The sequence below is a fragment of the Amphibalanus amphitrite genome, unplaced genomic scaffold (genome assembly GCF_019059575.1).
Source record: "Amphibalanus amphitrite isolate SeventyFive unplaced genomic scaffold, NRLGWU_Aamphi_draft 001380F_arrow, whole genome shotgun sequence".
NCBI classification, from domain to species: Eukaryota; Metazoa; Arthropoda; class Thecostraca; order Balanomorpha; family Balanidae; genus Amphibalanus; species Amphibalanus amphitrite.
Genome location: NW_024882873.1, coordinates 4,102 through 148,280, shown reverse-complemented (window position 1 = coordinate 148,280; position 144,179 = coordinate 4,102). Strand labels below are relative to the sequence as shown.

General features: G+C 49.0%; 4 protein-coding genes, 1 long non-coding RNA gene and 1 pseudogene across 8 annotated transcripts; 4 read left to right on the top strand and 2 right to left on the bottom strand.

Moving 5' to 3' along the window:
• The first annotated feature begins 14,114 nt into the window (after positions 1-14,114).
• On the top strand, positions 14,115-19,552 carry LOC122372642 (annotated as a pseudogene).
• Positions 19,553-29,448: 9,896 nt separating this feature from the next.
• On the bottom strand, positions 29,449-34,171 carry LOC122372641. The gene is made up of 8 exons (XM_043350108.1): positions 34,068-34,171; positions 33,035-33,136; positions 32,380-32,496; positions 31,859-32,009; positions 31,124-31,291; positions 30,547-30,709; positions 30,020-30,275; positions 29,449-29,673 (listed from the first exon to the last, which is right to left on the bottom strand). Exons 1-8 carry the CDS (start codon positions 34,149-34,151, stop codon positions 29,449-29,451), a joined length of 1,266 nt encoding a protein of 421 aa, XP_043206043.1. The 5' UTR covers positions 34,152-34,171.
• A 32,356-nt stretch (positions 34,172-66,527) lies between these two features.
• Positions 66,528-101,060, bottom strand: LOC122372637 (26S proteasome regulatory subunit 8). Of its 2 annotated transcripts, none has more exons than XM_043350101.1 (8): positions 100,742-101,060; positions 96,875-97,013; positions 94,910-95,133; positions 94,128-94,320; positions 90,765-90,897; positions 88,144-88,297; positions 71,706-71,915; positions 66,528-66,841 (listed from the first exon to the last, which is right to left on the bottom strand). In XM_043350101.1, the coding sequence occupies exons 1-8, from the start codon at positions 100,760-100,762 to the stop codon at positions 66,701-66,703; spliced, it is 1,215 nt and encodes a 404-aa protein (XP_043206036.1). In that variant the 5' UTR covers positions 100,763-101,060; the 3' UTR covers positions 66,528-66,700. The 2 variants fall into 2 exon arrangements, with proteins under 2 accessions (XP_043206036.1, XP_043206037.1); XM_043350102.1 differs by having other exon boundaries at positions 100,738-100,951.
• A 1,512-nt stretch (positions 101,061-102,572) lies between these two features.
• On the top strand, positions 102,573-109,253 carry LOC122372638 (COP9 signalosome complex subunit 7a-like). Of its 3 annotated transcripts, none has more exons than XM_043350104.1 (6): positions 102,573-102,713; positions 105,502-105,677; positions 105,978-106,145; positions 106,466-106,553; positions 106,971-107,191; positions 108,310-109,253. In XM_043350104.1, exons 2-6 carry the CDS (start codon positions 105,519-105,521, stop codon positions 108,457-108,459), a joined length of 786 nt encoding a protein of 261 aa, XP_043206039.1. In that variant the 5' UTR covers positions 102,573-102,713; positions 105,502-105,518; the 3' UTR covers positions 108,460-109,253. The 3 variants fall into 3 exon arrangements, with proteins under 3 accessions (XP_043206039.1, XP_043206041.1, XP_043206040.1); XM_043350106.1 differs by having other exon boundaries at positions 102,587-102,743; XM_043350105.1 differs by having other exon boundaries at positions 102,587-102,950.
• A 4,470-nt stretch (positions 109,254-113,723) lies between these two features.
• On the top strand, positions 113,724-114,644 carry LOC122372640. The gene has a single exon (XM_043350107.1). It carries the CDS (start codon positions 113,724-113,726, stop codon positions 114,642-114,644), a length of 921 nt encoding a protein of 306 aa, XP_043206042.1.
• A 24,599-nt stretch (positions 114,645-139,243) lies between these two features.
• On the top strand, positions 139,244-140,805 carry LOC122372639. Its single transcript, XR_006254900.1, has 3 exons — positions 139,244-139,267; positions 139,396-139,580; positions 140,002-140,805. It is a non-coding gene; the product is annotated as an uncharacterized LOC122372639 (long non-coding RNA).
• Positions 140,806-144,179: the final 3,374 nt, after the last annotated feature.

Here is a 144,179-nt window from a genome sequence, read left to right as displayed (position 1 = left end):
AGTTCAATTTAATTTGTTATTCTGTTTCTCGGTACTTTTATTGTGTTTTGTCGCTTTCGTTTACCTAGTTTGAATGATCTAAACCGTTTTGGCACGGCGCCAGGCGAGGAGGCGAATAGTAAGTCCTCAAGTGCTATATGGGACTTGACTGTGTGATTTTTCGTTTTAGGAACCGTGTGTTGTGTCAACCCGGCATAATACATGAGTACCGAGATATCGCCTCTAAGAGGGGCCCGGCGAGTGAGACACCTGCTACGAGCCCACTTTGAGGCAACAAGCGAACTGCTGCAAAAAGCACAGGCGGTCACAGATAGAAAGCAGCTATACGAAAAATCAGGCTTCTAGCTTTAAAGATATTTAGTGCAGGGCAGAAAAAACCTGGGGGTGGCACCCCCCACCCCACCCCACCCCCATGTGCGGGTGAGGGTTAAGAAATGCGTGCATCATGGTCGTGAAGTTGTCACGAGAAATTGTCAAGATTCCGTTCAACATTTTGGACAATAGAGAACGATAATCAAAACTGGAAGACAGCCATTTGATTTTTCAGTGTATTGGGAGTCTATTGGTGTTAACGTTTGTTCTGTGATATTTTATATGATTTTTTGAACATATGCCGTTTCTGGTCGAAAACCAGGAATCATGACGTCACTAAAACCTCGGTGTCTAAAAAAAATGTGAATCCGACTTCGACATAAAAATGATCTTTTTTAACCTTCGTAACAATAAACTTAAAGTAATTCCCTACAGGTGCCCAAAATTTGGCGCTCTTGCGGCACTCCATTTTTTAGCTATAGCGCGGCGAAAAAAGTGGTGGCGTTTAGTGAGCTCACATTTGAATTTTGATTCAGACAGAGATTACGGCAGTGATGCACCGTCGCGTCGATCAGATGCATGCGTGTCAAAAACCAACTTCTTCCATGCAGTTCAACTCTTCCATGGTGCAGTTCATAATTTTAGCACGATGCTACATAACACAATGGTTGCATTGGTGATACCCGCAAACGTGATACGGAGACAGGCAAGACGGCTCGGTACTTAACACACAAAAACGAGGAGCTACTCACCAGCGTGGGCTGAAAGGCCAAGCTGATGCTGGTCCCTTCTTCCGTCGCCGTCTCGGCAGCTTCATCGATCGCTTCCATGCTCGGTACCTTCAACCTCATCGTTTCCCACAGCTTCAGACGTTTATACAGTCAAAGAATATCCCGGTCTCACGCCTTGAGGTTAGAAAATTCACACACCACACACACCACCCCCACCAGTGTGGCTTCAAGTAACTAGATGTTACACTTGTGAGTGTATACCACAGACCCACACACAGCACATGTGGTGATAGCCCAGAGCCCTGCAGGACGCAGGTGTTCAAAAGTAAACACTTCTCACTCGGCTGACGACACGTGGTCTGCAGACCGGTTTCAGCTTAGCACTTTATCAGGCAAGCCCGATCACCTCTGGCGACTAGCTTGGCCTCACGCGTAGTAAGCTTTCGTACTATTGGTCTCAAGATAAGGGTCCAGGCGGCCTGTAGGTTTGATGCGGTGAATACCCTCACCCTCGCCACAGCTGGAGTGGGGTAGGGGAGGGGTGCGTGCGGCCCGAGTCTGACAGTGGGGTCGCTCGCCACAGTGTGTGTCCTGCGGTGCAGTCGGAATCAGGCGGCATTATGCCGGCGGCGGTAACCGGTCGAAGGGCGAAGGGCCTGGCTCAGTCGCGTCTCGAGACGATTTACCGAGCAGGGTGTCAGCGATAGATGGGAGGGGGTTGGTCAGGGCGCTGTTTGATCACCAATCAGCATGCTGTCAGTTTGCTGGCGTTTCTCATCTTCCCATTGGTCATTGATGAGCCACACGTGGTGTGTGCGATTGACCAATGAGAGACTAAGAGACGCCTGTAACTGGCTTCCATATATTGGAAAACCGACAGCAAGCGGAAAAAACGACAGTGCATGGGGCGCACTAGCTTTAAAGCTCACTCCGCAAAAGCATAGCTTTCCATGGTTGAGGTTGACGGGTGTTACCTACCCCAGACTTCTTGCGCTTGCTCTCAACAAGGCAACCATAGAAAGCTAAAAATAGCACAACTGACTTGATTCAAGCCGATTCTCTGGTGACACCAACGACCATTACATTTTCAATTCTCGTCGAGTCACTGACCTTTGACGTCATAAAAGACTTCACTCGGTCCTAAAATATTGCGGCTTGGCAACTCCGTCATTGCTAGGTCCACTTCTGCAGATAAATAAAATTCACATGATTTCATATTCTTCCGAGACCTTGCAACTTTTCTGTTTCGTAATTTTCTATAAAGTTCACGTAAATCTAGGTCAATGACGTGACCTCACCATCGTAATTCAACAAGGAACAAGGGAGATTAAAATTTATTTTGATGACAAAAAATGATTTAAGACTATCGTTTGCACATGGAGTCTTGCTCGTATCGCTTCACTCCGTTCAAGATAGATGCTCAACTTTTGCGTTTTGAACCATGTGCAACGTCATAAACGACATTACATAGATATTGGAGCTTTTTTGTCATTAACCCTCGCATGTGTGCGGCGTTTGCCAGCTTCTAATGTGTAGGGGGGGGTCGGTTGGACCCCCCCCTTGCCGTTTGGCCCTTGATCGAGCTAGAGCTTCGCGGAAAAAACGAGCGTGTTGCCCGTGACGAGAGGAAGCTGATGATACCCAATTTTAAGGTCCTAGGTCATTGGTTGACCTTCCAGGTCAGGTCAATGACCCAAAGTCGGGAAAATCGGGACCTGTTAGAAAGTCGTAAAGTGTGGCTGCTAAGGGGTTTTTCGGGGTGCTGATCACGAATATCGTGTTAGTTTTGATCACAGATGATGTCTTGAAGCATTTAGACCAGGTCGGGTCAGGTCAGGTCAGGTCAACCAGTAGGCGTCGTGACGGGTATTAGTAGTACGTGTTAACCGCCTCTGACAGCTTCGTAACATGTTACGAAGTCACCAAAACTACTTCGTAAATGTTCAAATGGTTGCTAAATTCGAATTCAGCTCCAAAAACTAGCCTAGAAACATATATAACTCGAAAAAGTGAACCGAGGTCATCCGAGGTCACCAAAGGTCAGTGACCTGACCTGACCTTCAGGTGACCTTGACACACACGGGAGTAACATCAAATCACATGTTTGAACGTTTGAAACCACGAAAAGCTTGCAAACACGCGGCTAGTGCGAGCCGACATACGCGAAATCGCGATTCCGGTCAAACATGGTCTCGGAAAAGAGGTCACAGGTCAAAGTTCATTTGGGTCAGGGTCATGAAATTTTCAGGGTAGGTGTAAAATTGATCAATGCGAGGGTACTGAAAGTTTCGTCGCGATCGGCCGCTTTTTACGCGAGTTATTCGCGAAAAACCATGGGGGGGGTCCATCCGACCCCCCCCTACACATGCGAGGGTTAACTACCGTTCCAACTGAAATACAGGGAACGGTATTTACATACTGAAATACATATATTAAACCTCAAGTAGTTAATTAGAACAAATCTTTAAACGTCGAGCCGTTAGGCGAGACGTTTAAAAGATTTTTCCCACCTACGAGCGGTTTAATAATTTTATCCCGTACCGCCGATATCTTTCGGATGCTTAATGGTAAAGAATTCATTTTATATAAAAACATGTCAGACTAGACGAAATGGCTACTAGACGTTTAACAGTTTGTTAATCGTCTAGACGTTTAACAAATCAGTTCCACATCTGATAATTTTCTCTCTTTACACTAAAGCAATTGTAAACGCTGTCTACGGTGCGGGATAACCGCATTAAACATCCACGCGCTATCCTCTAAATTACAGGGTGATCAATAAAAGATGACATAAAGTCAGTCCTGCCAGAGGCATAAGACATAATGCAAAAGCAGCTCACCGTTGGAATGATAAATCTTAGACATTTTACATCGCACAAACAGAAATCAGTTGTGTCGCTCGAAGAAAACTTGCTTCTCCGTGCGGCAGACCTCGGCCAAGACCTTCGCTCCGTGCACATCCTTGTATGGAATCAACTTTTGTGGATTCTTCGGCGAAAGAGCCTGTATTCTTCTTGCGGGTGCTTGCTGTATCGCGAGCCCCTTTTCGTCACTAAATATCACCCTTTCGAACCATTCTTCCGCTTCACTGAGCCGTGAGCCCAAGCATGAGCCAAAAGGTGCACGCTTCCAGCCTCGACACCATGCTGTCAGGGTAGATGACGGTCATTAGGATCGGGCGATAATGTTTCCAGTTTAGCTTCTTCTTGTGGAGGATTGTCCATCTTAGAGATGACAATCGAATACCAACTTTTTGGCATACCGATACCAAACCGATACCAACTTGGTATCAACCCTGGTTCAGCAGCTAGCGCAGCGGAAAAACGCAAAATCCAGCGGTATTCATCCATTTCTGAGCAATACCTTTTCGTACCAGTGGCAGTTGAGACGTCTGGAGTTGTCGGCCCAGCTGCTTGTCGATTTTTCAAGGAGCTCGGCAGACGTATATCACAGTCAACCGGTGACCGACGGGAAACAGCTTGGTTATGGCAACGGTTGTCAATGGCCATCATACGTGGAAACGCGGCAGCAATCATAGGATCGACAACCCATTTCCCCATGAGTTCCGACACCGTTCAACATCAGGTACAATCATGGACCCCAGGACTACGGCAAACTCAAAAACGACAGACCCAAAATGGCACATGTTACAATCATGCCACCCCAGACCACATCCACTTGCCAACACATCAAGCCAACAATGCCATCACTGATATCACACAACCATCCTCAGCGCCTAGCATGAATTCTGACACAACACCATCACCCATCACTGCCGATAGCCACACTAATAGTCGCTCTCCACCATCTCCAGCAGTTGATAACCCCAGCATATCCGCTCGTTTAGCACGCTACCGTGAACTGTTCCAACAAATAAAATCAGAATTCAGGGCGCAAGGACTCGAGGTCGAGACTAGCCGCGACTATATGGACGATCCAGAGCTGGCTTACTACTTTACACGCGGGGCAAACTAATTGTTCCTGCGTGCCAGCTGTGTTAAGCTGTCAATGTCTCTGCTTTTTGTAAAGTGTCTGTAATTTAACCATGTCTGAAGTGTACGATGAATATATATGATCTGTCAAAAAAAAAAAAACTTGGTATTTGGCGTTTCGAACACATTTGGTATTTTGTTGATAGGTATTGTGAGTCCTCGCTAATGTAAAAGAGACTGTGACTCTGGTAAAAAGTTGGCATTTCCCTGATATTCCGAAGTCGGTTCGGTTTTGATATTTTCCCACGGTTCCTGTTGGTATTTGGTTTGGTATCGGTATCACGACTTTCTGTAATTGACATCACTAGTCCATATACTTAAAAATGCATTCCCAGGGTTTCTTAATCCATCGCGAACGTGAATACTGGACAGATTATTAAAGAATTGCTAGACTCTCATCACCTTCGAGCAACTGAACAAGATCCCAGCACCCCTGGTCACTCTGCAGTCTGGATTTTTCATGCTTGGACTTCACCGTTTAACCTCAAGCAACTCAATTTGCGGAGCGAACTCAAGAGTCCAAGACCCTTGATGAACTGAACGCTGCCGTGTGTCGTCGAAGGCCTCGTCTGCACGATGGCCGGCGATCATTTGGGCCTCCAGCGGGGCTTACTATTCGCTAATGAACACCCTGCACCTGTGCACGTGACCTGACCTCAGAGGTCACATGTTGCTCTGACACTTTTGACTTGATTGTGAATCGCTGGGTGTTGTTTTTTGTTTGCAAGGCTTTTAGCTTAATTATGGGTGAAACGGCGGCGGGGTCCAGCACCCCCCCCCCCCACTCCAGACCCCTCCCGGTATTCAGAAAGCCGATAGGTCCAACGAGGAATAACGGATACAACGACAAAGAGACACGTGCACTCTTGAAATATGTTTGTTCCGTGTGGATTTGATTTTTGAGAACGTTTCCTTGTCTTGTCTATAAGCTGAAATCGCCAATCAGCCTTATGCATTACCTAGCTGCATCGCTTCGAGTCCCATCGGTGGGAATTGCTTCTATACTCTACACTATTAGTGCTTTCTTGGAATGATATCACGTTCGATAGAAGTATGAAGCGAACACATAGCGAACGGGGCGAGAGTAACACTTAACATATTGTTTACTGGTTAACCCTACCGAAGCTTTAACAATGCAGTTATTGAAATGAACTGTTCAACAGTTGTTCAGCGCAATAAATGAAATTATATGAAACAACTTAGGAAATTAAAAGTTATGAAGGTTGAAATATGCAACCGTTAAGATAATGATATAGTGATTATTGACGTTGTCGGCGGTATGCCGATCATGACAACATTGATTGCTACGTCCTAAACAAACTGCCACGTCTTGCAGTCGAACGTGAAACTGCAATGAATGATGTGTGAGCTACATGGTCCGGCATAAGTTTTATCCTCTAAAAAAAAAAAATGTTCTCTCTAAGTTGCTACATAGGGGACAGCGATTCTCTTTAGCGCTCAGTTTATTTCCCACGAACAGGGATTTACATACGAACGCAAATTTGCATGCTGGTAACTAGGTTGTGCAGTAAATACGGCTGGATTTATTATCATGCCCGTTTGAGCTGTAACGACAAGGCGCCGAGGCTGGCCGCCGGCTTCTGTTTGTCCAGGTCCTGCTGGGACGATAGCCTGCAGTTCGTCGATCAGGATGAGGTCCGAATGGCAGCCGGCTAGCATCTCTTTCCTTCAGAAGTCTGACACGTTCAATTCGCACCACCGCTAGGCCTTGGCAGAGCGATGAGCTGGCGCGCCGTCCTGATTGAAAATGCATGTCAACATGTCATTGACCATGCGTTGGCCTAGTATTGGGCCGAAGGTAGGTAATGAGCCTCGGAGAGCTCTTCCAATAGCGTCTCACGGTCCTGTTTGGAGATGTGATAGCGCTTCAGCGCGAGCCGCTTGGCCAATTTTGTCGATAACTACTGGCCCCTCTTCCCGGCCGCCTTTTTCAATGCGATTTATGTAACTTTTGAAATGGTAGGCGAACGCTGGCAAACTGGAACGATCAGCAACAGCAACTGCCAGCAACCGTATGCTTATCCCACCAACACCGGGCTGTGCAGACAGTTCGTCCATAATTAAGACTTGCAAACAAAACAACAGGCAGATGTCCCAACCAATCAGCTATGACACGCTGTGTCATTTCGGCCTGGAGCATGCCGACTGTCTGGTTCAGCTCCCTTGATAAATGCTCCCTTGGATGCTCCCTTTATGTAGCGACGCAGCCGTTCAGGTGGACAATATCTGTGAAACTGGCCGTAGCTCGGTGATCCGTGACCCGAGGTCCGTTCGTCACCTCATGTTCTGCGGCCAAGGACCGTGCAATGCAGGAGTGCAGCCTGAATCGTCATCCCTCAGGTGTAGACACGATTAGGAACCGGAAAGTGTTGTCATAGGTAGTGGACATAATTTTTGCCGAACCCTGTAGTGTCGTCCTCATGTAGTGTCTTTCATTGTCAGCGAGGCGCTACATGGAGTTAACCCTCGCATGTGTGGGGGGGGGGTCGGATGGACCCCCTATGGTTTTTCGCGAATAATTCGCGTAAAAAGCGGCCGATCGCGACGAAACTTTCAGTACCCTCGCATTGATCAATTCTACACCTACCCTGAAAATTTCATGACCCTGACCCCAATGACCTTTGACCTGTGACCTCTTTCCCGAGACCATGTTTGGCCGGAATCGCGATTCCGCGTATGTCGGCTCGCATTAGCCGCGCGTTTGCAAGCTTTTCGTAGTTTCAAACGCTCAAACATGTGATTTGATGTTGCTCCCATACATTAGGGTGGGTGTCAAGGTGACCTGAAGGTCAGGTCAGGTCATTGACCTTTGGTGACCTGGGTTCACTTTTTCGAGTTTTACAAGTTTCTAGGCTAGTTTTTGGAGCTGAATTCGAGTTTAGCAACCATTTGAACATTAACGAAGTAGTTTTGGTGACTTCGTAACATGTTACGAAGCTGTCAGAGGCGGTTGACACGTACTACGAATACCCGTCACGACGCCTACTGGCTGACCTGACCTGACCTAACCCGACCTGGTCTAAATGCTTAAAGACATCATCTGTGATCAAAACTAACACGATATTCATGATTAGAACCCCGAACAATCCCTTAGCAGCCACACTTTACGACTTTCTAACAGGTCCCGATTTTCCCGACTTTGGGTCATTGACCTGACCTGGAAGGTCAACCAATGACCTAGCCCTAGGACCTTAAAATTGGGTGTCATCGGCTTCCTCTCGTCACGGGCAACACGCTCGTTTTTTTCCACGAAGCTCTAGCTCGATCAGGGGCCAAACGGCAAGGGGTGTCCAACCGACCCCCCCCCCCCCCCCTACACATTAGAAGCTGGCAAACGCCGCACACATGCGAGGGTAAAAATGGCGAGCGGCCCTCCCGCCGGAATGGTGAGCGTCCTTCTCTGTCAAACGCGGCGCTAGTTTCCGCCTAAGCTCCGCTGGCCCGCCCAACTGCTATGTCATGCGGCACAGTCTACAAGTACAGGTGACCGTTCGCGAGATCGGAGCTCCGTAGCACCGAGCAAGTGTGGCGGAGGTGGGGGTATTCACCGCATCAAACCTACAGGTCGCCTGGACCCTTATCTTGAGACCAATAGTACCAGCATGTAAAGCTTCCCGTTCGGCCAGTGGCCACTGACACCAGTTGGCAGCGTCTTCTATCACAGTGAAAATCACCTCACATGGCTGTCACAACCCCCACTCTTCCGCTCAGGCCTCAGCACACCACTCCACACACACCTGCATCCCCCGCTGTCTCAATTCACTGTCTAATCCCCACCTGCAGCACCATGAACACAAATGCCGACACTGCGCACTGAGTCTATCCCACAGCCCGCGCTCCCAGCGGACAGTCGATCCGCTTACAGGCCCGTCAGCTGATACGATCCTGATTTTGTGCACCTGCCGCGAGCGAGGTGGGAGGGAGGGGCGGGGCTCGTTCATGACGCGGACCGCCACCGCCGCAGGCGGTTCGGGTCACGTGACCGCTGTGGCGCGCACTCTCGGAGGCTGCTACTGGGTGATTGAGGTGCGCCGCGCTGGACGCTCATGTGGCCTGACAGATCAGTCAACCAAATCGGCGACTGGTCCGAATCGTTGTGGGGCAGTTGTGCGGGTTTGTGAACCACGCACTGGAAATGTGATGGTAGCTCAAGGCATTACTGAGTTGCCAGTTGCAATAGGCAATCACATTGTCCTAAGCTCAATTATCTGTCCTGTTTATTAAATGAACGACTGCACTCATTTTGGGATGTAGCGCGTTCTACTGACAGGGGTCAGTATGTAGAACTGACATCGCGCGAGCTTAGGCACCAGTTTCGGGCGTAGCCAACTCTTGATTATACGGTACGCCAGAAATTGTTCCGGCATTTTTAATGATTTATTTTGGCAAATGTTAACCCGGCGGCCACTGGGCCTTCGCGCCACCCACCGGCCACTGGGGGGGGGGGGCAACTGTATGCCCCCCAGCGGCTCGTGGGTTAATTATTTTAAAGCTAAGGTTCTCACTTCTTATCCATGCGGTACATAACTATTAACCCAAAACCTTTTTTCATGGGAGCAAGCTCTTTCGACCTGAAAAAACTAATGGCAGACTGCAGAGCTCAGCTAGGGTTGATAGGATAGGGGATAGAGTGGGGCTGTGCGGTAGAGGTCTGCACCGGCCGGCTGCAGCCGCGGCTGGCTGCAGCCCCACGGCTGTGGGCCGGGGCGGCTGCAAATATCTCCAAGAACACGGCTACGGCTGTGGCCACGGCTGTGAGATTTCAAGCTCAATCTTAAGTACTCAAATATGAAATTTTAAATCCTTAATCTTACATTCTGATAAGCAGTCTAGCCTGTAAAAATCATGCAAAGGATGCCCAGCAACATTGAAAGTGGTGAAGCCTTTGAAAACCTGTAATGGTTTTACCATTTGCTGTAGGGGAGTTTGCACTCTGGTACAGAATACTGATTATAGGTACCAATTGTTCCTTCATCATCAAGAGCTTGTTGTTGTTGTTGTTGAAGAGTTAGGGCGCGCATCATCAAGAGCTTGACAGTTTCAGAAAAAGCAACATGTTGCATTGTCACATCCCTCTCAAATCAATCTCACCTGGTCATTAGTTAGGAGAGCACCTTACAGCTATTGAAGACGAGCGTTCAATAATTCTTTCAGGTAATAGAAAAAGAAATCACGCCTAGGTAAAGGCAGGTAAAGGCTTCCTAAAATATTATCTAAAATAACACTCTTAGATGTATTTCTGGATTTTCGGCAAGTCCAATTACATAATATAAAACTGGCGCTTTATGTTCTAACTGGTGTGTGAGTGACCGCTAACAGAAAATGCTGATCAACGAAGCCAATGGAATTAGATTATAAGTGAGCATGAACCTTACTTACGGTTAATTCACATGATGGTGAAAACCCTGAACACGTAATTCACATGACGGTGAAAACCCTGAACACAACATTTCTTACGCGAGCTGTTGACTTTACTAATAAAATGACGTCTTCTTCTGAAAATGTTAAAATTTGATACCTAATCTTTGTTTGAGAGCAATTTTTAAACTGTAGAGCATTATTGTTTATTATTTATAGTTTTCATGGCTGTTAATGGTGACACAAAACAATTTATTGCCACTTCTTTGCTATTGACGTCATTAAAACTCAAGTAAAATTTTTGATTGAAAGAGGCAAATGTGGCTTGCACGTCCTTGGGGATTTGAGCGAAGATCATTATTTGGAAAAATCAAAATAGATGAATGTTTTTCTTTCTTGGATGCTCACTAGTGTTTTGATGCCTTGCATATCAAAATAGTTTGAGACTTGCTCAGAAGGCTGCTTCAAGCCTGGCATATCACACCCCAGAAAATATGCAAGGTAAGAAAGAAGCAAGAGGTTTTGACTAGACAATCACTTTTTGACAGTCCATCAACTTCAGTTTCATTTTCCACACCTAACATTGATAATGAAAAGCATCAGGGTCTGTTGTTCTGTCCCACAACCATGCTTCAGGATTTGGCATTAGATGTCTACACTGCTAGTGCTTCTATTCTGGTTCGTTGTTTGTGTTTTCTGATGATGTAGGTACCTACCTATCCATCTTTCTTAACCCCTTGCAAGGGCTTGTGGAGGCATGCGTTGCGCATCAGGCTTCAGGCCTTCGGCCTAAAGCCAGATACACAACCACTTAACCTATGATGCTTCATGAGCTTGAGAATCTATAGCCCATTGCAATGTGCTTTTGGCTATATGTTTCAACTAAAAACAACTTATTATATACTATTTGGTTGCATTTCATTGAAAGTATCCACGGCCGGCTGACGGCTGGCTGCCCACAGTTTGCCACGGCTGTGGGCGGCTGTGGCTGTGGAGCCACGGCTGCGGGGCGGCTAGGCTGTGGAAAATTGCAGCCGTGCAGAACTCTACTGTGCGGGACATCGACAGTGATCCACGGAGGCGAGGCCGTCCCGGCGCTATGGGATCGGATCGCCCCGTTGGGACAGTCCGCCCGCCTCCCAAACGGTCACCCCGGAGAGGATTTGCATTTTGCAGGTCCTGGTGAGAAACCGACCGGTTGTCAGGTGGGTGATCACCAGCCCGGAGAGGGAGCGTGAGGGGATGCGGATACGGTTTATTCTGAGGATAGTGAGGACGGATAAAAAAAACGGAAACACTTCTCGAAAATAAGCTGTGCGCATTCTTATGAAACATTTGATAGGCTGGTGAGTAGGTCGGTATATAGGATCAATAAGAATATGCCTGTTTATGTGTATTGCAGAAGCCTCGGTTCCAGTGTACGTAAATTGTCGGGCCTATTTGAAGACACATTGAATGCGAATTGATGCACATGCAATCGCTGGGAAAACAAATCCAACCATCGGACCGAGGCCGGTGCTTCGCTGGTGCCGCCACCTGCACTGGTGCACGAGGGCCTTGACCGGGGAAGGGGGCGCTGCGATCAGTCACTAGGACCACCACCACGGGACCGCAAAGAAACGAGTTCGACATGTCCGTCCGACAGCCTATATTTAGCCCATGTTCTCGTATATCGCGCCCCGAATGACATCCAGCAGGTCTGGCTGGTCAGCAGTCATAACCTAGATAGTCCTGGGTCAAAATCACTTCAGCATGTTAACAAACTATTTCCTTTTTCAATGCGTAGGTACGGACTAAACTAAGGTCTGCGTGATATTGGTATGAAAGTGCATTCGTGTAGGACGTCGGTATTGTTGTGTGTATGCATGCAAGTACCTGAGCCTATGTATGTGCCACATTGTATTATTTACAATGTGTGTACCTTGCACATGCATGATATGGTCAGGTATTTGTGAACGAGAAATACGGAACAGCTGGAGTTTGTTTATTAACCCGCGTCCCGTAGGGCTATCGGCGAACCCTACCACCCGTAGGAGGGGGGCCGTTTCAACCCCCCCCCTACGATCACGGAAATTTACCGGCCGATTTTCAAAATTCAAACGGCGTTCGATAGCCCCACCCAGGAACTACCTTCTGATCAAATTCCATTGACCTAGGTCAAACCGATGATATCACAGGTCAGGTCAAAGGTCGGATTTTCACCGTTCACAGGCATTTCAAGAAATGTGTTGTGAAATCGAGTAAATTGGTAATTTACTGAAAACCATCGATGGTACATTGTTCGTCAAACACATACTTTGCTATCTGAGGTCACTGATACCAGGTCAGGTCACAGCGAGGTCAGGTCACCGGGGGGTCACAATATGAAAGTGTCGTGTGATACATGTTTTATGGTCCATTTTACATGACAAATGCGATTATGCGGGTCAGGCAGCCTTTGGGGCCAGCTTAGGTCACGTTTTGGTGAAGGTCAGGTCAAGGTCAGGTCAAATTAGGTCAAATTTCAAAGTTGATATTTTTGCATAAATTGTGTATCGATTCGATGCAGCTCGTCACGGGGAGTCTAATGGTGGTCTTTGGTTTGCCCTACGTGGTCTAGAATTGCCAAAAAATTGGGTTTGAAAATTTTACTTCATCATTTTTAACAGTTTTTTTTTTTCGCTATAACTTGCCCAAAAAACGAGCTATCGATCTGAAATTTGGTATGTGGATAGAAGACGGTGGGTACTATCACAAATTTTCCGTTTTTTCGAAACTCAATTTTTTTAAAACTAATATATCCAAAAAATTGTTTTTTTTTTAAACGTCAAAATTCAAAAATTTCATAAATCCGAGATTCTAGCTTTGTAGCCCTGTCAATTCTACACCTTTTATGTGTTGATCATTTTTCTTTATCTTCAAAGCTTGTAGGCCTGACAGCTCTTCTCGCGAAGCTCTTTTTTCGGTCGAAAATGGCAGAGCATGACGTCATTCTGACGTCATTTGTGGCGAAGCTGTCATAGCCTCTGGAAGACATGGTCACAATGTGTAAAATTGATGCGCGGAGGGGTCCTGAAAGTTTGGTGGCGCTATCGTCAGCCGTTTAGGAGATATCGATGGAAAAGGACAGGGGGCGTTCCCCCCCCCCTCCCTACGGGGCAAGTTAAGGTTTGACTCCCGATAGGGACTGAATTAGGGGACAACCAAGGACAGCTTAGCACATATGTCAACCGCTGAACATTTTTCCTCATAACCCCAAGGACAAAATTCATGACGCACCCACTGGTAACGTGTCAAAAGGGAAAAAGTGATTGAAGTCGCAAGACGCTACCTTCTGAGGGGCGTGATCCAAGTCTCTGCTCTAGCTTCAGCACGGCGGTACGCATCTTTAAATTGTTGCTCGTTGAAATTTTCAGTGGACGCTGATAAAGAATAGAGGAGCAGCTATACAAAAAAAAAAAATCAGGCTTCTACGAGTAACTTTTCAAATGTTCAGTGCAGAACAGAAAAGCTACCTGAGGGCGAAGGTGGCAACCCCCCCCCCCCCCATGTGCGGGCGAGGGTTAAGTAACAATCAGGACTGACTCGTCACTCAAAGCCGGTGTTTATCTCACGTATCGCGCTGCAGCGCAGGTGAAACTGTATCAGAGGGTACGTTGCATCGCCAGCTGCTCCGCGATATCGTGGTATCGCGGGCCACTGTTGGGTTGGGAACCCGACCGTTGGGGGCTCAGTTCGCGTTGGTCGCCGCCACCGACACGTTGTTGCGGCTCCGGTATACCGTCACGGGGCTCGGTCGACTGTGCCGTGACCTGTTCAGCTCGGAGTGGCTGGATTTATCCGGCAAGGTGTGTATGTAAGCGTGGCTTCCTTTTGTAAGTGTGTTTATGTTTTATTTGGCTATTTATCTTTATTCTCCCGGTTTTTTGAGCGCTGTTTTAAGGTGAGGTCTTGTTTTGAGGTTATATACCGGGAGTTCCTAAATAAACAGTCGAATTATTTTTGCCTCTAGTGGCGTCAACTAACAAAATCACAACAGTCAAATTGCACGTGATGATAGCACGTGCAATGCCATTTTATTTCATACCCAAATCAATCACTTTCTATCATGCAGCCGTATAGTACAGACATAAAAACAAAAATAGTACATTTCTATTTTGAGACAAAGTCAATCGTTGCAACACAACGTAAGCTACGCCGACACTTCAAAGGACCCAAGTGCCATCAAGAACCGTCATTTTAAGTATAGTTGAGAAGTTTTTGGCAAGAGGTAGTGTGGAGAACGTAAAAAAGGGTAAATGTGGCCGAAAAAGAACCAAGAGGACGCCTCTAAACGCCCAAAAGGCACGAGAAGCTCTCCAGAGGAGCCCACAAAAATCGCTCAGACGGCTGGGCCAGGAACTGGGCTGTAGCAAAACCACCGCTCACCGTTTGGCCAGAAACGACGTTCAGCTGTTCCCGTATAAGGTCTCCGTTCACCAAGCACTGTCGAAAGTCGACAAACAGTCACGGCTTCTTTACAGCGGCTGGTTTTTGAGAAATTGCGAGCAGGACAATGAGTTCCTTCACCGAATCTGGTCCAGCGACGAGGCCCATTTTCATATGGATGGCCGCGTGAACTCCCATAATTTTCGATTCTGGTCGACGGAGCCACCCGATTTGGTCGCGGAAGCCCTTCTGCACAGTGTGAAGTGCACAGCCTGGTGTGCAATGAGCAGCAGTGGCATCATCGGACCTTTCTGATTTGAGAACGACGCTGGGGAGTCTGTCACCGTCAACGCTCAGCGCTACCGGCAAGTCCTAGCCAAGTTCTGGACTGCGCTGAACAGGCGGCTGGGTGGAGACAGGCAGCTGATGGACCAACAATGGTTCCAACAAGACGGAGCCTCGGCGTACACGGCTGTTGCGACTCGAGAATGGCTGTGGAACCGATTCGGTTCGCGGGTTATCTCCCGCAGAGAGGTGCGGACCTGGCCCCCGCACTCTCCGGATCTGACCCACTTGACTTCTTTCTCTGGGGTCACCTGAAGTTACAGGTCTACAAAAGCAACCCCAGAACCACAGATGACCTCAAGAGGGCCGTGTCGTCCGCGGTGCGCCGAGTGCGGCCAGAGATCTGCCGGGCTGCGGTGGAGTCCGCTCGGCGACGCGCAGAGCTGTGTGTGGAGTGAGAGGGGGCTCATCTGGAACACGTCCTCTGTGGCCGCAAATGAAAAGACAGCAAAAAGAAGATGGTATCACGTGAAATGGCATCGACTATTGTGTATGTTAGAAAGTGATTCGTTTTTGTCATGCCTTCCATGCTGATAATATACAGCTTTTCAATACGACTGTTTATTTAGGAAACTCCCGGTACACGTATGCATGAAGCACATCAATCAATAAGAGACAGCCTCCCTTCACCATTGACCACTATACATACATCGAGATATAATAAGGGTGGTAATTGATAAAGGCCATTATATAATAAAGACGGTAGTATGCGAACTTTTCAAATCAGGCATAACACTGTCACTATTAGTGCATAGCGTTAACGCCGCAGCCACCCAATACGACCAATGATGTTTTGCCAAATCATAATCTAATGCAAAATTGCATGGTGGAAGGGCTGATTATCAACATCGAATGCAACGAGCGCGTAGGAACCTCACGAAAAGTGAAGAGGGGGGGGGGGGGTAGCAAAACTTCAATTTCACTTTGTGGGAGCCCCAATACCCTGTTAAGAATTTCTTTGCAGTTTTGTGCTCATCTCACCTTGCTGAACCATTTCCCCATCTTAGTTTTGCATTTAAATCTAAAATACATATTTTACTAAAAAAAAGGCTGAAAAGTGGGGAGGCTATGCCCCCCCCCCATCCCACGCCTATGTAATTATTGAGAAAGCCTTCAAAAATGACTATGATGTCTCCACAACGCAGATGTCTTTTGAAGATGTCGATGAGATGCTACCCAATCATGTAAAAAAGTTTAGCAGTTTACCTGCTATTCTCGCGCCAAATTTCAGCAGTTTATAGCTGCTATTTTCGGCTGCTCACATCCCTGTAAATCGGTTCCTGCTAGAATTTTAGTAACCTTAAGCTGATAAATTACCTGCTAATCGTGGTGCTAATTAACTTGTTGCATTTACTCACCCTATAGGCTATATGGTCTTCTATAACGTAAGGATCTCTTGTAATTCATGCTGCTAGTTCGTTGTTTATTATCCTTCTTATCAACAGTCGGATTATCTTTCTCTCTCTCTCTCTCTCTCTCTCTCTCTCTCTCTCTCTCTCTCTCTCTCTCTCTCTCTCTCTATCTCTCTCTCTCTCTCTCTCTCTCTCTCTCTCTGTCTCTCTCTCTCTCTCTCTCTCTCTCTCTCTCTTCTCTCTCCTCTCTCTCTCTCTCTCTCTCCTCTCTCTCTCTCTCTCTCTCTCTCTCTCTCTCTCTCTCTCTCTCTCCTCTCTCTCTCTCTCTCTGTCTCTCTCTCTCTCTCTTCTCTCTCTCTCTCTCTCTCTCTCTCTCTTCCTCTCTCTCTCTCTCTCTCTCTCTCTCTCTCTCTCTCTCTCTCTCTCTCTCTCTCCTCTCTCTCTCTCTCTCGTATAGGGTGTGTCTATCGCTGCTGGTTTTTGCAACACCACTGCATTACAAATGTCGGTGCTGACGAGCCCATAGGGCTCCATGTACCTACCCTCTGTGTCTCTCTCTCGTGTAGGGTGTGTCTTTCGCTGCTGGTTTTTGCACACATCACTGCATTACAAATGTCGGTGCCGACGAGCCCATAGGGCTTCATGTACCCTTCCGCCAGTCCCGGGCTGATCGATGTCGGTACCGGCCGAGCTCCCACACCCATAGCGATGCCGTCTGTTGTGTAACAGTCTCCACAGTGACCAATTGCAGCCCGCCTGATATCGAGGCACCGTTCTGCAGTGCCACTGCCCAGTTTACCCGATAGCCGGGGCAGCGACTTACAAATGGTGCACAGCACTACCGTGGTCAGTGTTAAGTTTTTTTAATGTCCTTTTGTGGTGAGTATATTCACGGTGACTATAAATAAGTATATTGAGTGTTGAAGAGCAGTGCAGTGAAACGATATAATTGATAAGCTGCTTTTCATAATGATACCTAAGCGAACCTTGACATAGTGAAGATGATAATATTTAGTTAGTTTGCTATAAGTGACATTGTTAATAAAGAATGTCGTAAAATATAACGATATTAGACTTAGGTATGGTGCCTCAGGCAGACGCCGTAGGGTATGTAAGAAGGAATGTATGTCCGTACTTGTCTATACAATGGGAAGGAGTGCTTACGAATCTGTATTGCCACTTGTGTCACGTTGTCATTCCTGCTGATGGGCTCAGGGCCTTACATAGTTTTTGTGAGTCGAGTCAGCCGCAGGCAGCACGTGTTGAAATAGCGTCATATGGAAGTATTGTATGTAGGTACTACATACAGAGCTTATGTTTACCTTATTTAGATGCAGTCATCAACATGGAAAGTCCTGACGTCGTGTAGGTATACGAACACGGAGTGTTAGCGTGTTTTCTGAAATGTACGGAAGACATGCAGTTATGCCTTATGGCAGGACTCTGATTGAGTTTTTATCGGGTTACTGTCTCATGTCTGTGCGTGTCACTTTTCACAGCAACAAAAAAAGAAAACATGTGTACCAAAGTCATCTATTTTGACCGGATTTGTCCTCTTTGTGCCAAGCCGTAGGTACATGCAAACGTATTTTATGTTGATCACATGATGTCCTGCACCGAAAACTAAGCTCATGGTAATTTTCATTGTTCATTCTCACCGAAAAAAAGTTATGCAGCGTACAAAACTCCAGGACCGCCCACTGTTGTTTCGATGTTATTGTCTACCACACCCATGTGGCGGCAAAACAATCCCATTGCATTTGTGCTCCCACCCCTTTCCCTCCCTCCCTCCCTCCCGGCCCCCTGGTTTCCGGTAACGAAGCTATTTTTGTGCACCGTAGGAGTTACCTAAATGGCTTCGTGGAGGATGACGCACAGACGACCGTCACTGTCGCCGCTGAAGCTGAAGCGTCGCTCCCCGGCGTCGTGTGTGGTGAAGTCGGTGCTGGCCACCGCCCTGCTGCTGGTGACGCTGTACCAGCTGCTGGCGATGGATGTGATCCGGCTGTCGAGGACGTCAGAGGTGCCCGCGTCGGCTCGTCTGTGGCCGGGCCCGGAGGCGGCGTTCGGGGCGGAGGATCGCACCAGGATGTCCACCCTGGGCCGGATCCTGCTGCTGGGCGAGCCGCGGCCGGCAGCTCGCGGTGTCAACTACACGGTGGCTGTGTGGCGGCACGGCGCGCGCCTGGAGCGGCGCCTGCTGCGCTCCTACGGCTCCGGCGCGGCGCGGCCGCCGCTGCGCGGGTGCGCCGTGCAGAACTGCCGACTGATCTACACGGAGAACTCGGAGGAGGCGGCTGCCGCTGATGCGGTGCTGTTCCACCTGCAGCTGACCTCGGAGAGAGCGCTGCCCGGCCGACGGCGGCCGCAGCAGCGCTGGATCTTCCTCAGTGACGAGAGTCCGCGCCACGCGTTCCTCACGCGCAACAACATCTCGCACTACAACGGCGTGTTCAACTGGTCGATGGGCTACCGGTACGACACGGACGTACCGGTGCCGTACGGGCGTACGGCGCCGGGCAGGTCGGAGACGCCGCGACCCGTACACACCAGACTGGCGGCCATCATGGGCTCGAACTGCGACGGTAGCGGCCGCTGGCAGCTGGTGAAGGCTCTCCAAAAACTGATCCCTGTCGACGTGTATGGTCGCTGCGGAACGCTCAAATGTGATGGTCATTACAATAAGGACTGCCCGGTCCTCAGCACCTATAAGTTCTATCTCGCGCTCGAGAACAGCCACTGTGATGGCTATATCACCGAGAAGGTTTCCTGGCACGCTCTGGCAAGGGAGCTGTTCCTATTGTTTGGGGCGCCAAGAGGAAAGATTACGAAATGATATTGCCGCCGAAAAGTTTCATATTTGTTGAAGACTTTGCGTCAGTGGCAGAGCTTGCAGCGCATCTGAAGTATTTAAATGACACACCGTCCGCATATGAACGTTATCACGCGTGGCGAGATTCCTATTATGTTCTGAACGAGCATGGTTATTTCGGTTCGCCGATTCACTATTATTGCCGCATCTGTGAAGCGTTGAATTATAATAGCCAGACTCCAAAGACAATTTCAAGAATGGACAAGTTCTGGGGTGTAAATGATCATTGCATTGTGCCTAAAAAAGAAAAATATGTGGCCAGATGATCAAAAATATCAAGTTTTCAACGTGCGAAGGTGATGAGGTAGACTACTTTTCGACAGAGTTCTAGCATCATTCCTTTTATGTCGAATACTTAGGCATGTGAATTGTGCATTGTGCTAAAAAGACATTTATAAGGAAGTTAAACGGCTTGGGATTTTTCTTGTCGGGTCCACTGAGGTCAAATGCTATCTACGTTTTTGCTAATAACCTAGCTCACAATATGGCTACATATTCAAATCTTCAATCTATCTCCAAAGGTGGTGTCATTGTATTCTTTGTTATCAGCCGAGTCAAATGGTATGCCACATGATGCATTTTGATGATCTGATGAGCCCGCATGAACTTAATTAATTAAACTTCATTTAATTTTCAGTGAACTTTTAATTTCACTTAAACTGGTAGCAAAACCAATTTTTTCGATTGCATTGGCGTGCTGAGTTCATTGGTGCTTTTATTCTTCCTCTACCTTTTCAAGATCAAAAGTTGGAAGCGAGAAGACTTTTGAGCGTGTTTTTAGCCAAATGTTTTTTTTTTACATTTTTACCCCCTCCCCAAAAATAACTAAATAAATGATGACCTAGAGTCACCAATTTCACACAGGGGCGAGCTTTCCTTCCACCTCACCTACCCTTTAACTTTGGTGGTTCTGAGTGCCATTGGAGCGAATCGCCAGAGGGGTCGTCCGGCTGTCCGCGTTATTGAAAAAGGCACCGGCCTGGTGAGGGTTAACCCGCGCCCCGCTGGGGGGGGCAGAATCTGCCCCCCCTCCCGTTTTTCGCCAATAACTTCTAAACGCCTTACGCCAGCGACGTCAAACTTTCAGTACCTTATCATACATCAATTTGACACGTTCCCTAAAAATTTGAGCGAAATCCGTCGGAAATTTTTTGAGAAATTAACGTTTTAGTGACGTCATGTTCGCCATTTTCGCCTAAAAAACGGCAAAATTTCAAACGCCGCTAACTTCTTCATTTTTAAAGGAATCAAGACGTAACAAAAAGGTTATACGTGATTCTACTTTGTCTATCAAATGGCTATCTCGGTTTTTTGAAAATTTTGGATTTTGGCCAAAATTTTTCCCAAAAACTGACTTTTTTTGGGAAAATATTTATAAAATCCAAAATTTTGAGTTTATCGAAAAAACCGGAATATATGTCAAAGAAGTCGTCTATGTGCACCTACATACCAATTTTTAGAAGAATCGGTTTCAAAAATGTGGGAGTTATTCAAAATTTTATGACGTCACGACACACAAAAATTTTGAAAAATGATTTTTTGGAAGTTCTAGACCTCGTACGGAAATAAAAATAGCATCATTCGATTCGGCGTGAAAAACTGCATCGGATAGACACCTTTTTAGGCCTTAACAACCAACTTCAAAATTTGACCTCACTTGACCTGACCTTGACCTGACCTCGACCTGAAATTCATCCAGAGGTGGTCCATATCACTTATTGAGTGTGCCTATTGAATTCCATGAGTAAAATGACCCATAAAACATGTGTGGCACATGCCCTTTTCTATATTTTGTTTTTGGTGACCTGACCTGACCTGACCTGACCTTGACCTTGACCTTTGAATGACATTGTGTGCAACGAATATTGTCTTGGTAGTCTAAGAACACGTTTTGGGCAATCAGTCTCAGTCCATTCTTCGGCAACTACGGTGCAAGGCCGATACTGTAGAAACTTGCATTTTGTACCCTTGACCTGACCTTGACCTGACCTCTGACCTACTTAAGCAAAAAAATTTGGGCTCTTAAGATCCGCCTTGTTGAGAGCTTTCGATTGCCGTTTTCCCCGTCTTTCTACGACCATCGGTTCGGAAGTTAGACAGGGGGGGCAGAATCTGCCCCCCCCCCCCCAGCAGGGCGCGTATGGCTGAATAGCCCAGCGGGGCGCGGGTTAAATGAAAAAGTGTTGCTTGTAAATTATTAGCTATGCTTGTTTGTATTGCTGAGATGTTTGTATTGACTGTGCCTGATATGATATGATATGATATGTATATGACTGTGCCTATCAGCCATGCTTGATTGCATGTTGAGATGTTTGCATTGACTGTGCCTTGCAATGTGCATACAAGGTTATTGAAGTTTAGCTATGAACGTTATTGTAATAAGTAATAAGGTGGTGAAATACTTGAATCAGCAGCATAATTAAATATCTTAGAGGTTTAATTCTTTGTTGGGTTAGGCCCTTTCGGTCGACAAGACCATTGCAGAGCCGGAAGGATGATAGGAATTAGGGGGAGACATTGGTCTGGGCAGGCACCCTAGTGAGTCGCCGGGGCTGAGCACGTCCGAAGACAGGCCACCCAGCCCCAAGGCACTCACTGCACCCGGCTACGGGGTGCGCTCCCTCGGGAGCAGCGGTGCCGCTCCAAGGGAGCAGCCCGCATGAGATAAAGTTGCCTGTCCAGCCCGGAAGGGGGTTGCGGTGTGGAGGAGAAGGATTTCAGTATCCTGAGGATAGAAACACGGATAGGTCGACGGACGGACATAGAGGTGTGACCGTCTGCTCACTATCTTTAAATGTCTAAACTTCGCCTCAAATTGTAGGCTAAGCTTAGACTTTTAACCCTCGTGGGTCCGGGGGCGCTTTTCGCCCCCCCCCCCTGGCGAATATTGGGAATATAGCGTTGACCCAGGAAAAATACCAAAATTCTTTTGGTGAACTGAGTTCAAAGGTCAGGTCATCAACCCGCTGGGGTTTTAGTTTTTCGCGAATAACTTCTACAGAAATGGTCATATATATATATATATATATATATATATATATATATATATATATATATATATATATATATATATATATATATATATATATATATATATATATATATATATATATATGTTACGGGTCATATGCTAACTTGGGCAGTATGCAAACTACCCGGGCAGTATGCAAACTACCCAACAGCCCGGGCAGTATGCATACCGCCCGGGTAGTATGCATACTACCCGACCCCTTGGGCAGTATGCATACCGCCCAAAAATTGGGCAGTTTGCATACTGCCCGCTTCTTGTCTTGAAGTTGTGTATTCTATGTCCATTTTAAAAAGTATTAATGGCTCTATAAGTATTTGCCGGTCCCGTAGCTCAGTCGGTAGAGCGTTGGACTCCGCGTGGTGCGAGCACGCGTTTCCGGTTATAACAGTCCGGGTTCGAAGCGCGACGGGCGATGGACGTTTAATGAGCCTCCTTACAGATATGACGGTTTGTGGCAGGCCGTAGCCCGTAGCCAAGCGAAGTCGGTAAGAGGACCGGCCGTGCGCGGCTCTGTGCGCACTTTAAACTTTGGACTCCAAATTCTGCCATAGAACCGGCATTGCGCGATCGGAGGGTAGAGGGCAGGGTTACCGCAACAAGCTTCGCTTAGCGGGGGCTCTGTCCCTGTGAATCCTTCTATTCAAAAGGTTCGGACTAACTTTAAAAAAGTAACGTAGTTTAATCGCGAAGTGTTTTTTCCCGTCAAACGTGATTTATCGATCGAAGAGTGAAATAATGTTTTGAATATAAAAATTTAAAATATTTCCCCAGAATTTCATTGAATTTCATTGCCAGCGGCCAACAAGTCACTTTCATCTGAAATGACGACATATGTAGTGCCATCACTCGCTGGCTTTGGTTTGACACTTGGACCTGTAGAGGGCGTTAGCATTGTTTCAATAGCTAATGTTACATGAAACCATTTACATGTAAGACGTTACAAGTTGTTATGGTCGGGTTACCAAGTCAGGTCAAGTGACATTACCCCAGGAAAGGTTGGAATGCTCGCCATAGCTACACCGACCTGACGATCGCTTTGAAACTTTAAGCGACTAATAAGTGTAACATTAGGTTCAAAAGGCATGTATTTGAATTTTGATATCATACCGATGACTTTTAGGTCAAGTCAATATTGCACAGTCTCCCTAAAAAGTTGACAGGAGAAAGTTGAAGGACGCCCCTTTTGCTGAACGTCATTCTAAACACTCTCAAACATCGGGTTACATACAGGTAAACATGACGCACTGAATAAAAAAAATTGCACTTGTGACCCCTTTTTATGACCATGAGGTCATATCAGGTCATAAAAGGTCTCCGGCAGTTCTTTTACCATTATTTTTTTATGGAGACGTGTTGGGGCGATGGTCATGTAAACAACCTTAGATGTGTTCAGTTCGACGATAAGGAGCGGCTGATAAACAACATGACCTTTTCATGTCAGGTCATGACCTTGACCTCAGGTCAAATTTGGAACTTAGATCAATTTTGAGTACTTATTCCAGAAAACGCTAACAGAGCTATCGAATGCGTCTTTCTGCGGCGCTGTAGCTCTCCTATCTTCTGAGTTATGGGCGAATTTATAAAAAAAGGAAAAAGACGAAATTTGATCTTTGATGACCTCTGTTGCCCTATTCTTTGACCTGGCCAAATGACTAGGGCACTTTCGTCATGATCTTTGACGCTATTTCGAATGCCGGTTACCGCATCTTACATGCCGCTTACTTCTGTTCCGCTAAGTGGCACGCGGGAGTCGAGCAGGGGTGTTCAACCCGCCATCCAGCCCGGCACGACTGGCGCCGAGCACCGCCCCGGAGCGGGTTAAAGCGTCTGCCATTGACATGTATATGTGAGCTATTGCATGAACTAGTCTCACGGGCCACGGTCAGCATATTGCCCGAGTAAACATCTTGCCCGTGAGAGAAAAGGTGGGTAGTATGCATACTACCCGGGCAGTATGCAAACTGCCCGGGCGGTATGCATACTGCCCAAGGGGTCGGGTAGTATGCATACTACCCGGGCGGTATGCATACTGCCCGGGCTGTTGGGTAGTTTGCATACTGCCCGGGTAGTTTGCATACTGCCCAAGTTAGCATATGACCCGTAACATATATATGTTACGGGTCATATGCTAACTTGGGCAGTATGCAAACTACCCGGGCAGTATGCATACTACCCAACAGTCCGGGCAGTATGCATACCGCCCGGGTAGTATGCATACTACCCGACCCCTTGGGCAGTATGCATACCGCCCAAAAGCTTGGGCAGTTTGCATACTGCCCGATTTCCGACTTAAAGTTGTGTAATCCATGTCCACATTAAGAATATAAATGACTCTCTAGATAACAATAGATCGACCGAGAAGAATTTTTGTCGTCAAACGTGATTGATCGATCGTAGGATGGAATGAGGATTGGAATAAAGTGTTGAAATTACTTTTTCCCAAATCTATTGTTGAATAACCAGTGGCCAACAAGTCATCGTCATTGTGAAGCGTGAACTGAGTAAAATGAAACGACGACGACAAAATTTGACGTCATCAATGTTGAAGAGTTTTTTTTCGCTATAACTTTGCCAAAAAAAGAGGAATCAATCTCAAATTTGGTATGTGGATAGGCGGTAGGAACTATCACATATTTTCCGTTTTTTTCGAAATGAAAAAAAAAAACTTTTTGGATTTTTTGAATTTTTTTCCCTATTGTATTAAAAAATTACTTTTTTGATTTTAGGGGGTCAAAATCGAAAAATTTTAAAATCTGAAATAGCAGTTTTGTAACCCTCTAATTCGACCCTTTTTATACCTATTCTTAAAGGGACTATCCCACCTTCTAAAATGTTGTTAAAACCAGTTAAATTGTGCCCGACTTTATAGATTGGATGACCAGGAACACGGTTCTGCCATTTATTTTTCATTAAACATCTAAGGCTTCCCATATTCCAAACACAAACTTTCAAATATTTGACGTCACAGCCCAAAATTGCCTCCTTCCCTAGGCCACATTACTGTCATAAAGCTGATTCTTTTTACTCTGTAGGCACCACAACAAAGTTCAGACCAAGTTTTAAGCGATTTTTCAACGAACAAACCCATTTAAATCAGAATGACTAAACGAGGTGACGTCACACTAACGGTCGCTCCATGTTGAAGATAGGGCCTTGTACAAGGCCCATTTTCAAATGAAGGGAACGAATTTCTTCAACACCAAGAGGCCGCGGGGGTTGCAACCTAGATAGATATAGGTTTCTGAACCTCGCCGCAAACTTGGCTATCTCAACTCAAACCCCATGTTAAAGGTGGGATAGTCCCTTTAAACATTTTCTGTATCTATAAAGCTGTAGGCCTGACAGCTCTTCCCGCGAAACCTTTTTTGGGTCGAAAATGGCAGAAATGACGTCACTCCGACGTCATTAGCGGCCAACCTATCAAAGCCTTTGGAAAATTTTTGGTCACAATGTGTAATAGCTACGATCCCGGGAGGGTACTGAAAGTTTGGTGGCAATCGGCGCAGCGGAATTCTGGATATATATATCGAAAAAACTAAGGGGGACAAAAAATGCCCCCCCCCCCCCCCCACCACCACCCGGAAGGTTAAAACGTTTGTCATTCACATATATACGCGAGTTACTGCATTAACAAGCCTCAGGAAGTGTAGTCAACATACTGCCCGAGTAAACATCTTGCCCGTGAGAAAAAAGGTGGGTGGTATGCATACTACCCGGGAGGTATGCATACTGCCCAAGGGGTCGGGTAGTATGCATACTACCCGGGCGGTATGCATACTGCCCGGGCTGTTGGGTAGTATGCATACTGCCCGGGCAGTTTGCATACTGCCCAAGTTAGCATATGACCCGTAACATATATATAAACCCGGGCTCATAAACCCGGGCTGTTATAACCGGGAACGCGTGCTCTCACCACGCGGAGTCCAACGCTCTACCAACTGACCTACGGGACTGGCTCAGTTATTATCTGAGGAAGTTCGGATGCTGCGATCTGAATCACCTAATGAGATGCCATGCACAATATATAAATTCACGTGTGTGCGCTGTCCTCAAGCCCGGCACGTGTCAGAAGTGAGCAGAGGCGGATCCAGCTCAGAGTTTTGGGAGGGGGGCAAACCATAACAATTTATCGATTCTTTCCATGCATCGTCCATAGGCGTAATGTTAAAATTATGCCGTTTGGGGAGGGGGCAAATGCCCATTTTGCCCCCCCCCTGGATCCGCCACTGGAAGTGAGCCGTGAGCGATTGGGAGCTCCGTTCAGCCCAGCTCATCACCGACACGACATAAGATGGCCCAACGACGCTGCTATGGCGTCTGATGAGCGTCATGACACCAGGCCCGCTGCCAATTAGCTTGTTTATTGCTCAGACTCGAGTGGCGTCAACAGACTGACTGGACCAGGAGCTGGTCGCATTCCAGGCAAATTGGAATACTGGAAACCGCAGACAAGTAGAATACTTCTTCTAATGCCCTGTTGTTCGCCGTGTCCAGTGGAACCGTGAGCAGCGCCGCGTGACAGATGTATACGGGCGTTTGTCCTACTGGTTCTGCCTGACGGTCGCCCCCGTAGATCCAGGGGCGTGTGGGCGGCGTCGCTAACCGGTGGGCGGTGACCGGTCGGCGGCAAGCCTGATGTCAGAGTTTACTCTACCGATACGGCCGCTATGGCCGGCCGGCCGTCGGCCGGCCGGCCCTCGATACCGATAACCGAGTGGCACGGACATGTGTATGTTTCACATTCAACCAGCGCTGATGGGTTTTGCACAGGGACGGCGGGTGCAGATTTTTGTAATCTCTGGAGTCAACAGGAGGATATTGCCTTCATGTCTTTTCTCCATCTCTGTTGACTTTTTGTGGTTTATACCTTAGGTTGTTTTGTGCGTTTTATGCGCATAGGTGCGGGAACCGGGGGGGGGACAGTGGGGGCAGCTTGCCCCCTCCCCCATCTTTGGGCTCTGGGGCCGAAAAGTAAGAAATCGCTACTCGGAGACGTCCAGTAGTTGTGTTTTCAACCATATTGTAGGTACTGTAGCTGTGGCAGTGTAAGGGCGGAAGCACTGAAACATTGGTGTTATGCACCATGCTTGATGCCAGGATTGGCGAAACTGTGGGCCGGGCTCGTGGGAGTCCCGAACCCCCAGTGCCAAAGGCAACGATTGAATCTATGGGCCCCCATATCCCATCTTGGACCGGTGTGGGGTCTCCACGCGCAAGGGTTGAGGTCGTCCAGTGTTGGCCACATGTGACTAATAAGCGATGCTATCACATAAAAAAACGCTTCAGTAAGGGCTGCCCTTCAGATCACTCTTTCGTCTCCCAAGGGTCGTTTGGACAGTTCCCAGAAATGTGTGGTATCTCATATCTGCAAGAACAGACTGTGAAACTGTACTTGCAGATACCACACATCTTTTACAGACTGGGAAAGCGATCCCCAGACTCGTTTTGCTTGATGCACTATTTCTTCATATTTTTCAAGCAGCTTTGAGGACCAAAATAAACGAGCTCAGGCGGCCAATGTATGAATAAGTATACATTGCATGTTTTGCAAAATGTTTTGCAAATATTTTTAAATGTTTATTGGTTATTTATATCAGGTTTATTTCACTCGTAACAATTTCGTCATTATTTCTTTCTATCAAAGTCTGTGGGTCGCAAGAGGCTTTTTATGTCTCAAGGCCAGAAGCGTCCGTACCGGGTGCCAATGTCCAACCCAAGGTTCAACCCATCAAGCCCAAGTCGATTACCAAAACCAAAAACGGGAATAAAACATATGTGCATTTACATACAATGGCAGGTATACATAAAAGCACACGCACATCTATATACACAAACATACACGCTGATAAATACGACATCCATTATCCTTCCATACATAAATACATGTGTTTTGAATTCAAAATAGTCACGTTCATTGAAGATGACTGACAGTCAATATGTACACACACTTATGAATTAGAGATGGTTCTGAGTTCTGACACAGGCGGCAAAGCTCAAACATAGTGAGTCTGTATGGACAATCCAGCTATAAATTGTCCACAACACTGAAGACATCTCTCCGGAAGGGCCACAGCTGATAACACCGACATTGTCGCGCACTTCAGCCTTTGATAACCGGATATTTGCAAAAGCCCGCCATCACTGAATAGTTCGTACTATCAGATACCATGCGAAAAAAACGACCATCGACGTGATAGCTAAACATACTTATGGTAAGTGGGTTGCTGATTCAATCGAAGCAGTTCGACAGTTTTACTGAAGGGTTTGATTATCGCTTGAGTGGTTGAGTTTTTTTTTTTTTTTTTTTTTGTTCATTGATAGCAAATATACGGTTAAATTTCTAACCTTTACTTGTGCGAAAAAAAACTGCTCAACGGCACTGAGGAAATGCCGGGAAATGCTTGCTGAATTTTGAGATACGTTTTGAAATAACCCGGTTACATTAGCGTAGGCTGCGTGACGTTGAAATAGTTAGGACTTATGTTTCGTGACTTACGTTTCATTATATACAGACTTATGTTTCATTAAAGACAAATTGTTCAGTGTTCAATGTATAATTATGCACCTTCCATGCAATGCAATGCATATGTTGTTCCTGCTGACGAGCACGATGCTAGTGATGAAAATGATTATGGTAGTCGCCGTCAACCTACATGAGATTCGCTTCTTGATTTATAATTGTATGTGCGTGTATGCTTGTTTGTGTGTCCACGTTTGCGTATAAATTATGCGTGTTTGAGCGTGTCCGAGTGCGTGAAAACACATGTGAAATGGTATTTACAAATACTTCGTCAGGCTGTCATCACTACCTTTTAGAACATTCACCATATCAAAGCACAGCAGCATGCGGACACACTATTATAATAACAGCTCCACGAGATCCACCGACGCGCTATCACGGATTGGCATTGTTCCGACACCAGTCACACAAAACACTGGGTTTTTGACATTCTCCGTCACCACCTGGCTATCATCAGTTAACCACTGTCACCACACCCTGTCTCACCACCGCGGTACTGACATCAACTCAGTGGTACTGGCGCAGCATCCCGCCGCTCCTCTGCACAGGTTGTTTGGTGATGTTAGCGATGCAGCAGCCCATGAAGAACTCTGCAGAGCGCGCCGCCGTCTCCAGCAGAAGCCAGGTGGTGGAGCCGATGGCAGGCCGGGCGTACAGCAGCGCGAGGTACACGGCGGACAGGAGGACGCCGAGCAGCGCCGTGGTGTACGTCACCTTCAGGATCCGCCGCACCTGTGGACAGCGGACGGTGTAACCGAAGGTTTGTTGTCAATAGTTAAAAAACTATTTTTTAGAATTGTGTTTTTCTATTGAAAAACAAATCTGAGTTGCCTGACAATTTGGCAAAAGTATTCAGGATCCGCTATGCATTCATCGTGCGTCGCCGTCAAAATAAGAGAAGGCATTTGAACACGACAATACCGCTTGCACAATGAAAGAACGACATTTTCTAACACCTTGCTATAATTACCAGCCTAAACCTAACGAGCATTCGCAACGGGGTTGACTGCCTTAACTTCTCCTGCCCAGCCATGAATAAACCAGACAGGTATCCTAGTTTCTCGCCTCCAGCACCCACCTGGTATTTGGGCGACATGCGCACAGTGGTCGGGTGACTGATGTACGCAATGTGATTGAGCACTGTCTGCAGGGTGATATCCGTCGAGACGATCGAGTCTCGCGGCGGCGCGGCTGTCGGCAGCAGGGAGCTTCTGGCCGTCGTCTCGGGGCGCGGCGGGGGCCTCTTGGGACGGCTGGCGGCCGGTGCCGGCGGAGCGGGGGCCGGGGAGATGGTCTCCAGAGAGTCCGGCTCACTCGGGGCGCAGCATGACCGGCTGAGGGATAGGGTCGGGTCACGGTGGGTCACGGGTCGGTTAAGATTCGATGTCGGAGCGGTCACAGATCGGTGACATGGTGGTGAGGGCCGATCATTGGTTGCAAATCCCGCCATGGCGGGGGCTATTTCAGAGTCCGAAAAGGTCTGAGGCACTCTGAAATGAATGATCATACGAATGGGGTGATAAGCGACCATTAACAGTTTAACCTGACCGGCTTTGCGCCTTTACCTGACGACAAAAGCGCCTTTACAATGCCGTTCTTCCCTACCTGCGGCTGCGATCGGACGACGCTAGCGCCGCCTTGCGGCCGGTCGCCGCACTCTCGCTGCAGCGTCTGCCCGTGGGGCGGAGCGGCCGCCGCACGGGAGCCACGGGGTCAGACGGTCTCCGCTCGCAGCTGGGGGTCTCCTCGGCAGCCGGAGCGGGTTGCTCTGGAACAGGTCACTTTGCTAACTCTAGGTCACGGCTCCACTCGTTAATCATTCGCAAGCTCCCCTGGTTAGCTCCTCAGTTGGTTCGGCGCGGTGGTAGGAACAGCAGTTTCGCTGTGTTAGCTGTATCGCTCCCCCGTTAGCTGTTGCCTGGCTAGGCCGTTTCGATGACAATCTTACTGTGTCTTACCGTGTAAGCTCTAAGCTCACAGCTCGTTCGTTTTCTCTAACCTCGCTGTGCGCTAGTACTGACATGCCTTCTGTGTTAGATCTAAGCTCCCAGCTCGCTCGATGGAGCCTTTCCATGCTCCTCTCGTCTTGCATGCCTCGGCTGTGGCCGTTATGGAATTCTCGCCTCGGAAGCTCACCCCTGACTCGTTAGCTCCTCGCCTGTCTCGGCAGCTCGCTACTTACCTGGCTCTGCACTAGTAATGGCCGTCTCGCTGTGGAAGCTGACTGTCCGCTCGTTTTCGTCTGTGATGCGGATTTTGGGTGGCGGCGCCGCCGTCCGCTGGCCACCGGAGGCGATCACAGAACTGGCGATGTTACCGCACCTCGCCAGCAGCGCCAGCTGCATGATTCCTGGAGAGGGTGGCGAGGTAAGGTCAGAGAGCTTGGATGGAATATGGACTGAACAGTGGAGAGACACAGCAGAACTGAAAAGGAATACTAAGGAAGAAAGAAAGCAAGTAACTAACTGAAAAGTGGTGATTTATGTAACGGCATTTCGGTTGACATTTAATCGAGGTTGCATTGGTTATCTGAAAGAACAGATTTTATTGGTTATTTTATTTTGTTATTGAATGGCACAAAATTAAATAATGTCGCAGCGACCTGACGTCATTCACATTCCTTTCATTAATTTCTAAATGAGAGCTGTATTAATGTAATTAGCGGAAGGCAAATTTAAGCTTGCCTTGCATTTCAATTTGACATCAAATACGGCACGTTGAAATGGCATGCATTTCTCTTGCATGCGTGAAGCAAGCATAGATACAAAATACTTATACCCACTGGCAAACAGGCAGCAGCGTTATACCAGCTTCTCCAAACGAAATGTGTTCTTTAGACCAGAATAACTCAATTTCCTTGTTTGGATTCCGCTGTGGAGTTTGCATACCGAATTTCAGAGGACGTGCAGGCGCGTACCTTTGGTGTTGGTGTCGACTGTGCCGTTATTGAAGGCGCTGGACGGCAGCTCGTTCAACATGTGCAGCACCTTGTATCCGATAAAGAGGAAGGTGGTGTGGATGAAAAGACACCAAACGATAAACACCGTCTGGGATATATACAGCAGAGCCTGTGAAAGAAGTAGGATATAAAGATAAAACGTATGCAAAACACGTCACGATATTGACGCGTAGGTATGGCGTTAACGTCAAAGGGATCAGAGAGTGGCATGGGCCTAATAACCTGCTGCATGTGCATCAAATATTCAAATGCATCATTTTTCGATAAAAGTCAAGGACAATAACCAAGTGTACCCATAAAAGTATACACTAATCCAATACAGTTATTTGCAGTGCCTCGAAAACTCAAGCACCAAAATCAACAAATGCTATTATGTCAAGCCCCGATCGTCGCAGCAATGGTTGACACTCGTCCTCATCTATGCCCGTATCACGCCAACTCGGCAGTCTCCCTCTCCCTCCCTAGGACGTGTCCCATACCGTGGCCTCCGTCTCCAGGCCCGCGATAAGGTCCGTGATGAGCACGGTGAAGAAATGGCCGCAGATGACACTGGACAGGAACGGCCGCCTTCGCAGGAACGCCGGCCCGAAACTCATCTGACGACAAAACGGGCGGGTGTAAATCTACGCTTACATGTCGGAATGTCGGGCAGAGTCTACATACATACGTCTACGTCAGTGTGTGGTCGGGCAGAAGAATAGGCGTTTCATATTAAAACTTATTTTACTTGCAATAGATTTTTCTATAACATTTTGTCAATGGTGTTTATGCATACGTTCGCTAGCGTGATATGTCTGCGCCCAAAGTGTAAATCATATTGCAGTCTGTCTTAAACGTACCGCGCAAAGTGACGGTGGATCCATCAAGCCTGACCGAGGAAGGGCCTGCTAAATTTGAGTCACCGAAGCAATTGACATCCTCGTCCATTCCCCAGGTCAATTGGTTCCATGACTTTCAAATTATAGCGGGCCCTTCCTCGGTCAGGGTGGATCCACCGTCACTTTGCGCGGTACTTTTAAGGCAGACTGTACGTGAGAAGGCATACCTCCCTCTAAAACACACCTCTTCAGTAAGACAGCGAGCAGTCTGCAGCCACCACACACACGTTTTGGCCGTGCGCCACAGGGAACTGACCTGGGACAGCTCAGAGAACGTGTACTGAATGATGATAGAGGCTGCCAGCAGACAGGGGAAGCCGACGTCCCACAGAAGGCGTGAGACCACCTCGGGCAGCACCTGCACGTGCGACACAGGAACCGCGGGTCAGTGACCGAACGCCAGCATTGCAGGTTGAACGGCACTGACAGATCACGATCGAATTGAAAACTACTGCAGTCGGCAGCCGTTACTTTTTCCCGTCTGTTTAAACAAAAATAATTGCTTATATTTCTAAGCATTTTTTGGCATTTATCGTTTATTTGGTAACAAAACACACTTGTCTCAGGTAGTAATTGTGATTGTTACCGAGCAAGAAAAAAACAACGTGAGTGGCTTTGTACCGGTCAATCATCGCTGATAATGCCAAAGATCTAATCTTTAGGACTATCATTCCAAGTGTCATTACCATACCAAACGTCATCAATGGCAAATAAGCCGCACAGAACTATCTTGATGGCCTACTTAACTATCATGAAAACCATCCAATATCTGCCGGGGCCTTCCAGCATTGCGACAAACAAGGCGCTCATCTAACGCACCTTGCAACGTAAGAATGTCCTACAGTTTTAACACTGACACCAGAACCTGTCACCAAGGTCCGAAAAGCTGCTGCTGCCCTAAGAAACTGAGGCGCGCTTTGAGAGAATATCAACCGATGATCTGTTCTGGGCCTAGGTTATTTATTTTTAATACTTTCGAAAATAGACGCTTACCTAGTAAAATACATAAGAAAAACGCATGACGCTCAATGCGTAGTTAGGAAATTAGGATTCAGAAACGCAACTTGTCTTTTTCTGCGCGACATCAGACATCAGTGTTATCACCGTCCGGGTGGTCAGAAGCGTTTGCACGTTTGTTTACCTATGTCGATCAGATACCTATAAAATGAGCGTGTAAAATTAAGTTTGAATCAAAGCCATTGCTTTATGGACGATTTACAAACATTTATTTCATCTCCCGATAGTGTCATCATTACTCATGCCTTCGTGGAATGGTGAGACGTGCTTACCTCCTGAAGGTGGTACTGCTCGATGACGAGGTAGGCCGCCCTGCTGACACCCAGCGCACACAGGAAGCCATTCACGGTGGCCATGAATGGTCGACTGGATATCTGCGACCTGAAACCAAACTCCGAAACTGGTCAGAATGATCGGTCGTGCCTGCAGAATCTTTGTTGGAAGGTTTTGAGTGAGAAGATTTCCGGAGCGAGAGCCCGAGCGGAGTTTCATTTGCCGTAAATGTCAAGAACTTCAACGTCTGATCGTACAGTGTCGCTTATGCTGTGTAATTTAGCGTCAAACTTTGGACGTGCTTGCGGAGTATGACAAAACACACCGACTGGCAGCATTTACGTTTAGCGTTAGCGTTGAACGTTCACAGCATAATTGAAGATTATGTATCAGATGTTATGGGTAATCACAGAGCTTATCAAAAATATGTAATGGCGATTTACTCACATTTCCCGTAAATATGCATAGATTGTATGAAGATGATCGACTTCATAGAACACACTTTGATGGGATATTGAAGCGTATGCTTGTTGTTTGTGCATTGCGAGACCATGTTTATTTTTCGTTATGACTACGCCACTGTCACAAGCTTTCTTTGGTTTACGACGGGTTTGAGCACACAATGCTCTTGAGATTGGTCATTACGGTTTTAATAGAGAATCAAGTAGTCTTGCCTGATATTCATTCCGGAGAAGAAGGCGTAGAAGGCTAGCATGAAGAATAGACAGGCGAACCCGTAGATATGTACCACCATCCACCAGGGCGGCCCCTCGGAGAAGATGACGTCATCATCAATACCGCCAGGCTCGCCCGTATCTGCAACATGAAAGGCGCGCTTAGAATGATTAAACGAAACACGTCAATATAGTTATATTGGCCGTTTTCACGACGGAACTTTCGCAGAGGAACTTATTTGATACCTAAAAAGTACCTACCCTTAGAGGCCTTAACATCCCTCAAACTGAAATATTTTATGTTCAAAATAATTTTAGAAGTTTAAATCCGGGCATTTTTTGCCCTCAAATCACTTATTTATTTACAAACACAGCAATTTTTGGTTCTAGTAGCCCACCTTTCGACTATGAGGTATTAAATCAGCGTGGCAACTTGCTCCCTCTTTGCTCCCTCGGGTATCTAATTCCGGAATTCTTAAAAACAAGGAAAGTATATATCGAGTTCTCTTTTATACCTATTCAGTTATGTTTTAATGGTGATTAAAATATGACAAATTTTTTAATTACATTTCATATAAGAAAACACGCAAAACAATGAAACAAAAATAACTACGGCAGATAATTACCTTCAGGTATCTAATTCCGACCAATCAGCACCTCAGTAGGATATGACGTCATACAAGAATGGTGGTGAAGGCCGTTTGCAGTCCCGGCCGGTAGGTCACGTGACCGCCGGGCGCCTCGGGTCACGCGGCGGTCGGGAGTCGGACGCGGGGCGTGGTCGCGGGCGGACGCGCGGGGCATCATGCTTTGCTTTGCTTGCTTTGTCAACTTCATATAACTTACTATCGCATTCGTGTGAAAGCCAAACACTGCTCAGTGCCTTTAGAAATTGAGTTTTGGAAAGCTCAAGTCCCTATAGCTCCTCAGGTCGGCAACAGTTGAAGCCTCATCCAGGGCCTATTTTAACATGTTAACTGGGGGGGCAAATGCCCCCGCACTCAACAGAATTGCCCCCCTAGTCGTCGAGATTTGCCCACTATAAAAATGGGCATAAAGGAACAGGGTGACAAACATACTACGTAACTACTGTGACTTGTTTTGCAATGGATGTCAAATGAGTCAGTCTGTAAGTAATGACCAGTGGTGTATCTAAGGGTGGGTCATATGGGTCATGACCCCCCACCCTCTTGGGGCCCGGGGACACCACAGGCCTGCCAGGGGCACCACCGGCCTGTCAGGGGCACCACAGGCCTGTTGGGAGCACCATCAACCTAGCAAGAGCACCATAGGTCTGCCAGGGGCACCACGGACCTGCCAGGGGCCCCACCGGCCTCGCAGGGGCACCACCTTGGGCCTGTCAGGGGTACCACCACAGGCCCGCCAGGGGCACCATAGGCCTGCCAGAGGCACCATAGGCCTAGCAAGGGCGCCACGGACCTGTCAGGGGCACCAGAGGCCTAGTATGGACACCACATGCCTGGCAGGGACACCACCGGCCTCGCAGGGACTGGGACACCTTGGGCCTGTTAGTGGCACCACGTGCCTGTCGGGGACACTCCAGGCTTGTCAGGAGCACCACAGTCCTGTCAGGGCCCAGGGGCACCACCGGCCTCACGTGGACACCACCGGCCTCGCAAAGGCATCATGGGCCTGTCAGGGGCACCACGGGCCTGTCGTTGGAACTTCAGGCTTGTCAGGGGCACCACAGTTCTTTCAGATGCACCGGCGGCCTAGCACCATGGCACCATGTTTGGCCGAGGTCGCGATTCGGCGTATGTCGCCTCGCATTAGCCGCGCGTTTGCAGTCTTTTCGTGGTTTCAAACGTTCAAACATGGGATATGATGTAGCTCCCATGCATTAGGGTGGGTGTCAAGATCACCGGAAGGTCAGGTCAGATCATTTACCTTTGATGACCTCGGTTCACATTTTCGAGTTTTATATGTTTCTACTTTCTAGGCTAGTTTTTGGAGCTGAATTCGAATTAAGCAACCATTTGACCATTTACGAAGTAGTTTTGGTGCCTTCGTAACATGTTACGAAGCTGTCAGAGGCGGTTGCCACCTACTACGAATACCCGGCAAAACCCTTACTGGTTGACCTGACCTGACCTGACCTGGCCTCACTGGCGGATCCAGGGGGGGGCCACCGGGGCCATGGCCCCCCCCCAAAAGCCTGAAAGGGGGGGCCAACATATCTTTTGGCCCCCCCCCAAAACGCTTGGAGAAAAATTAACGTGAGAAGGTTGCGTAGTAGATACCTACTAGAATCAGCAGCGTGATTCAATAGCGTAGAGAAAGTCAGGGGCGCGGGAACTACTTTCAGACTGGGGGAGCACACCATAATAGAGATCAACCTAGGGTCCCCCCAAATCTAGTTTTCTCACCGGTTTTAGGCCACTTATTTTTCATCCCTTGGCTTTTTCAACAAAAAAAGAAACAGTTGCAAAAAAGGACGGTATTCCGTTTGAAAGTTGTGGGGGCACCGCCCCCACTGGCGGATTCAAGGGGGCCACCGGGGCCATGGGCCCAAAAAGCCTGAAAGAGGGGGCCAACATATCTTTTGGCCCCCCAAAACGCTCGAAGAAAAATTAATGTGAGAAGGTTGTGTAGTAGATACTTACTAGAATCAGCAGCGTGATTCAATAGCGTAGAGAAACCCAGGGGCGCGGGAACTACTTTTAGACGGGGGGGGGGGGGGGGGGGAGGTCACACCATCATCATCATCATCATCATGTATTTCGGACAACATCCATAAAATGGTTTTTCAGCAATCCACGTCATCTGACAATAAAAGCGACAATGAAAGACACACAGATACACACACAGAAACACGTACCTAGCATGACAGTAATCACAAACAAGTGCATCAACCTAAGTGCGCAATCGACATACCTTTCTTAAAAGCAGTCATATTTGGTGATGCTCTGATCTCGGGGGTCAGGCAATTCCACGCTCTCACCGCCCGGTGGTAAAAAGAGCGTCTGGCAAGCTCGGTGCGTGCACGCGGCAGCTCCAGCAGACCGTCGCTGACCGCCCTGGTGGTGCGCGACGACACATTGGCGCGACTCACCAGTCGAGCGCGCAAAAGTTCAGGGGCGCTCTCACGTGTGAGTCTGTACATGGTGCATAGGTCACGTTCGGTTATCATGTCTCCGATGGTGGGCCAGCCAAGCTCGCGCAACGTCCCGGATATGTGCTCACGGTACCCTAAGCCAGACACGACGCGGGCGGCAAAGTTGATGCACTTTTGTAGCCGACGTTTCTGGGTCGCATTACAGCCTCCCCACACACTCATGCAGTAGTACAAATGGGGGAACACGAGGGCTTCAACTAGCAGTTTCTTTGTTTCTCGCGGTACGCGGCGCTGCATTCTGGCCAGCCCTATCAAAACACAGTAACACCGCCGGGTGACTGTGCCTATGTGGTGTTCCCAAGTCAGATTCGAGTCGAGATTTACGCCCAGGATCTTGACACACTGTACTGGAACGAGATCGGAGTTACTAAATCGTACTTGAATGTCAAAAGGGGAGTTTTGGCGTGATGATTTAAAAACGAGCAAGTCAGTCTTAGAAGGATTGAGCTTAAGTCTATTTGTTGTAAACCATCGCAAAGCTACGGACAAATTTTCTTCAACGCGCCTTTTCACTTCAAAAACATTGCCTGGCGAGTCAGAGTCGAGAAACTGGACAACCATCGGCGTACATAACCATGATAGAGATCAACCTAGGATCCCCCAAATATAGTTTTCTCGCCGGTTTTAGGCCACTTATTTTTCATCCCTTGGCTTTTTCAACAAAAAAGAAAACATTTGCAAAAAGGAGCGGTATTCTGTCTGAAAGTTGTGGGGGCACCGCCCGCACGGCCCCAGAGTTGGGGGGGGGGGGCAAGCTGCCACCACTGCCCCCTCCCCCCGGTTCCCGCGCCTATGGAGAAACTACCGGGTTTACTAGCTTCCTTCATAAAGTGTCGTCATGTCTTATCGTCACCCGAGAAGGTCTTATTGCATAAATATCGATTGAGCTGTCAAGTTAACAAACTTGCTGTGGCAGCCTGACCTGACATGACCCGGCAACTTTTCATTCACGGAATATGCGCAATAAATTTTTTAGGAAAACTCATTGAGTTTTCGTTGAAAAAAAACTTGTTTTGTTTCGTAATTGTACAAGAAGCATATGAGGGACCTTTTTGTCCCTTCCTGCGAAACGGTAAAAGACTTATTTCGGTCACAGCTCAGGCCAATCTCTAAGGGTCAGTCGGGTCACTTATTTCTTCAAAGGGTCCTTACGGCATCCAAGGACCAATTCCGGCTTTTGAGTGCGCCACATCAGCATTTGATGCTACGACAGATGTCGAAATCTGAATATATGTTACAGGCCGTATGAAAATTCGGTCCGTTTGCAAACGGCCTGGCCCAGTCAGGCCATATGAAACTACCTGAAAACACCGGCCGTTTGCAAACTATGACCTGAAATATCAGACCGTTTGAAAACGACCTAGTTAGTTTCGGCCTAGCGGATCCAGGGGGGCCACGGGGTCATGCCCCCAAGCCTGAAAGGGGAACAACATATATTTTTTGTCCCCAAAAGGCAAAAACACTTAAGAAAAATGAATGTGAGAAGGGCGTAGGAGGTAGAGAGAAAATACCGTATCATTAAAAATCTGTGAGCTTGATAAAAGTGTTGGTCTTGTCTTCACCCAAGAAGTTCTTATTGCACACTTTAACCATGGATGAAAGAACCTTCATCCCCTGGTTCTCCTTCATCCATGCTTTAACTCTCGATCGACGTGTGAAGTTATCGTGTAAGGTATCATGAAGCCGATCGCGACGAAACTTTAGTACCCTCATGGTGACAAAGTCTGAAAATTTCATGACCCTGACCCAAGTGAACTTTGACTTGTGGCCTATTTCTCGAGACTGTTTGGCCATGTTGGAGGCCATGTTTGGCCGGAATAGCGATTCGGCGTATGTCGGCTCACATTATCCGCGCTTTTATAGTCTTTTCGTGGTTTAAAACGCTCAAACATGTGATGTGATGTTGCTCCCACGCATTAGGGCGGATGCCAATGTCACCTTACGGTCAAGTCAGGTCATTGACCTTTGATGACCTCGGTGCACTTTTCCGAGTTTAACATGTTTCTAGGATAGTTTCGTTTAGCTGATTTTGAATTTAGCATTTTGCAGCCATTTGAACATTTACGAAGTAGTTTTGATGCCTTCGTATCATGTTACGTAGCTGCCAGTGGTAGTGGACACCTGCTATACGGACGCCCATAAGTACTCCTACTGGTTGATCTGACCTGACCTGCCCCGACATGGTCTAAACGCATGAAGACATTATCTATGATCCAAACTAACATGAAATTTGTGATCAGCACAAAAAAAAAACGTATTACAGCCTTACTTTAGGAGGTTCTGACAGGTCCTGATTTTCCCGCCTTTTGGGTCTGTGACCTGACCTGGGCGGTGTTTCACGGCACGCTGCCAGCCGCTGCCAGCGCTGATGGCACTTTTGGTTTCAATGGAGACATCAACAAGCCTATACCCACAACACTACCGAAGGCTGACCTTAGCTCGCGGAATGCGCTGTCAGCGGCTGTCAGCACGACCGTGAAACACCGCCCTGGAAGGTCAACCAATGACCAAGGACCTTAAAATCGGGTATCATCGGCTTCGTCTCGTCACTCACGGGCAACACGCCTGTTTTTTTTCCGCGAGCTCTAGCTTAATCAGGGGCCGAACGGCAGTGGGTCCAACCGACACCTCCCAGCCCGCGAAGGCTGCGCCACGCACCGACCCGGAGCGGGCTAATTGGTCGACAAAAGCAATTTGAAGTGTTTTCAAAGTAATATTTAGGCTCGGGTTGGGTGGGCTACCATTTCTATTTTTTTATTTTTAGTTTAAAAAAAATATCGTTTCAGGGCTGTGACGAAAAAATAAGTGGCCTAAATCCGATGAGAAAACAGGATTTGGGGGTACCCTAGGTTTGGTTACTTGCAGGAGTTGGCCCCCCCCCAAAACGCAAGTCTGGATCCGCCAGTGCCTGGCCTAAATGCATGAAGACATCATCTATGATCATAACTAACATGATATTCGTGATCAGCACCCCGAAAAACCATAGCAGCCACTCTTTACGACGCTCTAACAGGTCCCGATTTTCCCGACTTTTGGGTCAATGACCTGACCTGGAAGGTCAACCGATGACCTAGGACCTTAAAATTGGGTATAATCGGCTTCCTTTTATCACGGGCAACACGGTCGTTTTTTCCGCGAAGCTCTAGCTCGATCAGGGGCGAAACGGCAAGGGGGAGGGTCCAACGGACCCCCCCCCCCCCCCTATACGCTCGCTACTGGAAACACCAATACGGGCGAGGGTTAATGGATTATTAAAGACAATTTTCCAGGTTGCCCCCCCAGTCAAATTCCCTTAAAATAGGCTCTGGCCTCATCTGAACCCATGTGAAAAAAACGAGGGTAAGGAACCTTGTGTTGCTTTTTCTTTTACCGTCATAATTATCTCAAACCATCACAATTTTGAGTTGCCACATTGTCTGCTTCACTACATTCGTGTAAAACTTGGGTGAAGGCTGGTGGCTCAAAGAAAGGTGAAGATATTTCTTTAAGTGCCTAATCCGTGAAATTGAAATATCCCGGCTTTACAAATCTACACTTTTCATTTTCTCCACGATACATTTTTTAAAATTGTTTAAATTTTATCTACATTTGTTAAAATCGGGGCTTTGGTTTTGTGTAAACTAGATCATAAAGTTTACTATAGTTTTGTGTAACCTGATGGCCAGGGGCGTAGGCAGGGGGGGGGCCACTGGGCCATGGCCCCCCCCTTGGGCGCCGAAGGCGCCCTTTGCGATTGGAGGGCGCCGAAGGCGCCCTCCAATCGCAAATGCAATTGTGATATAATCGAATCGAAAAACAATCGCGACTGGAGGGCGCCCTCCAATCGCGAATGTGTTTACAGGGAAAATACGGATGGAGGGCGCCCTCGGAGGACGCCCATTCCAAATACGCCCTCCAAATACGGTTGGAGGGCTCCCTCGGGCGCCCTCCAACCACATTTGTAGGCTGTAGCTCTCTAAGCGTAACGGTGGTCGCCTATGTAAGCCGCTGTCCTGTAAATAAGCGCCCTCTCACCCGAAGGCGCCCTCCTGTAGGTCGCCACCCTGCTACACATTGCCGCCCTTCTGCTGATCGGCGTCCTCATGATTATTGGCGCTCTTCTACCTATTGCGCCCTCATGTGAAATTTTGAAGGCCGCCTTTCTCCCTTTTGGCACCCTCTTGTTCAGTGCCGCCCTCCTACCTATTGGTTCCCTAGTCCTTCCTGTTGAATGCTAATCGGGGCCCTTCTCCTATTGGCGCCCTCGTGTTGATCGCCGCCCTCCTAACCACTGGCACCCTCCTGTTGATCACCGCCCTCCTATCTACTGGCACCTTCCTGTTGACCAGCGCCCTCCGCACAGACGCCGTCCTGTTCGTGTCATCCTCTTGAGCAAAGGCGCCCTCCTCACCATTGCCACCCCCATTTTAATCGTCACCCTTCCGCTCATTGGCGACTTGCAGTTGATGACCGCCCTCCCACCTATTGGCGACCTCTTGTTGATCGCCACCCTCCTATTGGTGCTCTCCTGTTCCTCGCCACCCTCTTACCTGGTGGCGCCCTCCTGTTGATTGTTGATCGGGGCCCTCCTACCTATTGGTGCCCTCCTGTTGATCGCTGCCCTTCTATCCATTGGCGCCCTCCTGCTGCTCGCCAACTTCCTACCTATCGGTGCCCTACTGTCGAAACTCGGGATGTTGATCGGGGCTCTTCTACCTATTAGTGCCCTCCTGTGGATCGCAGCCCTTCTACCTATTGGCAACATCCGTTGATCGCTGCTCTCCTATCATTTATTTACTCCTTTGGCATGTTCTTCAACTTAGTCGTTCTATTGCACATAGTTGATGTCTTGCCTGTGAAAACTGCCACAAATGAACGTGCATTCAGCACAATGAATGAAGTACCTATACCTACCAAAACTATCTACGCTCTACGATGCATAAAACACGTCTTTGGTCTTAACGGATTGATCCTACTTTACGTGCATCATGGCATCTATATGTATTACGATTAAGTATTGTCAACAGGTTCGGCCGCAACAGCAGGCATCTGAAGTTTCGGTGATTGAAACTGGTTATGTGGGTACACTGTATGCACCTGTGAGAAGGCTATGAAGGCTGGTCTGAGGTAATTTGGATGATGTTTACGCATCTCGCGCTCCGGTATCAATCCGATACGGTGATCTGGTGCGTAGATATGCCACCGCCAATAAACTTTTATACATCGACACCCATGAGCCAAGCTTTCTATACAGTTTGTGTGGCAGCGGCCCGACCAAACCTTAGGTATTTTTTATACCTTCAAATTTGGTAAAAGAGCGAGAGGAGCTTTGAGCAGTGATCGTATAAAAGGCGTGCCTAAAAAGCGGAGGAAAAGGTTGTTTTCAAAAATTTCGCGCGCCTTCGGCGCAGCATTTCAAGACCACTTGACCTTTTGTGACCTGGAGTATAAAGAATACACACGATGCAAAATCAATGCAGCACGACCTATACGAGGTTACGCAAAAAAAAACTGGTGGCATGGTAAAAAACGCCTCCCAACCCCCCCCCCCCGTTGAGTGATTTTTTATCTCGCGACCGTATGGCGCCCTCCTTGGGTGAGGTGGCGCCCTCCAAACCCTTGGCCCCCCCCTTCGCGATTTTCTAAATACGCCGCTGCTGATGGCTGAAGAAAATAGTAATTTTGCTAAAATGATGTGCGGAAATTTGTTGCTTTCCAAATCAAATTACTCATACCTACATTTCATTCAAAATTAGGAGGCATTATTACTGTTTTTTCTTGTAACATGAACTGAGTTTGGGTACGGTGCTCCGGAAACGTTGTGGAACTTTAAGCTAGCTAGAGCAGTTTCCATAAAAATTGTTTAGATAGTTGACATGGCTTGTTGACAACTCTTTTGCTGTTTCTAAAAAAGTGAAAAAAATATTTTCCTGCATTAAGCACACAAGGCATGTTATTCTCATAAGCTATCGAATGTGTGTGTGTTTTTTTAAGCTGTTTTTTTTTAAGCTTTTAAGCTGTAACTTCAGTTACTTCACTTTAGAACATATTGCCCAGAATGCGTCACTGATCATGAGCTGGTACATCATATCATATGTAGCAAATACATAAATGAGAATAGTGTGTCATGAATTTTTGTGCATGCTTCTGGATCATCTGTAATTACATCAAAGGCTCGGCTCAAGAGTGTCCTGCCGACCAGCTTATGCCCAACCCTTTCTGTCCGCAGAACGTCGCCTGCGACTCCCGCACGCCGTTTGCCCCGGCCGTCCGTACTGGTCTTCGCGCTGCGAGCCGCGCTGGAGTTCGCGGCGGCGTCGAGGAGCTCCCATCGGGACGGCGTGTGATGCCCGCGTCGAGCTTATAAGCCGTGAGCTTCGATTGGCGGCTCACGCGGTCACCAGCTGTATGTACAGCCTCGGCCCCGACGACCCCGCTAATGGCCGAGACCGGCAAACCCCCGGCATGGGTCCGCTGTCCGGCGCAGCGCTGGCCGCCCGCATGCTATGCTACTTTTGGCTGTATCGCTGCCCAGCGGGAGCGCGCTCCACGCTGCGGAAGAGGTACACGTTGCGACCCGACTGAGGACTGCAACCGGATGGTGACACGTCGGCCTCTGCGCCCTGGCCGGGGCAGGCGTGACCGACGTCACAGTGGAGGAACGCCCAAACAAGACCAGCCCACCGTCGGAGCAGCATGGAAATATCATGTTCTGCCTGGACGTCGGACCCGGCGGCTGCAGTGCACCTGCACACGTGCGGAGAGGGGCGCTGGAGGCTACTCTGGAGCTTCTGCCATTCCGCGGCGCGACTGCTGGCAAAACGGCGGCGATTGAGGCGGTTGGGAACAGCTGCAGCAATGGTGATGGCGGTGATGGCGACATGGCGGTTTGGGACTTCATCTCAGCGCGGCCGCCGCCCAGGCGCCGCTGCGCCCGGCTGCTCAGCCACCTACCGGATGGCGGGGTGGCCCTTACGGCCCTCACGCCCGTTCGGTCTGCGGCCACGTTGTGGGGTGGCGGTCGCGGGGTTAGCGGCGTTGGACTTCGTCCTTTATCCAGACTGCACCGTACCATCTGAACGGATGGATCTGCCAAGAAAGATGACATTCAAGGCGGCATTGAGGCGATCACAAAGCTTCACCAAGAGCTTCTCCTTCATGGGGCCGGCCGGCCGTTAAGTCGCAACACCGGCTGCCGAGTGCCAACAGCTGCGTGCGCTGGCGCCGACGCGTTGTGGGCCGCGCTGCTGACGCCCAAGCTGCGATATCAACCATCTATGAATAAGTGGCAGCGGTGGCGGCTTGTCAGTTGTTAACGTGCCTTAACAGACGTTGCGAATAGCCCGCGTTGGAATCGCATGGTTGGGAACACAACGCAAGTAAAAATGGGCTTCCTTGATGAACCTACTTTTTAAGCATTGTAGCCTTTGTAATTTTGGATGTTTTGCTGTAGATATTATTTTCTACATATATACTATATAGGCACTCACGTGCTTTAAATCGCGCAATGCAATTGAACCATGGTTAAGACAATGATAAATGAACTGAGAGCTGACATGCCCCATGCTTTGTGTGTGTATGTGTGTGTGTGTGTGTGTGTTTTTTTTTTTTTTTTGGCGAGTCGATAAAAGTGGTTTTGGACACTGGATGAGTTTTTAGGGGTGTGGTGAGGGGGGATGTAATTCCACAGACCTTCTGTCAGATTCACTAATGCAGTAGGTCTGTGCGGTGTTTAGTTATCGGAGCATTCTTTGAAAGTCGTGAATAGGGCCACCGAGTACCTAAAGCCGTGATATTCCCCCACAAAACTTCTTTTAAATAACCGGGGATAGGTACATGAGCAGAGTAAATGCTATTACGAACGCCTATCACAATGCTGAGCGAATAGGAAAATCCATAGATGGAGAATTGTGCCGCGTTACGGGTGCTCGGGCGCAGCCAATCCACCGTTACCCCAGCGGTGACCTTGACCCGCATCGTCTGTCTCGGCTCCAAAGCCAAACCGGCGTGGAATTGGGAGCGTTCGAGCACTCATGGTCCAGCGCAATTCTCCATCTAAATCCATTCCTGATACACATTTGCTTGCTCATAGTCATGTAACCCCGGTAAATTCACCCAACTTTCATATTGGTCGCTCCATAGACAGATGGCCACAGAGATCAACTTAAAAGGCCATTGTTGCATTCATTTAGTGGAGATCATTAAAGAGCCGTGATAGGCCACAAGTCGCGTGACATCATACGTGTAACGACCAATGACGTCGGCCTGCAAAACCCAATGGAAGCGGCTAGCAGCGTGCAATAAAACAGGGCGCTGCTTTCTAAATGTATGTCGTGCGCCATAAATGAATATATTCTTTGTAGCCTGGCAACTCAGTATCTTTTTTTGACTATTGTACTAGTATTTAATAATTTCATAATTTTATAATTGTGCTTACGCTTTATGTTGATATTAGTGATAAATCCTTAGATAAAGTAAATCGATGTGATATTTAATAGAAAAATAGCAAACTAACGCACCATTCATTCGAAAGCTGGGGAACCTACTAAAAAGAACTACTAAAATTCCTGAGGAACCAAAGGATCAAATGGGGATTAAATAGATGCCTGCTATTCCGTCGTGAAAACGGCCATTATATATTAACTCAACCCCGAGTTACGAAACCTTCTCTGAAGTAAGTATTGACTCGAAATAGCATAAAATAAAATATGATTTTAATAAGCACGCTCATTGTTCAAGCTCAAGCAAAGTTAGGATATGGAAATATACTCATATGGCGTAGGCATCTACGTCCTAAAAATATTTGAAATATTCGTCTGGAGAGGAAACTCTTGTAAAACTCGGCTTTCAGTACCCCGCTGGCGCTCAAACTTGATCTGATTAAAAGGCAAACACTCGTCCTGACTTTCAAGCGGAACGCTAATTAGTTTAGATATTCCTGCGACAGATGCATGTAACTCCCGGGAAAGTAAATTAAGAATTAAATAGTATGTGCATTGAAAACTTCATTGATGCTCTATGAAGCCAATTGTCTTGATGAATTAACCCGCGCCCCACTGGGGTCTGCGTATAACGCGCCCTACTGCGGGGGGGCTCTTCATAGCCCCCCCCCCCCTCTTAACTCCGAAACTACTGGGCCGATCGTCAAAATTCACACGGTGTCTGCTAGCACCGGCAAAACTATCGAGCAAAACCTAATTTCATCGACTTCGAGGTCACCGATGACGTCACAGGTCACTTGTCAGGTCAAAGAAAAAAATTATTAGCATTTTGGCTTGTTCACATTTTGGGCTCTGGTCGCCGTCTTAACCCGCGCCCTGATGGGGGGCCATTTTGGCCCCCCCTGTGGTTTTTCTTAAATAGCGAGAAAACGGCGGCGCGCAGCGCCGCCAAATTTTGGGTACCTTACCGGGCATCAATTTGACACCTTCACACAAAATTTCAAGTCACAGGTCACCTGAGGTCAGGAGTTATTGAGGTCAAACTGAGGTCATGTTCGAGTAAAAATGAGCAAAAAACATGACATCTTTAAACGCTCACAAATTCTACAGTTAACAAGCAATTTTAAAGTTCTTTATGTGGTTGTGTAGAGAACAGACGGCGCTACAAAACTGCTATCTCGGATTTACGAAATTTTGGGATTTTGACCCCCAAAAATAAAAAATGATTTTTTTTAGAAAAACTCAAAAAATTTCCAAAAAATTTTCGAATTTCGAAAAAAACGGAATATATGTGATAGTCCCTGCGCTCTTCGATATACATACCAAATTTTAGATCGATGCCTCTTTTTTTGGCCAAGTTATAGCGAAAAAACTGTTAAAAATTGATGACGTCAAATTTTTGAACTCAATTGTTAGCAATTCTAGACCTTGTAGCGCAAAACGGAGACCGCCATTGAACTCCCCGTGACGAGCTGCATCGAATCGATACCCATTTTATGCAAAAATATCAACTTTGAAATTTCTCCTAATTTGACCTGACCTTGACCTGACCTTGACCTGACCTTGACCAAAACGTGACCTAAGCTGGCCCTAAAGTCTGTCTGACCCACATAATCGCATTTTTCATGTAAAATGGACCATAAAACATGTATCACACGACACTTTCATATTGTGACCCCCCAGTGACCTGACCTCTGTGACCTGACCTGGTATCAGTGACCTCAAATAGCAAAATATGTGTTTGAAGAACATTTCCCCATCGATGATTTTCAATGAAATGCATTTTACTCGATTTTACAACGCATTTCTTGAAATGCCTGTAAACGGTGAAAATTCGACCTTTGACCTGACCTGTGACGTCATCGGTTTGACCGAGGTCAATGAAATTGGGTCACAAGGTAGTTCCCCGTTGGGGCTATCCAACACCGTTTACCGCTTGTCGCTATGTTGCGTGGTTCTCGAGATCTGAGGGGGGGCCAAAATGCCCCCCCCCCCCCATCAGACCGCGTTGCTCGGCAGACCCCATCTGGGCGCGGGTTAAAAGTCAGATCAGGCTCATTTTTGGTTTACACACTCGTGAGCAGATGCTTTAGATACCCTGAGGGCACCAAACTTGTACTTTGATTTTCAGGTCAGGGTCAGGTCATCACAGGTCACGGAAATACTATATCATGCGTCGGTCACGTGACACATGTTTTATGGTCCATTTAGGCCATATATTTCGAATTTGATGTCCTTGTGTCATTCGAGGTCATTTTGAGTTGAATTTAGATTAGGTCAGGTCACTTTCAGATAAAAAAGGTCAAAGCTTGAAGTTAAAATTTTTTGAATGGTGTGAAACGTTTTTTTGAGCATGATTATGATTATAATGGAAATCAGATGGATTAGTAACCTTTTGCTCATAACTAATGTAAGCCAAAATCACTGAATCCTTAGAAATTCGCAATCGCAAACCGGCGCTCAACATTATGACATCATCTTGGACGCTGATCAAACCTGTGCCCTACTCTCATGAACTATGAGTACATAGTAAATGCCACCTTCACACACATACACACCCACACCCACACCCACCTATACACTTGCACCCCCCCCCCCCACACACACACACACACAAACACATTCAGTTGCGCAAACAGGCATGAGCTTGAACATATTTATTTACACTTGAACACACACACAGGGCCCACTCTTTATGTTAGGCCCATTGAAGAGTACGTGTCTGTATTTTGTATGCACTACACACCATTTACGATGTGTTTGATGCTAACGTATGTGAATGATCTTTACTTGTTAGGTACCGTGTGTCTGCTACATACTGATATCGCTCATTTAGACCTGTACGTGATACATATGTATGTACCATATATCATAGCGATTTGATATTATGCTGTCCAAAGTTTTCCAGTATCTAATGTCTTATGTTTGATGCCTTCAAAAATATGGATGTTTCATATGAATGTGATGCGTTTTCTCGGAAGTAGCTTTATTAGCGTTGCGAGTGCGTACTTACTTATCATGATTTAAAATGTGTCACTCTTTCGTGTTTTTGTCATTCCACTGAAGAAGGTCCAGCACCGAAAATATATTTTGGATTTGTTTTTGGCTTACATTAGTTATGAGCAAAAGGTTACTAATCCATCTGATTTCCATTAAAAAATTTTAACAAAAAAGGTATCTATTGGATGACGTTTGATCTCAGGAACACGATGGTGCTATCTATATTAGTGTATGTCGTATGATGTCAAATACGTACGGTAAAATTGATATGAAAAATTTATAATTGTGAATTTTTTTGCAATAATGCGTATAACTTGGCCATTTTTGCTTAAGTTTAGCTAAACCTTGGTAGAGTAAATCATATGCATGTGTTCTATCACATATATTCCGTTTTTACAAAAAGTAAAAAAGTTTTTGAAAAAAAAATGTTAAAATATAAATTTTGAATTTTGTGTATGATTTTCAAAATTTTATTAATTTTGAAAATCTGAGACGACTGCAGTTTAGCGAAGTCTATTCTGAGTCCTCTCATGCAAAGAAATTGGGTCTAGCTTAAAAACTGAGCTCTTGGGAGCGATGCCCGTGGTTCAATGTTTTGCGTCGAAATCGGCCAAACATTACGTCACTCTTACGTCATTTCCGGCCGACCTATGGTAGCTACGAAGTTCATAATTTTGACACAAGGTGTCAAATTGATGCAGTCGAAGGTACTGAAAGTTTTACGTTGATACGTCAAGCGGTTTGGAAGTTATTGCAGAAAAACGGGAGGGGCTATGAATAGCCCCCTCCCAGTGGGGCGCGGGTTAACCCTCGCCGGACCTATTGGGTTTCTACATAACATGACGTCACTCTTACGTCATTTCCGGCCGACCTATGGTAGCTACGAAGTTCATAATTTTGACACAAGGTGTCAAATTAATGCAGTCGAAGGTACTGAAAGTTTTACGTCGATACGTCAAGCGGTTTGGAAGTTATAGCAGAAAAACGGGAGGGGGGCTATGAATAGCCCTCTGCCAGTGGGGCGCGGGTTAACCCTCGTCGGACCTATTGGTTTTCTACATACGCGCCGGCCGAGTGGGGGGGGGGGGTGCGGGTACGACCCCCCCTCCCCGCTCGCCGTTTCGCCCCTGGTGGAGCTAGCGCGTCGCGGAAAAAACGAGCGTGTGCGTCGTTACGAGACGCAGATATTGATGTCCGATTTTAAGGTCATAAGGCAACCGGTGACCTCTGAGGTCAGGTCAAGTGCCACAAGATACGGTTCTGTTTTTGGTGAATAACGTCGTAAAAACGGCCGCAGAGCCGCGATTTTGGCAGCATCGTGTTCACCTTGCTCAGGCGCGTCAAATGATATACTTTTGGTTTGAGTGAGGTCAACTCAGGGTGTTGACATCAAGTCACGGTTAGAGGTGGCAAAACGTGGACCCGAGGACCCGGTCCAAAGAACCAGTCTGGACCCATATGGGTCCAGACCGGTTCCTAGAAATTTTATGACGGGGCCAACCGGGTCCTACCATAAACATACACCTGGCACACTACACATTATTTGCAAAATATGAAGTGAATTTTTCTTTGCACACAGTAGCTCATGAGTATTCCCAGAGGGAAATAGGCTGTTTTACATGATGCAACTAATGACACCTACAAGTAGTTTGTATCAATTGACTTTTGGGGAACGGGTCCAAATGGTTCCGATTCCAACTAAGACCGGGTCCGACTGGTTCCAGAAATGTCCAGCCGGGTCTGGTTCGAGTCTGGTTCCCAAAATTTTCATCTTTTGCCACCTCTAGTCACGGTCAGGTCAGCGCCCCCAGGTCACGAAGTTTATCGAAGGAGGTCATGTCTCGTATCATTCGATTCGGCAGGTCTTCCTGAGCCCATTGGTGGCTTTCGCGACTCGCTAGCTCAATTTGATCGGGAGTTATCGACGAAAAACTAATATGACCCTAATGACGTCATAAATGACGCCACGCAAGGTCAACAAAGCAAAAGTGACGCATGTAACCTTGCAAGGAGTGCATCATATCTTATTCTGTATGCTTGAGATAGTTGGGAGATCGTATTGTTCCCGGCGCCAGAATAGCAGTTTTCATTTTTCCCCATTGATTTATAATGGTGAGGTCACGAAAATGACCTGACCTCGTATGACCTTTAGAAAAAATCCGAGATATACAAGTTATGAGACTCGTAATGGATTTTATATCCTGAAAGTTTGATATCCCTGTGAAAGCACCTCTGGCAGTGAGAGCGTTGCGAAGTTGCGACATCTGAAGACCGTGCAGAGGTTCACTTATGACGTCATAGGTCAGTGACCTGACCTGACCCGAAAATGTGGTTGGTGTCAGAAGGTCCGGCTTGAATCAAAGGTCAGGTATGCCAAGTTTCAGCTCTTTATCGCCAGCGTGTTCGGAGCTATCGCGAAAAACACTATGGGGGGGGGGGGGTGGCACCCACCCCCCTCGGCCGGCGAGGGTTAAAGTTTGGAGCCATTCAATCAGTGAGAAACAATTCACGGGATGTTTCACGTTTCATAACCTTGAGACGCGAAACTTATTTATTGTAGATGCTTAAATGATATCTTATGAATTCATCGGACATTCCTTACATATCCCGTTCCATCTATTATCCATATGGGTCTCATTACACACTACACAGTTCATCGCATGCCTTATGTGAATAAAAAACGATGATCACCGTATCAAAAGCTGATTATAAGAAGCTCACCCTTGTATATTGGTTGGGAGCAAGAAATATTTAGCTTCACTGTGGGGCAAACTGTGATGTGAGCAAAATTAAATGTGAGCAAACATTTGATGTTGCACACTTTCAATGTGAGCAAGCGCTATGCATAATCACCCATCACATAGCGCTTGCGCTCATTAAAGTTAACAACAAGCGGTGGATAAAGGCAATCTCCAGTTTTATCGGTGTTGGAAAACATTGCAGTGGCATAATAAACTTTTCATACGCTAGCGTGTAGTTTTGGAATCGAGCAAATAACTGCAGAAGAGTGGCCCGATAGTATATGTTGTCTGCTAGATAAACAAATGCAACATACACAATTATATATCTAGGGGCATTCTCATGCAATGATGTAGCCGTACAACAGCAGGGTGCAGCTACAGTGCTTGCGTACCTCGGGTACATTAACAACATTTTTGGGTACACCAGCTTGTGCATGCTGCGCACTGTGGCGGTGCGCTTGCTACAGCAGGCGCATCCCCACTACAGCCCTGGGTATATAAAAACAGACAGTCCCCCGGGCAGGTACTGCGACTTACACTGCCCGTTGTCCGTCCTGCCGTCACTGATGTTGAGCTCCAGCTGCGGCGGCAGGCTCGGTAGGTCGGCGGCTGGTTGGGTGCCGTTAGCTGACTCACTGGCGTTCATTGTGGTGCACTGAGCTCACCGCGACCTGGTGGTCACCGGTGCTGCTCCCTGCGGGGGACAGAAGAGTTCCATCACCTCGTGGAGTAAGAACAGAGCACGCTCCACACGATGCTTTCGGTCACGGTCGCCTATTCGTTCACATTGAGTCACCTATGCCTACAGCCTGCTCGTATGTTCGCATTGTCCATTTGACTTTCTCTGACGTCTAAGGAAAACAAACAATCAATGGGTCTCTGCAAGAGACGGTAGCTTCTGTTAAAAGTCTGACGGGAGCTTCTATAAATTGGTCATTCCAGTCACGGCATCGACCACTGGTAATACCATCAAAGCCTGCAGAACTGAAGGGTTAACTCGCAGACAAGTACCGCGACGTGCTTAACAGAACATAACGTTAGACACTGGCATCTTGCATGATATTCCTCAGATCATCAGGTGACCTCAGAAGTCCGGTCGAAGATTCCGAAACCCTTCTTTTTGCAAAGATATAACGTCAGAAAAATGGTCATTCAGCCAAGATAGTGCAAAGTTTGTTACAAACGTTTTGTGTGTGTGGGTGTGTGTCACGGAGCGTTTAATGATAGGGTCTTTCACAATGAATGTTACTTTTAAAATAGCCATAGCTCAGGTGATATACATCACAAAGTTATTGTCAATACCCGAATGAAATAACAAATCATGGGAAATTATGTACACATGACTCGCATTTAGGTACCCTTAACCCTCGCATGTGTAGGGGGGGGGTCGGATGGACCCCCCCCCCCCCATGGTTTTTCGCGAATAACTCGCGTAAAAAGCGGCCGATCGCGACGAAACTTTCAGTACCCTCGCATTGATCAATTTGACACGTACCCTGAAAATTTCATGACCCTGACCCAAATGACCTTTGACCTGTCACCTCTTTTCCGAGACCATGTTTGGCCGGAATCGCGATTTCGCGTATGTCGGCTCGCACTAGCCGCGTGTTTGCAAGCTTTTCGTGGTTTCAAACGTTCAAACATGTGATTTGATGTTACTCCCGTGTGTGTCAAGGTCACCTGAAGGTCAGGTCAGGTCATTGACCTTTGGTGACCTCGGGTGACCTCGGGTCACTTTTTCGAGTTTTACATGTTTCTAGGCTAGTTTTTGGAGCTGAATTCGAATTTAGCAACCATTTGAACATTTACGTAGTAGTTTTGGTGACTTCGTAACATGTTACGAAGCTGTCAGAGGCGATTGACACGTATTACGAATACCCGTCACGACGCCTATTGGTTGACCTGACCTGACCTGACCCGACCTGGTCTAAATGCTTCAAGACATCATCTGTGATCAAAACTAACACGATATTCGTGATCAGCACCCCGAAAAACCCCTTAGCAGCCACACTTTACGACTTTCTAACAGGTCCCGATTTTCCCGACTTTGGGTCATTGACCTGACCTGGAAGGTCAACCAATGACCTAGGACCTTAAAATTGGGTATCATCGGCTTCCTCTCGTCACGGGCAACACGCTCGTTTTTTCCGCGAAGCTCTAGCTCGATCAGGGGCCAAACGGCAAGGGGGGGGGGTCCAACCGACCCCCCCCCCCTACACATTAGAAGCTGGCAAACGCCGCACACATGCGAGGGTTAATCGATTTTTAACTGTGTCGCCTCGCTTTCGGACACACATTCGGCCCGCGGACGCAAATGGTGCACCACGCGCTTCACATCCTCCGCGCACAGCATTGCAGCAAACCTCTCCACTGTGATCTGTAGCGCTATGAGGGTCACTGGAAGGGTCCCTGCTTGGGGCCTCCAAGACGACTGTCCAAAATCAGAAGTACATCGGCGAGAGATCAGGGCTCCAAGCTGGCCATGGCCGCTCAGTGAGACGGCTGATCACTCGTCTGTCAAAGTTGCCATCCAACCACTGGCGCCCAGCCGCCGTTGTCACTTCAGCGCCGTCCTGCTGAAACCAGCAGCCTTGTCTTTGAACCCCGCCAGGCACATGAGGCCAGAATTCTTCCTTGAGCACTGAGCAGCCTCAGATAAGCTGGCCCGGTCACTGATAAGCCAGAAGCGAACCAGTGGACGAAGACACTCCCGTCGACCACGGCAGCCCAAAACATAACCTTTCGTGCGTTTTGTTCCCTGTAGTCAACCGTGACATTCTGGAATCTGTTCACAAGCCTGTGATCATTTTAGAGCGGACATTGTGTTTCTTTTAAAAGTGTCCCCGAATCTTACGGTGGACAGCCGTGTGCTTCAGTGAGCCGTTTCCCACGACCACCCAAAACGCCTACGTGAAAAAGGGCTGACCCGTGTTGTAGGGGGAGGCATTTCATGTCCGCACAAAAGGGAAGTTTGGTGAACTGTGGCAGTTTTAATTACATCAACAGAAATTCCAAGAAATTTGCAATAAGGTAAATACAAAATTTATGGTTTAATTATTTACGAACACCTTCAACTTCGCGTTTTAAAAATAACGTTCATTATGAAAGACGAGGGGGTACCCAAAAGTAACGGGAATCGTTCTCTGTAGGCCAAGCCAGTGGTAGCTCGGCATTGCCCTGCTAGGGGCAAGCCAGTCTGGCCCCTGGGACTTAGTCTGCACCGTGAGGTGACGAAATAAAGAGGCGCGGCCGTTTGGCGCACGTATTTATTGAAGCTTTCCCGCCCGACCCGTCGTTTTTTATGCATAGCGGAACTGAGCAACAACGCGCATCTGTGAAATTTTGTTTCCTGAGCTGGGGAAGTCCGCGACTGAAACGGTTACAATGCTTCAAGTAGCATACAAATATGCTACCGTGAGCAAGACGCGGGTTTATGAATGATTTTCGCACTTCAAAAGTGGTCAAATGTTATCCCAAAAGCGCCCCAAAAAAAGCTTGCCAAGTGAAGTCAAATGTCAAGACAATGCTGATTTGTTTTTTTCGATGCAAAGGGAAGTGTGCAAAAGGAAATTGTTCCTCCCTGGTCAAACTGCCAATCAGACGTTTTACTTGGACGTTCTGCGGCGTGTGTGAAACACGGTGAGACGAAAACTCCCCGACAGGTGGCGAAGCGGGGAGTGGTGATTTCATCGCGACAGTGTGCCAGCGCACACCGCCTTGAGTGTCAGACAATTTTGGACAAAAAATGCATGACCCCACGGATCCACCCTCCCTATTCACCGGATTTGGCACCCTGTGACCTTTTCCTGGTCCCCAGAATGAAAAAGACCTCAAGGGAAACCATTTCGACGACTTTGATAAGGTAAAAGCAAAAACGACGATGGCTCTGCAAGGTATCACCTTGCAAGAGCTCCAGAGCTGCCTTGAGAGCTGGAAAACGCGTCTGCATAGTTGCATTGTCTCGCAGGGAGAGTACTTTAAGAATGACATGAGTGACGATGTGTAGGGATCAGTGAATAAACAGATATGAAACAATTCCCGTTTCTTTTGGGTACCCCCTCGTAGGTATGCCTTTTCTTTGGAAACGGTCAAGCTTCATGTCGATCTCATATAACCTTAAATCATGCTGGAAGACTTTGGATGAAGCTTGACACATGAAGTTCTTGTCCTATGATGCATTCGTGATCGCTGATGACGAATGTTGCATTTATCGTTTTCTGACTTATAATGACTTATTTGAATCCATTAAATAACAAGGATGCCCAATTGTATTACTTTGACCTTGGGTTAACCCGCGCGGGGCTGGGGGGGTAAATTTTACCCCCCCCCCCCCTCGCGAATTTTTGCGATATCTCAAAAACGGCGGCGCGCAGCGCCGCCAAACTTTCAGTACCTTTTCTTACATCAATTTGACACGTTCCCTGAAAATTTGAGCGAAATCCGTCGGAAAATTTTTGAGAAATTGACGTTTTAGTGACGTCATGTTCGCCATTTTCGCCTAAAAAACGGCAAAAGTTCAAACGCCGCTAACATCTTCATTTTTAAAGGAATCAAGACGTAACAAAAAAGGTTATACGTAATTTTACTTTGTCTATCAAATGGCTATCTAGGTTTTTTGAAAATTTTGGATTTTGGCCTAAAGTTTTTCAAAAAACTGATTTTTTTTTTGGGAAAATCATTATAAAATCCAAAATTTTGAGTCTATCGAAAACACCGGAATATATGTCAGAGAAGTGGTCTATTTGCACCTACATACCAAATTTTAGAAGAATCGGTTCAAAAATGTGGGAGTTATTCAAAATTTTATGACGTCACGACACACAAAATTTTTGAAAAATGACTTTTTTGGAAGTTCTAGACCTCGTACGGAAACAAAAATAGCACCATTCGATTCGCCGTGAAAAACTGCATCAGATAGACACCTTTTTAGGCCTTAACAACCAACTTCAAAATTTGACCTCACTTGACCTGACCTTGACCTGACCTCGACCTGAAATTCATCCAGAGGTGGTCCATATCACTTATTGAGTGTGCCTATTGAATTCTATGAGTAAAATGACCCATAAAACATGTGTCGCACATGCCCTTTTCAAAATTTTGTTTTTTGGTGACCTGACCTGACCTGACCTGACCTTGACCTTGACCTCTGAATGATATTGTATGCAACGAATATTGTCTTGGTAGCCTAAGAACACGTTTTGGGCGATCAGTCTCAGTCCATGACTCCATTCTTCGGCAACTACGGTGCAAGGCCGATACTGTAGAAACTTGCAATTTGTACCCTTGACCTGACCTTGACCTTGACCTCAAACTTTAAATTAAGTACATGTTTTTAGTAGTTCGTGATGAGAGCTTTCGATTGGCGTTTGAATTTTCCAAATCGGACCATTAGTTCGGGAGATAACAGGGGGGGTAAAATTTACCCCCCCCCCCCAGCCCCGCGCGTTCGGCTGGAGACCCCAGCCCCGCGCGGGTTAACGTAGACTTGCATTGTTGCATAAGCCACGAATCGTCCGGTATACACATAAATCCGGTTAGGATGGGGCAAGAAACATTGCAAAGTTCGAGGCCAATTTTGAGCATGACATCGATTTTACCCTTGAACTATGAGCATTGAGCACTTCATTAGGCTCGGAATATCTTTTATTGTTTCCAATCGGTTTTGTTCGATTCTGTTTAAGGTCGCTATCCTCTGGACAAGATACATATGCTTATACATACATATGCTTACCTATACATATACATATACATATACCTTGTACTGTATACCTCGTTTTTCAAACTATCAGACATTATTTTCTATTAAACTGCGACGTGCGTTTTTACCCCCCCCCCCCTCCCCCTCAGGTTTTTTTTCGCGAATATCTAAAAAACGGCTGCGTTTTCTTCTTTTTTTTGGTATGATTTGATATGATCTGCGCCTTTTTTTGATGTACCTGGTCCTACATCTTTTCCGCACATGTGAAAATTTCAGCCCTCGGTCATTCAAGGTCAGGTCACCATGGATCCCGTCAAGTGACCTTACCTCAGAAAAAGTCCGAAGGCTCGCTGTAGCTAGTTACCAGACATGTGCATGGATCCGAGAAAATAGATCTGGGATCTGATCCCACGGATCCTGATCTCGGATCCGGCGGGATCATAGATCCAGCTCTGTAATTTATCGAGAGATCCGTAGGGATCACAGATCCGAGTCTCATTTTTTGCTTGAGATCCAGTGAGATCATAGATCCTCACTTATTTTTTGTCAACATATATATCCCAAAAAAGCACTTGTTTCAACTCACAAACGTTCTGTTTAAGTGATTTTATGTGATCGCACGTCATAATCTATAGTTTTGTGTCACTTCTTGGCTTAGAAACCCTTTAACCCTAGAACGCCTAGGGGGGGGTTGTATCAACCCCCCCCCCCCCTGAGGTTTTTTCGAAGTGCACGCTAAACGGCTTGTCGTAGCGGGCTGAAATTTTCAATACTCTCTGGGGCAGCCTTTGCGCATCTTTTGCCGAAAAAAAAAATTGATCGGGTCATGTCAGGTCACGGAGTTATGACGTCATAAGAGGTACAGCCTCCGGCCGGATTTTCACAAACTGAGGGCCAACGCCCGAGGTTTCCTGCCGGTGGTACGGACATCGCACAGTGGCCCTTTTTCAGAATTAGCACGCATTAATTCCCGCATTAGTCTGAAAGTGGTGCAAGACATCACCACGTGATCAAGGACGTATTCCCTGCCAATGCAAAGAGAAGAAAAGAAACGAACTGCCCAAGGAGATTCGGCCCAACAGCGACAGGCCGCTCGGCCCAAGAATTGGCGCAAGTTCGCACGGCTCGCCCGCCGGCCCAGGCCGCTCCGAACGCAAGTGTGGCGAGCCCGCCAGCCGACCGCGCTGCACTGACCGCCAGGACGCCCCAGGGCGTCACGTGACCGCATCTACAGCTGTTGCAGGCCACCGTTAGTCGGCCCCGGCCGGGCAGCAACTAAGGTCAGCGCGACGCAAACAATACAAACACATAGGCGCTTTTGACGTTAGATTTTAAGCCGACCACGGGACTTGTGCGGCTTGGACATCAAACGCGACAAGAAATCGGACAGTTTTTCTTGGGCACAGCGTTATGCCTACATGACATTTCAATTAGCACATCTTATGGCAAAAGTCAAGCCACATTTAGTCGCACACCAGGTGACACCAGCTTCGAGCCAGGTCAATGAGCTTAGTCGTATCGAACAGGAGTCACAGCCGCTCGCGGACTGAACTGGCTCACGTTATCCACCGTAGAAGCAAAATGGCGCAAAATGGCGCGATGCCCTTTGGAGGACATGGTCAGAAGAGATCGGCGATTCGAACGATGTATAATACGACATGTTCCAGAGTGTGCTACTTAACATAAAGCTTCATATGTATGCCACCATCTCCAGTTAACAATTGTCCTGTTACTGTGTCCACAATATTCGGCAAAAGTGGTCTATTTAAGTTTATACAATGAAAATAGTGGTTTCTAGGGCTTCTACGTAAACTCAGCTTCACAGCCATGCCACTAATTTTTAATATTTTCTCATCGAAAGTCTTACAAATTGATGTTCATCTCACCCTACCTTTTAGGGTCCGCCGGTGGTGTCCGCACGCCTCTCGACAAACTTCGATTTTGCGGTCAGTTTTACCAAAGGTAATTATTTTTTAGGAGGTAAAAATAGCACCATCGGATAGTTTGGAATGTTTTGCACACGATTAGACTGCTTTTTACTCAAAAGAAGAGAAAAAATATTTTGAATTTATGCGTGCTAATTCTGAAAAAGGGCCACTGTGCATCGGTTGATGGATCGTGATGAAACTTCCCATGCATGTTGGGGCAAGTATTGGCTATCATATGGTATAAGAAATTTGACCGGGTCAGGTCAGGTCACGGAGCTATGACGTCACAAGAGGAACAGCGTCCGGTACTATTTTTGAAAAGCGCCCGAATCACTATTTTGCTAATTCTTGTCACCTCAATGGGAATATGCAGCAATATTAGCTTCTATAGGGAGCAAATGGACCTCCCAAATCCAAAAATACAATCAGATTTCAAAAATTTAAATTTTGATTTTTCGAATTTCTGCCGCCGACTGTGACCTTGCCGACTTCCGGCGCTCCCAACGCACCATTTTTAGAGCTAGGGAAACGAAATACATACCAAACGATAGAGAATTGATCAAGGAACACGATAGTGAAGATTTCAAGTCGATATCTCCCACCGTTTTGCCGCAATCGCCGCCGAAAGTTGAAAAAGTCTATTTTTCCGAAAATTTGACCTTTGACCGGTTAAAAGTAGGTCAAATGTTGACCTAGGACCAAAAAATATACCACCAATCGCGAGATCTCGTTGAGAGCAATCCGTTGGTTTTTTCCGCTAAGCTCTACGACCTTCCGTTTCGAAACGCCAGGGGGGGGGGGTCGTAACAACCCCCCCCCCCTGGTCGTTCGTGTTATGAGAAATGGCCTGGTCGTGCGAGGGTTAAAACATGGTTTCAAATGTGGTGCATGGTGGGATCCACTCAGATCATAGATTCATGTTCTTAATTTATCGTCAGATCATATGAGATCATAGATCCAAGATGTATTTTTCACGCCGGATCCGGTGGGATCATAGATCCCAATCTGTACTTTGCTTTGAGATCCACTGAGATCATAGATCCATCACTCGGATCCACGCACATGTCTGCTAGTTACACCGACTGAGCGATCACTTTGAAACTTTCAGTGATTGATTAGGGTAACAGTTTGTATAAAATGTATATCTCGGATTTTTTTATATGTGTGACCTAACGGCAGGTCAATTTAGCGACCTCTCCATTAGGTATAAGTCAAGGGGAGAAACTTGAAATGCGCTTCTTTTGGACGCATGATGTTCAAAACCCTCTCAAACATCGTTTCATGGGTAAAGATGGCCCAATGAATCCTAAAATGGCATCTGTAATCCCCTGTGTGCCCCTGAGGTCATCTGAGGTCATGAAAGGTCTTACGCAGTTTTTTTTTCTATAACTTTTGACAGAGAGGTGCTAGAGTAGTGAAAACACGGCAGATGTGTTCAGAGCGACGGTAGGTACGGATCGACTGATATGTAATATGACCCATTCCGGTTAGGTCATGACCTTGACCTGAGGTCAATTTTTCAAAATGATCTTTCAATGTGAAATTATAGTTCATTCGACGCGTCTCGGTGAAAGGAACACGATGCTGCCAAAAGTAATGTCGTGGCTCTCTTGAGTCAAAAGTTATTGGAGGCTGGACTCTGTAGGCTAAACCGTTGACCTGAGGTCAAATCTGAGGACACACTAGCGAAATAGCGTTTTAACCCTATTACTGGCAGGGGGGTTGTTTTCATCCACCCCTCAGGTTTTTTTCGGGAATATCTCCGAAACCGCTGAAGCTACGATGCTGAAGTTTTCTGACTTTTCCCTAAAACTAAATTGGGCACATTCCCTGAAAATTTCAAGTTCATAACTTTACCAGGGGCGGCTCCAGAGCACTGGGAATTGGGGGGGGGGGTCCTATTCGTGAAGCGAGTCATTTGGGCGAAGATCACGATGCTGATGTATTATAACTGTATGCACCAGTTTTACGAACAGTGAATGAAAGGTATCATGTGATAACATATACAAAGTTATTGTGCATCCTCTTTTGACACGTTTTTGCTATAATAGGCGGATCCAGGCGTCCAAAAAGGGGGGGGGGTTATGTTTTACCTCCCAACATAGGTGCCCATGACCAATACAATTGTAGTCGTTCTCTCATAAGAAAATTGTAACATAACAAGACCATTGCCACCCTTTTTAGAAACAGTACCAACAAAAACCTCATCTACTATGCTTTTTGTGTACCCCCAATCTCAATGATCTGTATCCGCCTATGATTTTTGAAAATACATATTTTTAGGATCCATGTGAATTCCTGGTTCATTCTCTATCGATCGGCAAAAGTTGCGTTAAGATTGGTTCAGAAACCTGGCCGTGATAAACAGTCTAAAATGTATCTGCAATTTGTCCGTTTTTACCCCCCCCCCTACCCCCCCCCCCCATTGACATTTTTAACTTTTATTTTTTAGAAATGTAGATCACGTTGAGCGAAATCGAATGCCGTTTGAATTTTGAAAATCGGCCCGTTAGATCTCGAGATATCAGGGGGGTCGTAAACAGCCCCCCCCCCTGCCACTAATAGGGGTAGCCAGGAGCCTGCCACTAATAGGGTTAAGAGCTATCGAATGCGCTTTTAGCGGCGCTGTAGCTCTATTGGTTCCTGACTTAGCCGTCGGTTGTTTCAAAATTGTTGAAATCGACAACATTTGGCCTTTGATGACCTCTGGTGACCTGACCTTTGACCTGACCTCAAAAATGACTGAAGTGATTTCTTCCTTATTTTCCTTATTTTGACGCTCTTTCGTTTGCCGCTTACCGCGTGTCGCTACGTGGCCGGGGCCAAGGAGCCGAGCTAGACGGGGGGCGTGAAAGCGCCCCCCCCCCTCCCTCCACCACTCGGCGGGAAGTTCAGGCCACCAGCACGGTGCGGGATAAAACACTGAAATAAATTCATGATACAAAGATTTTGTTGTAAAAGGGATTCGGTGCATATTTGGTCAAATTAGGTACATTTGCCAGATATCCCGTCGTGAAAACAGCTAGTGTGCCCTCCTGCGACCTGTGACCAGCTTCGTGGCCTTAACATCCTTGGCCTGACTTTGATATTAGGTAGGTCAAAATTCCAAGTTACTCTTTTCCAGAAAAATTATGTCATTAGACGCTCCTGAGCATGACGAACACTGGCGCCAAAATCGCGACACTGCGATTATTTTTGGCGAAGTTATTTGCGAACAGAAACCCATTATTTTGGGACATTTGACATGACCTCAGAGGTCACCGCTTGACCTGATATCCCAAAAGTGTGTACAATCCAGTCGCTTCTTCTCACAATGACAAATACATTCATTTTCCCCAGCTCTAGATCAATTTAGGGGTGAAACGGTTAGGGGAATCCACTAACCCCGCGGTATGCAGAAAAGCTTTCGGTCCGGCGAGGGTAAAACAAAGCTTACCTTTTCTGAAGAAGCGGATCCAGATAACTTAGGCAGACCAGGCTCTCTGTTTAGTCGAGTATTAAGTCCGGACGTATCCAAAATATCACCAAATCACTACCTGATATCACGGCAGTGATGCACATCAGTCAGGGCACTGACGTCGACGGCGAGCTAACGATGACGCGAGATGTCACCTGACCTCATCTGTTGCCCTCTGCCAAAACTTTCGTTGAAATGTCAGTCCGAGGTGCTAATAATTCCAGTCCATCTATCCGTCCCGACAGTCACACTCCATTCTACTCTGGCTTCTTCTTCCACGAGCTTCGACTACTGCTGCCTGCGCGAGTCAGACTTGGACATTTGCTGCCACGAACATCAGACTTCGACCACTGAAGCAACGAACGTCCGACTTCGACACTTGCTGTCACAAGCGTCACACTTCGACTACTGCGGCTACGGGTGCCAAATCAGGCTTCGGTCGGCATCACTTAAGTGACCACGCTATGAATCCATCCCGGTCAGCAGCCCTAAACGTTACACGCACACACGGTCACCTTCTTTAACCCGCGCCCTGATGGGGGGGGCCATTTTGGCCCCCCCCCTGTGGTTTTTCTTAAATAGCGAGAAAACGGCGGCGCGCAGCGCCGCCAAATTTTAAGTACCTTACCGGACATCAATTTGACACCTTCACACAAAATTTCAAGTCACAGGTCACCTCAGGTCAGGAGTTATTGAGGTCAAACTGAGGTCATGTTCGAGCAAAAATGAGCAAAAAACATGACATCTTGAAACGTTCACCAATTCTACAGTTAACAAGCAATTTTAAAGTTCTTTATGTGGTTGTGTAGAGAAAAGACGGCGCTACAAAACTGCTATCTCGGATTTTCGAAATTTTGGGAATTTGACCCCAAAAAATCAAAAAAATTGATTTTTTTAGAAAAACTCAAAAAATTTCCAAAAATTTTTCGAATTTCGAAAAAAACCGGAATATATGTGATAGTCCCTGCGCTCTTCGATATACATACCAAATTTTAGATCGATACCTCTTTTTTTGGCCAAGCTATAGCGAAAAAACTGTTAAAAATTGATGACGTCAAATTTTTGAACTCAATTTTTAGCAATTCTAGACCTCGTAGCGCAAAACGGAGACCACCATTGAACTCCCCGTGACGAGCTGCATCGAATCAATACCCATTTTATGCAAAAATATCAACTTTGAAATTTGACCTAATTTGACCTGACCTTGACCTGACCTTGACCAAAACGTGACCTAAGCTGGCCCTAAAGTCTGTCTGACCCACATAATCGCATTTGTCATGTAAAATGGACCATAAAACATGTATCACACGACACTTTCATATTGTGACCCCCCCAGTGACCTGACCTCTGTGACCTGACCTGGTATCAGTGACCTCAAATAGCAAAATATGTGTTTGAAGAACATTTCTCCATCGATGATTTTCAATGAAGTGCATTTTACTCGATTTTACAACGCATTTCTTGAAATGCCTGTAAACGGTGAAAATTCGACCTTTGACCTGACCTGTGACGTCATCGGTTTGACCGAGGTCAATGAAATTGGGTCACAAGGTAGTTCCCCGCTGGGGCTATCCAACACCGTTTACCGCTTGTCGCTATGTTGCGTGGTTCTCGAGATCTGAGGGGGGGGCCAAAATGGCCCCCCCCCCATCAGACCGCGTTGCTCGGCAGACCCCATCTGGGCGCGGGTTAATTTTCCGCCAGAATAATCGCTTATGATGATCGCTGAGGCCATATGATAGCTAAGCATTAGGCATACCTATCTCGGCAGCCTACCGGTCGAGCACACCGACAACTTGTTGCGCCTTTTTTCCTACTGACCTCGCCGAACGGAAAACCGCGCTTCAACACTTGCCGCGACACTAACTGCCGAATAATCACACCCGCTGCTCTCCTCTCCTGGTATCCACATCACCACGATCCCCGCACCGTTTGTCCGCGCTGAGCGGCGCGGCGCGCGGCGGAGGCCGGCGGCCGGGCTGCGCCTCTGACGGCACTGGCCGCGCCGGCAGCCTGTTGCTCGGAGCAGGCGGCGCGGTCCCGGCCGGAGCCGATCGATCCAGGTGAGCCGGCGAGCGACAAAGGCCGCCCCCGTCCCGAGACCGGCGCCACACAGCCAGAGAGAGCGAGACGCCCACCTCTGCAGACTGGAGGGGGGGGGGGGGTGACTGGGAGAGATCAGACTGGAGATCAGACTGGATTAGAGATCAGACTGGAGATCAGACTGGGCCACTGAGCGAGAGACTCACACCTCTGCAGACTATGGGAGAGATCAGACTAGAGATCAGACTAGAGGTCAGACTAGAGATCACAGTAGGGGAGATCATATTGAGGGAAATTAGACTGGGGGAATAAGGTAAGGGATCAGATTGGGGGAGGTCAGACCAAGGGAGATCAGACTAGGGAATATCAGACTAGGAGAGACTAGATCAGAAGGAAGACCAGACCGGCGCGAGATGACCACATCGCTGCGGACTGAGGGGATATCAGCGGAAAATTAGCTAGAAAGTAAGCCCAGGAGGGAATCAAAGGCGCAGATCAGATGGTTACTGGACCGGAGCCGAGAAGACCAGACCAGAGATTCCACAGACTTTTCTAGGACCCAGCCGTTTCAAGCGGTCTCATAACGTGCTATTTCATCTCACAGGGACCTGCAAGGAGCAACTACTCTGACTCGTCTCGTCTCCATGACTCCCTACGGAATGCCTGAACCTTACATTCATAATCTAACTCTCACAGCGGCTGGTTTGTTCCACCTTTATCCTTCATTAGCATAAAAGCAGCCACAGGCCTAACGTAGATGTAGAACGTAGAACGAAGAATACGAACGAAGTTCTGTGCTATCCCGTTTTGCACCCTTGCAGGCTGCAGCCATAGCCAGGCGGTCCGGCATGTCTCCTTGGGAACCGCTCAATGTTCGTCGCTTATTGTTCTGCATCGTACGAGTATAAGATGTAAAAAGCTATGTCGTGGAGCTGAATATATAAATAAAAAGGACGCCAGTGGAAACGAATTTCAAATCACACATAATCTATGGCTTTAAAACTTCGTATTTACTTTCACATTCGATCAAACAATACCTTTCTGGGACCAGGCAAAGTCAAAGTAACCCCTGCAAGTTGCATTATGAAATAATCCTCGAGAGGCGGGGACAAGTGCAGGACGAGGCCATTAGGGTACGATCATGCCACGCACCAACTCAAGAGCCCAGGCACTGGCCATAAAGTGGTTTATCTTATCGTCTCAGAGTTGAGCTAACGGCTACAGAGCGAGCATACTTCCGTAAATGACTCAAGGTATGGCTCTAAAACGCTACGCTAAATGTGATGAAAGATGAAATGTGTCGGGGTATAGCTTGGCCAAATTATTTTCCGATACCCAAAGTCCTCTCCAGGCACATCAGAGTTTAGACACAGTGTGATTTATTGTAATCCAGCGATGACAATAGAGAAGCATGTTGTCGCAGCTGAGCGCGTTACAAGACCGCCCGAACACAGATCGACGGCTGACGTCGGTATGAGAGAGTCCCGCCGGTCCAGGGGCGCCGGCAGGGAACGGTCGGTCCCTCCTCCCATCCACTACTTCCACAGCTTCTTGATGGACATGTTCTTCTCCGAGTCCTTCTGCATGATCTTGGCCACGGCCATCTCGAAGTCCTCCTGGTTGACGTGCACCCTCCGCTCGCGCAGCGCGTACATGCCCGCCTCCGTACAGACACCCTGCGGATAGGGCAGGCGTCAGTAACAGCTCTTACACAGGACAACGGTCAGTTTGCAGGCATATCACAACAAAGTTACATGCTGCTGGCGCAACCAGCCGACAGCGGCAATGTTTCACAGACAGAGGACAGAACAGCTAACAAAACTCCCCGACAGCAGCCAATTGCTGTAAACGCTAGGTACTGGTCATATTCAGTAGAAATATTTAGAAACGTTATGTAGACAGCGGCAAATTCTGCGGATAATTACTAATACTATGACAACATTCATCCACACAAAACAGCGTTCACAACCCACAAATACAACACACATCAGGCGGCCATCCAGGCTGCGAATGACCAAAACTAGCGGTCAAAATCTGAAGACGACCGTCCTATCCTGCTGATTACAACAGCCAAAAGTTGTATAAAAACAGCCTCATTTCCTTTCCATTGACCGAATAAATGTAACATATAAGTCAGCTTTTCTTGGAGAGGAAATCCGATCTTGCCATAGAAATTCCACCAAGGAAACTATCGGCACCAGGCTGATGTAATCCGAAAAGATTCCATACATAAGCTGATCAACACACAGCCCCCGATTCAAATCGGCTTTAAAAATAGTTTATTTAATGCGAGCCTTGTGTGGCCACGTGGTTGCGCTGCGACGGATCTCACAGCACAGGCTGAAGCCATTGACGCAACGCAACTACTTCTGGCGCCGATGCGCTATGTATCCGGGATTTGGTAATGTTGAAACTTGCAATCAAGCGATTGAAAGCCAGACTGTGAGATTAAGAGCACTGTGTGGGCCGATACGAACGACAGTCGACTGCATAGCTGGCCGGCACCCACCCCCGCAAACGACCACAGGGCAGACTGCTGCACCGCCCTCTTGTGTGTCAGCTTGATATGTAACGTCTGGGGCATCTGGAAGCATCAGCGAGCGCGGCGGACTTCAGGGTTTCCGGTCTTGCTCCAGCCCTCTCTGCTCCGAATGTGTAATGACGACCGGCAGCCGGACGGATATCGACCTACCGTCGCCCGAAGGACACAAGTATCGATACCGCGGCCGCGCCGGCCGGCCATCGAACACCGGATACGGGAGTTCATCAAATCGGCTGGAGACATGCGGTAGTTGGGGGGCGACAGGGCAGGGGGCAGAACCGGAACCGGTCATGGGATATTGTGATGAAATGAAGGATAAGATGGTTTGTGAGATGTTAATCACATCATGACACTGTCCACTGGATGCTATATACCAAACAGCGGACGTCCAAGCGGGGTATACGTAGGATAACTAGACACTTGCATGACGATGCTGCTGACAAAAAGAGGCATGTGGGACCCCAGCACTTTGGTACCCAGCCGTTCGGTTAGCCCGCGCCCGGCTGGGGGTCCTGGATTTCCACGCCCTGCTGGGGGGGGGGGGTGTTTGAACACCCCCCCCCCTTGTAACTCGGCTCCTGGGCCACGTAGCGATACGCGGAAGGCGGCGTTCGAAAGAGCGTAAAAAATAATGACGAAATCACTTCGGTCAATTTTTTGGTCAGGTCAAAGGTCAGGTCACCAGAGGTCATTGAAGGCAAAATTTCGCCGATTTCCAGGTCGAATGTCAAAAATTTCCAAGAAGCTAACGCATAACTCGGGAACCAATAGAGCTACAGCGCTGCGGAAAAGTGCATTCGATAGCCCTATTAACGCCCTTTCTGAGTACTTCTCTCAGATTTGACCTAACGTCAACGGTTTTGCCTGCAGGAGGCAAAAACTGCAAAAATAGCCGATTTTTTTCGGAAACAGTTTTTCTGCAATAACTTTTGATCCAAGCCTTGTACGAGCTTACTCTTACCGGCATCGTGTTCCTCTCGTCAAGACGCATTGAATGAACTATAACTTGACCTTGAAAGGTCAACTTGAAAATTTGACCTCAGGTCAAGGTCAAGCCGAGCGAAGGGTCCGGACAACCGGAAAGGGTCATGTTGCATATCAGTCAATCCGTATCGTCGAGCTGAACACATATAAGGCGTTTTCATCGCTCTAGCATGCCTCTATCAAAAGTTATTTGCGAAAAACGGTTAGATACCATTCGTGACTTAAGATGACCTCAGGGCACAAACAAGGGTCACGGACACCATTTTCATGTTCAGTGTGTCTAAACTACTTGTAATTCGGTGTTTGGGACTGTTTATAATGTCTTTCGTCCAAAAGAGGCGCATTTCAATTTTCTCCCATTGACTTATAATGGGGAGGTCGCAAAATTGACCTGACCTTAGGTCATCGATATCAAAATTCTCAGATATACATTTTGTACATGCTATTGCTCTTAGCAATCGCTGAAAGTTTCAAAGCGATCGGTCACTCGGTGTAGCTATGACAGACATTGAAACTTTTTATGAGGTGAGGTCACTTCAAGTGACCTGGTGACCTGACCTTGAATGACCTTGGTCTGAAATTTTCACAACATGTGTAGAATTGATGTATGATAAGGTGTACCAAAAACGGCTTTGAGATATTCGCGAAAAACCACAAGGGGGTGTTCAAACACCCCCCCCCCCCCCAGCAGGGCGCGGGTTAAAGGTAGACTGCCACCTTTTTACCACAAAACGGTTTTCACTAGAGCTGAGCCACCTATGTCCCAGACTGAAGTCGGTTTTCCGAAATTCGAACCCGTTTGCGAGAAATCGGAGACCAAAGTTCAGTTTGATGCCATTTTTTTAGTCCAAGAAAACCGACATCTCTACTGTTTATCGATAACTTTGAAACATGAATTTTCTTATCTTTTGGTAAATATATGTCAAAACTTTGATCGTTTCGAGATCAGAGAAGAATTTTGGAGTGTCAAAATAAAAGTTAAACTTATATATTCAGTTTTCATTTTTTCCAAAAAAGTGTGGGAAATGGGGTTTAACATGGGCCAGACCCATTCCAAATGAGCCATGATTTTTAAATGTTTTACGAACTTAAATGCATGAAATAAATTAAACATGGCCAATTTCTTATGAAATCATATTTTAGTAAATCATAAAATACCTTACTTTTTCAAATAAAATGTAATAATCTTATGACCTTGAAGTCTAGTGATGTGTAAACATTGTCGCTAGACATTAACCGATTGATAATTGCATGATAATCGACAATTTTTTTCGCGATTCACGTGATGATACTTTGTCAGGTGAATTATAAAATTTTGTTTTGTCCAGGGAATAAATCATAGGCCGATCTGAGAAAACTTTTTGAAGGTGGCAGTCTTCCTTTAACCTAAAAATCCAATATCGTGGTATTCTGAACTCTCTTCAGCAGCCCTGTGGTGTCCGTGCTGGCACCGATCAGGGAACGTCCCGACGACAGCTGACAGTCAGAGCACGTCCCTTCCGGCTTCACTGGGCTCGACGATCAGTGAAGTTATCGACCTGGTAGTCCGCCCAGACTATCAGTGTAAGCTGGATCAAATCAACAACAACCTCCATCTAAACAACACTCCGATACCGGCTCCGCAGCAATAAACCAGACGCCAGGCATTTCTTCACCTCCGGACTGGATTTTCAGCGCGACCAAAGCTGTTTATTTGCTCCCAGTGGGCGCCAGTCAATATCGCGTCTGACTGCGATCAGCCGGGTGGTTCCCTAGCCGCCTGTGGCCGCGCCGGTCGACCCGGCCGCCCCAGGCCTCACAAAGGGAGGTCACCCGTCCGGTAACAGCCACCCTTATTGTCCTGAACCGGTATTGGAATGCTTTGCAACAACAGGGGAACACTGAAGGATTCCACTCGCGCTAAGGGTCGCGCGAGGCTGGCGTATTTACAATGCCAGCACGTATGTTGTCGAGCGCCGGGCAGGACTTCTTTTGAAGAACTAACGATGTGCAAATAGAAGATTTTGAAATGTAGGCCGAACGGAGTGCTACACATATTCTCGAGTCGCATGTCTTCTCAATTTTTTAGTACTTTTGGTGAAAAGTTTGCCTCATTTCAACATCACGCAGGTAAAAGATCACGCAGATAAAACGTTGGAAAGGAAACTACCACGCAACTGTAATGCATGGTAGGCACAAAATAAATCAATATTTGCTCCGCAGGCGATTATATAAAATGCTTTTGATGCGAGGTAGTTTACATAAGCTACCTAATTTACATCGTATAGTATCAAATTGAAGGGATAAAAAGATATTGCAAGCTACAGAAATGTGCTCTTTGAAACCATTCAAAAGAAGCGCGGCTTTTCAAAAGGTTCCATTATACTGGCAAAGTTGCTTACGCCCGGCGCAACCTGATTAAATCAGTTTACTTTGACGCAAGTTGTTACCGAGTTTGGAAGTTTCTGCCTGCGGCACGGCAACAGAGACATACAGAGGGGTTCGAGCAGAGACATCCGAGATGAGGAACCGAGCAGCATCCGCACATAGGCGTACGTCAACTTCTATGGTAACAACCGAATAAAATCAAGAGAATGGACTCGCTAAAAACAGACGGTATACTTGGACCTTACGATACTCGCACGAGGGTGGACATGTTTCATTTCCAAGCGGATGCGGATGCATGTTTAAGGAACTGCAACTCCTTCCCGAGCAAAATTAGCTAACGGATAAGCCGGTTTGTTCCAGCTAAGACTGATGGGAACTAATTATTGTGTGTCTTTGATGGATATGCTGCAACGCAAAAAAAAATGTTTGCAGACCACAAAGAGGAAACAAATACGTACGAAATTTCATTCCACTTCTCTCTTTTCAAGAAACACAAACATTGACTGACTTTGTACGCAGCGCTCTTACTGAACTTCAACTTATCAAGATGACCTTAACCTCAACGAACTTGACCCTGCTATACTGACCGCGACCCCGATATACTGACCGTGACCCCGGTATACTGACCACGACCCCACTATACTGACCTTGACCTCTGCGCCCGATGCGCCGGGCATCAGTTCGGCGATTTTGCGCAGGTTGATGCCTCTGGTGAGGTTCATCTTGCGCGAGTGGATGCGCAGGATGTCGAGGCGCGCCTCCTCGTTCGGGGGCGGGAACTCAATCTTTCGGTCAATCCGGCCCGGTCGCAGCAGCGCAGAGTCCAGGATGTCGATACGGTTGGTGGCCATGATCACCTGGAGAAAGGGTCACACGATGTCACCTGAGGTCACACAGGGTCGCATGAGGTCATACAGGATCACATAGGATCATACTGGAGAAGACGAAGTCACATCAGGTCAACCAGAACTACACAGAAGTCACAGGGCCACATGTGGGCGTCCTCGTATTCTCGTACAAGCAGTCTCGTACCGGCTCTGATATCGGCACCAGAAAATAGGTACCCTTGTCAAAGTTCAGACAAAATGCCGGCCCAATCAACTGGTCCAAACAATACACCAAGCCAATATTCCGGTGAGAAAATGCCGACCCAAGGCAATATACCGGTTAAAATAGCCCGTTATGGGACAATATACCGACTATGGTGGTCCGTTCTCGGCAAGACACGGTGTAGGAGGGCTGTCCAGGCAATGTACCGTGGCAAAGAGCGGCCAAAACGATACAGCAGCGACAAACGTCGCTCCCGTATCTTAGCAATACATCGGGAACAGTATTGTGCCTCATATATCAGTAGTCCGTAACAATAGTCCGATCCAGGTAATATGTCAGTAATAGCGGCCTGACACATTATGTGTATACCTGTGACAGTAGCCGTCCCAGATTATAATACACTGGTAACAGTAGTCCGTCACAGATCAAATTCCAGTGGCAGGGGACGTCGATGATTTGCCAGCCTCAGACAGCACGCCGGTACTTCTCAGAGGTATCACTGTTTACGCTTGACTATGAGTGGTCCACATAATAAACCGGTAACACAACCTCAGACCAATAAACTAGCCCCAGACAATATATCGATGAGCCGCAGACAATAAACCTGCGACAGACTGGCCTCAAACAACAAACAATTGACCGGCCATCGCCACTCTGTTGACAGCAGTCGGCCCTGACAACACTCCATTGACGAGGTCCGACCTCAGGGGACTCTCGGCGGTCGGTACCAGCTGACGACGGTCACAGCTGCACCGTTCGACCGGCAATGGGCCCCAAGTGGCCCAGACGACCGCAGAGCAGGGGGCTGGCAAGGTGCGACCCCGCGGGGTATTGAGGGTACGGCCGGTACTTGTTCGCTGGGTAGATATAGGGACGGGTCGACCTAGTGATACCATTATGTGCCCTTTTCAACTAAGTTAGTCAGTGAAGAATGTGTTCGCAGCGATGTAAAAAAGGTATTGAGGTAAATATCCCGTAAAAAGGAGACAAGGAAACAAAGCCTGCAACCATCACAAATCGTATGCAAGATGATCCAGTGTGAATAGCGGCAAGAAAATGACTAGGCGTTGTCTATCACCACTGACGTTTTGTGGGTAGCCTGAGCGCTGGCTGGCACGGTTCGTCGGAAGGTCATCTCAGGCTCAAAAGAAACGATATATATCATTCGAAAGCTGACGGTGAGCTGAATCCAAAAATGTAATTTTTATCCAAATCGATCGATGGCCTTTTTTGAAAATTGCGTTTTTGTAAAAACTTAATAATATTTTATTTAACGGGCTGTCCCAGACATTCTTGAAAACATAAACATGTATTTTTTAAGTTCCAGTGAAAGCTGAACGCCAAAAGAACAATATTTAGCGAAGCAATATTTCCAAACATTAATATGCGTCTCCCACAGCCGACAATAAGGCGCAATCACACAGCTCAGTGTCACGATGGACCAAAGTCAGCCACACAGAAGCGTGAAATGGCCCTTATCGACTCTCAGACCCGGCGCTCTCGGCCCGCCTGACCGGCCACGGAAAGAGCGTTCGGCTCTCGTTCTACTAAACAAATGTCATATTTGTCAGTTAAACTTTCCACATCGCTATTAAAGTTATTCAGGATACCTGTGAAGAAAACTCATTGTTCTGTCATCTTCACATCATGCATTAATTTTCATTTGTTCATGTCTACTTTTCTCAATCGAGCTTGGCATCATGCCCATATAAGGAAAATTGGCCGCGCTGAAATGTCAGAGGCTGCACCGGCCTCAGCTCGGGTGGAGTGGGGGTAGCGCCCGGCGGGGCAGGGTAACCTTTGACCGGTCGCACGGCCGAGCAGCTGTCACCAGTACAGCCTCTGACAGTGAAACCCCGCTCACTTCCCCTGCGCGGGCACTGATCGCAGCTGGATGGAACAAAACATGTAAAAGAAAAATGTAAATTAAAGCATGTTGTAAATCAAGCAGAACAATGATTTTTCTTCACAGGTATCCTGAATAACTTTAATAGCGATATGGACAGTTAAACTGACAAATATGACATTTGTTTAGTAGAACGAGAGCCGAATGTTCTTTCCGTGGCCGGTCAGGCGGGCCGAGAGCGCCGGGTCTGAGAGTCGATAAGGGTCATTTCACGCTTCTGTGTGGCTGACTTTGGTCCATCGTGACACTGAGCTGTGTGCTTGCGCCTTGTTATCGGCTGTGAGAGACGCATATTAACCCATTAACGCCCGAGCATAGAAACAAGTATTCAATAATAATGATTTTTTGGATTTGATGTTGAATTCGGGCGATTAACAAGCCCTGAAAAAATTGGACCAAAATTCCAAAAACTTTTTGAGATACGATACCGACCCAAAATGAGCCACCGGGCGCCCGCTCCCAGCCGCCGCGCCGCCTCCGCGGCCGGCGCGGGGTCCGCCCCGCCCCGCGCCGATCGGCCGGCCACTCTCCCCACCCGCAGCATGGCCGCCTCCTCCCAGTCCTTCCCTCCCCCGGCACTCATCCAATATCGGCTTATTTTCCGGAGGTTCGAGACAGCCTGACATTCCAAGGAAATAATGTATTTCGTGACTACAGTGTTTCACGCAAACGAGATCGACGGGCCTTTCAAACGGCGACCTGCGTCATGTAATGCCGCAAAACACAAAACCTAGGGACGTAGGGTAAGGTGCCTAATTAGCGACCCTTTCCGATTTGCGACCTACCTCCTTACAGAAAAACTGGCAGGAGAAAACGGGGTAAAAACATCATCAAAAGATCAGCCATACTTTGGTTATCAAATTAAATTATTTTGCGGTTGTCGATGTTTCTGGTAGGACGTTTCAGGTGAGTTTAAATAAAAATGACGAGTTTCTTATCCAAAACGTGTGTGTTTGGGCTCTCTCTGACGAAAAGCGATGCACAGTAGGATGATGCACCTTTTTTATTCTGAATCGACATTCCTTTTTCAATTGATTGCCGTTTTCCCTTAGTGAATTGCTTAACTGTGCACAGCATGGCGGTTAAAAATCTGTCGCAACTCATATTTCCTATTTGCGCCTGACATGGTCGCAAATAGCTCAAGAAGGAAAATAAAGGGGAAAAGTGAGAAATGAAAATGAGGTGTTGCTGAAGCTTGCAATGTGTGGCAGGGATGTCAAATGTCGTCACCGACTGCAGAGGTGCCGAATTCAGCGCGGACCTCGAATATCATACGAGATAGCCCGCAAAATTTGGGTTTCCGCCTTCTTTTCGCCTTCGGTGCATCACGTGATCAGTTTTTACTTACGTAAATGTGTTGGATAAACGTTCCTGTTCGAGTGATTGAGTGCTTTGCGTATAGGTTACCTTTTTGAGATCATATTTCATATTTTCAGGCGTTGCATTTTTTGCCATTTTTAATATGGGGAAACACATAGACTTATTAGCGACCCTCCCCGGTCGCTAATCGGGAAGAGTTCCCTATTAGCGTTTTTTGCAATGGTTTGCCAAAATGCTCACTACAAATACGTTAGTGAATATTGGGGCAGAAAATGACTATATTTTAATAGAAAAATGAACGATCTCTCCGAAAATCAAGCCAGTAATACAGTGGCACCCACAGAGCGTGAGCAATGAAGGTTCAAATTAAGGGGGTCGCTAATTAGGCACCTTACCCTACCTATGCATAATTACAACATGATGGGAACTGTGGAGTGTAGAACGATGAGAACACATCATTTACTCCTCATATAGTAGGTATACGGCAGTAATGCTTCAATAAGATGATAATGACAATGCGATCAAATTTTCACCGTCTGTCTCAACACAAGCTGTCATTTTTCATCGCACACTTTCTCACTCGACATCGCGGTATAAACGAAGATAATTCAGTCGAATTCGCATTGCACGTTTGCACCTCATACCACTGTACAGTGTACACTCACGGCGACAGACCATGGTACACCGCAAAGCACTTGAAGCAGATGGCCACGTCACACTTGATACAGCGCTTCGTCGAGCGCAGCTTGCAGCTCTCTAGCTGGCAGCGACGGCGGGCGTTCAACGGTGCCAGCATGTGCCCGACTCCGGCATACCGGAGGCTGGCCGGGATGTGTGACGGCAGCGGCCGGGCCGCGTCTCTCTCGCAGGCTGCCGCCTTCAGGTACGTTGTGGCGATCTCACGACGGAAGTTGATGAGTGACAGCTGGTCACCGGTTGCCGCGGTCTTATGCAGGATATGGCTGTTGACCACGGCCATGTCCAGCATCCTGGTGATGAGACACCAATACCATTTTTTTCCGCGGATCGCCACTTCATACGCACCCAGAAGCTGGTCGTGCAGGTCGACTCCGCCCATCCCTGTGTTGTACGTCTTCAGCACCTTGGGCTGCGGTATCGGGAGGCGCTTTTTGGCTGTCCTGTCGTACCGGGTAGTGGAGGTGGGCGGGTCGGCTGCGTCGTAGTTCGTCATGACGTTGACGACCTTGTTGTCGTGCCACCTGACCAGCAGCACCTCTGACGTCCTGTCGAACCTCTGTTCGTAGCTGCCACGCCGTGACTTTGCCATCTCCTTCCTCTCGGTCACGGGACATTTGTCCAGTCTATTTTCCCTCACTGTGCCCGTCGCGCGTACTCCGCGGTCCTTCAGCTGCGCGAGGAGGCTTCTGGAGGTGAAAAGGTTGTCAAAAAACACCTCATGACCACCAGGATCCGACACCACGCTCAGCATGTCCATCACCACTCTCGTGCCCAGCGGCTGGTCACGCAGCTCAGGACGCTCTTCCTTTCCACAGTACAGGTCGAATTTATAGCAGTATCCGTCACTGCCACAAACCGCCCAGAGCTTGTAGCCGAAACGAATCGGCTTTCCTCGTATGAACTGCTTCAAGCTGTTGTGACCGTAGTACCTCACAATCATCTCGTCAACGGCTAGCTTGGACTGAAAAATACCAAACTGCTGGAAGGACTTGTTGATCATATCCAGAAGCGGACGCACCTTGAAGCCACGGTCTTTTGTCTCAGTGCTGTTTATTGTTGTCCTGGACGTGAAAGTAGGACTTGATTTTCAGGTAATCCGATCTCGTCATCGCTTGCCGGACGATAGGACGGGCGAGGTCGTCGTCCTTCGACCAGTACATTCGCTCGCTGGGGAGCGGGTTGTAGCCGGAATAGAGCAATATTCCGATGAACGCCTTCAGCTCATGGTCGGACAGAGAGAAGAGCTGGTCGTTTTTTACATCTCTCGCGTACCGAAGGGTTTCCAGCTGGATGAGATGGAACACTTCGGGTGTGAAGATTTTCTCAAAAATATCCACAGCCGTACTCCCACTCAGCTCGCTGGCGATCTTCTCCCGAGCTTCTTCCGGTCCGTTAGAAGGCTCCTGCCAGCCAGTGTATTCCGGGTGCTGTTTACGCCAGGTGGGAGCGCCTTGATCCGTGCGTCGTTTTTTCTTCGGCGGAGGCGTGTTGCCTTCAGTTGGCGGTGTTTGGAAATGAACTTCCACTTCGCCAGGCACGTCTGCCACCTCGGCGACACCGGTGCATTCGTCATTGCCTTCATCCTCGTCACTGTCGTCCGGCGGAATGCTCACCACATCGATATCACCATCGACAGAATCGAGATCGTTCATCACCATATCTACGGCTTCCTGTAGAGTCAAATACCGCTGCCGCGGCATGGTGATTGTTTTGGTTCCACTGGTCGAAGACTACGAGCTCAAATATGACACATTCGCACTATCTGCCCTCTCGCGACAAACTGACCGGCGTACCCTCCCCTGTCATTAGCCGCCGCTATCCGGGAATCCCCGCGCCCGCCACCAGCTGCGCGAGGGCCTGACCTCAGGACCGGTGAGTCCAAATTGGTCGCTCAAAATTTCGCGCGCGCCACGCACCGTCGGGGCGTAGTGAGCCGGTTATCGCCAACGGATTTAGCAAAAGTGGACCTTCCTCAACATAATATATGCTTGCTGTCTCATTACTTAGAACAATGCCGAAATGCAGCCGTTTCACTGCATTTCTGTCGTAATATCAAGAAATCGCTAACTTTAGGACCCCACCAAATAAAGTTCTATGGGTTGTGGTCATCAGTTTCCAGATAACCATCTACAGATAACCCTTCTCATCAATCACCAGGGATTGACAGACCCCTCCGACGAAACCAGTCAACCGTGGCACCTTTCAAAGACACCGTCCATTTTTGATCCGCCGAGCGCTAATGGGTTAATGTTTGGAAATATTGCTTCGCTAAATATTGTTCTTTTGGCGTTCAGCTTTCACTGGAACTCAAAAATACATGTTTATGTTTTCAAGAATGTCCGGGACAGCCCGTTGAATAATAGATTATTAAGTTTTTACAAAAACGCAATTTTCAAAAAAGGCCATCGATCGATTTTGATAAAAATTACATTTTTGGATTCAGCTCACCGTCAGCTTTCGAATGTTATATACCGTTTCTTTTGAGCCTGAGATGACCTTCCGACGAACCGTGAGCTGGCCGCCGCGCCGTTCACAGCGGCGCTCATCGAGCAGTGGGCCGACGCGGACCGGCCGGCCGGCCGCCGCGCCCATCGAGCAGTAGGCCGACCCGAGCCGGCCGGCCGGCCGCTGTCTGGTCCGTTTGATCAGTCGCCGGCCTGATTCGGCGTCATTTAATCCGGCACGGTTCGTTTCCCCACAGCCGTCATCGAGGGGCCGATCGATAGCGGACCAAATGGCCGCCTCCAACTGACCCCCGGCCCGAGAGAGGTATCTGACTGACCTCTGAATGATCTCTGAATGACCTCTGAGTGACCTGTGGTCAAACTGAGAGGCTTCTGACTGACCTCTAGCCGTCTACCCGGCATCTGACTGAACTCTGACTGAATTCTGGCTGACCTACAGCCGAACTGAGCGGCATCTGACTGATATCTATCTGAAATCTGAACTGATCGACCTCTTGGTGGAGCTGTGTAACTTTGTGGACCGACCACTAAACGGAACTGATTTAACTCTTTGGCCTCAGATTGAGCTCAAATCGAAATGATCGGCCTCGGAACGGTCTTTGACGAGCCTTTGACCAACTTGCAGCCTGGCTAATTCAATTTGGCGACGTCTCCGGACAGTCATGCTCAGTCTTTCAATTATCAGATGTATGGATCCTGCCGCGTCCAGTTCCAACCCATCACGTCCCCAGTCCCCCACAGGCCACGCCCCTGTCTACCCCAACAAACCACACCCACCTTCATCCAATCACGACCAGACGTCCCACCAATTCCTGCTATTCCGAACGCATCCAGCCAGTCGGCGCTCACGCTGCCCATATCACAGGCCAAGCCTAACCCCACCCCATTTCACAAGTCAGTCTATTTCTATTTCCATCCAACCCCATCCAAGACCATCTGATCTCATCCCCACACTGATCCCACCTCAACCAACCCTGTCCCACCTCCATCCCACCACACCCACCCAAGCTTACCACGCCCATCCCATCCCACCCATTCCCACCAAACCGTTCCCCACTTCAACCAATCCCACCCCGTCCCCCCCCCACCCCCCCCCCCACCCCCACCGTCGGGGGCGGCTAGTGGCGTCTCTAGGCCGACGCCCGAGCGGCGGCTGTCGGTCCGGTCAATCAATGGTAGCCTGCGTCCGGCGGCCGGACGATGGGCGCCCTGATTACACGGCAGGACCGACCGCGCCACGGAGGCGGCGACACGGGGGGGGGGGGGGTGTACTGGAGAGGGGGGTTACGAAGGGGGGCGGGGAGTCACCGGGGGGATGACGGGAGGAGAGGTGGAGTGGGAGGTGACCGGGGGTTGACACGGGGAAACACGAGACAACGTGACATGGGAAAGGCGATTGGCAATCAGGGGGTTTACGGTGGGAAAGAAACGAAAGAATTGACCGGGTGTAGCACGGAGGGGGACGGGGGCTTGACCCGGTTGACGTGGAGACGGACACGAAGAGAGACGGGGAGGGTTCATCTGAGATAGGGTTTGTTACCGAGGTTGACACGGCGGAGGCGGGATCAACACAAGACCTCAAATAGATTCGTTACGGGGAATGCAGACAGACTGTCGCAAGAGGTGATGTCACCAACACAAACGATTCAAGCACATCAGAAATGTGCCTGACGTGGGACACCAGCCTTCTTAACGAGTTTGCATGACACGGACCTTCAAGGCGGGTCGTTTGCATACCTCAACACGGTAAGTCAACAGTCATCAGTGCGGTTGACATTGTCGTAGCTGTAGCAGAGCCATGAGACTGAATAGCTTTCATAGCGGTAGCCTCTGTCCAGGGGGAAAATGAGGGAGGTAATTCCCCGCTGAGCAGACAAATACGCTAAGAAAGAAGTCACCAGCCTGTCCCGAGCGGATAACCATTGACCCATTCCAGTCGGGTTATCACACTAAGATGATACCACGCGCCCTCAACCACAGCTGAGCTGTGCGGCCCGACTTCACAAACAGGTTAACATCTAACAGACAGCCAGCGGCTCTGGGCAGGCTGATAGCACGCATCGCAGAACTGACAAATGGAAGCAGAGGACCGAACTGATTCGGGCCGCGAGGCAGAGGGATATGAAGGCTCATCGCATCAGGGAGAGAGAGAGAGAGAGAGAGAGAGAGAGAGAGAGAGGGGGGGGAGAGGGAGAGGGAGAGGGAGAGGGAGAGGGAGAGGGAGAGGGAGAGGGAGAGGGAGAGGGAGAGGGAGAGGGAGAGGGAGAGAGAGGGAGGGGAGGGAGGGGAGGGGAGGGAGGGGAGGGAGGGGAGAGGAGAGGAGAGGAGAGGAGAGGAGAGGAGAGGAGAGGAGAGGAGAGGAGAGGAGAGGAGAGGAGAGGAGAGGAGAGGAGAGGAGAGGAGAGAGGAGGGAGGACAAGAGAGAGGAGATAAAACGAGCACAATAAAAGTAAGGGGAAGAGGAGGACATATATTGGGAAAGAGCCAGCCAGCCGGCCAGAGAGACATACAGACAGAGCAACACTCAACAGATCGACAGGCGGACAGGAAATCTCCATCAGAGTAAGCCTGAGGGAGCAGATTATCAGAGGACGAAACAGAGTGGGGCAGAGCAGGGAGCGGAGCAGAGCAGGGAGCCGACTCTGCGCGTCACACTCTCCAGGCTCTTCATCCGCCGTTTCCAAACAGCCGTCACCAAGGCAACGCGTCCATCGACTCCGTCCGGCACCGCGCGACATCCGACCGACCGCGTCCGAGCGCGGCCTTCAGCGGCCACTACTCAGTATGTCGTCTCAAAAGGAATATAGACGGATACAGGCCGGAGCCGATCGTTACATGGCCGTCCAGGTGCTCAGTAGGGATCACAGAGCGGCCGCGCGGACCCAATTAGGCGGCGTCGGGGGCCGGGCGCGCGCAGAAAGTCGCCGTCACTGCACCGACCGACGAGCGGTGCCTCTAATTGGTTCTGCAGCGACGGAAACCGGATCTCAGTCGATCGACTGGTCCTGCCGCACACCGACGATCGAGACGCAACAAACACGACAGGGCAGGTGTGACAAACACGACATATGGGGCCGTAACAAGCACCACAGATTGAATCGTAACAAACACCACAGAAAGAGCCGTAACAAACACCACCGAAACAGCCGTAACAACCACGACAGGTACCTAGGACTATAACAAACATATTATCAGTGAAGAAACCCTAACAAAAACACGAACTTTGATGCAGTCACAAATGCGTAAAATACAGGAGCGACGCAAATCGGTGACAAAAACGTAATGTAGGCGGGTGAAACAACCGTAACAAACACAGGAGCTTTGAAACCGCTGGAAGTGAATGTGTAACGTGGTTGATTGAATCCTGTAGCAAAGTAAGCTGATTTAGATGGTCAGTAGGTCCCAGTAAATACTGGAGAACACCAGTATAAGACCGGAGAGAGCCTCTAAGGCAGCCAGTCTCTCCGGAGTGTCAGCCGGAGCGCTGGCGCAGCAGCCCCGATTCCCCAGGGAGCACGGACACTATATAACGCAGCTCGCCTCGGCCAGCAGCCAATTAGGACCCAAACGAGCCACCGAGGGCAGAGGCCTGGCGCCAGCGAGAAAAGCTGCTGCACACAGACGGACTGAAAGCACAGAAAGACTTGGCAGAGTGTGTACTCAGTGGCAGATTCCGCTCTGACAGTTCGGGTACACAGACTGACTGGTACACATACTGAGTCTAGACAAAGGCTGGCAGTTCCATACACCTACTGGCCGTGCACAGAAAGACAGCCTCCGTACACGAGTTGGAAGTCTTCTCAAAACAACTGCCAACAACTGCCAGCTTCTGTAAACACTGTCAATCTGTCAGTCTCTTTCCACAGAGAGGCAAACGACCGTCACAAACACTGCATCGATTTGACCTCTGGCTTTGCGTGTTTGTGTATTAGCTAATGTGTAAGTGAGTACACCTTGTAAGCAGCTGAATATCACACAGCGCACAATGGTGGCTTCTTCAGACTCGAGCCTCAGCTCCACACAAGAGCACTTGAGGGAATGCTGGGCTCGTCAAAATTTCAACAGCCTTTGGCCTCGCAATAACACCTTTATCGGCCTATTGAGAAATACCCGTTCTCCGAGGCTCCAGACGGCATCATAACCTTATCACGGTTGCACCGAGAAGGTTTCAGATTTGCATGAGCGACTAAGTGATTGATGGATCCCACCTCTTAAAGAATGCTTTAACCTGACGTGGGTTTCACTCAAATGACGGCTCAGAAAGATTGCCTCATAACGTATGAGTCAAAAGTTTTCCCATTGGCTAATGAACTAGCCATCATGCGGCCGAAATGGTCTCAGGCGATGGTCTGGAAGCTACTCTAAAAGTTGACTATACAGGCGGCTCTTGCGCAATATCCGGCTAGCACTCATTCGGTGCTCGCAATCAGTACAGTCAATATTACGTCTTACCCTAGTGCGCCCAGTACCCTAAAATAAACAAGACGCATCTGTGATATGAATACATAGGGCGCATGTTTCACTATTCCCTGGCCTGATAATTTCTGCCTGTGTAAAAGTCTGACGAAGAAATGGCCGTGATAGCCTGACGATGGCGAGCTAAGCTGCCGACATCCATCAGCCGTGAGAGGAGTCGGACATTAGCATCAATGTCCACTGATTGGACGAGCGACGGGCGGGCGTTTTCATTGGCTGCTGATTGGCCCAGTATCCGGCGCTGTTTTTTGCGGCCGTATAGCCCAATCAGCAACGAATACACACAACGCGAGCCGATAACGAACAGACGACGGTCGGCCATGGTCGCCCCGCCGGAGCCGAAACGAGAGATGTACTGCCAGTTTCCATAGCGCTTCACACGGTCTTGGGCATCCGAACGACCTACTGAAGTGTGATAAATGAAGTATGATTTCATTTTATGTGGTGAAAATTGCTGATACCGGAAAACGTTAGGACCCAGTCGCAGCAGTCCTATCCGAGCACAGCGGCCTAACCGTGGCTGAAGTAGCAGGCCTGTGGGTAAATATACTGACAAGCGTCTAACGTTATGAAGTATTGACCATTGAACAGTTGTAAAACATCGCTGGAATACACAAACTGTGTTTGCTGCCTTGTTGCAGCTAAAACACACACCAAATGCTAAGGTCATTCCGTGAACAGCAATAGTGACATAGGCGTAGGAACAGGGGGGGCCGGGGGGGGCCATGGCCCCCCCACTTTCGGAGGTGGGGGGGCCAGCAATGTTAACTGGCCCCCCCACTTTTTGCTGACTTAAGTGTCTGTCTGTACCTAACCTACCACCCGGTAACTTGACAACTATTCAGCTTGCCCTTTAATGAGGATTCCTTTTTGTTTCTACAGCGTTATTGACCGCAATTTCCTTCACTCAATGAAGGAAACCATATCAGAGACAAGACTGTGAGTCCTGGTGACAGCATTTTGTTGAATACGAGGCGCGGGACAGCGAGCACTAAAAAGGTATAGGCAATACTAAGACAATACTAGCACGGTGCAGGAGAATGCGTATACAAACGACCAACGCTTGACCTTATCTGCTTGGGGTCGGCATAGTTCGTCAAAGACGTACTAGCTGGGGGCCAGGGTGACCGTGCCTCAGCCTCGTTTCAAACAGGCTGGGGGCCAGCAATGTCTGTTTCTGCCCCTCCCCCTTCCACTTTCAGTGCAGTGACGGTCGCAGAGGGGGATCAGGGCCATGCCCTTCCCCCCTCCAAAGGCTAATCAGGGGGCCATCATATCATTTGGCCCCCCCCCAAACAACCAATGGGCCCCCATGGGCGTATGGGGCTCTGGCCCTTATTCGATTGTCACGAGACTCAAGAATCCCACGCTAGCTATTAACAGCTCCCAAACCAGTCTTTGAGGGTCCTACACTGATCTCGGAGGGCCCTTCAGTGGCGGTCAAGCGCCCACATTGACCGCTGAGAACCCACATTGACCTCATTTGAGGGCCCCTAAACCGGCCTCAAGGGCCCAGCCGGCGTCTGAGGGCCTCACACCGGCCTCTGGTGGCCTCATTTCTGTCTCTGGGGTGCCTTTAGGTGCCTTTGAGGGCCCCGCACTGAATTCTGAAGACCCGATGCCGGCCTCTAAGGGTCCGCATCGGCCTCTGAGGGTCCACCTTGGCCTGAGGGGTCCAACGCCGGCCCATGCCGGTCTTTTAGGGCCCCACACTGACCTCTAAGGGCCCATGCTGACCTGTAAGGACCCACATTAGCCTATGAGGCCTTGCACGGGATTCTGAAGACCTGATGCCGGCCTCTGAGGCCCATCTTGGTTTTTGAGGGCCTTCTGCTGGTCTCTGGGTTCCAACACCGGCCCATGCCGGTATTTTAGGGTCCCACATTGACCTCTAAGGGCCCCGCACTGGATTCCGGAGATCCGATGCCGGTCTCCAACGGTCCGCATCGGCCTCTGAGGGCCCACCTTGGCCTATGAGGGCCCTCCGCTGGTCTCTAGGTTCCAAGTCCCTCCCATGCCGGTCTGTTACGGCCCCACACTGACCTCTAAGGGCCCATGCTGGCCTGTAAGGACACGCATTAGTCTCTGAGGGCCTTGCACTGGATTCTGAAGACCCGATGCTGGCCTCTGAGGCCCATCTTGGTTTTTGAGGGTCTTCTGCTGGCCTCTGGGGTCCAACACCGGCCCATGCCGGCATTTTAGGGTCCCACACTGACCTCTGAGGGCCCATACTGGCCTGTAAGGACCCACATTAGCCTCTGATGGCCCAAGTCGGCATCTTAAGGTCTCATCCTGCCCTTTGCAGGCCCTGTACTGGTCTCTGAGGGCCTTAACCCTCGCCAGCCGGGGGGGGGGGGGGGTGCCGCCCCTCCATAGTTTTTTTTTTCGCGATAGCTCCGAACGCGCCGGCGATAGAGAGCTGAAGCTTGGCATACCTGACCTTTGAATCAAACGGGATCTTTTGACACCAACCGCATTTTCGGGTCAGATCAGGTCACTGACCCATGTGGTCATAAGTGAACCTCTGCACGGTCTTCAGATGTCGCAACTTCGCAACGCCCTCACTGCCAGAGGAGATTTCACAGGGAAATGAACCTTGGAGGACCTAGTATCCAATAGGAGTCTTTCAACTTGTATAATGTATATCTCGGATTTTTCCTAAAGTTCATATGAGGTCAGGTCATTTTCGTGACCTCACCATTAGGTATAAGTCAATGGGGATAAACTGAAAACTTTTTCTGGCGCCGGGAATGATCGATCTCCAACTATCTCAAGCACACCGAATCGTGATTTCATGCACTCCTTGCAAGGTTCGATGCGTCACTTTTGCAATGTTGACCTTGCGCGACGTCATTTATGAAGTTATAAGGGTCTTATTAGTTTTTCGTCAATAACTAGGTACCGATCAAATTGAGCTAGCGAGTCGGGAAAGCCACCTATGGACTCAAGAAGACCTGCCGAATCGAATGATATGCGACATGACCTCCTTCGACCAATTTCGTGACCTGGGGACGCCGACCTGACCGTGACCCGAGGTCAACACCCTAAGTTTACCTCACCCAAACAAAAAGTATATCATTCGACGCGCCTGAGAGAGGCGAACACGATGCTGGCAAAATCGCGGCTCTGCGGCCATTTTTTTGCGAAGTTATTCACCAAAAACGGAACCGTGCCTTGAGGCACTTGACCTGACCTCAGAGTTCACCGGTTTTTGTTTGTTTTGTTGGGTTAGGCCCTTTCGGTCCAATGAGACCATTTCAGAGCCGGAAGGATGATATGATATAGGGGGAGACATTGGTCTGGGCAGGCACCCTAGTGAGTCGCCGGGGCTGAGCCCGTCCAGAGGACAGGCCACCCAGCCCCAAGGCACTCACTGCACCCGGCTACGGGGTGCGCTCCCTCGGGAGCAGCGGTGCCGCTCCAAGGGAGCAGCCCGCATGAGATAAAGTTGCCTGTCCAGCCCGGAGGGGGTTGCGGTGTGGAGGAGAAGGATTTCAGTATCCTGAGGATAGAAGCACGGAACGGTGTCAGAGGTCACCGGTTGACCTAGGACCATAAAATCGGGTATCGATCTCTGCGTCCCGTAACGGCGCACACGCTCGTTTTACCGCGACGCGCTAGCTCCACCTGGGGCGAAACGGCGAGGGGGTCGTACCCGCCGGCCCGCCCCTTCGGCCAGCGCGTATGTAGAAAACCTATAGGACCGGGCCGTGGAGGGTTAAACTGGCCTCTGAAGGCCCAGACCGTCTAAAAATCCCACACCGGCCTCTGATAAGTGATAGTCAATCAGCCCAGTTGCAGTGGTCGCTGATATAAAACCTCTTAAAAACGTTATAGGCCTGGCTGAGCCTAGCTGGGCCGTTCATGCTGCTTTTTATAGGTATATTGAAAAGACTCGCTTTGCACGTTTCACGCTTGCTCGTAATGAAAAAGTTGCTGGATGCCTCTGGAATTTGCAAGGGTGCCAACGGCTGCGGAGGTCAGGGGAACGCGTCCATCAGTTTGAGCTTATGGACGGGAGACTCCCTGAAATTTCAACCAATTTTTTTTCTTTTTTTGTCTCGATTTTTTTTTTTACCTCTGAGCATGTTTGCGAAAACAAAGTGGCCGAAATCCGAGGAGAAATCGGATTTTGGGGGTAGGTTAGGTTTTGGACCTCTGGGACCCTGGCCCCCCCACTTTCGAAAACGTTCCTACGCCTATGAATAGTGACCAAGGTGGTGCCACAATGCGACATTTTTAACGACAAAGTTCGGAGTTGTTGAAGCTCGGAGAAAGAACCGGTAACAGCCCGCCGGGGGTACAAAGTTTTCTGCTAACAACAGCGATGTTTATGTGCGCTCTGTGCTTTTCATCCTGTTTACGAGCGGCTTCCGAGCTCCGGTCAAATCAGAAGCCACGGCCGGACGCGCACAGAGCCAATAACAGAGGCAGCGCGCCCGGGAGGTCCTGGATTCCGCTCAGAGCCGGGGAGCGCCGCGAGGCGCCCGGCCGCCGGCGGCGCGCGGACCAATCAGAACATTCCTGGTCGCCCGGCTCCTGATGAGTGTCAGTGGGGCGCGCTGGCACTCGGCACCGCTCGGCTGGGGGCGACAGGAAACGCCCCACCTGCGCGGCGACGGCTGCCACCGACAGCACTGAGACCGGCTGGTTTCCACAGAATCGGTGGGATCAGGATTCCAAACGAGTGTGTCAGCTCGAAGCCTCACTGGTAATGGAAAGGCTGGGAAAAGATCTCAGATACAAACGGCTGTGCCAAGCGGCAGAGCAGTAGCTTTTTCACCTCCGACAGCGAAATGCTAGCGGACTACATTTGTCACCAAAAAACGATCAAACTGCCAAACTCAAAGCGTCGCAATACTACAGAGCGTCAACTTCAGTAAAAACACCTCTCCGATGTCAGTGAGGGTGACATTCGTCCCACGAACACATCCAAACTTTCAAAGGAGGCAGTCGGAAAAGCTGCGGCGTAAATGAGCAATTCCAGGGGATGGAGCGGCATTAGTCATGCTGTGCCGGGCTGCGACTGACACTTGGGCCGACAGTCATGCTCAGTGCACCAGCTGCGGACGAGCTGCGACTGACACTTGGGCAGCCAGTGCTCAGTGACGCCGGTTGCGGGAAGTTCGCTCGCCCTGCGGCCATGTCCGCTCCCCCCGCACCACCCACCTTGATGTTTTTGGTCGACTCGAAGCCGTCGAGCTGGTTGAGCAGCTCGAGCATAGTTCGCTGCACCTCAGAGTCTCCACCGGAGCCCGACTCGATTCGAGTCGAGCCGATGCTGTCGATCTCGTCCATGAAGATGATGGACGGGGCATGCTCCCTGGAGAGTCACAAAGACACGACAGTCAACAAAGGGGATGGGTTGGTAAAATAGCGAGTAAAGTGCAAAGAGCCACTGCAACAGATTGACGGCCACACTTTTACATGGTGATGATGATGATGATGAATTGGGCTTTTGGGCGCCCGGACTACAGTGGTCATCGGCGCCACTTTTGCATGGTCCTTTTAAAAGAAACAGAAACAGGGTTACGAGATCAGTAACATGAGCCTGAGATACAGATGAAAATTATATCTTAAAGGCATTCTACATAAATAACAATTTCAACAGATGACTTGTGGCTTGTGCAATACCACGTCTGAGAAACTGGTAATATCCAAGCAGTGTCAAACGAAACTCAGCCATCATCCTTCAATTCAGCCCCATTGGATAGCAGCCATTACCCTAACGTACCCGCAGTGCCATACCTAAACCTAGACAATGCCACCGCACATATCTGACCGTACTGCCGCCTTCCAGTCGCCGCCAGCGCCACCCAATACTTAGTACTACCCACAAGAACCCAGCACCGAAATACGCGTCTCTGAGAACCAACTCCTGCAGCGTAAAGTCCAACTGCACTAATCACGGCGGTACGAGCCGCGGCCGCCGCGGATCGCGCTTCTGATGGCGCTGTTAATTAGACTAGGCCGGCGCGCGCTGGCAGACGGTGCGCTCCGCAGCGCCCCGGCCGGCCGCCGTCGCTGAGTTAGGGTGGCGCGGGGGCCGTGTCGGGCAGATTATATGGCGGAGCGCCGGTGTGAACACCACGGTAACGGCATTCCCCGGCCGCCGGGGGTGACTCCGGACCGCCGCCGGTCGTACTGGCATACAGTGAGGGTGGGGGTGGAGACGGGGTTGGGGGTCAGAGGGGTGAGACGCTGGGAGTACGGGGGGAGAAAAAGCGACCGGCGAGAGGCATTGGGTGAAGAGAGGATGAGTGAGGGAGAGAGAAAAGAAGTTTAATGATAATCTTCTTGAGAATATTGAAGGACGGATTTGAGTGAACTATCATGGAGGGGCAAACCACAAGGAATAAGCAAGGACTGCTTACAAGGAACAAGCAAATGAGTGAGTGAGTGAGTGAGTGAGTGAGTGAGTGAGTGAGTGAGTGAGTGAGTGAGTGAGTGAGTGAGTCGCCGATCGGCAGCCCCCACTGAGTCCCCCGGCCCGCCAGCGCCGACCGCCGGCGTCAGCCCGTCGCACGGCGTTCCACCCCAGAGGCCGGCGACGGGAGAGCCGACTTGCCAATCCAACCCTGTTTGTAGGTGAGAGCACGACAGTAATGGAGGCAGCAACCCGACCTCTGCCCGCTCTACATTATTCATAGCGACATTAGCATATTTGATCTGCATCCAAATAGCCAACCGGCGACCGTAAAGCACTTTAACACGATGAAAACCATTGTTGGTTTCCCACAGGGAAAACGAAGCCTCGACTCAAAGGATATTCCAAACCGAAGCACGGTGTGTGGTTGCGTTTTATGCCTGCCGTAGTTTTGCTGAAATGAATTAAATTTCATGCAACATCCAATTCCATTAGAAGTGAGGGTAAACACAAAGTGAAAAACTACCTAAAAAGCAACGAGGTTTACGAATATTACATCTAGCCAAACTTATATTGATGCGAGCAAAATCGATGGAGGCCTTTCCTCCGACAATCAGGACTCCCAACACGGTCCTGCCTTCAGGCTTTAGCTCAGTGTATCACGGGCTGAAACGGAGCAGCTGGGAGTAAACACATTCAATATGCCGCCACTTCAAACGGCGACGCTTATTATGGCATCTGTTGAGCACCAGTCTACAGTTGCGGGAAATACAGCGCCCTACCGGGAGCACCTGGTGGTTTGCGGGGCTCAGGTGCTACCAGAGGTACTTGGTGGCTGCTCTAGTCCCTACCCAGCGCGCCCAGCGACAGTGCAGAGTTCTCGTCGGGGTAATCCGAGAACCGTTCAGTCCTCAGCGGGAGCTCCAACGACTGATCCAATATATCAAGAGGAGCACTCAGACATCTGATGCCCTTCTCGGTACCAAGTAGAGGCACAATGCGTTGTGTTTTATGGAAGGGATTGTATTGTGTGCAAACGTCTTATAGACTTGCACCCGTGCGACGATATCGTATTAAAAGAGTCGAGAATGAAAAACAAAAATTACTTGAGTTTCAGTCCAAGTGTGCGAAGTGTATCAGGAGACCGTCAAGTGTAAGAAAAATGGTCACCGCAGAGTATGCAGCAGGAATTAAAGAAACTTTAGGTGCTACAGAAAAAGCATGGTACGCGGAACTCAGGAACGGGCAGATCTTGTCCTCATCCTACGCAGATTCGATATGGCACGAGGTTACACCCTGCAGACCCAGTAGGGCACGTCCTATCTAGCTGGACCTGGAAAGACAGATCCTACCACGCTGGACCCAGTGTGGGATATGTCCTGCTCTCCAAAGGACCCCGTGAATACCGACCACGCGTCCTCACCTGGCCATGACAAACAGCTCTCGCACCATGCGCGAGCCCTCGCCGATAAACTTCTGCACCAGCTCGGAGCCGGAGACGCGGATAAAGGTGCAGTCAGTGTGGTGCGCAACGGCGCGCGCCAGCAGCGTCTTCCCTGCGTCATACATGCCACGCGAGAGTGTCAGTCAAGGGCCAGACGAGACACCGATACAACATATATGTAAGCACAGTCGCCAGATTTAACACTGGTCTACTTAAAGGTAGTGTGCCACCTTTGAAAGATTTTCCATTTTATTTTTCCTAGGATAAGAAGCTTCTGTTTTTACCTAATATCGCAAAAAAAAAATCAAAAATGGGCCTGGAATAGTGCCTTTTTCGCCTAAAAGTTTTTCGGTTTTTAGATATGTATAACAACTGTAGTGGGCTCACCTGCAAACAGGCGTCGGGCAACAATCGCGAATGCGGCGCACTTGTGACAATAAGCAAAGGTCATTATAGTGTTACGACCATACGATGTACGGGAATGAGTGATCAGCTGTCTAATCGTAGACAACACAATGTCGAGCCTTAAACTGTAAGCCCGTATTGGTATTGTTTCTTTTATTTGGCTGTCGAACATTATTTATGGTTTGAAATATGATTTTATGTAAAATAATTGATATGAAAAAGCCGTCTTATAAGTTATGACCCCATTTCACCACACGCAAGTGGCAGAAATGACAATGATCAGCTGACGCATTTTTCTTGGCCGAAGTCAGAGCGCGCGGCCCGACGCACCACGCGTATTTGGAAATTCCGACCTCGACGAGCATCAGAAGCCACCTAACAGGCGTGTTCGAAACCGCAGGAGATGATGATGAACGGGTTTATCGAAACTTGATTGGATGAGCCTATCGGTAATAGCGATTTTAGTATGTGCATTTATTGTTCATAGTGGTGTGAAATGTGGTTGGGGTACGACCGACAACCCGTCGGGGCGAATTTCGCACTGGGGTACTCAAAATTTGAAGAATTTAAGACGTTTCCATGAGTTTTGAAGGTATGGATAAGTTCTAAAAATCCGGTTCTCCTTACCCGGGTCATTAACTCCATATGGTCCAGGAAAGCTGGCACACTACCTTTAACTCTTTAGCCACAACCTCATTTACCAATTGTAAGCAAGTATATATGAATGTGCTATGTGTATATATGTTGTGGACGCTGAGTAGTGAGTACTTACCAGGAACGTTATCAGGTAAGCAAATCGTTGTCAGTCCGACGAACTTGACCCTGGCGTCTAAAGGGTCTGTCCTTGACACTTCAGGCTTGTCAGGGGCACCAAAGTCCTTCCAGGGACACCGCAGGCCTGTGAGGGGCACCAGCGGCCTAGCAGGGGCACCAGTCAACACAGGCCTGCCAGGGGGACCACAGACCTGCCAGGGGCACCAGAGGCCTGCCAGGAGCACCACCGACCTCGCAGGGGTAACTTGGGCCTGTCAGGGCCCAGGGGCACCACGGGCCTGTCGAGAGGCACTTCAGGCTTTTCAGAGGCACCATAGTCCTCTCCGGGCGCAGGGGTAGCAGGGGCACCAGAGGCCTGCCAGGGGCACTACAGGCCTAGCAAGGGCACCACTGGTCTATCAGGGGCACCACGAGCCTGTCATAGCCAGGCATCTCAGGCTTGTCAAGGCCCAGGGGCACCACAGGTCTGTGAGGGGCACCAGCGACTTAGCAGGGGCACCAGTCAACACAGGTCTGCCAGGGGCGCCACAGACCTGCCAGGGGCACCACAGACCTGCCAGGGGCACCACCAGCCTCGCAGGGGCACCTTGGGTCTGTCAGGGGCACCACGGGCCTGCCGAGGGGCACTTCAGACTTTTCAGGGGCACCAGTCCTCTCCGGGCGCAGGAGTACCAGCGGCCTAGCAAGGGCACCAGAGGCCTGCCAGGGGCACCAGCGGCCTAGCAAGGGCACCAGAGGTCTGCCAGGGGCACCACAGGCCTAACAAGGGCACCACGGGCCTGTCAGGGGCACCTCAGGCTTGTCAGGGCCCAGGGACACCACAGTCCTTCCAAGGGCACCGCAAGCCTGTCAGGGGCACCATAGGCCTGCCAGGGGCACCACAGGCCTAGCAAGGGCACCACTGGCCTGTCAGGGGCACCTCAGGCTTGTCAGGGCCCAGGGGCACCACAGTCCTTCCAGGGGCATTACAAGCCTGTCAGGGGCACCAGAGGCCTAGCAAGGGCACCACAGGCCTGCCATGGACACCACAGGCCTGCCAGGGGCACCACCGGCCTTGCAGGGGCGCCTCAGGCCTGTCAGGGGCACCACGTGCCTGCCGGGGACACTTCAGGCTTGTCAGGGGCGTTACAGTCCTGTCAGGGCCCAGGGGCACCAGGCCCGTGGTGTCCCTGCTAGGCCTGTGGTGCCCCTGTCAGGACTGTGATACCCCTGATAGGCCGGTGGTGTCCCTGACAGGTCTTTGGGCCCCCGGGCCTCAAGGGGGGGCCATGACCCATGTGACCCCCCCCCCCTTGGATCCGCCACTGGCGCAACGTCGTGTAGAATCGCTAAAAATTGAGTTAAAAAAATTGACGTCATTAATTTTGAACAGTTTTTTCGCTATAACTTGCTATAACTTGTATATAAGATCTCTATGGCAGAAATGACAATGATCAGCTGACGCATTTTTCTTGGCCGAAGTCAGAGCGCGCGGCCCGACGCACCACGCGTATTTGGAAATTCCGACCTCGACGAGCATCAGAAGCCACCTAACAGGCGTGTTCGAAACCGCAGGAGATGATGATGAACGGGTTTATCGAAACTTGATTGGATGAGCATATCGGTAATAGCGATTTCAGTGTGTGCATTTATTGTTCATAGTGGTGTGAAATGTGGTTGGGGTACGACCGACAACCCGTCGGGGCGAATTTCGCACTGGGGTACTCAAAATTTGAAGAATTTAAGACGTTTCCATGAGTTTTGAAGGTATGGATAAGTTCTAAAAATCCGGTTCTCCTTATCTGGGCCATTAACTCCATACGGTCCAAGAAAGCTGGCACACTACCTTTAAATATGTTGCGCTTATAAATGAATGGGGTTCAATAATGTGGTGTTAAACTGTTCCAAGATAGTAAAACAACGTTAGAATTAATAGCTATAATTTTAGTTGATTTTTTTAATCAGTAGCAGTAGCAACATTGCATGTGGATTGTGTGGAAATACAGTCTCGTGGACATGTCCACTAACCCTATCCTTCTTCGCCGACCTTAAACTGGCGCAAAGAGCAGAACAGTGAGTTGACAATTAGCGCCGAATTAAGGTCCAGCAGTCAATCACAGCGCCGCCCGCCGGCCGCCACCAGTGGTCGCCACCACTCCCCGCCCGTGGCGCCACCGTACGCACCTGTGCCGGGCGGCCCATAGAGGAGCACTCCCTTCGGCTGAGCGATGCCGAGCGCCTCAAACAGCTCCGGGTGCTTGACGGGCAGCTCGATCACCTCTTTGATCTCTTTGATCTGTTTGTCGAGACCGCCGACCATTTCGTAGGTGCTGTCCGGAACTTTCTCGACCATCATCAGCGAGACAAGAGGGTCCACCTGATGGAAACCAGCGAGTTCGTAGGGTCAGGTCAGGCGAGTGCAGGTCAGGGCATTGCACAGCAGGGAAGGACAGTGCTAGAAGGTCAGGGCACATGATAGAAAATGCCAGGGAGGGGACGAGCATTGGGCACGGCTGACAAGAAAAAAAACGGATGCCTCGGATAGAATAGGCAGTCCGAAGACCGAAACATCATTCGATTTATCATCCACGAGGTCATTCTATTGCTATGAACGCCACGAAAATGTTACGAACGTTACGTGCGATACCATACCTCTCAAAAAGTACGTGACGTATATCAGATTTACGGACAATATGTACAACATCGCAGGTTCCCAACTGATAGACTTAAAGCCAACTATCCTCACGCTATGACGAACGCCCTGAGCAGATGGCGTCGCCTATTCGAGCCAGTAGCGGCGGAACACACCAATTAATTAAAGGGGCGGGGGGCACTGCCGAATTTTGGTCCCATTCTTTCCATGCAAAACCCATAGGGCTAATGTTAAAATGCCAAAATCAAAGGGGGGCACGGTCTACCCCGGTGCCCTCCCCGTTCCGCCGCCTATGATTCGAGCTACATCTGACCTTGTTCGGAAGGATCTTGTGCAGTGTGTAGCTGTCGTTCCGCAGGGCCACCCGGCAGTTGGGCGTCACATCGTTGATGTCGATGTTCTTATCGATGTCCACGACGAACTTGCCCTCGGGGTGCACCTTCACCAGCACCTTCTTCTTGTCCATGGGCTTGACGACCTCGCCCACATAGCTGCCCTGCTCCTGCAGCAGCTGCAGCTCCTCCCGCAGCAGACGGACTGGAATGGGAGGGGAAAAGGTGAGCGGTCACTCTTATACGACAGTCGACAGGATGAATATCCGACCAATGCCTATGCCCAGTGACCTTGCAAAAAGTTACAAAAATAGTTGCATTTTGTGTCAGCTCTGGCAATGTAAATACACATAAATGTGACAACATACTTATGCTCATAAAATTACCAGGTAAGATGCTGTCAGTATCACTGGGGTCAGCTATATTTGGTCACGTTCTGTTCTTAAGCTATCCAATAGTGATTCATCCAATCCAATATCTGCTCACACCATTTGATTTTCAGCTCATCCATTTCACACATTCACTACGATAAGTACAAGCAAAATATTGTCTCGATTGGTGTAAAAGTGCCAAACAATTAACCCGCGACCTGTTGGGGGGGGCTATTTTTTGCCCCCCCTCCAGACTTTTCGATATATCTCCAGAACCACTGCGCCGATCGTCACCAAACTTTCAGTACCCTCCCGGACATCAATTTTACACATTGTGACCAAAAATTTTCCAAAGGCTATGATAGGTTGGCCGGAAATGACGTCAGAGTGACGTCATGTTCTGCCGTTTTCGACCCAAAAAAGGGTTTCGCGGGAAGAGCTGTCAGGCCTATAGCTTTGCAAATACAGAAAAATGATACAGACATAAAAGCTGTAGAATGGACAGGGCTACAAAACTGCTATCTTGGATTTTTGAAATTTTTGGATTTTGACCCCCAAAAATCAAAAAATAGATTTTTTGAATATAATAGCCAAAAAATACAAAAAGTTTTTTGAATTTCGAAAAAACCGGAATATATGTGATAGTCCTTACCGCCTTCTATCTACATACCAAATTTGAGATCGATACCTCTTTTTTTGGCCAAGTTATAGCGAAAAAACTGTTCAAAATTGATGACGTCAAATTTTCAAACTCAATTTTCAGCAATTCTAGACCTCGTAGCGCAAAACAAAGACCACCATTAGACTCCCCGTGACGAGCTGCATCGAATCAATACCCATTTTATGCAAAAATATCAACTTTGAAATTTGACCTTTTTTGACCTGACCTTGACCTGACCTCCACCAGAAAGTGACCTAAACCGTACCTGATGGTCTTATAACCAACACCATTGAGTTGGAAATGAAAAACTGGCCATAAAACATGCATCGCATAACCTTAGTAAAGTTGGGTTCATGTGGTGACCCTTGGTGACCTTTGGTGACCTGACCTGTGACCTGACCTGGTATGACCAGTGACCTCTAACAGCAACATATCTACTAGGCAACTGACGCCCTATCGCTGATTCCCGACAAAATGCGTTTTCCTCGGTGTTATAGCGCATTCCCTAGAAGACCCGTGAACGGTGAAACATTTCATCTTTGACCTGACCTGTGACGTCATCGGTGACCCCGAGGTCAATAAAATTTGGTTTCCCTCGACAAATTTGACAGGCCTTTCGAACGCCGTTTGAATTTTTCGGATCCGTCCAGTACTTTCGGAGATACGAGGGGGGGAAAAATAGCCCCCCCCCCCCCCCACCAGGTCGCGTTATAAACAGACCCCACCAGGGCGCGGGTTAACTTGGAACGTCACTCGAGCCAGTACAATCCTCTCCACCATCCAGGTGCAAGCTGTGAGCTAGAGCCAGGGAACTACTGGCATGACTGGATCTCGCTAACTGACCTTTGGTATTGAGCTCACTCCTCTGTTAGCCAAACACACCCAGATGCTCACAAGTGTTCCCACCGACTGACCTTTGGCATTGAGCTCGTTCCTCTGCGCCTGCAGACGGCGCAGGTCCTGGCTCTTCTCGGCCACCACCAGTAGCAGCTCCTCGATCTTGGCAATGTAGTACGGCTTCAGGCCGTCACCCTTGCCACTGTCCACGTCCATCTGACAGAAGAAAAAAACGGGGGATTATTAGCAAACCCACAAAAAGGGAATGTGACATGTGTCTCTGTCAAAGACGCGTGCCAAAATTTTTGTCGCAATCCCACCACTATGCCACACATATTCAGCAAACGGAATATCCTATATTTTTCCAGTTTGGTATCTGCCCAGCTGTGCCTAGAATGAGCTGTTGCCTGTTGGCAAGGGTGGACAATTGTGCGGAGTTGGGGTAGCACGAGTCTTCCCTATTCCACGCGGCTGCGCCGGCTTGGCTTTGGAGCCGCACCAGACGGCAGAGGTCAAGGTCACTGCTAGGGCAGCGGCGGATTTGCTGCGCCTGTACAACCCCAACTCAGCATATTTCTCCACTCCTGACTGTTGGTTTAGCTTGGTAGATTTCTGCGTGTGTTTTTTGCGAGTTTGCATGATTTGCATAATATCGTTTAAAAAAGTTACTACTAATATAACTTCTGTAATACTTTTGCCAAACTGTCAGGGAACTCAGATTTGTTTTTCAATAGAAAAACACAATTCTAAAGAATAGCGTTTTAACTATTGACAACAACCCTTCAGTTATTTATTTAAAACTTAATAGAACTTTTATATTAATTTAAATTGATTGGGTGCTGTTGATTGGGTGCATATATAGGAGCCCATCCAGCCCACTGGAATCAACCAGCCAGCTGAGCCATCTGTTGGATCTCGTCGCCGCCTCACGACCTACACACCTGCTGATTACCGGCGACTTCAACGCTCCCGACATCGACTGGGCGGCTGAGGTTTCAAGGGCACCAACTGGGCATTGGTCGCACGAGCTTCTAGAACTCTTTAGGGACCACTACCTCACTCAACACGTGCTGTCCCCAACGAGATACCGCCCCGGACAGACGCCGCACGTCCTGGACCTCGTGCTGACCAACGAGGAAGGCATGGTCCTCGACCTCCGCAGCCATCCGCCACTCGGCAGTAGCGACCACGTCGTCCTGACGTTCACCCTGCGGTGTTACGCTGAAGTCGAGCAAGTGACAACACTGAAACCGGCACTCCACCGCGGCGACTATGGGGCGATGGTCCAAATGGCGCGAGAGGCGACCTGGCCTGTCTCTGATGGCTGCACCGTTGACCAACACTACCGAGCGTTTCAAGAAGTCCTGGACGGCATCTGCGAGCGCGGCATCCCTAGGCAGCACCCAGGTGGCAGGAAGCGAAACCTGTACATGACGCGCGAGGCCCTGACGCTGCAGAACCGTAAGAAGAGAATGTGGAAGAGATACCTACTAACCCAAGATACCCTGGACTACTGCCGATTCTCTCGAACCAGGAACCAGTTGAAGGGACTGGTTAGACGTCTCCGCAGGAATTTTGAGCGGCAACTGGTGGAGAACCTGCCGGAAAACCCGAAGGCATTTTGGCGTTATGTGCACTCCCGCCTGACCACCAGAACAAGAGTGGACGACCTCGTCACTGAGAATGGGGATATGGCGTGCACGGACGCAGCTAAAGCTAGGGCTCTGGCGGAAGCTTACAGCAGTGTGTACTGCTGGGATGAAGACCCGGCTGACGTTCCAGCAATGAATCCCCAGTATGGAGGCCCAACGTTGGAGGAGCTGCGGGTGACGCCGGGGCAAGTGGAGGGTAAACTCCGCGACCTACGCCCGGCAGCATCACCAGGCCCTGACGCAGTCCATCCTAGGGTGTTGCGCGAGCTGGCTGCCCCCCTGTGTGGTCCCTTGACAGACCTCTTCAACCACTCCTTGGCAGACGGAAGAGTCCCAAGAGATTGGAAGCTAGGTCAAGTTGTCCCCATTTATAAAAAGGGACCTCGTAGCGATCCTTCCAATTACCGTCCCGTCAGCCTGACGTCCGTGACGGCGAAAGTGTTGGAGTCGCTCGTGCGTGACGCCCTGTTCGAGCACATGACAGTGACAGGCCAGCTAACTGAATGCCAGCACGGGTTCCGCCCGGGGCGCTCCTGCGCAACGCAGCTTCTCAGCACACTCGAGGAGTGGACTTGGCTGATGGAGGAGGGCGAGCCGGTTGACGTCGCCTACTTGGACTTCCGACGCGCCTTCGATTCGGTGCCTCACCTGCGTCTTCTCCAGAAGCTCCACGACATGGGCGTTAGGGGACGCCTCCTCGAGTGGCTTCGCTCTTTCCTGACAGAGAGAAAGCAAAGGGTCACTGTCAACGGCAGCTTCTCGGACTGGGTCGCAGTCGGCAGCGGTATCCCGCAGGGCACAGTTTTGGGACCAGTGCTCTTCATCGCTTTTGTCAACGACCTACCTGGCTGCGTAGAGAGCGCATGCAAGCTCTTCGCTGATGACACGAAGGTGTACGTCGGAGCGGGCACCGAGATCGGCCGCAGAAGGCTCCAGCAGGATTTGGACGCCCTGGCGGCCTGGTCTCGGAAGTGGAAGCTGCCGTTCAACCCATCCAAGTGCACAGTGCTTCACCTGGGCAGCCAAAACGTGCGGGCGAAGTACACGATCGAAGGTGCTGCATTGAAGACTGTTGACACGGAAAGAGACTTGGGGGTCCAGATGGACAGACTGCTTAAATTCAGGGAGCAGGCGGCGACCGCCATTGGCAAGGCCAACAGAACCCTCGGCCTGATCAAGCACAGCTTCGTCCACATCGATTCCAAGACACTTCCTCTGCTGTATAAGACAATGGTTCGCCCGCACCTAGAGTACTGCAATCAAGTATGGGGCCCGTTCAACACGACCGACGTGAGGCTGGTGGAGCGGGTTCAGCGACGGGCTACGCGCCTTGTCCCTGGACTTCGGCATCTGCCTTACGAAGAACGACTGAAGAGTCTTAAACTTCCCTCCCTCCAGTACCGCCGTCGACGCGGAGATATGATCACGATGTTCAACATCATGCACGGACGCTCCGGCCTGGACAAGGACGACTTCTTCTCGCCCGCCCCAAGTACACGCACCCGCGGCCACCGACTGAAGGTCGCCAAGAAGCCAGCGGTCAGCCGCGTCCGGCGCAACCACTTCGCCACCCGGGTTGTGTCGGACTGGAACGCTCTACCAGAGGAAATCGTCTGCTCGCCATCGACCAATGTTTTCAAGAACCGGCTGGACAAGCACTGGACGAACTATGCCTTCGTCGTTCCACAATAGTGAAGACTGTTGACGCTACCCGAGCTCTTTACGACGGATCCACCGGGCAATCCTAGTGCCTTCAATGATCCCCAAATATCAGGTATCAGGTATTAAAATTTATATGAAAAACATATAACAAAAATGTTGTCGTTTTTTTCTAGAACAACATTACGCAATTCATGCAAACTCAATAATAAAGTGATTTGAATAAAATGATTCAATCAGTCCAGTATGCCTATGTTATACCTGACGTGGGCACCAAATAGACACCTAGTCTACAACAGCCCATCCGATTAAACCTTAACCTCAACCTACTCGCAAAAAACGCATGCAGAAAACGCATAGTGTATCCAGGCCTTCAGGTAAGTGTAAGTACGGTACTTAGACTTAGGGTGGTAGGTACTTAAAGTACCTACCACCCAGAGACTAGAATAGCTTTAAATTGTGCAATGCAGTAATGCACGTCAATGCACTCCCAGCTGGAAAATAAAATTCAACTCAATAAGGCAGCTAATGTATATGATAAGCATCTGAAATAAGAGCAACAATGACAATAGCAAAAAAAAACATGTTATTACAGCCAGGAATGCCGTATGTAATGCCGGTTTCCGTACCAACCTTCTCCGGGCGTGGAGCCATTGCCACCGCAAATTCAGTGACAAATAAAAGTAGAGGGTCAATCAATATCAAATGTCACTCACTCGAAAATTACGGAAAGAAAGATAAGGACCCAAACTTCATAAATATCTCTTCAGAACTTCAAATACTCAAAGAACCAAAAACTCAAGGCCCTCAAAAACTCGTCGGCCTTTGGAGTTTTCAGTAGCCGACACAATTCTAAAAATCATCGTCTAGTGTTCACAGTGAGAGAAGTTTGTCATCAATCAAGCTTATCGCCAGGCAACTTGCAAGTAAATAAGTAGTTGCCTGGCAATTTGCGTTTCTGACTGTGGACGCTTTTTGATAATGCTGCTGTCGAACACTACTTCAGCCTTATATCGCGCCTTAAATGCCGCCTTGCGTGAAGAGTTGCTTTGTATTCTTTATGTGCTGTCAATAGCAGCTTGATACCAAAAATGATTTTATGTGTAATAATACGGCATTTTCCAAGGCTTGTCTCAATGTCGGTTATTATTTTTTTCATTTTTCTTTACATTTTTGAAACTTGTTTTGTTTTTTAAATTGTCCGACTTTTTAATTTTTATCACCGATTGGCTCACCTTCGTTTTGATGTGCGAAAAAGAATACGATTTGCGTACGGTTCAGGTTGCTCTGTGTAGTAGTGCATAGCGATTAGCGCGATGTATTTGCTGTATTTTGCTGTATGCGGCTCATTGAACGGTCGTCAAGTTAGATGTAAGTGAATCCTAATCTATAATCTAAGATTCGGAATCAGGTGAGCCCCTACGATTTGGACCAAACTTGGTCAGTGGATAGTACGTAACGTCCTGATTACGATGCACCCAAAATCTAAGCTCGGCCCGCCATATTTACGAAGTGACGGATGTTTGAATTTCAAGGTCATTCGGGAGAGCCCCTGCGATTTCCGTCAAAATTTGTGTACGGACACTCTAGATGCTCCTCATTACGAATATCACAAAATTTAAGCTCGGCCCGCCATATTTACGAAGTTACGGAGGTTTGAATTTCAAGGTCATTTGGGTGAGCCCCTGCGATTTCCGTCAAAATTGGTATACGGACATATTACATCCTCCTCATTACAAATATCATAAAAGCTAAGCTCGGCCCGCCATATTTTTCAAGTTACGTAGTCACAAAGTTACGGAACTTCAAGGTCATTCGGAGAGCCCCTCCGATTTTCGTCAAAATTTGTATGCGGACACATTACATGCTCCTCATTACGAATATCGTAAAAGCTAAGCTCGGCCCGCACTATTTTAAAAGTTAGAGATTTTTGAATTTCAGTGAGTTTCAAACGTCAGTAACTTTTGAAATAGTGCGGGCCGAGCTTAGCTTTTACGATATTCGTAATGAGGAGCATGTAATGTGTCCGCATACAAATTTTGACGAAAATCGGAGGGGCTCTCCGAATGACCTTGAAGTTCCGTAACTTTGTGACTACGTAACTTGAAAAATATGGCGGGCCGAGCTTAGCTTTTATGATATTTGTAATGAGGAGGATGTAATATGTCCGTATACCAATTTTGACGGAAATCGCAGGGGCTCACCCAAATGACCTTGAAATTCAAACCTCCGTAACTTCGTAAATATAGCGGGCCGAGCTTAAATTTTGTGATATTCGTAATGAGGAGCATCTAGAGTGTCCGTACACAAATTTTGACGGAAATCGCAGGGGCTCTCCCGAATGACCTTGAAATTCAAACATCCGTCACTTCGTAAATATGGCGGGCCGAGCTTAGATTTTGGGTGCATCGTAATCAGGACGTTACGTACTATCCACTGACCAAGTTTGGTCCAAATCGTAGGGGCTCACCTGATTCCGAATCTTAGATTATAGATTAGGATTCACTTACATCTAACTTGACGACCGTGCTCATTGAATAGTTTGCTCGAGATTTGATTATTTTTGCCATTTATTCTGATTTCACAATATTCTAGTAAAGCAAGGGTAAGGAGACCGTGAGCGCCGAGACACAAGTTAAGGGCAAGGCAACAGTTGCTGTTTATTTTCAATATTTTGTTGTAGTGTTGTATGAATGTATGGTTTTTAGTTTTGGTCTTAATTTGTTGGATATTTATCAAATAATTAATTCTCATGATATGGTCCATGTCAATGTAGACACAGACTGAGTTTGCTCAAGCCCCCAGCGGTGACGCCTGCGCTACCGTTACCCAAGCCCGACAGGTGACTACGAAGTGTGGCGATCATGAATCCATTTGAAGAGCTGCACCAGCTAGGGTGACGAATCTGGGGCCTTGGTATCAACTGGATTATTTGCCAGCTAGCGCTGTATGATGACGCTAGCAGAGGTTGTTATATATCAATGCAATATATCAATGTAAAAGACTGAATATCTATATTAATTTCTCTGTTGGTGCCACTTAACGTGTTTATGTCCATCTGCTACCTTGCATATATGTAAATATTAGTAGATAGTCGCAGGTCCCCAGCCGGCCAGTCAGCTTACACAATCCAGATATTACTAAGGCCCCAAAGCTGCACCAACTCTCATAAAAACAAACTGGCCTTAATTGTTACTACAGAATTTAGATGTCTGCACTTTTCATGTAGGTAATAACTGCAAAGAAAGGTCAGTTTTCCTATTGTGTCTCCCAAGTCCCAATCATTTTCTTGGACAACAATGCATCGGCATAGCAGTGAGCAGTTTAGCCATTACCATGCCTACCATTTTAGGGCCCACACTGCTCCATGAAATTTTGGTTACACACCGGCCACTGTAGTAAATACACACCTCACTGTGCACTGGTGGAGTGCCTCTGCACAGCTGGATCTTGTCTAGATCACATTATTATGCAGTCTGGTCTGGTTTTTAAGACTTAGGCTCAGAGTTTGCCAACTAGATTATGATGTAGCTACCTGCCTATGGCTATTGGCTCTGCAGCATGCCCTGGAGACGACACCCAACTCCTCGACCACTCACTTCCAACAACCCCAGACCTCTCTCAGCTCAGATGTCGTGTCGAGCAGTCAATCTTCGATCTCCAGCTGTGGTTCCAGGCCAACAGTCTAAAAATGAACCAAAACAAAACCTTTATCACTCTCATCGGAACCCAGCAAACTCTAAAAAAGACCGAGTCATTCTACGTCTCACTCTCCGGTAACGACATTCGGCCAAGTCAGACCGTCAAAATTTTGGGTGTGCTGCTCGACCGACACCTGACGTGGGATCCCCACATAACCATGGTTGTGCGTCGCTGCAACTCCATCCTCGCATCCCTCCACAAAATCCGGCACCACCTCACACCTGACGTCCTTAAACTCCTAGTCCAAGCCCACGTGTTCCCACACATTCAGTATTGCCTGTCCGTCTGGGGAGGAGCCGCCAAGTGTCAAATGCAGCGCGTCCAAAAGACGATGAACTTCGCCGCCAGACTTGTGACCGGGACGCAACGGTCCGAGCATATATCGCCGGCGTTGGAGTCGCTTGGTTGGGAGAGGGTGAATGTGATGCTGCGCCGCCATGATCATGTTCACGTCCAGAGAGCCCTGTATAATGACCAATGTCCCCCAGCGATGTCGGCCATGTTCACCCGCCGGGCCGAAGTGTCGTCACGTGACACTCGCGCGGTAGCAGCCGGGAAGTTGCAGCTCCCGAAGTGGCGGCTCGCAAGAACTCAGCGGGAGTTTGCATATAGAGCGGCAGCATCGTGGAATGCGAAGGACACCGCCACAGGCACCTGATTTTAGAATGTCAACCTGCTGATGTCAACTTCCTACATGCGGATGATGCGTTCGCGAGTGTTTTAATGTAATCGTCGATGTGTTTTAACGTAGCTTTTGCCATTGTATCAGTATCATATATTTTTAACTGGGTCTCATTTAGCTCTTATGTCACCATGTCACATTCCTGACCGGATTCTTAATACCCACCCCGTGGAAGAATTCTAATAAATGACTTTGACTTTGACTTTGGAGGAAACAGTTGGCACAGATGGCCAAATCCTACCTCACTTGTTTTACTGCAAAAGCACATCAACTTTTTTGGGTCACTCAGACTTTATGGTCCTAAAAAGCACACTAGTCAAGGGTCATACTCATAGCGTAGCTTGATAGAGCATTGAATACCTTAGTGGAATTCTTCATTGTTTATGTAGATAGAAGTTCAATTTTTTTAATGATTCAGCCAGTTTGACAGAAGGACAGTACTTATCAGGAGTTGAAGTAATATATGAAAAAAAAATTAGGAAGTCTTTGTATGACCTAAGCTAATGTCATCACCTAAAAATTTCCTGACCTCCTCTTTCATCATTTTGTGTAAATTTACTGCATGAAGTTCCTTCCCCTGGACTTCCAGAAAGCCCAATGTTCAGCAGGTATATGTTAGACCCAGATCGTATTGCATTGACTTTTGTCTCTATGGTTCTTTTCTTTAGCCTGAAGTGTCCTGAAGCTCAGTTGGTATAGCATTGGACTCCCAGTGGTGAGAGCCCAAAAATTGCAGCCGCAGCCAGCTGAAGTTAGCTCGGTGGGACGGGCTGTCTCTGGTTTTAATGGGCACGCTTACGATAAATTATAATGTATGATAAATCTAACTTCTTGTAGGTATGTGCTAAATTCTGACTTCATGAAATAATTCGTTCGGGCCGCCGATCGCTTCGGCCATTTTATCCCGCGCGGATTCCAAAAAGTTGCCCACCCCTGCCGAAGGGTACTAGTATCAGTACTTCTCATCCCTGTGTGATCGCTAATGACCCCTGTCTTTTCCTCCTCACAGCTCTTCCAGTGACAGCCATGGCAGAGGTCACATCACCCTCTCAGCCTCTGGAGCAGTTTGTGCTGCTGGCCAAGTCGGCTCGCGGGGCGGCCGCCGCCGAGCTGGTCCGACAGGCTCTGGACGCGCCGGGGGTCTACGTGTTCGCCGAGCTTCTGGATATGCCACACATCAAAGATGTTAGTATTACAGCATACACATGACACACTTGGATGCATGGATCATGATGATTCTTTTATGTGTGCTGTTGCTTCTAGCAGATGACTTTCCTGATGAGATGACATACTCTGGATGAATTATGATTTTTGACAAATTAATTTTACCGTACATAAGTGATTTTCTAACTTACATAGTTTAATTATTCATATAAGTCACAATAAGCCAATCAAGCATGCAATTAGCATCTATTGTACAAGGTACGTCATGTGCCATTCTACCATTTCCAATTTATAATAGCTCCACTCACACCCTGCCCCCAGCTGGAGTCCCACGCCGAGTACGGCTCCCTGTACCAGTTGCTGCAGCTGTTCGCCTGCGGCGTCTATCAGGACTACCTGCGCCGGCGCCAGGAGCTGCCGCAGCTCAGCGACATGCAGCGACTGAAGCTGCGACACCTCACCATTGTCACCATGTCCACGCAGACCAAGGTAGTTGGATCTAACGATAGATCGCGCAATTAACGTTTGCCTATTTTGTTGGATAGACACGATGTTTTTTCACTTTAAAGTGATTTACTGTATTTACTGTGTATTAAATGATAAGTTATTCCTCGTTGCTTTCTGCACTCAGCCTTTGACGTTTCTATCTGGTTTTATATGCTGTTGATTGCTGTGCGTAGTAAATTTGTCTGCATAGTTTTCATTCCGTCATTCCGAAATGTTGCGTTTTATGTTCATCAATATATTATGTGACATGTGTATTGTGTAGCGATGCCTACCGTTAACTGATGTATGGTGTCCGATTTCAGCGCATCCCTTACGCTGATCTAATGAAGGAGCTGGACCTGGACAACACAAGGGAACTGGAAGATGTCATCATAACCGCCATATACTCAGGTGAGTCGCGCTCGGAGGGCGGGCTGGATGAGGCGCCTCTGATGTAACTGTGGTGCAACACTGCGCATAGTGAATCCGCTGTCCTCGTGCATTGATGCTACACTCGAGCGCTAATCGCAGAACATCAAGATTTTGTTGTGCTATTCGTGTGCTTCTCTGCAAGAAGTCGTTCAAATGCGCCACCCGAAGTAAGTCCTTTTATATTAGGACTATGTTGTATCCTGATACCGTTTGCATGAATGTGATATTCTATCCGATTTATTCCCCTGACCTGCCAGTGCCACCTTCTCTTTGTCAGTCCTTTGAGTTACCCTCAGGTCTGTCTCCTGTCCTAACCAGCATACCTTGTGACGTCCCCTTCTTATTGACCTGCCCTCCTCTGACCCACCACTGACCCTCTCTCCCTCTCCCCCACAGACGTGATCCGCGGCAAGCTGGACCAGCTGGGCGGCCAGCTGCAGGTCGAGTACGCCGCCGGACGAGACGTGCGGCCAGAGGCCGTACCGCGGGTCATAGCCACCCTGCAGGCCTGGTGTCAGACCTGCGACACGGTGATGCAGTGTATAGACAGACAGGTGCAGACGGCCAACGGCGAGCGGGAGGCGCGCGCCCGACACCGCGCCGCCATTGAGGCCAAGGTGAGGAGAACTGGGGTTTGCGTGCGTGTGGTAGGCTTGGAGCTAGATAAATACGTGGAGCGTTGGTGGCTGTGACAGGCCGTTTCAGAAATCAGAGTAGGGGGTTCACATCTCCCGCGTTGGTGAAAATTTCTTGTAAAGGATAGATCCTGGTCTATCAGCATTCAGCGGTGTCTAACTAATTCATGGGCGTTGACTGTTCCTCCTCATTTTAGCGGTGCCTTGTGATAGGTAATGCCCATTACTTGAAATCGAGGCTCGAGCTGCCTGCCAGTCACATTTGACACACGAGTCTTTGTTGCGCCACGCTGTCCCCGCAGTTATGACGTAGCTCAGTCCTTGTCATCGCCGCAGAAGGGGAGGGAGGGGCCTTATGAAGCCATCTATCATAGTCGGGAGGCCGGACATGGCACGCGGGATCAGCTGGATGACCTTCTCCTCCCCCTCCAGTGTCCTGCGAACGTGACCCTTGTGTGACGATCTGGAAACCCGCAGTTCCGTGGAGGGAACGCTGGAGTTCCTTGTTGGCTCGTCTAGCTAGGACGATGACAGCTAACACCGAGCATAAATTATGGTGTCACATTCGCAGATCAGGATGCTCCACATTTTTGCAGTAATCAGATGTGTCTTATTTTAGGAACGCGCTCCCTAACTAATTTGCATTCAACCTCTTCAGTTGCATCACGTGTACCCTGATCAGATTCTTTGTTCGGGAGTCATTGGGCCTCCCAGTGCGCCATCCCATGGAGGACGTTATGAATTATGATTCGGCAATTACGAGTATGCGAAGTGGACCAGTCCTGAATGTTCTGACGAAAGAATATTCACATCAATTAAGCGATTCCTAGCAGCTTCAAGGGTGGAATAGCATACATGCTTCTGAAGCATGCATTAGCTCTCATATTGCATCAGTGGTCCTCACTCGGTCCGCTTTCTAGCCTATCGATGACATTTGGTAGTGTTGGACCCAGAAGAGCGATGGCCTGTCTGTCCCCGCAGCCCATTATGATATGTCTCTCACCAAACCACACAGATTGTGTTACAGGACGGGACCGTCATGTACATACAACGCCACTGTGAGTTCGCTCCTCTGACGACTGACTCTCCGTGCGTTTCAGGTACAGACAATTCGCGAGAGCCTCAGTGCCAAAGATCAGGACGATCCAATGTCCTCCGACTCAAAGGAGACCGTGTCTACCTCCGACCGAAGCAAGAAGGCGAAGACGCGAGCGGCCAAGGCCGGCACCAGTAAATTGTGGAAGTCGTGAGGCGTTCCCGGCTGATCTTCGGAGTCAGATCATAGTGCCGGAATGTGATACAGACTGGGGGACTGGGCGTCTGGGAAAGACAGTTGGGCTGGACGGTAGAGCGCAGCCTGCTGATCGCTGTCCAGACGAAAATATGCGTCTGTTGAGGTACGAGGACAGACCTGGCTGTTTCCGAGTACCACACCACGGCAGGTACGTGTACACTCACGGTGTTCGTACAGTAACCGGCGGTACGCTGATGGACGGTGTACAGTGCTTCTCTATGTAGTGAGAAGCTCGGACCGGCAGAACTACCCTCAGTGCACCGTGCCGTGTATGTGTGTGGTGGGGTCGTGAGGAACCCCTTCTGCTGAGCCGAGTGTTAGAAGTGACCTGGCTGTCTCGTACGCTAAATGGTGTGTGCGGACTAAGGTGGGGTGTGTGGTATTTTCGCTGTCAACTCGGAAAGCTGTGTTTGACGATGGTACGGATGATGGTGGGGGAACTGCAGTCTGCCCCACACGATTGAATTGCCCCGGCCCTCGGTGCCTCTGCTAAGATCTGTAATTTGGAAATATGTAGCTCTGAACTTGCAAGATTTATGGTCAACTGCTTGAATATCCCTTCGAATTTGAAACTTCATTTTCAATGTGCACACTGCTGCAGATGTAGGTGGACTGCTTGTCGGCTCATTGAGTCGATTCGTGTTGTAAGGCTGCGCTAAGAGGTACCACCGTGTCGAACAGGGCGGTTTGTCGTCGGTGTGCGGGGCAGAGTTGTGGTTGTAATGAACAGAATAAACGTATGGTAAACAATTTTCTCGGTATATTAGGGCCTACACCAGGCGCTGCTGCTGCTAAAACCTACAGCGAACCTCTGGGAAGATGGCCGGATAGCGGCCTCTACGGTGGTCACCAGCCCTGCCATCTATCGGTCAGCACTCAAATCAGGGTTAACCCAGTCGCTTAGCTGTCTGAATCGCCCATCGATGTCGAAGGATGACTAAGTACCTCATTATTGACGTTCAAGGTTGGCAGAGCTGCTCATCAGTTTTATGAGAACTAAACAGGGGGATTCTATCTTCCGCTAGATGATGTCATGTTTCTGTTTCTAAACGTTATTGCTTTCAGCACGCGATCGCATGGCAGCCCTCTTGACATCCTGATTGGGTAATTCGCAATGCTCAGAAACCAGAGTAAAATGAGTCAGAAGGCGCCTGAGGTGACAGAAATGACTGTACGCGGAAATAGAAGCATCCTCCTTCGACATGTGCGACATCTCAAGCATTCTGAGATGTGTTGTAATAGATATGCTATCATTTATCGAGTGTTCTTAGCAGTACATATCGTGGAACGGTGTCGCGCAAAATGATGAAGTGGGTGCAAGCCTCAGTGTGTGTCTTGTATGTTTTGTGTCTGTAGAAATGCTGTGATAATGCCTAGTGTCATACGTACGGGATAAACCTTCTGTCCTTACTTCCTCACTCTCGGGAGCAGGTAGAATCGTCTCAGTCCTGAAGGAAGGGATAGGTTTATCGTGCTCGGGGGTCCTTTCCATGCGGCAATGTGCTGTAAATGCCCTCACCCTGCCACCTGCTTTTGACTTGAGTGATGAGTGATGACATGTCCTTGTCCTACCTCCAACTGATCTAGATCTCCCATCTAACCGATTTGGACCTGGTCTGGACCGGGAAATGAGCCTCTCGTCCTTTATACGAATTATGCTGACCTATTGATTTGCTCTTGCTCAGGCCTGGACCTTGTGTGTGGACTGTTTTGCATTTGAAAGTCGGAAGTTTTATTTGACTGCCTTTACATACATATGCATATGCATTGCATATTTCATAGTGACTTCTCTCTGATGCCTCTTTATGCGCATTGTTCAAATATGTGTATGCTTGTTTGCATGTGTACCTATGCTATTTACTATGCCGTCTGATGTTATGTGTCGCCAGCCAGCTTTGGATTACATCGGTAATTGTAGCCCTTTTTATTCCCGATCTTGGGTCGCCTGGCTGCTGCCTTGCGAGCCATGCAATTAGGTCACATTTTCATGACGAAACCTGCGGTTTGGAATGCACCTCTGCAAGGTCATTTGGGTGCACGACTTGTTCCAGGTACATTTTGGTGTCTGTGAATAGTGCGCTACTTTTTATTATTTTCTCTTCTACTCTTCTGAATTTACATCACATTTCAGCACCAATTATCTTCCTAAACCTTGTCATGCATCTGCTCAAAAATGTATTTTAGGTCGCACATGATTGAAGGTGGTATGTTGGATGATAAGGAAACACATAACCAGAAGGGGTATCGTGCAGTAATAAGGAAACACATAACCGGAAGGGGTATCGTGAAGTAGGCCTCAGTTTGCCTAACAACAGGGGGCTGAGGAGCGTGTGTTGCAGGGTTGTGCTCGACTCAAAAAAATTTGCCGACTCGACTCAGCATTCAACTTCAGAAAGCCCTGACTCAACTCTGACTCAAACAAGGAGCTGATTTTTTCCCCTTGACTCGACTCATGACTCAAGCGGCTCAATGAAAATATGAGTTGACTCAAACTTGACTCAAATTTTTTGTTGAGTCAAGTGTGTTGACTCAAAATTGACTCATATAAAAAAGCTGTTGAGCGGGAGGGGGGGTGAAAAAAATTCGGCAGCAAGGCCAGGCCTAAGCTGTTAAACGAGGGGAGAATGAAAAGCCTATATATTTATGTTTCTAGAAAGGTGAGTCAGCTGACTCATGTTCCTAAATGTTTTTGACTCAACTCAATGTCAAAAGTTATTTTACTGACTCAACTCTGACTCAACTCAACACCTTAATATTTTTGTCCGACTCAACTCTGACTCAACTCAACAGCTCAACATTTTATCCGACTCGACTCAACCCTGACTCATTTGAGTCAGAGTTGAGTCAAATTTCTGACTCGACTCATGAGTCAAGCACAACCCTGGTGTGTTGTGTTGTTTTCCGTTCTACGATAGCAAGACAAAAATGCATCGATTGAATGATGTCGAATATAAATGCATTCCAATGAATGTGTTGCCTTGGGTCTCTTATACAGCATGTCTTTGTCTATCGTGTCTTTTACCCAAGCATTTGGCTGACTGTGTCTGTCACCGTGGTCGCTGACCTGCACGGGTCACACAGGAAGTGCCGTTGAGGAGGGCAGGCTGCCAGAGCCTCCGACACTGCCACTGGCACCGCCACAGCAGCAGACGGTCGCTGGCACGCCTCACCCCCTCCCTGTCCCCCGTGAGTCACGCACGGAGAATGGGTGTCAGCAGGAAGGGGTGGCCAATGGAATGTTATTGTTGGTCGCCGGTCGGATGTCCGATGTCGCTTTGGTCGCTCACAGGCGCGAGCTGGCTGATTGCTGGCTAGGTGACATTTGATTCCTTGTAACTTCTTGGATGAATCAGGTCGAGAGAGAGAGAGGGGGGAGAGAGAGAGAGAGAGAGAGAGAGAGAGAGAGAGAGAGAGAGAGAGAGAGAGAGAGAGAGAGAGAGAGAGAGAGAGAGAGAGAGAGAGAGAGAGAGAGAGAGAGAAAGAGAGATAGTTTGAGCGTTTAATCAGTGATGTAGTGCGTGTATCAAAAGTCAAAACAGTCCACCTTCAGGCGTGTGTTGTGCGGCACAGTCTATATTCAGGCGTATGCAATGCGGTACAGTCTACCTTCAGACGCGTGTAGTGCGGTACAGCCTACCTTCAGGCATACCTATATACCTCAGGTGCGATGCAGTCTATACATTCAGGCATAGGCGTGGGAACTGGGGGCCGGGGGGCATGGCCCCCTCCACTTTTCAGTCATTATTTTAAGCAAGATATTTATTTTCAATTTCAATACGACACTAAGAGCAGAAAATGGTTCAGCAAAGTAAGATGAGCACAGAGCTGCAAAGAATTTCTTCATAGAGGTGTCGGGCCTCCCACAAAGTGTCATTGAAGTTTCACTGCCCCCCCCCCCTCCCACACACACACACACACACACACACACACTTTTCGTGAGGTTCCTACGCCCATGCATTCAGGCGTGTGTTATGCGGCAGCGGCACAGTCCGTAGGTATTTAGGCGCATGTAGTGCGGTACAGTCTACCTTCAGGCGTGTGTAATACGGTCGGTGACTTGGTGGAATTTCTGCCTTCATTTGGCATTTGCATGTATGTACTTTATTATAGTCTACTGCTAGGCGTGGTACAGCATATCCGACTTCACAAAAATGAGTTTATGTTTGAAGATCCCAAGGTTCCAGACTGCTGTTGCCAATACTCACGTTGCATAGCAGCCACCTGGGGTGAAACGGTGCAGGACGATTGGACACATGTTGCACTTACTCCATACGAAACTCGTTATTAGGAAAGGATAAGCTTGTAGTGCACCGCCGCACGTTCTCCGACGCGGCGCGGCACTACCGCCGCTGGCGACTGGCGAGCGCTCCGACGCGGGGCGGCGCCACCGTCGACCTCAACGTGGCGCTGCTGTCGCAGCTGACGCGAGGCGCAGGTTCAGCGATATCCGCCAGATGGCTCTGCTCCACTTGTTCATCTTCTATGTCCGATTTATTAATGTTTTAGAAATGTATGTTCTTGTGTATGTATCATAATGTTCATCGTCGTGTGGGCATTCACGCACTCTTCTAGAAAGTATCTCTCGCTCTGATATACGTTTTCTCACTGCTTTGTACTGTCCTTAACTTTGCCAAAACGAACTATGGTTTCATCGTTGTGTTCACTACATAGCTTGCTCATGCTGATTCAAATACATCGCTATCCTTGGCCGATCTAAGTGTTTGGGGGAGACGGCTCCACATCAGGGAACTTCCCAGCCCGTCGTTGTGTGGAATCCCAAGTTGCGAATCCCAAACACTGGAACGGCTTCATCCGGCTTAGAGCACGACTCGCCACGGCACCAGCCACAAATGGTGACCCCGACGTGATCGGTAGCTCAAGAAGTCATCGTCTCCGCCTCGGCAAGAAGAGGTCATCTTTGACCTGGCCTCCCCATCGCCTCGGCAAGAATGGGTAATCTTCACCCGGCTTCCGCTGCCGCGAACAGTGAATAGTGCGCTGGTGACGTGGCCTAGCCTCAGCGCAACGAGCGCCAACGCAGTGCAGCGCAGCGAGCGCCAACGCAGTGCAGCGCAGCGAGCGCCAACGCAGTGCAGCGCAGCGAGCGCCAACGTAGTGCAGCGCAGCGAGCGCCAGCACAGTGAGCGCGGCGAGCGCCTAGTGATTACCGACAGTCTTTCAGTGTGCCTCTAGTGTTAGTGTTTGCTGTATATAGTGACTATGCCGTCACCCATCGAGCCGGAGAGTGCCGCCCAGGACGCGCCGACGCGGCCATTCGCGTCGTTCCGGCTGCCGGCCTACGCACCTGAAGAAGCCGAGCTCTGGCTGGTGCAGGTCGAGTGTGCCTTCGCCGTCGCCGGCATCACGGATGACCACGACAAGTTCCGGCTGCTGGTGGCCAACCTGCCTGTGCATGTCGCTTCACAAGTTCGAGACGTGATAACAGCCGAGACCGGCTCGTTCTCGGAACTAAAAGGGGCCCTGAGCACGCGCCTGGCCCAGTCGCGCGCCTCACGCCTCGAGGCACTCCTCCGCGACCACCAGCTGGGCGACAGGAGGCCCACGCAGCTGTTGCGCAGCATGCAGCACATGCTGGGCAGCGCGGGCCACGACCTCGGCCTTCTCAGGACGCTGTTCCTGCAGCGCCTGCCGCCGACGACCCGCGCCGCCCTCGCGCTGCTGCCGGAGGACACTGGTATTGACGACCTGGCCAGCGCGGCCGACCGATTCCAGGAGGCCTCTGGCGGTGCCGCCGTGACTGCTGTTTGCACGCCGACGGCCGGCGTCGCTGCCGCCTGTGGCCCGCCGGCCGGCCCTGGGGTCACGCTCGCCCCGCCGGCCAGCGCGGTGGCCGCCACCGGACCGCCCGCCGCCTGCGGGTGCGGTAACTCCGGCATGGCCGCTGCCGTCACCGCCCTCACCGCTGCGGTAGCACGCATCGAGGCCGTGTTCCAGCGGGGCGGTGCCGACGCTCCTCGGCGTGGCCGCTCCCGCTCCCGTCCGCGCCGACCCGCACCTGCCTCGTCTGGCAGTTCTCAACCGGCATCGGTGACACCTGATGAAGGGTACTGCTGGTACCACCAGAAGTACGGCGCGGAGGCCCACCGCTGCAGACCGCCGTGCTCCTGGTCGGGAAACTAGCCCGCCTGTCCGCGCTAGCGCCAGCGGAGACGGGCCGGCCGACACTGGCGCCCCTCTTCTACGTCACCGACCTTGCCCGGAACTGGCGGTTCCTCGTCGACACCGGCGCACAGGTGAGTGTCGTCCCACCACGAGTCGTGGCCGACGGCACCACTGTGCAGCCGCCCGACGCGCCTCGACTGGAAGCAGCCAACGGCACAGAGATCAAGCTCCATGGCGTTATTTCGACTTCGGTGCGTTTCGGAACAGTGGACTACCCATGGACATTCATGGTCGCCGACGTATCGATGCCGATCTTGGGAGCGGACTTCCTCGCCCATCATTGTCTGCTGGTGGACATGCGCCGTCAGCTCCTCCAGGCTGAACACGGCACGACGTGCGCCGTGGGCACCCGAGCCGACATCGGCTCCGTCGGTGTGCGCATGTGCGCGGCGCCCACTCTCGCAGACTTGTTTAGAGAGTTCCCTCGAGTGACGGCCACATCTGCGCAACTCCTGCCCGTGCGCCATAACGTCACTCACCACATCGTGACACGTGGACCTCCTCGTGTGGGGCACCCTCGGCGTTTGCCGCCCGACCGCCTCCGCATCGCCCGTCAGGAGTTCGACAAGCTGATCAGCCTCGGGGTCGCCCGCCCATCCAAGAGCAGCTGGGCGTCGCCCCTCCACATGGAGCCTAAGAAGGAGCCCGGACAGTGGCGCCCGTGCGGCGACTACCGCGGCCTGAACGCCGCCACCGTCCCGGACCGGTATCCCATACCGTTCCTGCAGGACTTCTCCGCGAACCTGCACGGCTGTACCATCTTCTCGAAGATCGACCTCGTCCGCGCGTACCATCAGATCCCGGTCGAACCCGCTGACATCCCGAAGACGGCCATCGTCACACCGTTCGGGCTATTCGAGATGCAGCGGATGAGCTTCGGTCTTCGCAACGCCAGTCAGACATTCCAGCGCTTTATAGACGAGGTGATGCGCGGGCTGACGTGCTGCTACGTGTACATCGACGACATCCTCATCGCCAGCACGTCCGTCGAGCAGCACCGCCGTCACCTCCGTCAGGTACTGGAACGTCTCGACCAGTTCGGCGTCACGATCAACCCAACGAAGTGCGTGCTGGGCGTCAACCGTATCAGCTTCCTCGGTCACGATGTGTCCCCGGACGGCATCGCCCCGCTGCCGGAGAAGGTCGCCGCAGTCCAGGAGTTTCCGCAGCCGACCACGCAACGCCAGCTGCGTAGGTTCATCGGCCTAGTGACCTACTATCACCGGTTCCTGCCTGGTGCTGCCGGCCTCCTCCGACCGCTTCACCACCTGCTGGACCAGAAACGCAAACGCGCGGCGCCGGTGGAGTGGACGCCAACCGCTGAGGACGCCTTCCAACGCGTGAAGGCTGCCCTGGCTCAGGCCACGCAGCTCGCGCACCCCACTCCCGGCGCAGCGCTGAGTCTGCAGGTCGATGCCTCTGACACCGGCGTCGGCGCTGTCCTGCAGCAACACTCGCACGGGACCTGGACGCCGCTGGCTTTCTTCTCGAAGTCACTCCAACCAGCAGAGACACGCTACAGCACCTTCGGCCGCGAACTGCTCGGGGCGTATCTGGCGGTCAAGCACTTCCGGCACACTCTGGAAGGCCGCCAGTTCGCCATCTTCACCGACCACAAGGCCCTCGTGTCGGCAGTCTCGTCCGGGTCAGCCAGCTACTCGCCGAGGGAGATCCGGCACCTGGACTTCATCTCCCAGTTCACCACCGACATCAGGCACGTGCCTGGGAAAGAAAACGCAGCTGCGGACGCTCTGAGTCGAACAGTGGCGATGCTCTCAGCACCGTGCCCGCCAGTCGACGACTTCGACGAGCTCGCAGCCTGCCAGCAAGAGGACGAAGAGCTGGCGCGCTTCCGCTCGACAGAGCACGGGCTCAAACTCAGAGACGCCCGGCTCCCCAGCGGCCGCACGCTGGTCATCGACGAGTCCCAGGGTGTACCGCGGCCGTGGATCCCGGCACCACTCCGGCGCGCCTACTTCCGGCACGTGCACGATCTGGCCCACCCGGGAGTGCGCGCCACCGTCGACCTGGTCACGCGGCGGTTCGTGTGGCCGTCGGTGAAGAAGGACGCCGCACTCTGGGCGCGCACCTGCGTCCCGTGCCAGCGCACCAAAGTCCACCGGCACACGACAGCGCCGCCCGCCTCGTTCCCGCCACCTGCCGACAGGTTTCGACAAGTGCACGCCGACCTGGTCGGCCCGCTGCCGCCGTCTGAGGGCTACTCGTATCTTCTGACGGTGGTGGACCGGTACAGCCGCTGGCCGGAGGCGATCCCGCTGCGTGGCATCTCGGCGCGAGAGGTCGCCCGGGCGTTGATCGCCGGCTGGATCTCTCGGTTCGGCGTCCCGGACGAGATCATCACCGACCGGGGCAGCCAATTCGAGTCGGCGCTCTGGGCTGAGCTGTCCACTCTCCTGGGCTGCGCGCGGCGCCGGACCACCGCGTACCACCCCCAGGCCAACGGGATGGTGGAGCGCCTGCACCGGCAGCTTAAGGCCGCGCTGCGCGCCGCCGCGCCCGCCCGCTGGACGGAGGCTCTTCCTTTGGCGCTGCTCGGAATCCGCTCGGCGCTCAAGCAGGACCTGGGCTGCAGCACTGCCGAGCTGGTGTACGGAGCGCCTCTACGCCTGCCTGGTGAACTCATCACCCCGTCCGCCACCGCGCCTCCTACGCCGGAATCATTCGCCGCCGAGCTTCAGCGCACCATGGCGGCACTGCGCCCGACGGCACCACGACCAGCACCAAGCGCGCCGTCGTACGTGCCGCGCGCGCTGGACCACGCCTCGCACGTGTTCGTGCGCCACGACGCAGTGAAGCCGCCGCTTGCCCCGCGTTACGACGGACCATACAAGGTGCTCAACAGATCGGCGAAGACAGTCACTGTGGACCGAGGCGGTCGTTCCGACGTTATCTCCATCGACCGAGTCAAACCGGCGCACTTGGAACGGCCCCCGCCTGCTCCAACTCCGACAGCATCGCCGTCTGCGGTCCAAGACACGGCGCGTGCCGCCGACTCGGCAACACCGGCCTCCGGCCCAGAGCTACTCCTGCCAGCGCCTCGCGCACCGAAGCCACCACTTCCGCCACCGCGTGGCGACCTGCCGCTACAGCCGCCGCCTCCGCCCGCGCCCCCACCGCCGTGCCTACGGACGACCCGCTCCGGCCGTGCTGTACGGCCACCAACGCGTTTTCTTAACGTCACGTTCGCAGTGCCGTCTCTAGGGGGAGGGTGATGTAGTGCACCGCCGCACGTTCTCCGACGCGGCGCGGCACTACCGCCGCTGGCGACTGGCGAGCGCTCCGACGCGGGGCGGCGCCACCGTCGACCTCAACGTGGCGCTGCTGTCGCAGCTGACGCGAGGCGCAGGTTCAGCGATATCCGCCAGATGGCTCTGCTCCACTTGTTCATCTTCTATGTCCGATTTATTAATGTTTTAGAAATGTATGTTCTTGTGTATGTATCATAATGTTCATCGTCGTGTGGGCATTCACGCACTCTTCTAGAAAGTATCTCTCGCTCTGATATACGTTTTCTCACTGCTTTGTACTGTCCTTAACTTTGCCAAAACGAACTATGGTTTCATCGTTGTGTTCACTACATAGCTTGCTCATGCTGATTCAAATACATCGCTATCCTTGGCCGATCTAAGTGTTTGGGGGAGACGGCTCCACATCAGGGAACTTCCCAGCCCGTCGTTGTGTGGAATCCCAAGTTGCGAATCCCAAACACTGGAACGGCTTCATCCGGCTTAGAGCACGACTCGCCACGGCACCAGCCACAAGCTGTGTCAGGAGGAGGTCGTCTCACAGCTCTTGCTCCAGTCCTACATATGTTCGGTCCACAATCGGAGCCCATAGTAACCCTCTCTGAGTGGACACAGCTCCGAGGGCCCTCCGTCCCCTCGAACCGGGTCAGGTTGGTGACAGACTGTTTGTGGCTCCCTGCAGCCGTGACGTCAGCGGCTGCATCTGACGCTGAGCTCAGCGGTGCGATACGACGGCACACGGTGTCGACGGCGTGATTCGTTCGATAGAGAGATGTTTAATGTCCTGTGCTGATCTGTGATCTGTCCTGTAGCCCTTGCATAGGTAATAGGTACTCAACACTAGTTAAGCGTATGCATCTAAGAACCGTGATCTTTGCTTTGTCTTCTTTTCTTTCTTTTGCTTTGCCATACCAGTATGTTCAATAAGTAAGTTCCGTTTTGATATAACTCGCTTATTTTTTGGCACATCTCAACCAAACATGGCTCACGGCTCGATGAACTCGCCCTGCAGGCGAACGCATCGTTCCCATCGCTTGGCCATGTCCCAGATGGCCGCACGGAAGCTTTGAATGAGGGTCTTTTCGCCATACTGGTAAATAGCAGACCCGGGTGCAGACCGCGAGCCGAACCTCCGGCCCCGGAGATTTTTCTTCATGTCTGCAAACAGCCAATAGTAACTGGGTGCAACGTCTGGAGAGTAGGGATGGTGTTAGAGCACCTCGATGCCCTCTGCCTGTAGGGCATCCCTCGCCACGAGGGCACGGTGAGGAGGCGCGCAATCATGGTGGAGGATGAACCAACCGACCTCGGGCCTTCTCGGGGCGGCAACTGGCGATTGCTGGCAGGAGATGGTCTCTAATGATCCTGGCGTAGGCTTATGTTTAGGCTTTCTGTTATCGCCTGGACAGTAATCTTTCTGTTGGCCATCACAATCTCCTCCACTTTGGCGACGTTAGTGGCTGTGACCATCGTCCTCAGACTGCCTGCACGTGCCAGGTCGCGCACGCTCTCCCTTCCCTCCCCAAACATTTTCTTCCACTTCCGAACTGCGGAATCACTAAGAGCATGGCTCTCGTACACATTAACGATGTTGGCGTGGATGTAAGCCGCCGGCTAGCCCTGGATAGCTAGGAATCGTATCACTGAACGTTGATCCTCTCGGGTGGCCGATGCCATTTCTAAAGCAGTCTATAAAAATGGTGTTATTTGATCTGCTCCATATCGTCACAGAAATGGAATAAGAAGCTGAAAATGCGGTCACTTCGACATAAAGGTCTGAATTCTAATCCCTGAAAAAATCACGTGCGTAGACGGCGTGAATTTTATGTAATTGCTCTCCGGAACTTACTTATTGAACGCACCTAGTACATAAACTAGGTACATTGCGCCGCTGTCGCTTGTAATCTGTTTTGACTTCTTCGCTTAGTTCTTTTCTATTTGATATTTATCAACTTCTCATTTGCCTCTTCATGGTACCGTATAAGCCTATCAAAGCGGCTATAACAGCCCGGGCGAGGTTGTTTTGCAAGATCTTCTTTGAACACTGTGAGTCAGCTTCGATGAGACAGGAATAATTTAATAGATACGTGAAGAATCATTGACCTTTTCCTCGAAAATGTAAATGTAGGAATAATTTAAAATGATTGTGCCATTTCACTCATGAGCATTTGTGGCGAAAAGACATGGACACATGCAACATGAATATGAAAGTGTAGTATTTCCGAGCGTTTTACCGCAGTCTATAGTGGCCTGATCCGAGGGTGTTTGCTGCGAACCGGGCTCGCTGCGGTGGGCGGTTGAAGCTGTAGCCCCGCGCGGGGTGCGGCTTACTGCCACTCAGCTGGAGGTGGGGGTGGTCTGAGCGGCGCGGTGGGAGTTCCCTCCGTCCACGTCATCCCTCCCAGACTGGGTGCGTTTTCACCCCTCCAAGTGTGTGTGCTACACTCACTGTCTTGTTTGCCGAAGGCTGTCCGCTGTCTAACTGTTCTACAGACATACGATAGTTATCAGGATAGATAACCAGCTGCATTGATGATTGAGCTAAAGTTCGTTCAGTTTCTGCTTAAGATATCATATCACTCTTATTGTCTTTTTTTCCTAATCATGCATTGTATGTCAGGCATACGTTTTTTTTTATTTCCTCTGTCTCTGTCTCTGTCTCTGTCTCTGTCTCTATCTCTGTCTCTCTCTCTCTCTCTCTCTCTCTCTCTCTCTCTCTCTCTCTCTCTCTCTCTCTCTCTCTCTCTCTCTCTCTCTCTCTCTCTCTCTCTCTCTCTCTCTCACTCACTCACTCACTCACTCACTCACTCTTTCTCTCATCTGAACCTCGCTTCGCAGCTCCCGTCATGCGCCGTGTCAACCCATATGTGACGTCAGACGACATGATGATGACGAGCCATATTCAACCGCCCACAGTTGCCAGCAGAGCACTCAGCCGCCGATCGCGACTGCAATTATAAATAGACACAGAGGCAGGGTGCCGCCCTGGGGGGCGTCAGTGACTCGGCTGGCATGTGTGGGAGGCATTGCGGCACCAGAACACCCACACCCCTCGGAGACCGACGCGACGGCTGCAACCAGCCCCTGACGCCCGGCTGATGGCGCATCAGTCGCACGCCTTTGTTAACCCGCGACCGCTTGGGGGGGGGGGGTCGGATCCGACCCCCCCTCCGTTTTTCTTGAATAACTCATGAACCGCTTGCGCTATCAACTTGAAACTTGGCATACCTTCTCCCCCATCAATTTGACGTCTCCTATGCAATTTTTAAGAAAAATTTTTCGAAAATTTCTGAGATATATCGATTTTAGTGATGTAACTACATGGCGTTTTTAGTAAAAAAATGGTAAATGTTTAAAAAATCGCCAAAAATCGAGGTTTTAAGCAAATTGCTAATTAAGGACATGAAAAGACGCAGCTCAACGAGTTCTTTAAAATGGCTATCTCGGATTTTCCATAAAATGCGTTTTTCACCCCTAAAAATTCAAAAAACTATATTTTTTGGAAAACAGCTAATAAAATCCAAAATTTTGAGAATTTCCAAAAAACCGGAATATATGTTATAGAGCTCTATTAGAACATTAGATGTCCCAAATTTCAACTTTCTATCTTGATTTTTGACCCCCAAATTGTAAAAAATAGCTCCAACATGCATAGGGCATGGTGACGTCATCAGCATTTTCGCGAATTAGAGGCACTTCTGAACATCGCATGTGAAAACAAATGGCACCACTAGATTCCTGGGACAAAGCTCGTCTAGAAAAGTGCATTGTTATGTCAAAAATAAAAAGTTGAAAAATTGACTTTTTCTTAGCCCTCGTTTAGTTATGTATGGTATAAACGATTTTTTATGCTTTCAATGCACACTTATCACCAGCATAGTGACCTGGGGTCACATATAACCATTACCATCGGATTTGGCGTGAAAAATAAGCAATAAAACATGTGTCGCACGCCCATGTAGCAGAAAGTGAAAACCGTGACCTTTCGTGACCTGACCTGACCTTGACCCGTACTTAGTATGACCCCTATACGCACATGGTACCTTCACTAGGTCTTTGAGGTCATTTGTGGTGAGTTTCGAGCAGCAGCTATCGATTCCGCTGTCCGTAAGCCTAATCATGCAAAACCCCTGAATTTGACCTTTGACCTGACCTTGACCCGAAAGTTGACCTCAATCTTAAAATCTTAAGAGTGCTTTGGGAAGGTCTCGTAGAGACCTTTCGAACGCCGCCTCGCGGGGCTCGATACGACCATTGGTTCTCGAGATAACAGGGGGGGGGTCGGATCCGACCCCCCCCCCCCCAGGCTGATGTGGGTACGGAAATAGCCCAGGCGGTGCCGGGTTAATGTTTTAACTGATGCGGTTGCATTTGATGAGCAACTGGAATGGCAATGTGTATTTATAAGATAAACAGTTGAGACCCTCGATTTGCTGAGCTTGTCAAGACGTTGCTAAGATGCATCCTTCGTAGAGAAGGCTTACGAGTGATGGGTGTGTCCTAGAGTTTCTCCGTTCTAATGACAAGACAAGGCATGTTCCGGAATGCTGTTACTTTTTTACTGTTGGCGCGGCATTCCGTGCCACATATCCTTAGGCCTAAGCCTGCGCGGCATTTCCGCGAGATTACCATCTGCAGAAGCATGGGCGGTAGCCTTGTGTTGAAAAGGATTCCATTTGTTGGAGGTAAGAGTCGGGCCCCAAGTACCGGTGGAGACTGGAGTCTTACGACCAATTCACCAGGCAAGAGCCAAACGTTTAAAAGTTACTTCTGTTTACGATTTGGCTGAGTGGTGAAGTTAGATCTGTTGGCCTTACATGCTATTGCAAACATGACCATGAGAGTAGCATAAAAAGTGCAATGGCAAGTGCTGATCTTGAGCGCAGAGGTGTTGCTCTCTGCTTCGTGAATAACATGATATGGTGGTCACTGGTCAGGTATATCAACATATCTAGGCTCGTCAATAGCGCAGAGCTGTCGGTAAGCAGTTCCATTTGCCGTCGCCAGAGTAATCGGCTTTCTACGAAAGTACAACCCTCTCATGTCATACCGTTTCCCTTGTCGAAGGCTGGGCGTTTCCCCCTAATTGAGCTAGAGCTGCAGCCTCGTACTTCACTGGAATAAATTAGGTTGCTATTCCACCAGCCCGGCTTCTTCTGTCTTCTGTCGCCCACGTATCGCCAAGTCTCTCTGACTCTTTCCCGTTTGGTCACCACAGCTGCAGTGTGGGGGTGACCGGCTGACCGCCGTTTCCGCACCGCTGGCCCGCACACAGCAGGCCGCCGGAAACCGGCAACTTCCTGTCGCGTGAGACGGGTTTCCCTTGCTCCATGGCGTCTTCTCTTTCCACTCAGCGTGGTGGTGTGACACATTTGTCAGGTTGGGAAAATTAGATCGATAACCGATATGATAGGTACGTACTTCGTTCGAGAATTAGTGTTTGCGAAATGATGTTTTAGGCTGGAGAGTGCACAAAAAAAAAAATATTAACACCATATATTACACCATATATAACACCATATATTACTACATGTAGTAAAACACCCAACCCTCCTAACAGTGTTCTATTACCTTCTTCCTGGTGTTCATTTAGAAGCGCGAGTAATTTAAGCGGGGAAGGGACTAAATTAACTTTCCTCAAGTGCTCAGATATGTACTGTGCAATTACACCGCTAACGGTGTTAATATTTTTTTTTTTGTGTGTGTGGAGAGGTCGTGGCGCGACATATATGATATAGGTAGAACGCGATTGTGAGGTGGGGAAGTAATAATGCATGCAACGAACGCTTTCTTTAAAAGATCTTTTTTTTATCCTTTGGGTGGTATGCCGTTCATAATTTGTGTATTTTTGGTCAAAGTTAATTTTATTCTTTTGTAGATTGCTGCAAGCGTGCACCTTGTGCGGTGTGCCTCTGACACTGATCACCCGCAAATCACACCCCACGATTACATCAAATCGCAATAACACTTGCATGATTTTTATCGTTGGAAATCTTCCAATGAACGTGTTGTCAGTACCAAAACAAACAGACCTGGGTTACGTCAAACAGATGATAGGAGCAACGGTCTACCACCAGAAAAAGAAAACATCCACAATCCGCATGCAGATGTCTCATAGGCTGTGAGATTAAATTAGATCAGTGCAAGCCCAATGTGTCACGTTTTGCAGCGAAGTAGGAATCTCGTAATTCATCCTCTTCTAGTCTGCCTTATCCCGCGCCCCAGTGGCGGTCTCGGCCAACTTCGCCCTAGTGAGGGGGGGCATATGTTACCACCCACCTCTAACTCAAAAACTAAGAGGGCTAGAAAGACGCGGTAAAAAGCAGTCGATAGCTCTCAATGCGTACGTTTGAAAGTATTTCGGTCATTTTTCACCTTAGAGCAATATTAGGGTCACCAGAGGTCATCAAAGGTCAAAATTTGCATATTGTCATTATATTTTTCAGAAAACATGCCGCTATCTCAGGAACTATGGTAGCTAGAAAAACGCATGATAAAACAATCGATAGCTTTTGAACTCTTCTTTTGAAAAGGTCATTATCAATATTGACCTCAGGTCAACGGTTTAGCCTCCAGAGGGCAAAAACTCCAAAAATAGCTGTTTTTACGAAAAGTGTTTTTGGCCAATAACTTTCGACTACAAAAAGCCACGACATTTCTATTGCCAGAATCGTGTTCCCCTCACCGAGACGCGTCGAATGAACTATAATTTAACCTTGAAAGGTCAACTTGAAAATTTGACCTCAGGTCAAGGTCATGACCTGACCGGGAAAGGTCATGTTGCATATCAGTCGATGCGTCTCAACAAGACAAACACAATGAGACCATCCCCAGCGTTCTATCTCTTTCCAATCGCGAGTTATTGGCAAAAAACTGTTTGTAGCCTCAAATGACCTCGGATGACCTTTCTAGAGGCTATCAGCAAAAATGACACCTTGGTCATCACGAGTGGACTAAATCATTGTGATTCTGAAATATTTGGACTGTTCCTATGCGTACACACGGATCTAGAGGCATTTTCATTTTTCTCCATTGACTTGTAATGGAAAGGTCATGCCACTGACCTGACCTTAGGTCACGGATATAAAAAATCCGAGATGTACAAATTGTAGGCACCCATAACAGCATGCAATCCACCAAGTTTCAAACCTTTCTGACAAACACTGCAGGCTGGACATGATTGCAAACTTTTTTTAAGGCTTGGTCAGTTAACTTGACCTGGTGACCTGACCTGACATGACCTGGGGTCAAAAATTTCACACATTATCCAAAATTGATGTACCAAAAGCTACCCCAAGCGGCGCGGCGCTACGCGCCGCGGTTTTTTATTTACACGCAAAAAACGTGACAGGGTGGTAACATATGCCCCCCCCCCCCCACTGGGGCGAAGGTTATCTGTGTTGCGTGTATGCAAGTTGATATTTTGGCCGCCTTGCGGCCTGTCTTTACCAGCATATGTACTGTCCAAATCCCGTTTCAAAACTTCATCGGTTTTATGGGTGTCAGTCTAGCAATCTCAATTTTCGGAACGTTTAGCCGTTACCCGAGTTTGTATGTGATAAATACGACGGTTTCCAGCACCCAACGTAAACATGTGATCACATGTGCAACATACCGACCAAATTTTACTGAGAACGCTCGTCAATCGGACAAGGTCAATGAAGTCCACATTTCGTCAGCCTGAGACTCGTAGTTGACACGAGTCACTTGATATTCGGCGTCTTTCAAAGGAATAGACGTGTGCATCTTCGCTTATCACGAATACACGAGTGGCTGCATTCCGGCATCTTATATAGATCGATTACGACGCTCTTATGCGCACTTGGAGTTACGGTACCGCAGTCTGTATCTGAGGCTGTCATGGCTAAAAGATGCGTCATCTCCCAGCTGCAAAGTCAATGTGTACGGAAGTTCTGTAGGGGTCATGAGGGTTAGGTATATGGGAAGTCCGATTGGGGCTCTATAAGGTTACATTGTTAGAGTGATTTATGTTGGGTTACAGGTGCAAAGAAGCAGGATCTCTTATATTTAGCCAAAAAAGCAGCGTGTTTCAACCGCTGAAGCAAACAATTTGCAAGTAGCATCCTCGCATGCTGAACTCACGTGACGAACTCAAAGTTGAACTGCTCCAGCATGTTGAATCCACGTGACCATTCGTGGATTGCTTATGCCAACCTATGTAAAGCTCTGGTCAGTCAGCTGTATTGCAAATGATCTCTCAGTCATCGGTCCATGCTGCTGCGATGGTTCACAGTCGCAAACTGTTTATGCGTTGATGAGTGAGAATTGACATCTAATTCATACCGTGTCGCGTGCCACGGGCCATGGGTGTCGCCGTGTCTCCATGCAGGGACGTCCTTGGTGCCTCTGCCGCCGACCGGGCCGGTCGCTAGTGGGTGCGACGGAGTAGCGCCCCGATCCGGCCCGAACCGGCCTTTTGCGGTTGACCCCAGTTGATTCCCGGCTTGATGACACCGAGGGATGTCAACCATGTGATGTCTCTCTCCAGAGACCGCAGCATGTCATTTATTGAAATGACCATTTACCAATGAGCATCAGCCTCCATAAAATCCTGCACAGTGCACAAACATGGCCTCGCTTCGGCGAGTCTAATAAGTCTTTGGACGAGACATCGAAACAATTTATGCATCTTAGATCATGAAGGAATAGAATGTCAAGAGCCTACATTTTATGCTATTGATTATAAAAAGAATAGACAAGGTACACATAAATGGACAACGGAATTACACTTCAAGATTAACCCTCGCATGTGTAGGGGGGGTCGGATGGACCCCCCCATGGTTTTTCGCGAATAACTCGCGTAAAAAGCGGCCGATCGCGACGAAACTTTCAGTACCCTCGCATTGATCAATTTTACACCTACCCTGAAAATTTCATGACCCTGACCCAAATGACCTTTGACCTGTGACCTCTTTTCCGAGACCATGTTTGGCCGGAATCGCGATTTCGCGTATGTCGGCTCGCACTAGCCGCGTGTTTGCAAGCTTTTCGTGGTTTTAAACGTTCAAACATGTGATTTGATGTTACTCCCGTGTGTGTCAAGGTCACCTGAAGGTCAGGTCAGGTCATTGACCTTTGGTGACCTCGGGTGACCTCGGGTCACTTTTTCGAGTTTTACATGTTTCTAGGCTAGTTTTTGGAGCTGAATTCGAATTTAGCAACCATTTGAACATTTACGAAGTAGTTTTGGTGACTTCGTAACATGTTACGAAGCTGTCAGAGGCGGTTGACACGTACTACGAATACCCGTCACGACGCCTACTGGTTGACCTGACCTGACCTGACCCGACCTGGTCTAAATGCTTCAAGACATCATCTGTGATCAAAACTAACACAATATTCGTGATCAGCACCCCGAAAAACCCCTTAGCAGCCACACTTTACGACTTTCTAACAGGTCCCGATTTTCCCGACTTTGGGTCATTGACCTGACCTGGAAGGTCAACCAATGACCTAGGACCTTAAAATTGGGTATCATCGGCTTCCTCTCGTCACGGGCAACACGCTCGTTTTTTCCGCGAAGCTCTAGCTCGATCAGGGGCCAAACGGCAAGGGGGGGGGGTCCAACCGACCCCCCCCCCCCTACACATTAGAAGCTGGCAAACGCCGCACACATGCGAGGGTTAAACGCACAGGAATCATGGGTGTAGGAGCGCCAAAAATATTGGTGAAGGATGTCACCTGAACCTTCGGAGAAGTCACCTGAACCTTCGGAGAAGGTGTAGGACCTTACCGCAGTGGAGGGGGGGGGGGAAATTTCGCCAACTCATGTTTTTTCTCGCAAATGTCTCACGCCATTATCATCTAATTAACGCCAACTTTTCAGTACATGCCTAAAATTGAATTTTTAGGTATCCAAGCATACCTTTGGATACCTACCAAAGGTATCCACTATCAAAGCATACCTTTGGAACCTAAAGGTATGCTCCACTGCTCTTTTTTCGTGACCAAAGTCTTACAACTTTCCCACGAGTAAAAACAAGCCAATATATTTTGATATTCACGGCATTTACATACTGAGACACATTTACACGTTTACCAGCCTCAATACAGTTTTCGACTTTACCTATCATTACGGAGCGAGCGAAGCGAGCGTAGTCTTTCCTTAGATTAACGGAAATTTCTGAGTATGAGCGGCCGGCCGACCGGCCGGCCGGCCGGCCGTGGTCACGATTCTGCGACGCTTATATCTCAGCAACCACTTGACCGATTTACACGCGGTAATTTTTGTAGGGTAGCTTCATTCCTTCTACCAAGTATTGGACTATTCCCGATGCATGTGGGTGACCCCTTATGCACGTGCCACATGCAAAACGAAGAGGTGTCACTTTTGTAATTGTTGCAATATCTCGGTAACTACTTGGCCGATTGCGCTGAAAGTTGGCATGTAGGTAGGCACCCACTAGGCAATGCATATCCATGTGCCAGAGTTGGGGTGCTGCTGCACGTGCGCACGTGCAGGGGTCGATTCCAGATCTTGAGAATGGCTGGACCGATGGCGCTCAAATTTGGTACACAGTTAGGGACCGGTTAGTAGGGTGCCGTGCAAAAGTCAGTTGGGACCCATTTTGCACGTGCGCACGTGTAGGGTGCCGCTTCCAGATCTCGAGAACGACTGGGCCGATTGTGCTCAAATTTGGCACATCGCTAGAGACCGGTTAGTAGGGTGCCGTGCACAAGTCAGCTGGAGGTACCCCGTCGAAATTTCGCACGTGCAAAGCTCACCCTCTCGCTCGCTCCGTTAGTCGCCCCAAAAGGCGTTATACTGGTTTATTAAATGGCGTGAATTGTGAAGAAGGTGGGCATAACACTTCATAACTGAAAGGATGGAGTAATTGGGTACCTGTTGCCGTTTTAGCCTTTTTGTTCATCCCATTCGGCATTGCTTTTCTTTTTTAACATTAGATCGACCGTCGAACCCAGTCGTTCTAGCATTGGTGAAGAGTGAAGACCCTCACCTGCCTTGCTCAAGATTGGTGAAGGATCCTTCACCAATCTAAAACTTTGGTGAAAGGTATCCTTCACCAAAGACATACGTTGCTACACCTATGACAGGAATCAACCACCAGCAAACATATCGCTTCGATACAACTGTGTCCGTTAGACGCGACTTAGCGGTTTAGCTTGCTAATAAAGCAGGTCAGTCTTCTCCGAGGTTCCAAAGTTCATCCATTCCCTGTTTCCAGGTTTTCCTGATTCTCTGGTATCCCTTTTCTCCTGTCTATGAGCTTTATGCGGCATTAGTCCTTTATCATTCCTCTATCTGTTGCATTCCCGTTGTCGACGATTTACGATTTACAACTGTGATTACAACGACGAATAATTTCGATCCGCTCTGACGACCCCCTGGGCCCTGCCCCCTCTCTACCACTACATCAGCAGCGGGGGGTTAGAGGTCACAGCTCGAGCCCATGCCCTGCACATTCCTTGCACCATCACACCACCCCAGTCCGGTGGTGAGCGGCCGCTGCTGAGCTCCCTGGGTGCCGAACCTTTCCTGGAACGGCCGCGCTGCAGCGGTGCCGGGGCCGACTGATGGCGACCGACGGCGCCGGCCAGGCGGGCACCGGTCACCACTGGTCGCTGAGGCGGGCCGGGATGCCAGCGGGTCACCGGGGCGCACTGCAGGAGGAAATGGCAGTGAGCGGCTCAGCGAGAATCACAGTGGGGCGGTGGCACAGAGAGGGACGGACTGATATCTGATTCAGTCCGTGCAATGACTTTTATCTTAGTAAATGACACTCATGTTGAAAATATTTGGTTTTCATTCACCTCTTTCGAAAAGCTATCGCTTCTTGTCTTGCGAAGCATCTTCCAAACATGCTTGTAACAGACATGATGTTGGTCGCGATGTATGTATCTTCCGTCAGCATCAAACCTACCGTTAACTATAGCTTCATTATCGTCATGTGCTCAGATCAGTATACTTCCTGCTGCCCTCTGCAGCCTCCCACCAGTCCTGGCATACGAACAGACGTCACCACTCAATCCTCAAACGACCTGACCGTGTGCAGCACCGCACAGAGCGTCCAGGCGCCGCACAGAGGAAAATCACATCCAATTAGTGACAACTGACGGAGCGCGCGACAGCCCGGCGCCGCCGTCTGCCGTCCATCCGGGACATTCCAGGACATGTGTCAGTTTGCCGATGACACCTTTGACACGCGGAGGTGATACCGATGACATCTGGCCGCTCCGCGCTGCCGCCATTGCGACTCGGCGCAACCACATGCTCGCCAAGGCCGAGAGCCGACATAAAAGTGTCCGCGGAACTGCTGGCAAGGAGCCGATCCGAGCAGCACCTGGGGAAGAGCAGTGGAGGGAGAGGGCAGAGTGGAGGAGCAGAGGGGGACGAGAGGAGAGGGTTTGCTCCTTGTGGTTTCTGCAACAGCGGAGGACAAGCGCAAGGTCGTGGAGAATTCTAGGAAAATTTACGGTTTGTTGCTTGGTCACATCTCAGTGACCATCCTTGGTTGACATACTCACCAATCGCACGATTCATCATAGGGAGATGACCATAGCCTATTGGCATGATCATCGAAATGCAAAAGATCGCCGGAAGATCATGAGACATCACTGACTAACCATGAAGCTTGCCAAGTCACGAATACATGGCATGTCCATCAATATATGATGTCACAGAGATCCGACAGCACGTCGAACAATGACATCTGAAAATATTAATTGTAGATCAAAAAGTTTGGCAAGCTTGTTCCTTACCAGTAAAGATTGCTGATGAGGCTGATTTTGGGACTCAAGTCTAAGCCAACTCACTTCAAAGAGCGTGGCCAAATGCACTGAGTTAGCGACCAAAGACCTAAACTAAAAAAGTGATGCACAAAGGTCACGAACCGACACAGTGAGGTCACCGATCACCACTCTAAGGTCACAGCTACGCGACGCAAGGTCACGGCTATGGGTCACGTCTCGGGATATTCCGAGCCGTGGCGGCACGTGGGCACGTGCCAACGAGCTAAAGCACGTGTTGACGCGCCGAGGCACGCACACAGGGCACCCACTGTTCGTGTTATCAGACAAAGGACAGACAGCTGATCTTTTAGGGGTCACAGCTGATACCACATATAGGTATGTGATATCACCGGGAGTTATTTCAACGTATACGTTGAAATAACTCCTGGTCACTAGGCAAAAAAAGCAAATATTGTTTTTAAACTTAATGATAAGCATAATACTCGCCTTAAAACATTCGAAGAAACTGGATGTTCTATGAACTGATCCATGTTACGAGTAAGGACGCTTGGTGTTTCAGCACTCTACACTGGTTGTATTTTGATTGGATCGTATTTTAACCCTCGCCGGCCGAGGGGGGGCGGGTGCCGCCCCCCCACAGGTTTTTTTCGCGATAGCTCCGAACACGCTGGCGATAGAGAGCTGAAACTTGGCATACCTGACCTTTTATCCAAGCCGCATCTTTTGACACCAACCGAATTTTTGGGTCAGGTCAGGTCACTGACCTACGACGTCATAAGTGAACCTCTGCACGGTCTTCAGATGTCGCAACTTCGCAACGCCCTCACTGCCAGAGGAGATGTCACAGGGAAATGAAACTTGCAGGATCTAGTATCCATTATGAGTCTCACAACTTGTATATCTCGGATTTTTCCTAAAGGTCATATGAGGTCAGGTCATTTTCGTGACCTCACCATTATAAGTCAATGGGGAAAAATGAAAACTGCTATTCTGGCGCCGGGAACGATCTCCAACTATCTCAAGCACACAGAATCGTGATTTGATGCACTCCTTGCAAGGTTAGATGCGTCACTTTTGCAATGTTGACCTTGTGTGACGTCATTTATGACGTCATCAAGGTCATATTAGTTTTTCGTCAATAACTCCCGATCAAATTGAGCTAGCGAGTCGAGAAAGCCACCAATGGACTCAGGAAGACCTGCCGAATCGAATGATATGCGACATGACCTCTTTCGACCAACTTCGTGACCTGGGGGTGCTGACCTGACCTTGACCTGAGGTCAACACCCTAAGTTGATCTGACCCGAACAAAAAGTATATCATTCGACGCGCCTGAGCGAGGCGAACACGATGCTCCCAAAATCGCGGCTCTGCGGCCGTCTTTTGCGAAGTTATTCACCAAAAACCGAACCGTACCCTGGGGCACTTGACCTGACCTCAGAGGTCACCGGTTGACCTAGGACCTTAAAATTGGGTACCAATCTCTGCGTCTCGTAACGGCGCACACGCTCGTTTTTTCCGCGACGCGCTAGCTCCACCAGGGGCGAAACGGCGAGGGGGGGTCATACCCGCCCCCCCCCCCTCGGCCGGCGCGTATGTAGAAAACCAATAGGTCCGGCGAGGGTTAAGTTTTCATTAGCGTATCTATTTACAATTCACAAATTGATTTACGTGTATCTGTGTTTGTTTGCTCATATAGTCTTAGCTTCGTGTCATTATTAGTGGTGTCAATCGGAACTTGAATTTTCGGAATTCCGATTTTGTCCAATGTCCAATTCGGAATTCGGTTGGACAATGACAGCAGGCTTTGGACAACTTTGGACAATCGCTTGCTACACCTCAACGTTTTTATAAAGTAATCCTGTTTAACATTGATTGGCTATTAGAAAACTCAGCTTTTGATATGATTAACACTTTTGAGGTGGTAATGGTACATTAAAAGCAAATTAAATAACAGTGTTGAGTGTAAACTATTGCGTAGGTGTCGGACATCTTTGGACAAATGGCTGGTTTGGACATTTTTGGACGGACAGTCGACGTACATAAGTATTGGACATTGGACGGACATTGGACACACGTTTTCTGAAATTGACACCACTAGTCATTATATTTTAGAGCAGGCTGCGCCCGATCCGGGTGACATCAATCATCCGCCATTTTTTCTCTCTCTCGAAGCTCACCATGTGCTCCAATGGCTCAATTTGTTCCAGGTGACACCTGTCGCTCGGGAGCTCCAGTTCTCTAATGATCCTAGCTCTGGCACTGCTCGTGTTCCGTCGTAGTTGCTTTGTCAGCGCGATCTGCAAAGGCAGCTGTGCAAGGAAAATTAGCTGGGGCTCAGTCGGGGAATGCACCCGCTCGTTTCTGAGCTAAAACACTAACCGGTACGTGTTGAAAGGAGCGACTTGTTAGTTTTCACTTGATGACTTCCCATGGCCGCCCTTCGGACTCAGTACTGGCTTTATAGTTTAATCTGACAAATCGCTTCCGCGCCAGGGCAGTGTATTTTACCGGCCGGCTCAGCATGCAATCTAGATCGAAATCTGGCGCGGTTGAGCCGTTTAAGTCGTGTAATTCCTGTGGGGCCGGCCGGTGCTGGCCGATCCAGATGTGCTGCGATACGGCTAACGGCAGCACACCGGGTATTGAGCGCCTCCCAATGAGGTAATTAGGGCGGCCGGATCGGCGCGGCCGTCACGGCGCGAGAGGCTGGGATCGTGTGACGGCCGCTCTGGCCGTGACGGATTGTGACGCAGCTCCAGAGAGCAGCGCTCCGGGCCATGGAAACCGCCACGGGAATAGCGCCCGTTGCCAGTTTACTGTGAAGGCTAGATTGTTGCGATTTGCAGCGGCTCAACCAAACTATGTGGGAGTAAGGTCATTGTTGGCATTGCGCAGCTTTGGATACGGATGTTGCTGTCTGTTATAGTTACATTGAACATATATGTCATGCAGTGCTAGAAATATATAGGCGAACAACGAGAGTGTGAAATATTCAACTGAAGTGACATCCTTGCGGTTATATACTTTTTAGTTGCTGTCCACCAGGTTTGAATTGTGTGTGGTAGACAAAACTAAGATGGATAAGCAGCTTTTGTCCATCGTCTGCTAGTCAAATGAAGTTTTCAAAACCATAAGAAGTAATATCTGATGTGAATAAACAACTAAACAGGCAAATAAGTAATTTACCTACCATTTGTTTCGCGGATGATGTCCGTTACATCCTACCCGGATGCAAGGAAAGCAGCTTCCTTATAAATGTATGTAGTTGCTGCGTGAATTGACAGGAAGGCAAGGCGTGACAAGGCTACCAGCTTGAGTAATGGCTATGTAACAGACCCATATGGGAAATGCATGCTCTTTCTTTCATTTCGGTCGTGAAACTCTACAATCGCTAGCGATTTTTGCACAGTTAAGTGCTGTTTTACCTGGTGTGACGAATGGCGATTTTCCTATCGGTTGGCGCCGACCTTCTCATGAGGTCGGCGGCCAGTTTCCTCCCGGGGAGGGGTGGGGTAGGGGGGGGGGCTGGTAAGCTCAATCCTGTCCGTCAGCGGCGTGGCAGCGGCGCCGCGATGGAATGCAGCTGAGCAGCGACTCAGCACCGCATACCACCGGCTGTGAGCCGTCCGGTCCGGCCCACAGGCCGCGCGGTCACAATACCGGAGCTGGTAGCTGCGGCTGCACCGCCGCGCCGGTCAGGAGGGAGGGAGGGGAGGGTAAGGTCGCCGACTGCTCCTCGAAGGTCGACTGCAGGCGCGGGGAGGCGGAGGCCCGCCGGGGGGCAATGCAGGAGAGGGCTTTTTCCCGCACCGATCCCCCTAACGTTCCGGCTGCAGAGCAGTGGAATGCGAGCGCAATGTGCAAGAGGCGGCTCAGAACGTAGGCCGAGGGAAGACTGCACAGTGCACAGTGCACATTTCACAATGCACATTGCACAGTGCGCATTCACCAATAAAATAACGCTACCAGCCGTGGAGACCGTAAAGCGTGCATTTACTTCGTCCTTCAAATTTTGCCCAAGTATTCACAAGCAGTTCCCAGGACTGCCTGGGATACATTAGGAAGCAGACGCTTTTGGTCGTCTTACAGCGAAATTGTACATAGATTCTGACAATTATAGAATGCCCCACCTACTAGCCCGATGGTTGGCTGTACTGCACTACACGCGCCTGAATGTAGGTTGTGCCGCACTACACGCGCCTGAAGGTAGGCTGTACCGCACTACAAGCGCCTGTAGGTAGACTGTACCGCACTGCAAACAACTGAATATAGGCTGTGCCGCAATACACACACCTGATGGTAGACTGTATACCGCACTACATCCATCTGAAGTTACACTGTACTTAGTACATACACACAACTGGAGATAAACTCGGTTCCAGTCTATTTAATTTTTTGAGCATGTTGACAATTTTGTATTCAGTTCCGGTATCTGAATGTGGGATGTGTGTTGAAAGGAGCGACATGCTAGTTTTCACTTGTTTCAATACGTCTAATGGCAAATGGCTAATAAATGGCATGCATCATTTTTCTCTGAGTGATGATGACAGCGTGCAATGGACTTTCGTCATTATGTGCGTCAGGCGGCAAACCTGTGCTACTTTTTAGCACTAGTTCGCATGTAGTTCGCCAGCCTGAGTCGCCGTCCACCGTTTTTGTCGAGGTAGGAAGAGGCGCGGTCTGACTGGCGCCAGCTCGCCACGGTTTTCCCCGGCCGACCGTGCCTATCTCAGGTGGCGGCACATTTTCCCTCATTAGTCTGTGTTGCGTCATTGCTTTAGTCAGCGCTCAAGAACGTCATCAATGACTAATTCATGCTGACTACTCAGTACCCATGCGACTCAACTGCCGACTGGCGAATAGGAGTAACTACCCGCATGTTCAGTAAGCCAGCAGATAGCCTTTAAATTCAAATTTCTGCTTGCTAGTGAAGTGGTAAGCACTTGGTGAAGAGTTGTCTCAAAATAATATGAGCACATAGGGACACATGTTTTCTGGAAAGAAAAGAAAAAACATCTACTATACTAGGAACTGCTGGGTGCCGATTAGATCAGCACAATAAAGCACGTCATATCACTATTCAGCCCCTTCTGCGGCAGCTGCAATGACAGTGCTCATTCTCGGTCTTCCCGTAACTCAGCCGGTATAATGACGTTACAACTGAACACGCCAGCCAGGTTCTATTCACACACGTGCTCGTGCATTTACATACATTCCAAGCTTCCACATATCTATGGCATTAGGAGCAGGCTAAAAACGCGATCACTTTGGTAAAACTCTCAAGAGAATTACCATTTTCTGGAAATTATTATACATTTCATGCATTCATTGCTCTTGAACAGACGCTGCATTTATGCGCTGCATGAAATCCGGGTTTCTGGAGTCAATCTGCAAATCCTACCAGGGCCAGGTTTGAGCTCGCACCGGCCATTGTCCCCGGTTACAAAATATGCGGCTGTCAGGCCCTGTCGCTGGGGCCGCGACACGGTGTTAGCACGTGCGTCATAGGCGGCTCAGCGTGTCCCTTCCTCAACGGGCTGACTGTTCGCCCAGAATCTGACAACCTCCCGGCCCGCCGCACAGTCTGCTCTGACGCGATGGGCGCATGCGATGTCCTCGGGCCGCGCCGGAGCAGCTCAGCGTCCCCAGCACTGCCTGCTGCAGGGCAGTGCCCCCTGACCTCTGCAGCCGCTTACCTTGGAGCGCCGACCTCCGCCAAGCCGAGGCGGCAGCGAGCGGTCACCTGCAGCGCCGCCCGCCCGCGGAAGACGGCACCTCTTGATTGGAACGGCGTTTTCCGATTCGCGTTATCCGGACAATGAATGGGCCCGGACCGGTCGGGGAGGGTGGCACCCCGGATAGACTATGTATGGGTGATGGGTGCGCCACTGAACGTACATTGGAACTGCGTGATATTGCGTGTGATAGCAGCACCCTGCAGCTGCTGACTGGTGGCGCGCAGGGTCGGTCATCGGCAGGGGTAACGCCCAGCATACCAGACATCCTGAAGTTCTTGACTAGCAACGGAACATACCGACGTCGCCAGCGCTTATGTTGATCGCAAACTATGCCGCTGCAACGAGCAGGTACAAAATAATTCGAAAATGAAACAATCCACTTGGATGATTGTCTGCCATGCATTGCATGCAGACACTCAAAATGTCATTATGTCCTTGTTAATTTGCATTGTTAGCTAATTCCCGAAGAACTGCCATTTTTTGTCCGATATGGAATCTAGAACCGCAAGGACGAAGCGCCAAGGCCGAGGGACAGACGCTCATTTGGAAGGCGTTACGAACGGTCTGATCATGCAAGGCGCCACCACTCCGTTATACAAGGTGTGGCTGCCTGGTAAGTACCATGAACTTGCTCGGTCCAACCACCCTGAGCATATATTTTCCCTGAGTTGACTGAGTAGAAAGTCCCCAGCTGGAACTTCTTTTCGATCGAATGTGGTCAATGCTCGAATTTAATATAAAATGTGGTCGAATTCGAAACGAATATCAAATGCCGTCGAATTTTGAATCGGACATTGAATGTCATTTACCTCCAAAATTATTGAGCTGCTTCTGGGCTATGGTTTGGGTAGGTCTGTGGGGACGTTTGCTTCTTGTCAACCAATAAAACACCCACCCGCTCTAGCCTTGTCCGTTCGCTGCTAATTTCCTGTTTCGGTCAGGCGACGACCGGCCCATGAAATAATGCGAAAGAACTGCAGTGACCTTCCTTATTGGCCGCAGTAAATGCACGTAACCATTCATGCTATTATGGCATGTGCTAGGCCGTTAGCCCTCAGTATAAGGGCACATACGACCGTTGCTGGCTTTCTGACACCTCTATTTCTGGTTTCATTGTCTTTTCGCCAACCGCGTCGCAGCAGGATGCAGCGAGCCAAGTTCTTAACGGAATGAAACATGGATTAGCATGCCTTTGTGTTGGAATGCTGGGCTGCAGGCTGCAACGACAAATGTGAAGATGTTGTTGCTATGCTAGTATGCTTTTAGTGTTTGTTGCATTACTTCTGATGACTACAAAAAAACCATTTACAAATGTGTAGGAATGCTATTTGATAGATCCAAGCGACAGAGTAACAGAACTTGTCTCTTTGTTGCCGTATGCTTCAAGAGGCAACGGCAGCAGGAATTGCAGCTTGTTCTTGTCACTAATGTAACTGAATGTGACAGCGGCATATGACTGAATGTGGTGACAGCGCCATGCTTGGCATATGTCAATATAAAAGTGACAACAAGTGACCGTTTCACATGACTGGAAGAGTCAAATCGGACTGGCAGCTCAGTGTAACCAGTTGCGATAGCGTAACAGCACCTTGTGATCTGGCCTGTTTCACTAAAAACTTGTATTTACAAGTGTTTGTAGTTTACAATTCATAAGTATTTTTACCAACTACGTAAAAACCGATTTCACTAAGCTTCATCGCCAGTGGCACCTCCGATAAGAAAATGCACGGTCATAGAATACTAAGGTAACACGGAGCCGAAGCTTCAAGCCAGGGGACACGGGAGGCATGCCGTCAGCTGTCCATTTATAAATAATCGGTTTCTTTGACTTAATTTCTAATGTTTTTCTGATGTTTTGCATCAATGAGGTACATCAAAAATTAAGTTTTATTTTTTTTGAGGTCGAAAATATTTTGTTGTCCAAACTATCCCCGTTTAAAGAAAATAGACAAGGGGAGAGTTTACCCAGGACCCTATGGAGAGAGTCAACCCAGGGCCCTATGGGAGAGAGTTAACACGTGCTTCTATGGGGCGAATTCGATGCAACAATGGCGCAGTAGCGACATTACTCTTGTTCGATGTTTTTCGGACGACAAAGATTCTACGTCATTCGGCCAATCACATTCCATAATTGCAGCCGAGCCCCCGTTGATCTAGAACGGGATTGGCCGGACGACGTACAATCTTCGTCGTCTGAGAGACATCGAACGAGGGGTACATCGACTGAACATACATTGCGATACAAGATTGAGATGAGTGGATCAAGATGTATCTTTCGTGCAGATGTATCAAGATCCTTGGTGAGGTTCCAGTGAAATTTGAATTCGATAGGTAGCTATTTTTGATTTTGCTTTGATACTTGTGGTAAGGAAACATGATTATGGTTGCATGAACCGCCCACTGCTCATTGCTGTCTTGTCTCACGTTCGATATCCGATCACCATTCTTAAATAGCTCACCCCATATGGAAATCAGGTTTCAGGAGGCCACTAGGCTTGTGGGGCCTGGTCTCAATGAGCTCCCAGTGCTAAGGACAGTCAGGCTCATATGCTGGGTAAGGTCAGGTTCAGGTAGGCCAGTATGCACTCTGCAAAGCATGGCAATTTCGACAAGATCTCGTCTGTGCTGGCTTGTCCGGCTGGTGAGGCTTTGGTGTGGCGTGGATTTAGCTTGGTGCAGTGCGGATTTTGTGTAGCGCGGTGCAGATTTGGTCTGGTGTGGTCAGGTGGTGGGGGATGTAGTGTAGTGCATTTTAAATGTGGCTGATAGGTGTGCGGTGGTCAGAACGGACTGTGCCAGTGCTGGTGCCTGGTGGTCCCACCAATCACGGGGGTCATCTCCTGTTGTGACCCAGGGCCCAGGGGGTCTAGTCAAAACCTTACCTATTTCTGCTAACCTAAACCTATTTCTTACAAATTAGGCATAAATGTGCTTATGGTATAATGATAATTAAACCTGGCCCTTTTTCAGGCGCAAGCTTTGGATGAACTTCTGCTTCTGCGGTCGGCATTCTTACAGGAGAACCCAAGATTCATTGTACCTACCTGTATGCATTTCAAAACTGAATAATTGATAGCAACAAGTAAATATTTGAAGTTGCAGCCAAATGCTGTGCCTTCTCTGCTGCAAGAGCTACATGTCACCATTGAAGCAAGGTAAGTGTTAAAAGAAATTGTTCACCTTCTGTGAGTAACTTGATAAATAAAATTTAAAAAGGTGTGTTAAAAATGTGATGAATAAAATTTAAATGTATTCTAACTTGGAATTACACACTTCTTCTAAAGGGATTTCATTATTTTAATGATTAGAGTTATGAACACTTACAGCTGAACAACCTATCAGCTGCAAGGGATTCTGCTCCTGTAAGTGCTCTCATCGCTGATTGGCCACTGTGTGTGTTGAAGAGGTTTCTGCTTGCTGTAAATGAGCACTAGAACATTAATTTAAGCACCAATATTCACTGATAAAAGGTGAATATCTCAAACGGTTCAAATATAAGGCATACACAAATCTGCTCTATCAGACTGCTATCTCAGTTTAAAATCCCATGTTAAAGGTGAACTATTTCCTCGACAGGACCAGCTCGACTCCTGCAGTAGGAGTCCAGCCTCGTCCAGTCGTCGCCGCTCGCCAAGACCAGCCGGACTCCTGCAATAGGGGTCCAGGCTGACCCGTTCGTCCAGTAACCGCCGCTCGTCAGCACCAGCTGGGCTCCTGTAGTAGGGGTCCAGCCTCGTCCAGTCGCCGCCGCTCGCCAAGACCAGCTGGGCTCCTGTAGTATGGGGCTAGGATGGCCCGTTCATCAACCGGTCCTGAAGTCACATCGCCGTCAGCCAGCCGAACTCAGTACATAAGTCACCAACCCTGAATGTTGCCAGCCAAAGTCGGCAGTTTCCTTCGGACAGTCATCTCACCAGTGTTGTACAGTGTACGAGGTTAGTGACGCAGTTAAATGCGTCAATTAAATGCGAGGACGTGCGCTTGTATGCAGCGTTTTGTCATGTTGAGCTGCATGGGTGTCGATTTTCACCGAATTGAGGGTGCCCACTGCCCGGGCGCAGCAAATCCGCCGCTGCCTTAGCGGTGACCTTGACCCGCACCGTCTGTTGGGGCTCCAAAGCCAAGCCAGCCGAGCCGGCGGGGAATCTAAAGAGCTTGAGCACCCCCAACCCGGCGGAAATTGACACCTATGTTGAGCTGTATGGATGCGTTTTAGCCTTCCGCCGTGGTGGTAAATAGCAGCCTACATGCAGAATTAGGCAGGCTTATTAGCGGACTCATTATTGGATTCATTGTGTCACGTTTGTCGGCACGTGTAAGATGTGCTTAACTGCCATTAGCTCTCGGCCTGGCGACTTCTGGGGACCACGTAATGGGGATGACAATTGGGATCCTGTGCCTTAAGCCGGCCATTTACGTCCATGGCTATATACCCCCGTACTAGGGCTAGTTATGACGTATATAGGGATCCACGAGATCTTTTTTGATGAATGTGTTGTGCAGTGTTGAGATCCGCGTGTAACGTCACTGTTTGGCCAGTCTGCCCTCAAACGCGTCATCTTTACTCGTATTTTATTTACTGAACGCTTTGCATGGTCCAGTGGTTTATATAGACATCTTCCTTGCACTAGCTAGTTTTATGTGGCCAGGTTGATTGCCTGTCAGCGCGGTCACGCTGTCGTCTTTCGATTGGTGCGCTTAAATGCGGCGAGATGAATATAGGATTTCCTTTGATGCTATTTAGTACCTGCGCCCAGCTCAACTGGGGAAGGGGGGGGGGGGCACTGCCGACTTTTGGTCGCATTCTTTCCATGTAACGCCCATAGAGCCCATTGTTAAAATGCCAAAATCAAAGGAGGGCACGGTGCCCCGGTGCCCTCCCCGTTCCGCCGCCTATGCGCGAAAGTACCAACTACCAACAGTTTCCAGTTGTTTGTGTCCCAAAGTTTTTTATGAGTTGGACGATTGGGCTTTTCCCATCGCTCGTTATGCAATTATTTTGTTAAACGCTCTAAAATTGTTTCTCTACAAGTCATTAGAACTTAGAAGCAAATAGATATTGATGGATACGATCTCAAGGGGGCCGATAAGAAGGAAGAGCGCGCGGCGCAATGATTGTGGAGCACAGCACACGATTAATGTGAGGCGCATTTAAGCGAGAAATAACTTCATTGAACAGAAATGAGCAGAGTACCAGCATTGAAACTGCACCAGTACCAGCATTGAAACTAAATATAAGATATCTCAGAAGGTTGCGCTTTTGGGGCCGAGTTGTGGTGCTTTACGCCGTACATCATGCTTAATCAATGTGACCGTCGTGTTTGTGGGATCCCCGTCGGTACTAGTCAGCCCCACGAATCGTGGTAGATCATAAAGATAATCTTCGCCTCCGGTTATGATTTTGATATTCTACGAAACGGGTGCTGGGTGGTACACGAAAGCAGCTTTTTCAGGTGAGTTGAAAGGGGAAGAGGTTCTTTGAATTACCATTTCGGACCATGGTTCTAAAAAGCGCTAGTTTAAAACTATTGTTATAATTCCTATCGTAAACCATCGGACGCTCGACGCTGCATTGGCATTGGTACGATGTGCCGGTAATCGCTTCGCTCGCCGAGAATGATAGCGTGGCAGGTTTACTGATATGTAGGATTATCAAATAAATGTAATAGAAACGATATTAAATCCACTACCTCTTTAGAAGCTCTTGAAATAAACCTGGCTATCTGGTTGTCGAAGCCAGGCAAATTATATGCTTGGAATGGCTAAATGTCCATTGTCCATAACATCATTAAATTGAATTATTTTCCTTCTTAGCACTTAAAATACATTTCAGCGACACAAAACTCCCAAAAGTCTGATATCTTGCCCGTGGTATCGTGGTACGATCGGCGAGTACCTAAACCTTCCTACGCAATGTCCATGGCTATGCGAAGTCTAAGGTTGGCCTACATAAGCCTTGGGTTGGCCTGTTTATCCTGTTTCATATCGTATCTATGATAATAAAGTGTTCACGATCGCATAGCCAAACTGAGAACAAAATATTTATTTGCAAAACTCCAGCAATACCCCTCGCTTGATACTATAAAAAATATTGCACACGATCATGCGAAGCCGTGAATCCTACCGCCTTTATTTAGCGCCGGCGTTCCCGCGTTAATAATTTCTCCTGAATCGGAGGACCAATAATCAGCTGACGCACCGTTGTTTTGATGTCTGCGGACCGTGCCAGCCTGAGAAAATGTTTGCAAATAAACTTGTAAACAGTAAAAATGTTTTTAATCAAGAACTATAGCATGTTAAAGATATTGCTTCTTTGTATCAAATATTGTCTAGTATTCATGTCAAAAGCTGCGTAATTAAATTATAAATAATGATGCTGTTGGAAAAAGATATAAATGATAGTTCACATTGTCCTATTATTGAAAGAAAATAACACGCAAAACATTTGACAGCAGAAGACTGTTGAATGCAATTATGGCGCGCGAATGACAAAACATGACGATATTTTAATACCGATTATTTTGCTTCTTAGGGTGTGTGCGAAGTGAAAATTGAGCATGAAACGACTCAACAAAGCATAGTTGTTCTAAATATATGACTGTTTTGCATTATTGCACAAAAAGTATCAAAATTCCGAACGTCAGGACCACTGGAATTTCAGGTTTGTAATTACGATGTTTTCCTTCAAGTTTCTGGTCTTCGTGAAACAGAAAGTTTGCGATTCCCATGTTTTCTAGAAAACTTTTTCTTGTAAAAAAGTTTGCAAATTTTAAACTCAAAATTCATGTTCAAAGGTTTCGTGAAATCCAAATCTCAAATGTTGGTAATTATTTCTTTTAAACTCAAGTTTTTTCTTTGTAATTACACACTTTATTTGTTAGTGAAACAGGCCTCTGATGTAAAAAATAACAGCTTGACGTAATGAACGTGCCACGAAGCCAACACGCGTACCCCACCAAATATGAATTCAGACAGTCCTAAACTGCTAGGGTGTGTGGGTCGACAAGTGGATACTGGCTAAGTATATGACACTCAATCGTCTGTAGGCGGATGTAACGGAAGTTGGCACAGATTCAGCACAGGTTCAGCACAGCACAGATTCGGTAGGGGGAAAAAAGGCCCCGGTAGAGGGAAACCTTTATGACCCGTTTTCCCCTAGAAATGACGTCACAAAGAGGTAAAAATGGGTATCAATCGAAAGCTCTCGTTTACCCAGACACAGTCCTGCAGGAAAATTCCACTTTTTCCCCATAGGAAAGTTTGTACGGGAAAATCAAAATTTTGGGTCAATGGGGGGTCCCCCCCGATTTCGTTCAAAATCGGCACACAGGTGCCCCACCACCAGCCGAGAAACTTTCCCCAAAACGGTCCCCGTTGCATTGACGTTTAAGGCCCGTAAAGCCCCCTAGACTCGTAAAATATCCGTAAAATCGCCTTTGTACGGACAAAAAGTGGTGCTATGGTAAAAATGGGTATCAATCGAAAGCTCTCGTTTACCCAGACACAGTCCTGCAGGAAAATTCCACTTTTTCCCCATAGGAAAGTTTGTACGGGAAAATCAAAATTTTGGGTCAATGGGGGGTCCCCCCCGATTTCGTTCAAAATCGGCACACAGGTGCCCCACCACCAGCCGAGAAACTTTCCCCAAAACGGTCCCCGTTGCATTGACGTTTAAGGCCCGTAAAGCCCCCTAGACTCGTAAAATATCCGTAAAATCGCCTTTGTACGGACAAAAAAGTAGTGCTATGGTAAAA

Excerpts from the sequence above, each read along its gene's own strand:
- LOC122372638 (XM_043350104.1), top strand. The coding sequence starts at position 105,519 with ATGGCAGAGGTCACATCACCCTCTCAGCCTCTGGAGCAGTTTGTGCTG. Across the intron at positions 106,146-106,465 it reads CCATGTCCACGCAGACCAAG|CGCATCCCTTACGCTGATCT; the intron begins GTAGTTGGATCT and ends GTCCGATTTCAG. Across the intron at positions 107,192-108,309 it reads GCGCCGCCATTGAGGCCAAG|GTACAGACAATTCGCGAGAG; the intron begins GTGAGGAGAACT and ends CGTGCGTTTCAG.
- LOC122372640 (XM_043350107.1), top strand. The coding sequence starts at position 113,724 with ATGCCGTCACCCATCGAGCCGGAGAGTGCCGCCCAGGACGCGCCGACG.
- LOC122372641 (XM_043350108.1), bottom strand. The coding sequence starts at position 34,151 with ATGGCCACCGTGAATGGCTTCCTGTGTGCGCTGGGTGTCAGCAGGGCG. Across the intron at positions 33,137-34,067 it reads AGCAGTACCACCTTCAGGAG|GTGCTGCCCGAGGTGGTCTC; the intron begins GTAAGCACGTCT and ends TCGCACGTGCAG. Across the intron at positions 31,292-31,858 it reads AGTCGACACCAACACCAAAG|GAATCATGCAGCTGGCGCTG; the intron begins GTACGCGCCTGC and ends CACCCTCTCCAG.
- LOC122372637 (XM_043350101.1), bottom strand. The coding sequence starts at position 100,762 with ATGGCTCCACGCCCGGAGAAG. Across the intron at positions 71,916-88,143 it reads AGTCGACCAAAAACATCAAG|GTGATCATGGCCACCAACCG; the intron begins GTGGGTGGTGCG and ends CCCTTTCTCCAG. Across the intron at positions 66,842-71,705 it reads CATCGGGCGCAGAGGTCAAG|GGTGTCTGTACGGAGGCGGG; the intron begins GTCAGTATAGTG and ends CCCTATCCGCAG.